This window comes from Numenius arquata, chromosome 12, assembly GCF_964106895.1.
Source record: "Numenius arquata chromosome 12, bNumArq3.hap1.1, whole genome shotgun sequence".
NCBI lineage: Eukaryota > Metazoa > Chordata > Aves > Charadriiformes > Scolopacidae > Numenius > Numenius arquata.
Window position 1 is genome coordinate 3,557,167 of NC_133587.1, and position 110,930 is coordinate 3,668,096.

Below are 110,930 nucleotides of genomic sequence, written 5' to 3' on the forward strand. Positions count from 1 at the left end.
GTGTTGTCCTTTTATCTTGCAGGTTATGACAAAGATAAACTGTGAGCTTCATTCAATCTGTACAGAATTTACAGTTCAGATGAACAGCAATGAATAATACATAGAAATACAGCAGTTGTCAAGTATTTTTGGGCTGTGTTTGTTTTGTTCAGGTATTTTTTTAAGTAACATTACCGAGGCAATCTCACTTATTTTAGCTTCCTGGTAAAATCTGTTTAAAGAAGCATTCAAATGCTGTGTATTTCTTAACGAAATGGGATCTTCATTTTTCTCTTTTCCCAGTTCTGTTGAGTCACATCACAAAGTAGGCAGGTAACACTTTGTTTGGTGTCTGTTCAATGCTCATACACTTATTACAGGTAGTGATAATTATCAGCATTTGGCATGTAATGTGCAATCTGTGTGCAGTATATGTGCCAAAGAGACACTAAGCAAGATAAATTTCATAAATACAATGTCTATAGTGGAGAAACAGGAATATAGTTTTAGTGTGTGGAGCATTGCTGTGTAAGAATAGTGGCACCCACCTATACGAATTACTGATAAAAGAATAAAACATTTATAAGAATAATTTATTGAATCTCCTAAAGCATTTGATATACCACGCAGCAACTGCAACTATGTTTAAAATCTGCTCTTGATTTAAAATAACAAAATCTCTGTCATTTATCAGCTGTATCTTGTTTTGCCTCAGTGTTCCTGAAAGTCTCAGGTTCTCTACCCCATGCGTGAATTTTTTGAGAAAAAGTGAAGAAACTTTAAATTACAGGGTTTGGGTGGTGGGGAAGAGTAACCAACACAGAAGGGTCCCCATCCTGCCTGATGACAGGAGCACAGGGTATCATCAGCTCCAGGGAAGATGCTGGACCGGTGGGAATAACCAGGCAGGACAGAAAAGACCTGTCACTACCTTTGATGACTTCTCCTCAGGTCATCAGCCAGGCTGAACACGGTGTCTACAGAGATGCGAAAGGACTGAGCCTTCTGTATCCACACCCGTGATAAATCCCTTTCATGAGCATCACTGTGTATGTAAAACACTGGGTCACGGCTGCTGTGTTGGTCAGGTTTAAGGAATTACCATGAAATGCTGCTTCTACTTTTAATGGGGGGTGCCCATGGCATGCGAAAATAAGGAGGCATTTTCTCATCTTGACTTGCAAGGCGTGTGCCTTTTCTATTGTGGAGTGGGAAGGAGAGAGCACCTCCCCAAGTCCACAGTCATCAGTGTCAAATGGAGCTGAAATTCCAGGGGAGGCTTCACCGGCAGCATGACATTCAGCCTTGGTTTTGGGTTCAACCATCCAAACTGGAGATTTTGGCATGGCTTCTACCTGAAACCATTAACTCTGCACTAAAATTATAGGCGTAGCTGCAGGTGAAATCTAGCCTGAGCTTGGCACTGAGTTTCGGAAAGCGTTGCGGTTAGCTCAAGTTTCTCAGGACTAGGCAAACAGATGCTGCTTGGACAATTCATCTGCGGCTGTATTTACAGGAATTAGGAGAGGGCAAGATGCTCCCAGGTTCACTGGCAGCTTTGGAAATAGCACAGCGTGGACCAGCTGCGTTCCATTTCTCCCCATTATTGAGCTGGAGCCTGGCAAGCAAAGCCACATGCATGGACCGCTGAAGGGGACTGGGGTCTTGAAAGCAGCTCTTGCTTCAGGGAGCCAAAGCATCAACACCGTTAGAGTCTGTAAGCTCTTCTCCGAGATGTTCAGCTTCAGACAAGGAAACCTGAACCGAACCCTCATCCCTGTTTCACCGCAACCAGCTAAAGCCAAGGGGACAAACCCTTACAGGGTGCTGTACAGAGGGGCAAAGTAAATTACATCCCTGCGCTGAAAGGCTCCAGCAGAACAAACCAGGGATGTGTTGAGGCCACGGTAGCTCGATGAGGAAGCAAATAAATTGCCAATAAAAAGCGAAACTGTCATGGCTAACAAAACATGAAGGCTCTCTGGTGCATCTAGTGATGCCAAGCTAAAAGTAAGTCTCAGAGCAGAGTTCTGGCATTACATCTTCACTTGTATACAGTCAGGACGAGGAAGGTGAGGATACGGGACCAGTGTCAAATTAGATTATGGCAGCAGTGCGAGGAGATACAAGGAGACTGCAAACACCAGCGAGGCAGGCAAACCCTGAAGGCCTCATGACAGTCTGGTATTACAGCGGGGAGAACTGCGGCAAAACATTTACAGAGATAGGAAGGTAGCTCAGTGCCTCTCCGTAAGGAGAGTAAGAGATGCTTCCACAAGGAATGGATATGGCACAGCTGCAGGGTCCCCCAGACCCCCAAGGGCTGTAGATGAGGGTGGGTGAAATTTCCAAAGAGGGGTTTCCAAAGTTTGGGAGTCACATTCCCCCCAGCCCCTTGGGCTGTGGGTGCAAACGCGCACACACACCAGAGCCGGATGCAGGCGAGAGAACCCTTTGGGAATCAAAACAGACATATGGCAAGTCCCACACGTGTGGGTTCAAATGGCATCTTCTAAACAAAGATCAGGCCTCCATCCTTGGCACTGCCTGCCTTGTTCTGCCTGCTCCTCTGAACCCTCAGAAAGGGGTACCAGGGATGCTCTTCTTCAGAGGCATCTAGGTGGAAAGGAGGTTGTTATCCACAGCCAACACAATTCGTAATTTTTCCTCCCCACGTACACATTTCAAGGAGCCACAGGTACAAACGTGACTTTTTCTCCCCTTAGTTACAAGCAGTAGAAGTGGAGTTGGTGCATGCTGTCTCAGAGGGACGGGGCGATGACCAGTGGCAGCGTGAAAGACACTTGGTGTATCAGGGTTCCCTACAGAAGCACCGCAGCACCCTACGCGACGGGTCACCGGGAGGACGGCCTCTCCCCAGGATGATGCTTTTGGCAACGCTACCTCATCAGGTACTACAGCAATCTGGGAGTGCAGATACAGCTGGAGCATAGTGCTGTCTACTCGTCTCAGGCTGCATGCAGTAGCAGGCAAAATTGAGAGTACAGTCGGTGAGATAGTCTGGAAAGCACATTCATACGTTAAAAAGGAGCCGGCTGCTCCCCCCGCAGCAGCCGCTCCTTGCTGCTACCTAAATTATAAGCGTGATTAATAGTGTATCAAAACGTGTGTAATCCCTCTCCCTCTAGACACTAATATAAGGCAAGCAGTATTGTGTCGCTGGGGCATCAAACACTAAGATATACTAAAGAAGATTCCTATGCGTTATTATTATCCTTATTATTTAAAAAAAAAAAACACCCTATTGTTATTGTTAAAAAACCAACGAACCCACACCCGTGCTCTAAGCAGATTTTGCTCTGATGCAGAAAAGTCAGGGTGTTCGTGTGCTAAAAGCAAGAGTTTGCTTTTCCGTGGCTTGAGCAGCAGTGACCCACGAGGGGGTTGGGGGGAGGTGCTGTCCTCACCCCCCCACCACAGACCCCCGCGTCGCAGCCTCTGTGTTACTGCAGGTGAAGGAGCTTTTGTATCTGATTTCCTTGTTTCGGGTGCACAAAAAGGAAGCGGGTGACAACAGAAGACGCCGACCTACGATGGGGAGCGGGTGGGAGGAAGGGGGTGTGGGTCGGGGGACCGCAGGGGTGATGGGGAGACAGGGCTGAAGGCTCGGGGCTCGCTCAACCTGAGGGTTCACACCAGTGGGGATGGAGAAACAGAAATCCTTAGCCCACTCCTGGGCTTTTTCTAACATTCCCAATAAAATACTCACTGCTAAGGGTCTTCATCTGGAATAACTCTTGGGAAAATTCCTTAGGAATTTCAGTTCCTCTTTTAATACATTACGTTTTGTTTTTAGCAATAATGTTGCTGTGACCATAGTGGATATAAGGGAAATGAGGTTTGCTGTAGCTCCCTCTTGAGAAAAATATGAGTAAATGTGTTTTTCTTTTCTCCGGTAACTCTTAGGAAGGGGAGCATTCTTATCTGAAGTGATGCTCTGGCTTCTCAGGTAGATTATACAAACTTGTTCTAAAAATTCACATAATTTAAAATCTTAAAAATCAATTAAAAATGTAAAAATATACCTATTTAGCTGCAACTAGCAATGGCCCTGCAGAATTTATTTGGATCTATTAAGCAGCATTTGAAATAAAATACATTTTTAGAAAATTTGATCTATCACATAGTCTGTCTAAAGAAATACAATGGCTTTCTGAGCTGGACAAGAGGTTTGTTTTCAGTGAGCTCCTTGACATTTCTGTTTTAAAAATTACCAATAAGAAAATGAGTCAACAAGGAAATTCACATACAAAATCTGCACTTGAGTAACACTGAAGTCCCTTCCCAAATATTGGGAAATTTGACTTATGGCTAGTGCTCTGTTCCTGTGTCTCGGGGTCGCGTTATGAAAGGCCGCCTGCAGAGAGACGGCAAATTCTCCAGCCACATCTCCACTTTGGAGACGTGAACTCCTTGATGACTTGAACTCACGCTTGGACCTGAACCACCCAAAAACCGACCGTGGTTTCAGGTCCCAGCCTCAGGGAGTGCTTCATCCCACAGGTAGGGCCATTTGCACTTTTTCTCTCCAGACCTAGACCCAGATTCTGAAAAAAAAGGAAGTCCAAGGGTTTCTTGGAGACCAGATCCCAGGCTCTGGTCCAAGGCCACGGCTTCACATTCAGTACAGAGGCAACTCGGAACCAGGCTCTGTGCACACAACTGTATGTGGGCATGGGCACCCCCACAGCACTTTGAGATGGCCTGCTGGAAATTTGGCTTTCACACCTTCTCCACCTCATTTTGGTCTCCTCTGTCCACACTTGGCATTGTCTAAAACTTGTTTCTGTCCTCCAAAAAATACAGAACCAGACTTGGGAGGAACAGGGGAGCAAAGACCAGCCTGAGAGAGGCTCAGCAGAGGGACAAAGTTTGCCTGTCCATCCTTTTAAAGGTCTTTATCATTGGGACTGCTGTATTAGCAAAACAAAACAGATTTATTTTCTTTTAATCTAGTGATTTAGACGTCTTGTGGGAGATTACCACCAGGAGTGTGAGATACAGGCAGGGGGGAACTGAGGGACTGAAAGAGAAGACCCTGCAGGAAGTACTGGACTGTGATTTAGGACAGGAATTAAATTATTTATGTCAATAAGCAACAGGCAGGCTCTGCTATCATTTATGCAGGCATAAATAATTCCATGGAAATAAGAAGCATTATTTGGAGTTAATTCTGGTGTAAGTTAACCCAAAAATCCAGGTCTTTTCAGATGATACACTGGATGAATGAGAAGTGAAGTGATGATTTGTGGCATGGTTGCGGATGGAGGCATTTCTTTGACATTATGCCACAGATAAAGGTGGGATATTTCTTACACCTTCCAAAAAAGTTTCTATGTGAAACTTGTAGCAGCAAGATACAATCTGTGCTGCACGTATATAAACCAGTTTTCTGTAATCAGTGATTGTGGGACAAATCCAACACCTTCTAAAGCTACAAGTCAGAAGATCTTTATAAACCCTGGTGTAGTAACTTGAAGAGGGAAAACACAATTATTCCTATGCAGTCCCTAAATGAAGTAACATACTGCCAGTTTTCAATCTGTGGAAAACTCAGAGGACACAGTGGAATTGTGACTCCTCAGGATACACTGGCAGTATCTGCTTTCAAGGGTGTAACGTCATCTGGGCAGGAGAAAGGGATTTCGCAATAAGAAGCAGGAAATGGACATTCAAAATAAAGCCACTAGGGCTTCAAAATCAGGACATGATGAAAATTAACATCCCACAAAAATTGTGCCTTGAAGTCCTGTTTGCTTTGCCTCCTATATTAAAAACCGGTCATGTACCTGTGTTGCAGCAGGACCGTATGACATCACCCTCACCTGGTTATCATACCCTTTATATCATACCCTTCTGCGCCAAATTTCCAGCAGGCCTTGAAAAGTGATTGCAAAAAAATAAGATAATAAATCTTTGTTATCTCTGACTTGGGCAAAATTTGCAGTGAGCAGCTGGCTGGAGCAATGCTGACTTTTGCCTCACCCAATGCAATTTCCATTCTTGTGGTCACCAGAAACCACCACCAAGTCTGATTTGGGACCTGCTGACATTTCTTGCCCTACCAGAAAGCATCATTTTGCAACATGCCAGGGGCAAATCTGCACAATTTGCAGCCATTTCGCATTTAAACATTTCTCTGCATGGAAGCCAAAGGCATCACTGGGTTCACTTTGCACAAAGAAATCTGGAGCCAAGAAGGAGCTTGGGAGCACAAGCAGAGAGAGAAAAATTGCAGGAGGTAACAAAAAAATGGATCAAGTGGGAAAGAAAAAAACTATCATGGCTGGAAGCCGAGGTACCCTCTAAGAAAAATATTTTCCCCTCCTGAATGGTAAAAAATGGCAGGAAAAATTGTGCAGAGCCTTTCCCCACTCCTCAATCTCATGCAAAGACCTGCGTGATGGTCCTCAGCACTAGCAAAAGTGACAGTTTTATTCCCTGTCTGCAAGCTGCCAGACTGCACTTATATCTGCCCTAAGGCCAAAATAGTCCTGGGTCTCCCCTGGTTGCTGCCTCTGGTCAAGCAAACAGGAGAGAAAAAGGCTATGATTCTCCCTTCACCCCAAGGAAGTCAATGTTCAACCTCTCACAACCAAAGGCCACACAAAATTGAAGTTGTCACCTAAATACCCTTAGCAGGCTCTTGATACGACACAGGAAAAACGTGGAGAGATGGGGTTTGAAATCACAGGCTCAGCCCCAGCAGAAAACACATGCGGGATCTGGGCTGTAGATGCACAGGAGGGTTCAGAGGCGCAATGCCAGCCACTGTGTCCCAGCCCTGGAGATGAATCCCAAATACTTCTCCTGATCCACCCCCTTCCAAAAACACCTCACCAACCTATTCAAGTAAAGGATCACTTTGTGACTTCGTTTTGGTCCCAAAAGAAACTTTGAGCGTCACTTTTCCCCTCGCCTTCCCCCAGCTGAACGCGCTGCTGAGGATCCTGGTAACAACACAAAGATCTTTCCAAGAGAAAGTACTTTAACAACAACGAAACTGGGCAGACTTGGATTGGCACAACTTGCGGGCAAGCACAGGTAAGAGGCTTCTGAAAGACCATGAAGAAATGAAGAAGCACCTCTTAACTCAGCTTGAGGGATCCAAACAAAACCAAAGGATGTCCCGAGAACATGGGTGTGAGATTCGTGGCAGGGCAGAAGAAGAAGAAAGGGGAGGTTTTCACGGGGCATAGTGTGTGCAAAAGTGTTCAGGCACAATGCAAACGGTAAGAAAAGTGCCCGCTATGACCAACAGGGCTTCAAAAGGATGGAGCTCAGCACTTAACTTGCAGCAATGCGGGGACCACAGCATCTTGCATATCCGCCCTCTCCCTTTGGCCTGGTGTGGCTGTGACTCCACAGCAGCACTGCTGGCCACGAGAATGGCTTCACACCGTGGCAGCCCTCCAGAGGGGTTGCCTTCGGTTTGCCTTTGCTTCCAAAGCATCTCCAGGTCCGTTGTCAATGGGAGGAGAGATAATTACATATAATACATGGTTTAAAACATAAAATTCCAGCCCCGTAGTCTCTTGTCCTCCTTCTCTGTCTCCTTTCTCTGCTCTCTGGGTGGTCTCTCTTCTTGCACTCAAGCTCACATTTCTGAGTTTTTCAATTTCGTAAGATGGGCTAATTTCCAAACCGTTCAGGTTCAGAGCAGTATCCCAACCTGTCCCACTTTGAAGCCACGTCTTCTTGTTCATACAAGTATTCCAGCCACCAACCCTCTCCTCCAGGGGCTATGCAACATTTCCATGTATTATATTGGAATTATGACACCTTCCTGACGGTTAATGAAGGACCAGAGAGTAACAACGCCCCCCTAATTACATGTGACCTGAAATCTAAGCCAGAAACAGACACGTGTTCATTCCGCGACTCCAAAATACCCAAAGGTGTAATCACCAGTAACATGATGTGGCAATTTCCACCTAACAGTTGTCAGCCACCAGTTACTGTGACCTCCAAAAGCCCTGGCCGGGTGATTTATTCCTGCCCTGCACTTCTGAAGATTCCCAAGAAATGCAAATTACCTACCCTGCACCACGACATAATTTCACCTAATGATCTTAGAAAGAGTATGAAAGAAATCTGGACTTCACGGCTCCAGTTCGCTCACCACCGTCACCTCTTCCACACGTGCAGGCTTGGACCTGCTCGTTCACCCCCCAGAGTAAGCTGCAAGAAATTATCCACCAGCTAAGGATGTCCTAGAAGGAGGAAAACCTTAGCTGTCAATCTCCTTGAGAAGTTCAACGCGTGGACAGCTGGAGCGGGCAGCTGCCAGCGCTCGGACGTGGCTCGGTGACTGCGAGAAGGCTTCACTGCCTGGGGGCTGACCAGCCCATGTCACTGAAGGGTCCCTCACCCGTGGCTGACCTGGGAGGAGGACCACAGGGCGTGCAGAGATCAGAATCGGTGTCTGATTCCCCTTCTGCAATGTAGGGTCTGATTTTGGCCACGGCTGCATAGCAACCGTTGTTAAGGATGTCCAAATTCTCTTTGGACTGGGAGATGCTAAAGCCGCTGAAAGAGCGCTCCAGTTCCTCGTGGTCTACCGAGGGGATGGAGATGGACGTGTCGCTGTCTCTCATGGCACTCTCGTGGTGTTTGGTTGTAATGTCTTCATTCCTCAGGTACTCTGCGCTCGCCCTGTGCCCACCGCTGTATGCTGACAAGGAGCGCTCGTGAGAGGGCGGAGGTGGGATGCGGACCAGCGAGCCGGGGTCTCCAACGGGCGAGGAGCCATGGCTTTGCCGTTGGTAGACCTGCTGCTGGCATGACGTTGAGGGCGGGCATGTGTTGGTCGGGGCTGGCGGGGCAGAGAAGTTCTTCTGACCCATGGAGCTGGTGGACCTGATGATCTTGATGATACAGCCGTTCTTGTCAATGTGCTCCCTGCTGTCTTCAGGGCTGTGGTAAGGAGGTGCTGGGTCTGGCTCTTTGGACCCAAAATAAGCCTCCGTCTCTGTTGGTGGGATGCCCATCCTCTGCATGTAAATGTTCACCAGGAAGTCCAGCTTCTTCTCCATTGACTGAACCTGCAAAACACCACAGTTCTAGGGCTACAGGCGGCACGCAGGTTGAAGCACATTAACATCCTGAGTACCAGCAACTTCCAACCCATCTGGGCACAAGTGTGGGGCTGGGCTTCATAGATAACCTCTGCCTACACTGACCTACACCAAACCAAAATTTAGTAAATAGTTAATTGTCCTATTCTGAAGCATTTAATTCTCCACCTTGTTACAGGGTTTTCCTTAAGCTCCCATCATCTTTTTGACAGGCACCAAATTCCAGGAAATCTGGAGCACACTCACATCCTTTCAGTTCTTTTCTGCATTTGGCACTTGCCTGGGCTCAGGTGGCCACGGGGATTTCTGAGCCTTATCCTCTAGTCAGATCTTCATCTTTGGCAAGGCCAGCAGTCAGGCTCATGGACTTATTTGAAACCTGTCTAGTATGGTAGCAAAGAAACCAATGTGACATTTTAAAAAATAATGTAGACTTTCGGTAAACTCCCTGAAAAAGAAATACTCTATGTCAAGGACTCCAAAGTGCCTGTTTTGAAAGGAGTACTTAGGCTTCCAAGATATTTAGTGCCCTTTCATAACATCCACCTCATTTCTTTTTCAAAATATTCTTAGCTCTTATTTTTTTTTCTAAATGGTAATGTCCCATTGGGGAAAAACAAGGCAAGAAAAAAACAACACAACGCAACACACACAACAACGCAAAGGAACATCCTCTGGTAAGAACTCCCTCCTGACCCAATATACCTGTTTTTCAACTTTTCCAAGCCTGCCCATCATGCTGGGGTCTTCAGGCAGTTCCCCCTCCGCTGGCCCTTTGGTCCGATCCTTGTCAGTCATGGAGGATCCTCTCCCAACGATCTGGTCAACTCTACCGGGATCAGAAAGTCCCCCCGCCCCCGGAAAAGGACCTGGAGTCAGTTGGAGGCAGCAGGCGAGGAGGGCTCCGCTTGTCGCGCTTCCGTGGGACAAAGCAACAGCCTCTCGCCCAACTAACACTCCAAATTACTCACAGACACGCAGTGGCACTGAAGTGTTAATTCAGATGCAAAATTCAGAGCAGTATTAGCAGAGTTTGAAATTATCCATTTCTGTTTATACAGATAAAACCTGGCACATTATGCACAGTAAATTTACCCACTGCAAAGAATTTCTTTAACTGGCTTTCTTCCAAATGAATTAACTTCATATTTGTACTGAAAAAATATTACTTTGGGGGAAGATCAAGTTTTCTGTCTAGCATGTGGGAATGGGATTTTTTTCAGACTTTGCAGCAGTTTCCTCTCCTTGATGCAAATGTAAGTGTGTAATTCTCATGCCCACAAAAATGAGCCGGCTGTCCTAAGACCCAGATGAACAGGTGTAGTGCTAACTGGTTTAGTGGAGTTACATCAAGCTTTAATTTGGTCATAACTCACCAAACGTTACCAAATTGTCTTCATCTCAATGCTACGTCAATTCACACCTGTATCGTTAGATGGTTTCTATTAGCAGGGCTCCAAGCAGGTAACAGCAGAGGACACTCCTGCCAAATCAGCAGCTAAAGCTCCTGGGCATGTTGTTTGGCACTAACTTCTTTACTCACATTACATTTGCAACTCCTCGCTCCCAGTCTAGAAACGCCTGGGTTGATATACAGCTCTGCATGCAGAGGAAGGACGGCAGAGCCAGTTTGGAAGCTGGAAGTCAATTTTATTTGAGATATCGAACATAAATTTTCTAGAGAGTAACCACTGGGGCCTCTTGATCCCTCAGAAGTCAGAGGAGCAGCTCAGTTTTGGAACAGCTTCTTAATGGCAGCCCTGTTTATAACCTAATTCTACACCAGGCAAACTTTACTCTTGCATAATGCACCAAACGTAAGGGTGGCAGGGGAAAAGAAGGGTTAATTAATCTGACTGAAACCAAGTTGAGGTATCTTGAGCGGAAAACTCAAAATGCTTCTTACGCAGTTCTGCTGTGTGGGCCATGGGTCCATGCACCAGGAGGAGGAAAAGGAAGGAGCTGAACACAGACAGACAGGGGAAAATGAAAAAACAAAAACCAAGGAAAGGAATGAGACGTGAGGCTATTTCCAACACAAGAGCCATCTATTTTCTTTACATTTGACAGGGACTTAATACGTATGTTGGCTGTTGACATTAAGGGACAGATATTGGTGGGTATGGACCGGTGTGGCTCCCTTGGCTTATATTAGAGCAACAGCAGTTTACAGCATCAGAAGGTCTGGCTCAAAGAGATGAAGTGGATGAGCACATCACACCAAGGACAGAAAATAGAAGCCAACAATTATTTTAGAGTTTATCTTTGATCCCAGAAGATACTTCATTTGGGCAGGGATGCGAGAGAATACCGTTCTGTTTAAAAAGTCATGTTTGATCCTTTGCTTAGCAATATAAGCGCAGGAGTACAAGGAGCACCAAGTGCTATAATTACAAGTGTGAGGAATATGCATGCCTTATTTCTCTCTTGTAATGGGAGAAGCAAATTACTGACATGTACAGGAACTCCCCACAAGGGATGCAAATACTGACATGACATACAGCACGAGAAATCCTACAACAATGTTGTCACCATGTAAGCAAAGAGGTATTAAATTGGATACCTCGGGCTACCTTGGTTTGGAATCACAAGTCAAGGCGTAGTACAGCCACTGTACGAACTCCTCTCCTGTATGCACAAGCAAGTAGACTAGTAAAACAACGAACGTGCGTTTAAAGAGGTCCAAAGTCTAAATGCTACTGAGTAAGGCCAAGAAAAATCAGGGTGCTCTGTCCTCATGTCCCATCTAGCACAGCACTAACACTGAAATGTGTCCACTAATGGAAATGAGATGTCCTTCAATGGTTGCTGAGTACAGCAGGGGCCAGGACAGAATGTAACACAGAGAGGAAAACTGAACATTGCCATGCTACGGAATATCATAAGAGCAGAAATATTCTAGTGCAACCCTATTTCTAATCTGGCAGAAATTGAGGAAGGACTTCTGCTCTCTTCTATGTCCTTAAGAGGAGAGTTATCCAGTAAGTGAACCTCACACAACCCATGCGAAGCACAGGAGGCCAGCTGGCTCTTCACAGATGGAGTGATCACTAGTATCATATAGAAAACCACTAACCTCTTCCATCACCTTCAGGCTGGAAACAACATGTCTGTTGACCTGCTGTGATTTAAAAGCAGGACTGAAGCACTTCATAGAGCATTCAGGAGCCGTGGCCCATATAGTCTTGATACCAGAGCCCAGGGCAAATCCTGATGGATTCATTCCCTTCGTGTCTATACTTTTACATAGTCATGACTCCTGAGGTGATCATCTTCCACAGCTCTGAGAAACTAGAGAGCCAGATCTCGCCCTGGAGGCAGGGTCTGCACTGAGGAGGTGCGGTGGGCAGATGTGGACCACTGACTTCAGTGCAGAGAGGGAAGAAAGTGAACCAAATCCAGTCTTGATGGGAAAAACCAGGCTCAAGGTCTCCCACCCCTTCCCTTCCCATGGCAGAAGTTAGATCAGAGGAGAGTGCTCCTACCCTCAGCAAAGAGCAGAGATTTCATTTGTGCCTTATCTGATACAAGAGAAGAATTTCCCTGCAAGCTCCCAACCCACCTGTGCCTAACTGAGCAACGCAAAGAGCAGGAGGTCCTTTTAGCCACGATAAAAGAGTTTGAAGTTCCGTCCAAATTGGGCAACAAAGCTCAAAAGATGAAGAAGAGCAAACATATTTCACCTTTGCGAGCAGAGGGGGATAGTGTATGTTCCTACTGCATGACAAAGGACCACAAATCTTCTGAGACACCAAATCCCACCTCTGCATTACATCCCATGGGGAGGCTTCTGCCTTCCCCACACTTTTCTTGGCTGTGTCGAACACACATGTGCAGAGGGAAGAATTCAGCTGAGGCTTTGGAAGAGTCAGCCCTGTATTTTTCCCTTTGTGGCAGAAGAGGATTCAGAGATTTCTAACGATGCATGACAAACTGTGCCATCTGCTGTCCTTGATAGGCTCTGCTGGGTCTTAGTTTGGGAGGGAGAGAGAAAGGGGGGTTGCTCTTTAAAGTGAACTTTGGTATCTTTCCTTCTTTCTAATGATACAAAAAAAAATGTAAAGTCTTGCATCAGCCACAGTGCAGGTTTTCTCATGCTTCATTATGCTTCATGCTAACAGTGCATGCAAAGAGGTGTAATATGTCACCCTCGGGCCAGAAGCAGACATCAAAAGGTCAAACGGCTCAAATGAGATAAAAATGAAGTGTTTGGGAATATATATTCAATTCTTTTCTTTTTTTTTCTTTATCTCTTATATTTTTTTTGTACACAATCCAGGCATTGAAGCCAAACCCCCTTCATCCATGTCACAGGACTGGCTACTTACCTTCTCATTTGGCAATAAAGTTTGCTCTACACATATTTTGACCAATATCTCTTGTCTAAAAATTACAGCTGAGGTTGCACCTGTTCTGTGTTAAATTAGCTGATCAAGGGAATTTAATCCAAATTGTCTGTGTGTGCAACTGCCTGCGTTTGCATGGAGCAAACACCTTCAGCCAAACCACAGCTGTCGACTTCCACAAGTATCCAGTTGCCTTTGCTGGGAGCTACCTGCAGAAGCCTTTTTGGTTAAACAGAGTCCTTGTCACTAGAGCACCACAATGCAATCCACAGGGTGGAGACACCTCATGGGACATCCTATGGTTTTGTTTCTCTGGACAGCATTTGGCTAAAACAGGGAAGTGCAGTCTAAAAGGGATGGAGCTCCATGGTGGAGCCCATGGGGACCCCACAGCGCATGTCCCCATAGAACGGACACACGTGGCGCTGAGATGATGAAGGCCATGGCAGCAGCTGAGTCTGACCCAGAGTTTTTGGAGTTGGGATGGGGCTGCTCAGAGCTCTGGTTTCCATCCATTGGGCACCATGTGCACCTCACAAGTCCCACCAGTGTCTGTGGGAGGATGCAGCTGCCTCAAATCAAGCAGAGCACAAGGCTTTTAATGGGTGGGAGCAGAAATTTCAGCAGCCTTCTGTACTCTGCTGCTTTCTGGAGCCTCTCAGCCACAGCTCAATAAAGAATAAATGAAGAAATTCAATAAAAAAGGGAGCAATTATTAAAAGAAGTCTTAATGTCCCAGGAGCCTAGTGGGCATGTGCAAACAGATTTTTAATCTGGCCATCACTATTAGAAACTGTAAAAACAGGGGGGGGAAAGTCATTGACATTAAGCTGATACAGCAACAGACTTGGATTGAATAAAATAAACATCCCAGTGTGAGGTGATGGGCCTCCTCCCCTATTATCCATCGATCAGCTTTTCTGTGTGCAAGGCACAAGCTTTCACATGAAAAATTTTGCCTCTAGTGAAGGCTTGTTGCACACCTAATCTTATACGTTAAATACAACTAAATCCTTTTGAATATGTATTTTTATTTTAAAATCAAAATGTTTCTGCAGATAAGAAAGTTATTTAATTTTTAAAGACCAGTTTCGGGCCTCATCATTTGGCAGGGAGGAGAAATGGGAAAAATGCTTTTCTGAGAGCATCATTTTCCAAGCATAAAGCTTGGGGCTTCTGGAAAATTCTCTTATTTTTTTTTAATCTTTGAGCTGGCTGAGTGGGAAAAGGTAAGCTTTCAATATTCCTTTTACTCACATTCCTCTAGTGAAGATTACTCAGAGCAGCTTAAATAAAAATCAAGAGATTTGTCATGTATTAGCTCTTAGGGAGGGCAAATATATTTAGAAAAAAAAATATTTGAGGCTAAGCTTGCTGCATTTAAAAATCATCTACTATTTGTGCTTGGAAAATTACTTTCTGGCAAATATTTATACCTGCCTTGGGCTCCAGTGGTCTCAATACAAGGTGAAAATAAAGCTCAGCTCATGGCCCTGCTGACCAGACCTCAAAATGCCCTCAAATGGGAAATTCAGGGAGAATATGTTCCTCGTGGCATCAGCTTTGGCTACAGTTTTACCTAAGGAGAGAACTTAATAAGGGCAATGAGAAAAACCTCGCTGCGTGACTGAGGGCTGGGTTTGACTCCTGCTCTTCTGCTTGCTTGTAAAATCAGGATATTTTTTTTTTTTTTTTGGAATATGAGTCCCGTGGTTGAAATATTTTAACAGAATGTTTTTCTTCTGTGGTCGGTAGAGTTGCATCAGCAAGAAAAAGAGACCACCGTGTTCATCGGGTGTGAAACACTTCATTCTTACTTTGCCCACTGAAGTAAACTCATTTCATAGTACAAAGAGCTGCAAGAGGCTCCTTTCCTTGCGTGTGGAGTGTTTCATCTTTTAGAAAGTAGATCATTTTATTGGCTTTGTGGGTAAATATTCCACCTTTTACATCTGAAGAAAGTCTTATAAAATATGAGATTTTAAAAAGACATGTTTTTGCTTTCTAACACCTAGAAGAAGACTGAAAATAGAAAATACGCTAGCTGAAGAAATTGATGGTTATTGATGACTGTATGAAAGTCCCTGATTTTTTTTTTTTTTCCTTTGGCTTGCCTAGTGTGAAAGCTCATTATGGAAAGTAAATCAGAGCATACCCAGAGTAGCAAGCCCTTCTGAGTCATGATTTAGCAAGCTGCACTGCTAAGTGATAAATGCCGTCATATAACTGGCATGAAAGGGGTTTGACATTAAGCAAATGAAAAATCCAGAGAAAGCGGCATTTGGTGAATCCTAACCTAGGCGAGTATTGGGGAGATTCTTTGGAAGAATACATGGGTCCTTTGGTTGGATACTTCTTATGCCGGGGAGTTGAAGGGGGCGGGGGACCCACAATCATATCTATCCTGGCAAAGTAAATAAGAAAAAAGACACCAGCAAAATGCATAATGAAGCAACACGTAGAGAAAAGTTGGTCAGAAAAGTTGCAGAAAGAAACAACTGAAAAACAGAACGACAGAGAAAGAAAGAGAGAGACGTTGAAAATATATTCCTCTGGAAACAGAAGGCTCTGTCCTACCACCTGGTTGTCAGTGAAAGCCAGAGTCTTACCCACCCTGGGGTAAGATCTGGAGATTTAGGCCCCACTGAACCATCCTTAGGAGATCCCCCCGCCCCAGATATAACAGGCAACATGCTTTACCCTCTGGAATATATTTGCATATGTGTAGCAATATCCCACTGAAGTGGTTGGATATGAAACAACATATATTCATTCTCCTTTAAGTTCCAGTGCTAGATAACACATCCTCAGCTAGTTGAGAAAAGCATGAGTCGTTGGAGTCGGTGAGATACGCTGCAGGACTGTGTAACTCAATGAATGGGAGACATCCATGGCTGGCAAGGTGTCAGGATGAGACACAAGACAGCGTGAACACAACACTGAAAAGAGCACGTTACAGACACACCACAGTGACAGAGACATTAATGATTAAAGAGGAAACCGCATGTAAACACCCCAGAAATTTCCTGGAATGCAGCTTTAATCCACCAAAACCCTGGCTATGGGAGGTCACAGCCAGCCCTGCCAAGCTGAGCTGGCGAGGAGAACACAGTGCTTTGCTGATGGGAAGGGAAATAAAAGTATCTGTTCTCCTCTGAGCTGGCCTGTGACAACCTCCCTGGGCTCCACTGTACTTCTAGCACCAGTTGGTCATGCTCCAACGTTGCCCATGGCTACTCCAGGCACACACCTCATCTAGAAGGTGGCCCTCCCAGTTCTACCGGGCAGGTGACCAGCCATGGGACCTCTTGGTGCCCATCTGGCTATGGTGATGAGTTCTTCAAAGGATGACCCCAAGGGGGTCTGCTCCCATCACCATCACTGGTCTTCTGCTCAGCGGGGACAGTGAAACCAGTGAAGCTGCCTGGTAGCCCTGGAGCCCAAATCCAGGTACTTCACACTTTTAAAGCAGCTCCTGGTCCTCCTGACTTCCCTGCACTGGGGTGGATAGCCTAGCCCAACCTCAGCAACCTCAGCCTCGCAGTCCCATGGGTACAGCTGAGAGGAGGATCAGACTGGTCTTTGAAAGCTGCCATTGCCTACCCTAACTCCCCCCAAAAAGAAGCCAACCAAACCACTTTGTCTTTGCAGCACACCAACTTGAAGGACGGGAGACTTGAGTGGATGGTGAGGCAATCTGCCACACCAGCTCGGGGCGTTGAAAACTCTGGTGTCCCACCTTGACCCAGTGGAGATGACAACCCAACGGCTCACTACCCACTGTGGAGGCAGACTGGAGGCCTCATGTTTCAGGTTGTTAAAATTAGGAAATATAAATCCCTTTCTCTTCCTCTTCCCTCTCCAGATTCAGCTACATACCTTGGATCTATAATAATTGAATTTGTACTGAATGAGGGTGAGCACCTCAATGACAGGAAATTCTCCAGGATATTTTAGTCTCCATCGCAAGGGAGAATTTACCTTCTGGTTGCATATCTGGAAATGGGAAATGCACAGCATGGAGCAAGGCTGAGAAAGTTACCTCTGCTGCTTGAAGATCAAAAATAGCAGAGTTAAAACGGTCTCTGAGAGGTTAATGGGAGAAGAGAGATTCCTCTTTTTCCTAAGACAGTTTTCCTATTCTATTCTCGGGGTTCCTATTAGCTGTTTGCATACCCAAACACATTTTTTTGCACATTTGCTGACTTTGCCAGGGACCTAGGTGGGTTTGAAATTAAAGAGAAACTTCTCCAATGGCTTCTAGAGAAAGTTGGGCTGCCACAGCCGTCAAGGGAAATAGTTTCATTCTCCAAGTGTAAAAGTAAATGGTAAATTATTTTGACTGGAGATAGCCTATGGCCAAGCCCTGGCTCTGTTCTGAGTGTCCTTCAAGCTCAGCAGATCTGGGGCTATTTCTGCTGAGCCAACCCAGCTGGGGGGTGTTGGGGGTTTGGGGTCTGGCGTTCAAGGTGGGACATCAGGGCTGAGGGAGGAGCCGTCCAACAAAAAGGTTTAGCTCAGGTCCTCTGTTCAGGGGAGACCAAATTTGCCTGGGTTTCTTTGCAGGAGAAATAATTGGGTGATCATAGTGGAAAATGAAGTTTTAAATGCCCTTCTTGGTTCCCTTTGTCCGTTTTTCACATTTCTTCCTCTGCTAAAAGTAACTAATCTCCTCCTAAAATTTGAGCAGAGAGGCTGAAATGCAGCTCAGTGAATCCACACCTCGGTCGGTGGGCTTGGATGAGAAATCCCCATCTGCACGTACTTTCACCAGACTGTACCATCCGAGGAGGGACTCCTCCTAAACCAGCTTAGTATCCTACCCTCTGCCCATCCCAGACACCTCACACCCTACCCTCACACCCACCACACCAGATACGGTTTTGCATCACTCCCAGAAAGGTACCAAATTAGCCAGATTAGCTTTAAAACTGCGGCACCGAACCTTTGCTATCGTGCCAGGAGGACCACAGAGATAACACACGTACTGTACCTATGGGATATACTGTAATGACAGAAATTCCCGAAATAAAGCCTGGAGGAGGCGTGTTTTATGTGTGTATGTCCTGGGGTGGGCATTAAGGCAACTTTGGTGGTATAATACCACCGTTTGCAGTCCCTTCCCTGCTCATCCCTGTGGGTTCCAGCCACAAGCACCGGTGTTTTCCTTGAGACTTTCTCTCAGGAAGAAAAAGAATAAGTTGTAGCTGCAAAAGAAAGTGTCTCTCTCCTGGGCATGCCTCCATAATGAACAAAGAAACAGTGAAAAAATGAAGCAAAGAGAGGGGTCTCTTGCCTGGCCTGAAGGTTTTTAATCCGGGAGAGCATGTCCAGGTGACCAGCTGAATACTGCTCGATGACATCCATCACGTCATAGGGCCGAAGGCTCTCCTTAAACTTGCGCTTGGAGACGAGAAATCTCATAATGCTGCAGGAGATGGAGAGGAAAAAGAAAATACAGTCCCTGGGCTGCAGCCTGACCTGCTTAGTAGCAGATAAAAAACACCACAGGGAGCTGCTTTGGAAGGAAAATGGAATAAATCCCGGTCCTGTGGGTTTGGGAGCGGACGCGGCAATAGGAGAGGAGAGGGAGATTGCGGGGGCTTGTGGCTGAAGCCCTATCTGCGACGGGGGGTCCCCGATGCCCCTCGGACTATCAGCTGTGCGAATGTCCTCGCTGCACCGCTTTTCTAAATGTCAGCAGTAAATCTCAAAGCTGGTGAGAGCGATCATTTGGATGCATCCCTGCGGGGAATTTTCCTGTTTCTCCATTTATTCCTTCCCTCAGCAAAAATCACCCTTTCTGGCAGAATTTTCTGCAAAGGAGAGCAGGCCACCCAGGGGAAAAACAGCCTGCAGCACAGACATTTCAGCATTTGCCGCCTTTGCTTGGACTTTAAATTTCCTTTTTTTTCCCCCCTATTATTTATTTTTCCAGACCACTTCCCCCCTCTCTCTCTTACCACACTGCCCTGATGCTGACTTTCAGTCCTGGTGTCAAATCTTCCGTCACAAACTCGCAGTTGCAGCTTTTGTTCTCATCAGGAATGTCTTCTCCGGGGAGGCTTGCTTCTGGGTTTGGGAGAGGGAGGAATAAAGACAACGTGTTACCATTTCCCGTGCCGGTGCCGCGCAAGAAAATGCAAGTGGGATCACAAACAGCAATTCCAGGGGGAAGCACAAGAGATATCTTTGCTGAGCATCCTGATGGGAGCATTTCCCAAGACGTGTTATGGTGACATCCAGCAATACCAACTGCAGCTCTCACCCATCTCTAGATGCCTGACTCTTCCTCCTTTCCCCATCCCTATATACGTAAATATATACATTATCATGGGTGTCAACAGGGGTTTTCTTATCTCTTATTATACTCTGAGCTAAAGGACTGGAAGGGGAAGGAGATTTATGTAGGCACCATTTATGTAGGCTGGTAGCTCTGCCCTTCTTGGGTTGAGATGGAGAAGACGTTGGGTTGGACAAGGCTTTGGGGTCCAGGGCAGTGTCCCAAGTCCTCACCTTCTGAGTTTTGCCGCGATGCCGCTCCCTTGATGCGGAAAGCTTGCCGGGCTCGGCTGCGGTCTCCGAAGCTCCAGCTCTTGGGGACTTTGCTTGGGCTGTCCTCGATGCTCTGGTCAGCGCTGGGGGACCTCCGGATGCCCTGAGCCTGTGGAGAGCCTTTCCCTTTGGTGCCAGCACCGCGGGGACTGGAGAAGACACGATCTTTCAAACTGACCTTCTGACTGTTCAGAGAAACACGTTGAAACAAAGACAAAAAGGAGACAGCAGGAGGAGTCATTCTGGAAACCACGCAGTCCTTCCCCACCAGCCATTAGAAACCAAGAGCACTTCCAAGCAGCAGTGAGATGTAGTTTTGCTGTTGGCTTTTTTTTTGTTTTTTTTTTTAATATATATATTTATTTTCTTTTTTTTTTTTTTCTTTAAAGAAAGCATTGTAGAAATGTTTCCGCCATAATGAGTGAAATGGGAATGGTTATTAAGAGAGAGAAAATAATGAGGACTTAAACAGAAGCCCCTTGTGGGATGTCAGGGCTGGCGGGACAGAATGACGTTAAACAATGAGGTTATGATTCCTTAAATCACTGATCGGCTCCGATCACGAGCGAGGAAGCTTTTCTTTCACAACTGCCTTCCAAAACCCTGTATCTGGTCAGAGAAATACTAATTTAAAAAAGCCTTTAAAATTTTTAACTCTCTTGGAAACGCTTCACGTCTGGTGCTCAGACCTGCCCTTTCCCTTTCTTCAACTCCTGTATTTCCTTCCTCTTAAAACATGATCTGCCCCTTTTGTATATTGTAAAGAGTTCCTCTTTTCTCAGTCATAAATTTAAATGCTTAAATACGAACACTTAAGTGTGCAACTCCTTTGTATCCTATAAAGATTTGATCTAAAAGCTAGCTAACATCTACCTGCATGTCTGCTACGGGTGTCATAAACACGCAAAGCAAAATTTTATGACTTCAGAATATGGCATTTTCTTGCTGTTTTTCTACTAAAATCCCATTTCTTTAAAACCTTGTAATTATGGTTTGAAAAGATCTCTCCCAGAAACAGAGATGATCCCACTGAGAAATAGTCTGCTGACCACCCAGCTTGAATTATTTTCCAAATCCTGAAATTTATTATTAAAAGAAGATGATGAATTTTCACATGAAAATTGCAAAACAAAAAGATTTTGTGAACCTTTATGAAAGGGCCAACTTTATCAAGACAGCACTGGGGAAACCAAACTGCAAATAGTTTTGGATAATTTGATATTTTCTGAATAGCGGTTGAGCATTAAAATACACTAATAGAGGTTAGACATCCAGTGCAAGGCACTTGCACATACAGCCAATATTTTTTTATATAGGTGAATCAAAACTGAGTAAAAACATGGATTTAATTCCCAATACTCTGTACCATTGCAGCAGCCACTTATCATTTTGCTGCAAACGTTCTGACTCAATTTGCGGGAAGAACATTGCAGGAATTCCGATTTCCACATCAGATTTCCAGGTCACCAACCAAAGACCTGGGTTGTTGTTTTTTTTTTTTTTTTTCTGTCTCTCAGCAACGCCACCTCAAAACTCAGAGCCAAACAGTCCTCCTTTGCCTTCCAAACTGGCACAAGGTTCTTCAGTCAGAACTTAACTGCTGATATTTGAAGCAAAGCAAAACCCAGCTCCCTTTTCCCCAGCCGTGTCGGCTTGTACTGCGCTGACGGGAACAGACATTTGTTTGTGTCAGTAAAGGAAGAAGACGTGACTCGGAGACACACAGGGAGCAGATTTGTTGAGTAAGAAGGTGCTATTTTTACAAAGTCGCTTTACATTGGGAGACATCGAACATTTACAGGGAGAGAAAGGTGCTTAGGCAGCATTTCCCGCAGTTGCGCAGCGCGATTCCGGGGATGCACTGCTGTCCCCATGAACGTTCCCCAGGTAACCAGGCAGGGCTATCTGTGGCCACCGGCTGGGCAACAATTCCACCTTGAAAGATACATTTGAGAGAAAATAAAACTTGTTCGTGACGAAGTTAGAAAAGGTGGAATTATTCCAATTAATGCTGCATTTTTAATTCAGGTAAGGACTAGAGATTTAATTTCCAGTGTGCTGCCCACCTGCAGGGTCTGTCTGAAAGCCACGAGGCCAACAGATGTTTTCAGCATAGCTGAAAATCAGATCAGAGACACAAATCCGCACAGGAATCTAGGAACAAGCATGTGCCTAAATACCTTTCTGGATGTAAGCCTCAGTTGCTAATGCTACTGAAATCATCGTACACAATGAGCCAAATGTTTAAAAGCAATTCTCATTCTGTGTTTCATGGATTAGAAACCAGATTGAAAATTTATTTGTCGTTTAATCCTAAACAGGCCAATTGGATTATTTTTTTTCTTTATTTCAGTTGATTTTGCAGAAGAATATTCCTGGATTCTACTGCATTTCAGTAGTACTAATAGGTTGAACTACCTGGTCTTTAAAAGCAAGTTTTATAAAAAACGAATCAGCAACACACCAATATTCAGAATTCAAAGCAATCTTTTATGCCTCCTCCTCTGCTGAGCTGCTCCCATCACTGATCTCAGCATAAAACCAGTTGCCTGTCACTGAGTAAAGCAGGGCCTTTTCTTTGGGCCCCTTTTCTACCCTCACAATAAATGTGCTGCGAACGTTGCCAGGAATCACAAAAGGCAAAAAAGAAAGCATTGAACTCGGTGAGGAATAGGAGCAAAGAGTTTAAAGCCCGAGAGCATGAGGTGCAACACTTTTACACATTAAAAAATCGCTTAGAAATCTGATGAACAGTTAAGATCTGGGTGGGTTTTGTTCCTGAGTACTCACTACTCAGAAAAAAACCCGACGCCTGATGTAACTTCTCTGTTTTAACATAGACGACATGAGACAACACAAACAATTAATTGAATTTTTCCTTCTGCCATGCAATTCTCTCATTGGAAATGACACCTAGAATCACATGCAAATACGGTCCCTGCAGAGGAGGATGCTGTTGGGGTCTGCAGGAGCTGGTAGGAAAGAGTCCAAAAGAAATATAGACATATATAGAGATATATGTTGTCATCTAATCCAAGATCATGTTCTCATTCAACCAGAATGTCATGCAGAGTGACGCAGAGTGTCTGGGAGGGGTGGTCTTTGGATGTCACTCGAGCAGATGGTAAATGAGCCTCAGCTGGGTGGAAAGTGCCTGTGTCGGTGACATGTCAGGAGAGCAGTAATCCAGCCACACACGACAACATGAACTGAAGCTGGGAATTGTGATAGTTAAGAGTGGGGCGGGCACGGGGCAGGTGCCCTGCTCGTTCCAGGGGGAAGGGAAAGAAAACTGTGGCTTTGCAACCAGAGACAAAGATTATGGGAAGCCGTAACAGCGTAACAGGGTGGGCTTCAGTTCCTAGGTCTTCATAACCAATTTCAGTTGGCATCTATTAAAACCATATCCGATAACAAACCAGTTATGTTTCCAGGCTGACTTTGGGGAAGGTTTACAAAACATTCAGCTTTTGACTTGAATTTAACAAAGGGTAGCAATCAAGTTGACTTTTTCTCTGCTGCCAGTCAAAACGAGAGCCCATGCTTGGAGGAACATGTAAGGACCAAGCCATGGTCCCACTGCTGACTGAAAGATGCTCACTGCATTAGTGGGCTTTGCATTTAGGTTCATTTATGTCCAAGAGCCCAGCACTCAGCAGCAAAATATGAGTGATATGAACTATCCTTCAGATACAAATATTAACTAACCTTCAAAGAAGCTGCCATCAGCCTCTTTAGGATGCTGGGGGTCTGGGCTCCTGTTTGAAACCCTCTGGTTTGGGCTTCATTCCAGAGTCCTCTACAGTATTAAACCAGCACTTTTAAAAAATGTGGACTCATTACGTTAGCAGTAATTTTGGATCAATAAAAAGTATCACCTGTAATGTCTTGTCATTGATTTTAAACTACGCTTGAGCAATCATTTCATTTTCTCCTTTCATTTTGGAGGCAGCAAATGTTAACCAAACCGAGTTGGAGTAGAGCGGACTCAGATCTGTCTCTGCAGATGAACTCAGCCAGTAACAGTGTTCATTCTTCTAAGAATCTACAGCCAGGAGAAAGAGGTTATCTCCTGTTGGGAAACGAGGCTGGTTTTCAATCCAGAGTTTGTGCTGATCTCATGATGTATGAGAACAGCTTGTTAAAACCAGGCAGGAGTGCTGAGAGTGATTGATAGCCTTTGTGGCTATCGCTGGGCTCCACTCTGGTCACAGGTGTAAGAGGCAGAAACCAATTACTGGAGATATGAAGGAAAGGAAAATACATCTGTGTGTGCAAAACTTGCCATGACTAGAGCAGAAATCAAGAGAGGACCAGGCTCAAGCCTGGTCTGCCTCCAGTGATTTCAGAAAAGCCATTGCAAAGGTGAATTCAGCCCAGAGAATGGAGTTTCTAGAAGGAGAGGAACCTGGGCATAAGGAAAACAAAAGGTCAGCCAATGATCAATGTCATGGTGGGTAATCCCTCTTTATCTGCAGTCACAATGTTAGATGTGGGTTGAAGGGAGTAACTGAAATAATAACGGGACAGAGCAGACCTGCACCATCCCCGCAGCCACCACATCAGTGGTAGCGTGGGACCTCGGGTAAGTGAAGGGACACTGGAGCCAGACACGTCTTTGACCTCAGCCTTTGGTATTTTGCAGCATTGCTGTTACAATGACCCCTCTCTTCCTAACACACAGCCTTTTTCACCCCAAATTGATGTTGAGCGCTCTCAAACACGACATCACACATATTCTGCATCTTCTCGCAACTTTTTGTTATTTGCCAGCTCAGCTCTTTTGCATTTCAGGAGCAAAGCAAAACAGCTAAATTGCATCTTTGAGCTGGCTGATTATTCCTAAACAAGACTTTAAGAAACACGCTGCAGCCAGACCCGCAGGCCAGTCAAGGGCTCTGCAAACACCTTTCCTTCACTGCTCTGTGTGCTACTTCTTCCCACCATCAGGTCTTCGTGGTGCCTTCATCTCTCCGAGTAGATGCAAGGAAAGTCTCTTACAAAGCAGAATATGATAGACCTGATAATCTGGCTTGGTATAGTTACATTACAGTCTAAAAATACACGCATTATTGCATTTATTGACTAGAGATCATTGGTTTAGTACATTAAGAAACCACAGCTTCTAAGGAGTTTTCTATTAATTTACCTACATTGAGTTTTCCATGATTGCCTCATCGTTTGCTGTTACTTTGTTATATGCATCCTAGATGAAGGCTTTTAGCACTCAGCCCTAGATGCATCAAAGTGCTGGCATCTGCCCCAAGAGTGTGTGCAGTGGGGGATTGCAGGCAGGTAGCCCAAGGAGCCAGGAAAACAAGACATTTGCATTATTTTATGGCCCTTCAAGGTTAACTTATAGTTTTACTAAAGCACGGTGTGTAAAACACTACATTCAGGATGGATGCAGGTATCAAAGATGCTCTTGTAGCTAACCTGAAGTTTAAGACTCCTTTTTGACTGGAAAAACCACAGTCTGTAACCCTTCTTCTCAGGGCCTCCAATGAATTAAGACAATCTTGAGATAATAATTTGTATCATCCTCCCTTTCCCTTGCAGAACTCAAGATGGGGGAGATGAAATGAGGACCACAGTGGGAAGGAATTCAGTAGAAAACAAAAAAATTATACTGGCTTTACCAATTAATAATTCATGCCTAGGAAGACATGCAAGGAAGACATTAAGATCAGAGTGGCTGATTTTCCAGAAAACAGAACTGGACATGGACAGGTGAGAGAACAGCATTACAAATACCACTGCTTGCTTTAATCTCTGACAAAACCAACTTCAACATCAAGCAACTAAAAGGAGCCTTTCTCTGGGGAGCAGTCCCTGCTTGCACTACGCCTTCGCCTTCAAAGATAAAACAACCTCACCTAGCAAATGGAAATGCTACAGAAGTCATGATAATTTATTTTTTCAGCTAGACTATTGACCAAATCTTTGCCACTTGGAAATGTATTGAAATTCTGTCTGTGCAACTGATGATCACCCCATATCTAAACCAGACCTTTCAGGGGTAAACCTCAAGGAAGGCCACAGCACCGTCAAAACACGTAGCAGGAGGCTAACTCCACGATTCAGGCTATTTATCCAGGTTCAAGGGATCTCCTACCACGGGGAACTGCTTATTATGAAACCTCGATCATGCCCCCTTCCTCTTTGTTACCCATTCAGAGATGGGATTTACCACAGCACTTCTGAGCTTCTGGTACACGCAAGTCTCAGGCACAAATCTTAGCCTCTAGACTGACAGATAATAAAATAGCCAGTAGGGAAAAAAGGTAGCAAGAAAAGAAAAGATACAAGTTGGAACAATTAATGGAGAAAATCAGAGAGACATGTACTTTTGAAACTGTAGTTTGTTGGCTTTCTGAGGGAGAGAGAGACTGGTGATTTTGAGAATTAAAACGGACTCCAAAAAAGAGCATGCAAAAATCCAATTTCACAAACATGCGGCATCACTCGGTGCCCTGCGCTCCTGGGCTTCCACCTGCCTGGCTGTGGGGAAGAGCTGATGGGGTTCACCTGCCAGCATTCACAGCATGCAAACTCCGGGCATCGCTCACTCAAGAAGGTGCATGTTTGCTGCTGAGAAGCAGTGTCTGGGGTGGGGGAAGAGGCTCCTCCAGGGCAGGCGTGAAAGTAGACACCGTATTTATGCATAAATAAGATATACATATCTGCGTACCCTGATGGCCATCAGATGGGTGCACTAAGGGATGCTCACTGGGAATTGTCTGAAGATGCCTAAGAATTGTCAGCTTGATGAAAAAGATGGAAACTCTGCCCGGACGAAATTCTCTGCTCTAGCTATCTGTTCCCCATGGGATCTAGAAACAGAACCATTCACAATGCCATTGTCAACGCTATGGGGAACCCGTATCCCCTACGTCTGGTGGGACAGGCTGAGATTAGTCCTTCTCTAGCTGCGTAGTAGAGGTGCTAGATAGGCAAGCCATGGCTTCCAAAGGCCACAAGACTAGGAAAGGTCAATTTGCAGTGTTCAGAGAGCCAAAGGAACGGTGATTGAGCAGAGGGAGGAAGCTGGAATTTCTCATGCTACTAACTTGAAATTGCTGTAGAGCGCAATTCAATTTGCAAGGATTCCCTGGACCTTGAGGAGGGATAGAGCGATAGGGAGGAAGGGGTCTTTTTTAAAAAAAAAAAAAAATAAAATTTTTAATTTTTTTAAAAGTTTTCCGTCATTTGTTAATCTTCAGTTCCTGGCCTCCTTCCTTGCTGAGCAGACACTGGCTTGCTAGCCCAGACCAAATTCCCCATCCTCGTCTCTTTGATTCACATGTTCTGCATGATTAGCAGACAAGGAAGCCTCTAATTTCTGAGCGGGCAATGGGGAGGCTCTTTCACCATTTTTTTTTACTCATCTAGTACCTCTATTAAGCAGAGAAGTGATCAGAACGGGTGGTAGCAGGGTAGAGGGAGAATGAGCCGTGCAGCTTTTGATTAGTTCCGTGCGACGCATTTCCCGTGGTACCTAGAGTTTCCTGAGCAGCATCCGCAAAGTGACTCTCTGCACGGTTTGCTTTTACTGGAAATGAGGGGAGAGTAAAAATTAGACCTGGAAGCAAATGCCAGACAGGAAACTTTTGATTACTGACTCTAGGTTTAAAAGACAGGTGTTTTGAGGGCCGGGTTCATGACAGGATTTTTCTGTTTGAGTGTTAAATGGAAAAAAAAATAGAAATCACAGGGGAGTTCTGAAATTTGTCTCTCTGTGGTCAATACATTAGAAATGTTGCGTTCTGTATTGAATTGGTGGCATCAGCTCATCTACAATTGACTAAGTCCTTCAGGAAGATTTTTTCTTCTGTATTGGAAACAAAAAGTAGTCTCTTCTTCCTCTAAACAGATAAAAAAGACTTTTTTTTTCAGTTGTGTAAGCCATGGAGAGCCAAAACTTTAACTTGTTTTGTTCAACAACATCCAAAAGGTTAAAATTTCTCCTTTTCTTTAAAAAAAAAAAAAAATCCACAAAGAGACCTAGTTTATCTGCAAATTATTTGCACTTCTCATACAGGAAATAGCATTATATTAAGCCTGGCATTAAAAAAAAAAAAAAAAAAAAAAAGACAAAACCAGGGTGTGGTGCAGTCCCTTATGGGAAGGGATTTGAAAAATCTGGGTTCACGCATCTGTTTTTCATACTGCTTTTTAGACAGGCCCTGCCACTTCTGGGGAGTCACTGGCTTGGCTGAGGCACCACCACAGCTCCCGGGAGAGTCCATCCCAAATCACTGCTCAGGCACTGCCCTGCCAAGAGATCGCCACCACCACCAGGGTTCTCCACGCCATGGAGCAGCCCTCTACCTGCAGAAGGGTAATGCTGGGGCCCCCATCACCCCACCTGGCCACCAGCGGGCATCGCTTGCTGAGTTCATGGACAGACAGAAAAGGCCAAAGGGCATAAAAACCCAACCTCATTTTACATTTGAACTCGGCAGTAGGAGGAGCTCATGGGCACACGCAGAAGGAATTTGCAAGGAATTCTTTCTGCTTCACGGCATCCCGTGCAAGCTCAGCCAACACCCCCCTCTCCATCCTGGGGACTCCTCAGGCACCCGCAATGGGACCCTGTATCCCCAGGGAGTCCCAGGGACCGGTGGTGCTACTGGGGCTGTTCTGGAGCTGGGGTCTGAGCATTGCAGCATGGAAGTGGGATATTCGGCATGCAGAGGCTCGGGAAGACATGTGGGTTACCCTCCTCTTAGTCTCCTCTGTGGTCCCTACAGAAAGATGCAGTCCCTTCTGTGCAAATAATCCGCTCCCCTGAAGGCAACTGATTATTTCCAGATTACTGTCAGTCCCAGCATGAGTCTCTGACACCAGTTGAATTGATTAGAAGGTCAAACCCCAACCCAGGCTACCATGGCCCATTGGGCTCCTGCGATTGACACCGGTTTCCATGGGCAGTAGCGGTTAGTGACACCTCAGACACCCTAGGCTGGATGAGCAGGGGCCCACTGAGTCAACCAAAGGCATCCTCCAGTGCGTACAAAAGCCTGAATCACACCCCTGAACAGTGTATCTCAGACAGACATACACATACATTGATATATAGATATACGCACAGATATACATACACATTACAAGGTGGCCCAGTCCAGAATTCACTCAATATAACGGCCAAGGTCTTGCTGAGTTCATTAGGGTCAAGGATGAACCACAGCTGAGGACAACCTCCAAAGAGGTTCTTCTCATTACCTACAGGACTGAACTCATGCTGGACAAAGTAATCTGAGTTTTAGCTTCCCAGTTCCCTAGAATCCTTCTGTTTCTTTTTCCCTGATATTAATGTATTATTATGATCATTTGTTTCATTAATTTTTAGCCTTTCACCCAATCATATTTTGGAAAACACAAGAGGAACAAATGTGGTCACTGATGCCTTCAGATGTTGATCAAACCATCTGTGTTAAAGAGCATCTGCAGCTCACATTTCATATAGAAGCCTCCGTAGTCCCGGCTAACCATACGTCTGTCTCTTTGACATTACAATCGGAAGACAATATAAACAGAGACGAGATGCCACAGCGAATTTCCAGCCTGATTAACACGGGAACAATTAAAACCTGTTACCACTCCGATTTGCTGTCTTTCTGCAGCAGGAGGAGTGAGAAAAACCCCAACAGAGAGCAGCCCTCCTTCCCCGGGGTTACAAGGCAGAGGGGACTCATCGTAGGACCCTGCATGAGAGCAGGGTGGAGAGATGCTTGGATGGGCATTACCTGCTCCTGCAGCAGCAGCCGGCCCGGGGAAGGGCAAGGGCTGCTTCTCCTGGCCAAGACAGATGGTAGAGCGGACACGGTGCCCAAAGCAACAGGCAGAGGAGGGTCTGTAAGCAGGTTTTTAAAAAGGGAGGAAAATAAAAAAAAAAAAAAATAAATAAAAAAGGCAGATGGGGCAGGAAGAGGTAGGTAGCATGTAGAAAAAGGCCAGCATCTTTTCTGCTCATCACAGCTCCATGTCACGGGGAGATGAGCTCCGGTCCCCCCGAGCAGGTCAGCTCACAGCTTCCTGGCACTCGGGCAGAGATGGATGCAGACAAGCTTGCGGTGGAAAACACACCAGGAATGATAGAGAAAGGACGTAACCCATCTCAGATCAGCTGTCCCATTTTATGCCAAGACCAAAACAAAAGCCGCCTGAGTAATTCCAGGTGGCCCCAAGCCTCCACCACGCTAACCCCATTGCCTCCCCATGTCTTCCTGCACCGGGCAGCAGCTCTCCGAGTGCTGCTGGGGCAGGAATCAGCATGGCTACAGCAGCACCTGAGTCAGGGGGCAAGACCCCAAGTGCTGCCCCACACACTGGTAGGGCATTTGGGATGCTCCTGACCTTGCAAGGCAATGCTGATCTTGCACAGCACATTCCCACGAGCCGTGCCAGCATCCCTTCTCTGACTTAACATATTAAGACGCAAAATAGCGAAAAAACCCGTTTCTGTTCTGTTTGCTGTAAGGACTTTTCAACTACGGATATAGGAAATCAGCCACTCTCTACGCATAACTACAATGGGAGGAAGATCCAGCTATCTCCAGATGAGAGACTGTATTTCCTTACACGGATGGAAATGGAAAGTGGTAAATCTTTACCAGCTGGAGCAACAAAAGCGTGGTGCTGGGGTCAGCTATGAGAGAAGATTCATCCCAAGGATTTTCCGAAGTGATAGTCATCAGCGACAGACCACGGCTGGATGATTAACCGACGGGTGGGCTGAGAAACAGCACAAGTTTTCTTTACTAAGGGCAGGATGACGCATTGAGCATCACTGTGAGCCTGTTGGAAATCAAAGTGGGTGGGAGATTTGGGAAGTGAATATAAAAGAAACTTTTATTTGGGAAAATAGCTGATTTCCTCCCCTCCCCCCCCAAGAATATAGGGACCATTTTGTGAAATTCCTTCCTGATGTCTGAGATGTTATGAGATGGGAAAGGGCAGAGGGAGCCAGTAGAATTGATACTGCCCTAACAAAACCCAGAAGGGAAGAGCTGTGGTTCTGCTCCATGGCAGCTGAACTGAACGATAACGGCAAGGACTCTAATGCCATCTACACAGCAGCTGCAGACCCTCAGCTTAAGGGTCTGGTTTAGCATCTTACAACAGAGGGCATCAAAACCCTCTGTGTCACAAGAGACAGATACACTGCAGGAGCAGGAAAGCAACATTTGGAAATGACCCCGATGATGTACTTATATATAGCAAAAAAATACTCTGAGAAAGGGCAGTGAAAGGCTCTATTTACTTCTGTGACATGAGATTAAGAAAGCAATGTAGAAAATGGATATAGAAAGGGAAAAATCTGCAACCCCTACAAAGAAACATATCCACCCTGGTGTTTCAACTGGTGAAAATGAACCCTGCAAGATGGGACTGAGATTCAAAAATAAGAAATAAACCTACTGCCTCAGAAATAAGCCTATTGTCTGCTTAGGATGATGGCTGGTGTGACCCTATGAGGGACCATTGATCCTAAGATTTCCTCGGCTACGGAGCTGATCGGGTTGAAAAGAGGTTTTGTCTCATTGCACAGTCGTATGCCTGCGAGAAAAGTGGATTTACCCTTTGATGCATCCAAAGTATGTCACTGGCTGAGACAGGGCAGCAGAGAAGCCAGGCCCCTGGGATGAAACGCTGACCCTCCTGATGCCACGGGCGGGTGGCCAAGATTTCAGCCCTGGTCTGCTCCCAGAGAACACTTCCCACATAACGCTCCCTACTTTAATAAAGCTGGACGGAGGCTGCCTTCGCTCTCGCTGCACACGCTGAGACCCCACATAGGAAAAAAAAAATAAAATTCTGGATAGTTGAAACATGATCTTGGCAATTTGGATTATTTGGTAGGAAAGTGGATGGAGTGCTGCGCAGGTTCTGCTTGCAAAGAAAAGCTCAAATGAAAGACAGAAAAAAGAGTAGGGGGGGAAAAAGGAAGGAAGGATGAAATTTTCCTCCCTTTACTCAGCACCATATCTACCCAGATATCTTTGGTTGGATTTAATGCCAGGGAAAAATTAGTTTCTGGCCTCTTACAAGCTAAAAGGCATGGCAGAAAATTACATCTGCAAAATGCCAGTTATCCTTCTGAAAAACACATTCAAGTCTTGACAATATTTAGGCTGTAAGCTATGTTTTGAGATATGAGATGGAAGATCTGAAACCCAAGCAGATGATCTGCACAGATCATCAGTTCTGCGTCTTGTTTCCCAAGAAAAAAAATGAGATTCAGCCCCAGAACTACTTCTTAAAAGAACTGGGAAAATATAGCACAAAAAATCCCCGAATTAAATACTTCTAAGGGGATGAAAAGTATCCTAAAATTATCCCAAATACCAGCCCTGCTGCTTTCCCTGGGACATGTGAATAGAGAAAAGCTCTCCCCTAGGTGAGATTTATGGCTGGCCTTGGAAGGTGCTCGCCACATCTCAGAGGGCGCCTGGCTGAGCGCGCTCTGCGTGGTGGACTAGAGGCATGGAGGGAGGACGGAGCAGTGACCATGCTTCATCCAGAGGTCGTGAGGCCAAAGGGAATGGGGTGGAGAGAAAGGGTGTCTCTGCCATGCAACGTCGTGCCGGGTCAGAGAGCCCTCCTGCGTCCCACGGAGCCGCAGGTCCCACGCAGCCCCGTGCGGTGCCCTGCAGCGAGAGGAGCTCAGGAGAAGTTGCTAACTTGGTGACAGGGTGATGGCTTCATGTTCCCACGTCACCTCCGCCTGGCACGGCGTTGGGTGATGGAGACATCGGCATAGCATCACCTACCCATCGGTGCTCATTGAGCCTGCGTTATATCGTTTCAGCTACGACTCCAGCAACAAAAGTTAAGAAACAAACAAAAAAAAAAAAGCAGCATAAACCAAAGCCCTGCCATCACCCCGGAGAAGTGTCTGCCAGCTCTGCCCGTGCTGCCCACCGCTCTCTCTAGCCCCCACAGCCTCGCTACCCTCGCAGCTCCAGCCCGAGGGCAGGCTGGAAGGAAGATATGATTTAAGGTCCAGCATACACGTAGATACGTTGGACTGCCACAGCACAGAAAAAGCACGTTAATACCTAGAATGCTTCCCTCGATGGCGCCACGACATGGTACACACACGCACACACGTACAGAGAAATCTACGGGGAATGCATGGGAATGGCGTGTTGGCAGTGATACAGACCTTGGCGATGGTTCGGGCTGCTGCTCTTTCCTTTAAACAGAAGCAATAGTACATTAGCATGGTGTCAGGTGGCAAAAGATGTTGCTGCTTCACTGTTAAAACATAACGAAAGGACAATACCAAACAATACAACTAAGTGGAAGTTGTGGACAGAAGAGAGGGAAAGGAGCGCTTAATTCCTGGAGTTTCTGGCCTGGACAGAAGATCACTAGAGACTCACACAACCTCAGAGAAGACACATACAACGCACAGGGTTGAAGAGTTTATCCCAACCCATCCTTGTGCCTAGGCATGACGGGGACACCTGATGGTCGTGTGATTTGTGTGAGCACAGGAGGACTTCTGTGGGCCCAGAGAGCAGCCCCCTTCCTTTGGAAGTGCACCACCCTGTCCTTTTTCTGCATGTAGGGAAGGAACTGAATGGCTCTCATGATCCCGGTGCACTTGCTTTTCCTTCCTGGCCATTGGGACTGAGCTAATGTCAGATCTCTTGATGCACGGCTTCATCCCACTATACTAACACATGGTGCTGGGGGGACACTGGTGGGAAGGAGTACGGACCCCTGCCCTGACATCCTGACACCCTAGGTGGGGCTTCTGCCTCCAAAGCCTTTGGCAGCTGCTTTCCCACAGGAGTTGGTGAAGGCTACATGGAGGTAGTGGGACGCCACAATTTTTGTAGGCGGTTTTGTCTTGAGAACCCAAACCACTTGATTGCCCTGAAAAATCATTGACATTGAGAACAACGTGAGCCGAACACTCGCAAAAGTGTAGGCGTGACACTGCAAGCCAAGCTAAGGCCACACAGAAAAAAAAAAATCTCTCCTTCACTGACAAGGCATCTTGGTGGCATTTCCCTCCAGCAATGAGGGAAACCTGCTCTGCCTTCAACTATTCACACAGGGAAATTGCATTTAATCTGGGCCCCCGAAGACAGCCTTGCCCCTGCAGCCCCACAAGAGAAGGAGCAGACTGTGTTCCTCAGCAGATAAGGGTTTGCCTCCCCTAACACCAGACAGACTAAGGGACAAACCAGACTGTAAGAAGAGACCTGGGCAGGAGGAGCTCGATTCCCTCTGAGCTTGATGCTCTACCAGCCCTGGTCCTGCCTCCACCCAGCAGTGACCACTGAGATCTGCACAGACCCTGAACCTTGGGCTGAAGGCAACAGCCAGGAGAGACTAAAAAAAATACCCCTCCACCTTCTGCTCCTTGCTCAGCCAACCTCAAAAGCCCAGCCTCAGTCACTAGCTCAAACAATCACATTTTTAAAGTTTGCAGCCATGGGTCTACAGATCTCTACTCTCTGCAGAGACACAAAGCCCAGGGCAGGTCCCATCCCACGCTTCCCAGCTGGCCCTGATGCCCACAGGCGCAGCCAACATCTCTCCATCCCTCCCAGGGTCTGCACACTCCCCATTCAAATGGGGCAAGCTCACCTGCTTAAAAAAAAAAACCCAAGAATTACCCCTCTTGAGCACAGTTTTAAGCTGCAGGACTTCTGGCCTTCTGGGTCAATCCTGTGTACCTTGCCACAGCAAATTTAGCCAAAATTTCTCACCGCTCCAACCTTGCCTGTTCTCTGGGGGAGGCGAGGGAAGGCTAGAGGGAACAGAGAATGAATTAACACATCGTGGGCCTGAGTCTCCTCTGAGGGTGGTGAAGAGCAAAAAGGTCAGAGGAAAACTGGGAACACTACCTCAACGAGACCCTTTGAAAATACGACTTTGCATTTTCGGTCAAGCACTGTAACATCACTCCAGAGCCAAGTTAGGCTGAAGAAATTCATGTACAGCATGGGAGAGGGATGGGGAGGAGGTCGCTGAACGACCCAGGGGGGATCAGCTGCCAAAACCTCTCATATCTTCAAGGCTGTCCATATGCAAAAGGCAGGAAAGGAGGAAAAAAAAAAAAAAAAAAAAAGAGAAGAAAAAAACCCCCGAAACCAAAAGAAAAAAGGTTGCAAAGTATGTGCTTTCCAAGCTCTCTTAACTCTGTTGCTAACCTGAATGTCAGTCCTGATTTGCTCTTCAGGTTCCTCAGGAGCTCCAGCTGGTTCAGAGGAGGGATGAGTCTACAGGGAGAAAATAAAGACCATTAATATTCCGGCAGAGCTGATCTGAGAGTCTCCTGTCTTGGAACCTTTCCCCGTTGCCCCATCCTTACAACTAGAACCAGCTTTGTGCCACCAACTGCGACTCGGGGACAGCTTGGGAAGGATGGAGAGGGGTTTGCCTGCTACTTCCACCAGTGTCCTAAGGCAGAGCAGTGGGGGGAGAGAGAGAGTGACAGCAAGAGAGAGAGAGAAACTTATCTGCACCACCGGATTTTGAACCTCCCCAAAATCAAGCGGCTGCCAGGGTTTCTGTGCAGCACGGCGGTGTTCTGGCAGGAGAGCTGTTTCACCACCTGTAGTTCAGCAGTTGGCTTTGCTTTTTTTTGGGGCTTCGGCTGTGTATTTAGTAGGGAGAAGCTTGAGGTTTGGATGTAAATGGGAAAACCCAACCCTGCTATTCTTGGGAACATGGGGAGGCATGGCAGGGAGCAGCTTATAGGGTGGAGAAAACAGGGACCTGACACGAGGGCCGCCCCAGGAGAAACAGCAGTGTGCTCTGGGGTCAAGTTTAGCCAATTCCCTACTGTCCACGTTAGGTGTTGCCCCCAAATGAGGCAAAATCATGTATCATTACCTTCTAGATCAGGAAAGAATCTTTTCCAGGAAGAAAAAGAACCTGACAATGGGAATCCTGGTTAATAATTAAAAAACACCCAACAAACACACACCCTGGTGCCTATCCCGCTTTTGTGCTAAAAGCCACTGAATTAGCTTCCACATCCACTTTTGCTTTCTTCCCTCAGCCCCTGGGAGACTGGGGCTTCCTCCATAAATATTTAACACTGACATTCACAGTCAAGATGTGAGCTGGAGGTGTCGGGGGAAGGACAGGGAACGCTGCACGCGGTTGGGAAGAGCAGCATCTACTCAAGAGCCGTACTTGGGGACCCTGCATTCGAGGTCAAGGCCAACAGGGCTCATCCCAGGGCTTGCTGAAAACTCTTTTCCGGGCCACCAGCGTGCCCTTGTCAAAGTGTCGAAGTGCCACACGCCATCACTGTTCCCAGAGGGTGCAAAGTCAGCAGAGCAGCCACCTCCAGTCATGCTTGTGACAAGAGAGTGGGAGGATGCATCATTGCAGGGATGAAGGGGAGGATGAGGAGCTCCTGAGGGGCTGGGAAGGGGCTGCCTGCAGCTGCCCACATCTGGGCAGTTGGGGCCACAGCCCAAAGAGCCACAAGCCCAAGGCAGTGTATACTTATGGTTTCGTTGGAAAAATGAGCCTTGTAGGTTTTAATGAAAGCAAGAAGGACCTACTCAAACTGTCCCAAACCTGCAACTTAGGACTGGAAGGAAAGGGGTGCAACTGCTTGCAGATGAACAGACTGGGTCTTAGCTGAGGTGCTATAAGAAATGGGGCTGTTGCTTACTGTAAAATAAAGGCAGAGATATTCATGTCCACATTTTTTCCAGCCATTGTCAGACCAAGAGTTTCACAGTTTTCCTCTAACTGAAAAAAAAAACAAAACCCGAACAACTGGAAAATCCTCTCCTTTGCATGCACAAAACATCCTCCAAACCACAGTCGTTCAGCAGAGCAGATTTGCTGTTCCCAAGATTGAGGCAATCAGAACATTTTCCAATCCTAACTATGGAGAAAAGAATAAAAATAGGCTTGAAAATTTGGCTCAGCTCCCCAGTCGAGCCCTGTTCACTTCCATCCAGAGAAGAGCACATCTTGATCTGATGAATTAATGATCCTCTTCACTCAAGACGTCAGGAAGAAGCTGACCTTGGTGCAGTGGAGCAGTGCATGAGCGCTGGGCTGTCACCTCCCTTCAAACCCACCATAGGGTTTGCAGATTTGTTCCAAGATGGGAGATGGTGGTGCATGAAATCAAGCACAAAGTGTACTTAGCATTTAATGAAGGGTGCACGACTGTTCTTCTTTCCGTGAGCTACTTTTTCAGGGAGGTCCATACTCAACAGAAGATAGGACAACAGCCCCACTTTCTCCAGGAGGAAGCACAAATTCAGTGCTCCCAGTGATGCAAGTCTCAGAGCTGAAAAGCTCATTAACTCACTAGATTGAAGGATTCAGGATCCCAGAAGGAGCTCCTTCCTTTGCATTAGCCCATAACACAAGGTCTACAGCATGCTGAAGGTGGCAATCTCTTGGGCTGCCACAGATGCTCCCAGGCAAAGGGAGTAAACACAGAAATTCACTGTTTCTGTGGCAGGGCGATGGGCCTGGTACATGAATGGTGGAAAAAACCAATGTTGTACTGAAACAATAATTATTAAAAATGGGTGTAAACTCATCCATGTACTTGACCTGAAATTTAACCTGCGCTGAATGCTCAGTATAACCTGCCATTACAAGAGCAGCTTGGGGAGCAGCTACTGCATTACACTATTTCACCAGAACCTCCAAGAAAAGGCAGGGCTCTGCACAGCGCTTTAACTGGGCTTTGCTTTAAAATGCTGGAGGGAGGGCACCCTGCACTGGTGTGTGCACCCAGGGGACAAGGTGACACAGGTGCCACCATGTCCTCCAGAGAGGTGGAGAAAGGAACTCCGACTGGGGCATCTCACATTTTCTCTCTCTCCTCCTGGTCCGTGGGTCACTTGTTAGCAAGGGAAACATGTTTCAGTTAAAGGGGAGCGAGGTGAGAAGATCTGCACACCACAGAAACACACAGAGCTCATGCTACCCACCAGAGCAATGCTTCCAAGTCACCTACAGCTGCTTCCCACCACCCCTCCCAGTACAGCACAGAGAAATACCACACTAACTCCCAGTGCCAGCTCCCCCCATCCAAAGGGAAGGGAAATTTTCTATTCCTGGTAGCACAGACAACGTTCAAGCATCAGGGGGACAGTAGGGATATCATGCCTCCGGCCAGGACATCACCAAAACCCCACAACACGAGGAGGGCAGCAGCACACAACAGTGGGTGGGAGCACACACAAGAACACGCACACACCATGACACGCACGCAGAGACCATGATGATCTTTTTCAACAACCCCAGTATGAACAATTAGGAGGAGGGTGACAAGGAGATGGATGCTGGAATGGGATGAGAACGTAAATGAGTCTCCATGCCGTGCTGGAGTTCCTATAATGAGCCAATTATTGCCCTAACCATGACTTTATGTCTCCAGCCTAAGCTATTTTTAATAGCTGAGAATGTTTATGAAACTTATAAAATATTTTATTATAAGAAATGGCATGCAAGTGACACATTCTTATTTCATGCCCAGCGGTAGAAAAATGTCTGATTCTCACAACAGGCTGTTGATTAGGACAACAGGAAAACACATTCATAATATTATACTTGCAATCCATTGATGCCATTTGCTGTAAATTAACCACCCAAAGTGGTAAGTGTGATTTACTAAGGCCGTAAAATTTGCATCTGTGAAAACTGGAACCAGGTTTGGAAATCAGGCACTAAATCTCATCAGCTCTAACGGCATTAATGTATCTAGTGAGGATTTAAACTGCTCTAAGAACAGAGCTTGACCCACAGTCTTGAAATGCAAGCCATTTATTCCCCATCATAAAATATTGACTTAACTACACCTTCAGATACCCACCTTATAAAAAAATATGTCTGCGATTTGAAAATCTACTCTTTTCTGCAGAACCTGAGATAACATTATTTGTAATAAATCTTATCCAGCCACATAGAGGTCTTTTTGTTTGGATTCATCCCAAAGGCTAAGCCCTAGATTGAATAACTGGGGCTAAGAACTGCTTGGCTTTAGGTTAGTCTTGGAAGAAAAATCTGAAATGGAAAAGTCCTGCTGAGATGGGCTATCCCTTTCCCAAAAATCAGACTGGATTACTAGAAGAAATGAATTAGCATTCCAGATCTTTCTCTCCTCCAGAAGTTGCCCTCAAAAGCAAGCATGACCGCTACTGCAATTTTATCCTGTGCTACCACTGATGTGTTCCACAGTGCCACCACACCAGCAAATTCAGCAAACCTAGAGTTACCTACAGCTCCTACAGCATGAAGTGAGATAAATGACACAATGAAGGACGGGAAAAGAGGGATGAAGGAAGGGGAAGATGCAGGAGTGATGGCAGAGGGAAAATGGAAGTGTTAATCGGGGAAGTTTTCTTTGTCAAGCATTGTATGAGTTGGAGGAGGTTGGTAAGACCATCAAGAAATCATCCTTAAAAAAGCAAGCTTATCAAGCACTCTCCCATCTCCTTCCTTAAATCCTCGTTTTGGCAGACAGTTTCCCAACACTTGTGTGTACCAATAGCTAAGATGTACATGGAGGTGCACGGAGTTAGTCTGGAGGCAGCAGGATGGGGAGTCTGGTTTGGGCTTTCACTCATTCCTTTGAAAAAACTGATCTTCAGAGTTTTCTTTTGTTTTCTTTTTTTTTTTTTTTTTTTTAATTAAAGGCTTTGTATGTTACAGTCCCAAACGAAGAACAAGGAGTGACATGACACACAGTTTCAGAGTCACATGCACTTCATACCTGGAGGCACCATACGTTTGCGTTTGCGTGCTTTTCAAGTGTTTTCATCAAAGAAAACCAAAGGGATAAGAGAAAGAAAAAACAGGGGGGGAAAGGTAGGGCAGAGGAAAGGGGAAAAGAAATAGAATAAAGAAAATTAGCATATGAACGAAGTGTATCCCCGGGAGCAGATGCGCTGTGACCAGGCAGCCGGTTCAGAAACCACTGTGCCCCTGTGTCACCCTTGAGGACAGGCAGTTGGCACCGTGCTCCGAAAGCAAACGGGCACCACAGAGCAGGGAAAATGTGGGGGCCTTCGAGAGACTTTTGATGAGACATCCACAGCCATCGGTCCCAGCAGCCAGAGACTCCTTGGGCTGGGCTGCTGGCTTGGGCGTGATGTGCTGGCGGCTTTTTTTTTTTTTTTAAAGACCAATATATGAACATAGATGAGATCAAGGTCTTGTTCTCATGAGTGACAATAAAGAGCAGAATTTTTTTTCAGCAAATCCAGCGGCTGATGCATAACAGGTTACGATGTCTGGGTGCACCAAGCTACGCATGCATTACAAGCCCAAACCGTACCTGCATGCACAGGAACCTCATGCAAATTTCAGATTTGGTTCCACCACATTTTCAATTTAAAGATGAAATCTGAGATGCTCTCAGAGGCCACCATATTTTCCCCAAACCAGTGAGACTAGCTCTACTGCAGTAATGTTCTGGAGACACGTCAGCTCCTCCAAGGCACATTTAACAATTTTCTCACATCAAGCAGCCAGTCTTTTTGGAGATGCCTTGGGAAGACGCTCAAGTCACAGGGCTCCTGCTATGAGGAATAAGCACCCCAATGTTGAGCAGAAAGGGTGCCAAGGTAGCAGTGACTGCAGATCACCCCCAGGCACCCGTGAGGGAGACGGGGATATTGTGTTCCTCCAACCCACTCCCTAACCATGCTGGGCATCGCAGCTGCAGGGCAGCACCCATCGCCTTCATGCGATGCTGGGCCCAATGTGCCACTGAGACTGGACCAGCGCCCACCAGCCAGATTAGTGAAGTGGGTAGACGTAGTGATGTGGGTAGACGAGGATAAATGGATAGTGTGAGTGATGGAAGCTGCAGCCAGAACATACAGTCACCCCCTCTTTTTTTATATATTTTTTTTTCCTCATTAATTTATCTGTCTGCATCTAAAATATATTCAGAAGAGGTTCGCTGCTTTCTTGATAAAAATAATCCAGTTTGACTAATGGCTGAATCCATCGGTGCACCCAAGGCTCAAGGTGATGTTCACTTTGCCTACACAGAGACAGGAGCTGGGATTTAAGGGTGAAGCTGGGAGAGCAGAAACCGCTGCTCAGGGAAGCCCAGGGAGCAGCACCCATGGCATCAGCCAGAGAAACTGTTACAACTTTACCCTGGCTTTTTATTCAAGATAGCTGGGCTCTTCAACAAATTACATATTTTTGCTCTTTCTCCACCCTAAAGTTTTTATTTAGCCTGTTCTGGAGCTCTTTAGCTTAGTTTTCTTGTGTGTATTAGCTCCATGGGAAATACAGGTTTCCTGGATTAAGTAGCAAGTAATTAACCCAGCATGTCCTCATGCAAAAGGCTGTCACTGTATGTCTGGCCACATGGTAAGTTCAGTCTTTCAAAGAGCAGTAAAACCTGACAAAGTCCACTGAAACAGCCCCTGGCTTTCCATGTTTTACAGCAGACTTTGGCCCAGGCTCTGGTCCTCATCCTCTCCAGTAGCTGATCTTGACCGGTGCTGCAAACGCACGGTGAGAAAGTCAAGTACTGGGAAGGAGAGTTTTGATGGGGGGTGGGTTTAATGCTATTGGAAAACAGGTTTGGTCTGTTTTGTTGGGTTAGGTTTTTTTTGTTGGGTTAGGTTTTTTTTTTTTAAGCAAATTCTTAAAGTCCGTTCATAAATCTCTAGGAAAAAAGCAATCGATCGGACACACACTGGGAATGAATCCAATGAAAACTTACTGACCACGACAACGCGACTTCCAACAGGATTTTAAGATGGTTTAACAGGCTGGCTGCTGCGTTTCAAATACAGGCAAATGCTTACCCCGGGAAATATATCCAGATTGTCTGCCCGAGGGCTAAAAGGTACCAGTAACATGGCAAAACACAAAGTGATTCACACTTAAAGTGGCACAACCCAGTGCTGGACCACAGCCCTGCTTGGGAGCAGGGAGATGGGGCACAGTGAGCCCCCTCACCCAAGAAAACCCTGCAAAGCTATGGGAACATCTAACCAACATATCTGACTCCCGTACAAACCCCAAGAGATCTGGCCAGCCCCTCAAAACACGCCAGAAAGGGATGCACAGCCCTGCCCAGGATGCAGTGCACTGTGGAGTGGAAAATGAACCGCAATGTTTTGCATTTTAGCTTCCGGGGAAGCCTCCTCCTTGATGCTACCAACCCTGAGAGTGACAGGGGGATGCAGTGCTTCCCCACATCCCGGAAGGCAGGGAGGCACAGCAGAGGACTCTGTCCCCATCTCCAGGAAGCTCCAAATCCCAAGAGGCTGTGAATTCCCACAGCTCTGCTATAACCTGTGTTGTTCCAGCTGAAAGTGCTGCCTGGGTGTGATGACGAGTTACCTCTTCTTAAAAGCAAGCCAGATGGATGCTGCTAAAACACAGCGGTGCTTTATCAGCATCATCCATCATGGCTCTGCCGTCCTTCCCTACTCGTGTCAACAGATTGTGACGGATAAATGAAATGCAAGGAATGGGAAAATGTTCACTGAATCCTGATTTGGTTTTCCTCCTCTTAGAGAATACTAAAAAAGGAAAGGAACGGAGGACCCAGGGCAAATGCACCTGGGGAGAAAGCTGGGCCAGTCAAGGGAGGGAAAGAAGTTTGCTGAAAGGCAGAAGGACCATTAGAGACCAGCTGGAGTAGTGAGGAGAGCCCAAGCCAAGAGGGTGGCATTTACCTACGGTCCAGAGCAGCTCGGGAGGGAGGTCTTCACGCCTGGGCACGGCAACTGTCACAACACAATGCAACTACCAGTGGACGTGGAGAAATAAGGGTGAAAAAGAAGAGCACGTACACGTACAGACACAAAAAGAAAAAAAAAAAAGAAAACAAAACACAACAGGAAAATTAAAATCAAGTCAAAAAGGAATACACAAAAAACAAAGCAAAAAAAAAAAACTCCAAAAGAAAAACACATACCAGCCCTTAAGAGTTCATGAAATCAACTTTTTCAACTTAAAAGTAAATAAATAAATAAACAAAACAATATATCCAGATAACAAAAATAAATATGAAGACAGTGGCATCGCGAGGAAGACGGTGGAAGAAGGAGGTGGAGGAGGTGGTACCTGTACATGGGGACGGTGACAGTGCGCTCGTAGTACTGCCAGGTGGAGTGCAGGTCTGTCCGGGACAGGTTGGTGGCATAAAATCTCCAAGCCGCCTGTGGAGGAGACATGGTGGGATGGTGGCCCCAGGCATGGCCAGAACTACCCTGGGTTTTATAAACCTCGGCCAACACCGAGCCTTCCCTCTGTTTTCTGTGGGACGGTTCTGACATTCTGCCTTTTCCTTGGTTTGATACACGACAAGTTCCTCAGTGACAAATTTGGGGTGGTACCATGATACCCTGGACAATGTAAAACCAGCAAAAAAGTACTGTGGGTACCAGGTGTTCGCTGCCAGGGTGAGGTCAGGTATCCAATGGGTGTTGTTGCGCGCTAGGGAGTTAAAAAATTCAGAGAGAGAGGAGCAGGGGAATGTCAAATGACTCTAATTTGAAATCACCAAGGCCAGCCTTCTGTGCAGACATCTGTTATCGTGAAGAAAATGCTCCCAATTGTAACTTTATATCAGTATAAATATACTCTTTGGGGAGGAAAAAAAAAAAAAATAAAGTTTGGTGAAAACAGACTGTCCTAATGCATTTGTCTTGCTGCGCTGGGCTGGATTTCGTTCCTTTTCTCCCCCAGATTGCCTACCACATATGCTATTTTCCCATGGCTGATTTCCTGGCGTTTATTCCCAGACAAGACCAGTCGCCAGCTGCTGTCTCACACCTCACACACACAGCCCCATTTTTCACCTGCTCGTCTCCTCCCATGCTTCTAAAAAATCTGTTAAGCCCCCCAAAATTGGGACGATGTACCCCCGAGGCTCCTTGGATGTGATCCTCACCTGAATCAGGCCCGCTGCTGGGTTTCGCCTCTTCTCAAAGTGCTTTTGTCGATGTTGCTCTTGAACCTTCAGGGCAAACCCCGAGCCCAAGATGCCCTGGGGAAGAGAATGAAAATTTGCAGTTAGCAGAGTTGTAGCTACGTTTTCTCTGAACAGTTGCAGCGAACTTTCCCTCCCAAGGATTGTTCTGGCTCATTTTTTTGCTTCAAAAGCACAGGGGAAGGAAGGAGAAGCCTCCATCTGAGGCAGCCCTGGCAGAAGGCTTCCCGTGAAGGGGCTGCAGGCTTTGCTGGGGCTCACTGGAGTTGCTGCTTTTACCAAACTACCTCCAGATGGCTGATAAAATACAAAATAACCCCACCGTGCTGGTATTCAACAAATTATCCTCATAGGGGAAAATCAGATCCGTGCAGCGCACTGAAATGCACTGTGAAAAGGATGGGGGTAATTTGCTGAAATGGAGTAGTCACCCCTAGGAACAGCTTTTTGCAGGAAAAAAATGGTTTTGCTTCAATAAATATTTGTGCAGAGCCAAATCTAGAGTTTCCATCCTGTTCGCTCATACACATAGTGCCTGAGCTGTGGGTGTTCAGACAGGCTTTCCCCTCTTCTCCCTTTATTTTTTTTGACTCAAAAGCCACGGAGCAGTCGCAGTCAGGAGGTCTCTGGGTTCATCACACCGCTGTTGTGATGCTACCAGCTCCGGGGACTGGGGACAACGTGCAGTTGAGCTCAAACCCCACTCCCAGCGAGATGCTTACGGCAGGAAGGGCGAAAAAGGAGACACCGATGAGGGTGAACGTTGCTGCCAGCAGCCGCCCATTCCAGGTCTGTGGGTACTTGTCCCCGTAGCCGATGGTGGTGAGAGTAATCTGCAGGGAGGAGATCAAGCACAACCCTTGGGTCAGACAGCCCTAAAGCTAACCCAACACAGCCACAACTCCCACCAGCACTGGAAAGGGACATGGAGGAGCCAGGGTCACCACATGCCCCGAGCTGAGCAAGTTGAGGTACAGCTTGGAAGACCCCGGCTGCTTGGGATGGGCACCTCCATGGGCAGGAGTGATGCCCTGACACCCCGGACAGCCCTGCCACCCTCCCTGCTCCACACGCTGAGTTTTCAACGCCAGTTGGGAGCGTTTTCTTGCCTTTAGCTGACACAAGGAGAGAGCTGCCATCTGGTGCAGAGGCTTGCGGCAGCTCGGAGCCTCCCCCGGGAGATGAGGTTGCGCCTTCGGCAGGGGATGCAAACCAGCAGAGCTCTCCCCAAATTCCCTTCCAGCACCTCAGGAAAGAATGCAGGGCTATCTGCATGCATAAAGTGCTGATGCTGTTTATTCCTAATCTTCCCAGCGCTGCCTATTAGCCTGTCTCCCTTCCTATTTAAAAACAGCGTATTAGCCCAACAGGATGGATTACAGCTGCTTCATACAACCTAATTTAGGGATGTTTTTTTCCCCTCCTTGGTATTATTGCAGTGCACCAGGAGAGTGCTGGCAAGCTGCTGAATGCGTTTTGGGGAAGGAGCCGAGAGATTTGTCAGAGACAAAGAATCCCCAGAGCTCCAAACTGCAGGAAAAAATGCATTTTCCCACTTCAGTCCATGGGCATAATTCATGGGAAATGCTAGGTATCCCCTGAGGCTTCCGAGAAGATTTGGAGAGCCTGGGACTGGCAGGGCAAGGCAGGGAGAAATTAGGAACATCTTTTGAGACTTCTGCTCAACAGACCCCAACGGTCCCTGTGCCAAGTGGGAAGCTGTCCCGTCCCACAGCCTCCATGGACAGAGCTGGCCCCAGGGACGGGAGCTGACACTGTGCTGATGTGGCTTTGGAAACCTCATGTATCCAACTTAGAATAAAATCACTTTTACACAAATGGAAGCACAATCCCAAAGCACTGTTTAATTGGACCCACTAAAAGCCCTATCAATTAGATGCCATTTGGACAAAGTGGTTAGAAAATGCCTCTACATGGCTATTCCTTGCTGAAACACAAAGTCAAAGCAATGCTTTCTTCATAATCGTTGCAAAGTTGGTTTAAAAATTTTTTATAATTTATATAGACAACTACAAGGATTGGATCCACTAAGATCCGACCAAGGGATGAGTTTCTGAACATGAAATTTAATTTATTTTGCCCATCTTTTTACATCCGTCTGTACTAGACCCATGAGTTGGACCATGACAAAATCTGTTTATTTTAATGAAGCTCAAATGTTACTCCGAGCTTCTCAGTGGCAAAACAGTCTGGTGCATCCCTACATCCTAAAATGGGGAAGGGGTGATCCTCTGCCAACGGCTCGCACAGCCTGGCGCACAGGAGGGACAAATCCGCACATGGTTCTCCCTAGACTGAGGGCTAATTATGGGCTGTCACTTTTTCCTCCTTGTTTATTTTCTAGTTATGTCAAATTGGGCTTTGTTTTTATTTTTCTGTCATAACCAACGGGGCTTGAAAAGCAATTTATTGCTTCTTTCCCTTTGTTGGAAGAGAGGAGCTGCTTGATCAGCCGATTCCTCCCCAAGCCTGTTATTGGGATTTGATCAGATCTGGGATTTTCATTACATGCTTTGTAATCAAGGCCAAACTAGCACCACAGTGTCAGAGCAGAAGAACAATAACGCAAGAAGATTAGAACGTCATTAATTCTCTCTTTGTTAATCGGGTAATCCAATAATTCACATGCACACGCACACACAGAGCAAACTGGAAGTACTGCCCTTTCCTCCTTTCTCAGCAAAGATGTGAAGGGGGAGAGCTTTCAGCGCTCAAGTCTTTCTGGTACTTAGACCCTATTAATGTTATAAAATTTATTGCAGCGTGTTTAACAAGGCGTTGCCCAAATATGATTATAAATAATTAAAGGGCGGTAGCACTTGTCAAAATGCTGATCAAAGCACGTTGTAGCATGGGGTATTCACCTGACCTGCCTCTTCTGTCACGACTGAGAGCACCCCGAGAACTCCTGGCTTCTTTGCAGCTCCAGCTAAATCAAGACATTCAAACCCCTAACGTTTTCTATGAGGTTTATTTAGGAAAAACAGCTAAATGGAGCAGCCTGAAGCTTTTTAATAAAAATGTTAACTAAGCACTCCTTAAGTTGATTCCTCACATAAGTGATAGAAGACGGAGGGTTAATGGACATTTTATTTTAATAACCAGCAGCTGTTCTAGGAAAATTACTTACCAGACCCCACCAGAGTGCATCTGCGTATGTATCAAAGTGCTCATTTTCTCCTTTCTCGGCCAAGTATACCAGGAAAGAGGCCAGGATGAGGCACAGGAAGCCAATATACCAGGCAGTAATCAGCTCCTGCAAGATCATTAAGGGGTAGAAGAGAATAATTGCAATCCTGGTGCGCATCTCCAAAAGCTGAGTTACTTGCTTGCCGATTGGCCTCAGATCTGAACTTTCCCTGCATTTGCTTAGGTTTTGGGGCTCCGGTTGGAGATTAGTAGTGCCACTTTTTGAGATGGGACTGTGTACTGGTGGTGGCCATGCACACAGGGTGATCCCCGTCCTGAAGAGCCCATCATCTAAACACATACAGTAAACGGAGAAGGAAAGGGAGTGTTAATATCTCCGTTATTTCAAGATCTGGGACTGAGACTAAAAAAAAAAAAAATAGTATTTCCCCAGTTCTCACAGGGAAGCGGGGTTAAAACTGAAATGAGAACCCCAAATCCCCAGGGACTTTGCTTAGGGCAGGTCCCTTCCACTTACTCAGGGGGAAGATACAAAGCTGGGGTCTGGACGGAATATCCCCCAATTTCAGGGAAGTTTTAATGCAGAATTCTCAGGCGTGACTGTTTTTGGATGAAGTTAATACAGCAGTGGACAAGAGAGCCATAAAATCCCTATGATTTTTACATAGATTTGGACAAGCTGGCTAAGCTTTTCCAATGGAACAAGTGCAGGAAAAAGGAGAAAATTCTAATTCATAATTCATCAGCATGAAACAAAAAAAATGATCAACAAATTCTTCCCAAAATGGGGAAAGAGGCCTTACACCAGGGGTCAGTCCTGCAACTGGTCCGTGATCTCACACTGGGAGGAGGAATCCAGAGCAATAATGGTGTCTGCAAGAGGCTGCTCCTCCCAGGATGCGCTTTCGGAAACACGTCTGCTTTGAAGTTTGCATCCTGGATAAAGAGTTGGCAACACCACCTGTGCTTAACGAGGCTGCTGGCTAATTGCTAACTCTTCAAAATGAGCTGTGTCAGCATGCAGGTGGTTGCTGTGTTCAAGATATTCCCTGCAAACATCTAAACATCTCTCCTTTCTCTCCTCTGCTAGTTGGAGGGCTCCATCGGAGCTTATGTCTCTGACTTTGCATTGCTCCCCGTGTTACTCTACGGTGACTTTCCAACCTTCCCAGGCCTGGGAGATGTTTGGGGTGGAGAAGTCAAACAAAGTGGTGTCCCTGGTGGGGAAAAACATGAAGAGCAACACAACTTCCTTGCCTGGGGCTTGCTCACCTTACTGTGTGCGTAGACCACAGAGCCCAGGAGCTTCCAGGTGCCTCCCCGCCGGTCCATGCGGATCATGCGCAGGATCTGCAGGAACCTCAAACTCCTGAGCGCTGAGGTGGCAAAGACATTCCCTTGGGACCCCGCTGCCAGCACGGCGATGGACGCGATCAGCACCATGATGTCTGCATGAACAGAGAGCGTCGAAAGCTGAAGAAATGCTGCTGAACCACTACCAAATGGGGTGGCTCATCTATACTGCTGCTGGCAGCAGAAGGCTGTGCAGGAAAGTGGTCTTGTATCAGCTCTATCTTGTACTGGAAGGACACAGCAGAAATCTTAACTTGGATAAAAAGAGCCGCTACACACCTTGTGGAAACATCCTAGTTTCTTTCTCCACACTCATCCTTCCCATAGAAAATGCATCAAATACTGCAAAGCCTGAATTCTGATAGGATTCAGCGTTAACACTACTAAAGTGGACCAAATCCTTGCAAAATGCATGCCCTTTTTAATTGGCCACAGCTGTCTGTTACACAATGCAGTCCAAAGGTGTGAATTCCCCCATCTAAATTGGGAATGAAAACCTAGAGGTCCACCTTAGCAATCCTAGGGTGATCACACACAGAAAGGTCAAGAAAAAGGCCAAGAAAAATAGCACTGTTCTATATATGCCAAATTTAAGGATCATGAAAATTTCCCTCTTCCCTGGTTTTTATGCAAATTTTAAGGGTTGCTTTTGTGGGAATAAGCTAAAATCCTGCGTATGACCATTGCCAGCTCCCGGACATTTGAAAGCAGGCTCCGTAGCGCGTGGCATGGCCTCTCTGCCCACTCCTTACCCCGTTAAAAATAACTGCTGTGCACAGATGGCCCCTTTCACAAGAGGATCGCCGAGTACTTTACAAACAAGAATTAATTAAGTCTCATAACTCCCTTGTGAGGCGGCTCATCAGCACCAGGGATGGCAAAGTGAGACACAGGGAGCTTCAACGGCTTGTGAGCGATTCGGTGTCGAGGTTGGACACAGGTTTGCAGGATCGCAGCTCCTACACTCAGTTTCTCCAGCCTAAACCCCCTTTCTGTGGCCAAAGCAGTTGTCAGCAATGCCTGGGGTACACAGGGCAACAGGATGGCTCCCGGGTCTGTAAAAAACAGGATGGACCTCGTGGAGAATAACAAAAAACATCTCCATGGATTAGGACTTTGGCCTCTGTGCTCTTTCCCTTCTCAAGGTGACCGTGAAGTAGCTGAGGACCAGCTCCCAAAACGCATGGAAGGAATGGGAGCACTGCGCAAAGCAAGAGCCTGCAATAGTTGTTTTGGTCTGGGAAATCCCACATGAGGAGGCAGGTCTTACCGATGACACAGAAAGGCTTGCGGGCAAATTTTAACCTTCCCCTCCAGCCCCGGTACCGGCAGCAGCATCCAGCCGCCCAGATCCTCACGAAGTATTCGACCCCAAACACCACAATGGTGACGATTTCCTGGGAGGGAGACAATGTCGTCAGTTGAAAAAGCAGCGTGATGGAGAGCATGCTCCAGAATCAAGTACAAACCCATAGCCTAAACTCCGCACACCTCAGAAAATGCATCACAGAGCTCTCTGCACTGTTAAATGGAGAGCCCGGGCCTGAAAGATTGTCAGATCTTTGCTGTTGTGTCTTCCCTCACCCTCCCCTGGGACAGAGAGGTACTGCACACCGTAGCCATGAACTAGAATTTTATACCTCCTTATATTGTGTTGTGTCCCCCACGACAAGATTGACGAGTACCTGCTTATCATAGAATGGTCTAGGTTGGAAGGGACCTTTAAGATCATTGAGTCCAACCATCAACCCACCACTGACAAAAGCATGTCTGCCTGCCTTTTAAATACCTCCAGGGATAGTGACTCCAACACTTCCCTGAGCAGCCCATTCCACCATTTCATAACCCTTTTGGTGAAGAAATTTTTCCTAATATCCATCCTAAATCTCCTCTGGCATAACTTGAGGCTGTTTCCTCTTGTGCTATCATCTGTTAGTTGGGTGAAGAGACAGTCTGCAGGATTTGGAACTAGATGATCTTTAAGGTCCCTTCCAACCTAAACCATTCTATGATTCTATGACTTCACTATGTTAATGCTGAGCAGCTCGGGGACTGCTAGTCCTAGGACTGCTCTTCACAGGGGACTTGAGCTTTTTCCCTATAAAACTGGTCAGGTTGTCTCCATGTGCTGGGCCACCTGGTGCAGGGGCGGTAGAGATCCTCTGCCCCTTGATGCCCAGCGAGCACGCTGATGCCGTGCATCCCAGCTCCAACACCCTGCACACGCTCCGTTCCCTCCTATTTCTTTACTAGCGGCGCTTCCCTCAGCTTTCTCATGTGTCAAACCTGACGAAGCCCTAATTAGCTTGCAGCGCCTTTTGATGCTGATGTAGGGCAGGGACTGGGGAAGAGGAAGACAGACAAAAGGAGAGGAGACACGTGAATCTGGCAGCCCCACACCGTGACGGTGCGTGCAAGAGCTCTGCTGGCTCTTGATGGCAGAAGCCACACTGTCAGTGTGAGGGATGCCAGGCTATTTAAGGGACAAAACTTGGCAGCTCGACGCGGGATCAACTAATTGCAGGGATGTTACAGCATGGAAGAGGAGGCAGTGAGATGGGCTGCTCCCTGCGCCATGCATCCGCAGCGTTAAATATTGGGAGCTGCTGGACATCAAACTGCTTATCCGTTGGGATCAGTCTTGCTGCCATGTTTTGCAATTGAAGATAAATGCGGGAAAAATAAAAAGTTTAGGAAGAAGGCTTTTAAAGGATCTTTAAAAATATTTTTAGTTTATTCCCGATACAGATTTCTCCTTTTCACATTTTGCCTACTTCTTATCTGCAGGTCCCATGGTCCCCTTCTCACAAGTCACAGTTTAAAAATCCACAGTTTTTTGTGTGTGTTTGACTTTGTTTTAATGCCTCACTGATGGCTTCATTTGCAACCCCCCGACACACACTCACCAGGATGTAAAGGGCCCCTTCTGAGCTGTTCTGGTACTCATCAATGGTCGAAAAGACAGACAGCACCAGGCAGGAGAAAACTAGTAGAAAACTATATAACACAACAATAAAAAAGAGAGAGAGAGAGAGAGAGAGAGAGAGAGAGAACATCAGTCTTCACAGCAGGAATTTTTCATACTTCATCAGACTAGTCCAGAGAGCATGTCTGGACATATTTCTCTGGGAGTATTTGTGGTCCTGCTGCTACATCAGTGTGTAAAAAGTGATGGTAAAGTCCCCAGTTTTACTAACTGGAAGGGTTACAAGTGGATGGTCCCACTGGACTGCTCCCAGTTTGGCCAGTGCCAGTCCCATTCCCCTCCCAGCTGGCGGCTCCGATCGCCTCTGACATTATTTCACCACGGAACTGTCAGGTCTTACCGCAACGTGCTTTCAGCAAGCATGAAAACCAATAGAGAAAAGCTGATTTATTAACACGATAACTGGTGCCCAGAGTGGCTGATGAGCAGGAGCCAGGTTGAACAGGAACCCAGAGAAAACTCCACTGATGCTCTGCTTATGCGTTGTGCTTACACAGGAGAGGGATTGCATTTCCCCTCCTTGCCAGGATAGGACATTTGCCAGTGGATTTAGTGTTCCTTTGCACAGCTGCAGAGGTGTCCTGGCATCTGCTCATGGATGGAGAAGGTTTCCACCAGCCCGCGATGCCCACTGCTTGCTCAAACAAAAGGAGGGAAATTAATTTACTAAAGATCTATTTACTGATACAATAAAGTAGGCCAGTGCAGGGAGAAACTAAAAGCTGCATTCTTTAAAAGCACTAAATAATTCATCTGTCTGGCTTTGTCTCACATTCCTACAAACGGCATATTGAATATTTATAAGGTACGGTTCAGCTGGTGGGTTCTGTTCCTTTGCGTTGTATTAAGAAAAGGAGTTTCGCGCCATCCGGGTCATGCTTGTGGCTTTGCAATGACCATTAATGTCACAATAACAAGTAAAAATAGGGGAATTTGCAGTATTTATTTGAACCACAGGCTGAAACGTCCCTGCCTGCTGGAGGTAAGGGACCTTCAGAGCCATCCCAGAGAAGGCTGAGCTTTCTCAGCAACAAGATGAATTCAGCACAGACCAGATAAGGACAATTGCCTGATTTCTCTCCACAAATTTCCTTTTCTCACACCAGATCTGATACCCGGAGACTTGAAACAACCTCAAGAGAGTGAGAAAACATCCCTTGCCATCCCACTCATGATGTCCCTTAATATCTTCTCTGGATCACACTTAGGTTTTTTTTTTTAATCCCCAAGACGATCTTTTAAAACCCTTGCCATAAACAAGCCTACTACAACCTGCCCTGCAGCCAAACAGACTCCATCCACCTCTCCAGGTTGCCTGTGCTGGGAGCTGGGGATGGGACCCCGCTGCTGCCCTCGCCGTGACAGGGGGAGCAGAGCCCCCCTGAAAGGAAGGAGCTACAACTGGGTCAGGCAGCTCCGCTGCTGGGGTGGCCCAGATTTTGCTGCAAACTCCTACCTTGGAGTGAGAAACAAATGAATAATCAATGAAAGAAGACAAACAAGAGGAAAACAAAACAAAACAAAAAAAGATAACAGAAAGGGAACGGGGGGAAAGAAAATCCCACATTTTCTGATTAAAGATGTGGGACGTGGGTTATATTTTTGTGACCAAACTTCACAATAAAATGCCTGGGGAGGTACTAAAAGCAAAGTGCCAATAGCAATGTGGATTTGCACACTGTGTTGGGTTAGGCGACCACGTTGGATGGATCCAGAATGAAGCCACATTCAAGTGGTGAGTCCTGGCAGGGACAAATGCCCCAAGAAAGAGGATTGCTGTATATTAAATTTGTCACTAGACAGGTATTGATGGGGTAGAAGGAGGAAAGGAAAAATAATTTTATCACTTTGAATCCCAGGGGTGGATTGTGCAAGCAGTGGTTTATGTGGGAAGAGCCAGGGCAGCTCCGGGTGCTGCTGGGGCAGTGGGATGCCCAAGTGCTGCTTCTTCCCTTCCCCACGTCACTGCTGCAGCCTTGTCCCTAGCCTCTCCATTCCCCTCAGCCAGCTCAGGGCTGCTGTAATTTTGGCTCTGTGCTCTCCAGGGCTCTCATTGCCAGGGAGACCTGATGCAGATCACGCTTGCAGGGCCAGCATTAATTACAGCACCGCCAAGCATGGGAAGCATTGGGGAAGGTACCAGCTTCTTCAGTGAAGCATGGGAGCAAATCCCACATGGACCAAAATCTCCCTTCTCAGTCCTGATGGGGACGTTCAGCCACCGGGTAAGGATTGGTCCTGCCAGCAAAGGATGCAGGCACTGGCTCATCACAGGGTGAACTGCTCAAGCATCCCAAAATAGCTTCACAATGATGCTCTGCTTGACCCTGTGGTCCACAAGCCTCTGGGAGGCTGTAAAAGGAGACTAAGAGAATGAAACCTTTCTGCAAGGAAATGGAATTCAGGGGGTTAGGGGCTATATGGCTCCTGGGAGGCTTTGAAGGATCTATAGACCCCTTACGAATAGTGGGTGGAAGAAGAAAGCCGAGAGGTATGTCCACACCAGAGATGGTGTGTGTCCTCTGAGCTCCCACAGAGGAAGGCAGCAGGGAACAGGAAGGCTGACTCTGCTTTAATTTCACCTAATCTACCCAGACAGTGCAGGAAAAGGGCTCCAGATAATAATGGATAGCTAGGGAAAGGGAAACAGGCCAATAAATAGTGTAGAGGTTGGGATGAATCTAATTTTTAAAGCTACATATCTAATCAAAGCAAATTATGTCTGCAGCCTGACTCTGGGTAATGTTAATGTGCAATAAGGAACGTTAATTATGTCCCATCTAATGATTTTTACATTAAAGATGCCAATTCTGCTTAGAGCTTTGGAGAAGACAATATCCTCCTCCCGAGCAGACAGGAGCTGGGTCCTATGCAAGGCACAGCTGGAGCCGGCACCAGCCTCTCCAAGGGCACCGTGTGGCTTTGGACCACTGTCTACTCCCCAGTGATGGCACAGAGGAAGCTGGCTCCAGCCTCCTGGAGCCACTAGAGGAGGACACCTCATGTCACTGCATCTTCTCACCTACCACCCATTCCAACGAGCACCCAGCACCTTCTGCTGCTGGGCATCCCCCAATGCCTGTTGCTTAGACCTTTAAGCTCAGCCAAGGCTCAGCTGTGCAAATCTGACTGCTGCTAATACTAATAAATCCAAAGTCCTCCAAAGTCTGGCTTTACATCCAAAGGTTACATTGACTTAAAACACCCATACAAGCTTCTTATTACAATTTATAAATCCCAGCACAAAATCTGCATATCCAGATTTCATATCCATCGTGCTTCATGTTAGCAATAGAAAAAGAAATGACTGAACTCCCCCTCAAAAAAAAAAATATAACAAAATGACTGGAAACAGGAAAGACTGTCCTTTTCTTTTTTTTCCTCAGTAAAAGCTTTATTTATTCCATCCTTTATGATGGAATCATCTCAAAGCTTTTCAGGTTAATCATCTAATTTGCCTTCCAAAAGAAACCCCCTTGGAATCTACACACACATTTACATAAGAATTTTAAAAGACCTTTAAATTTATTCCTGAAATACTTGTATCCAAATAATATTCGCCGACACGCAAAAGCATTGGGCTTTCTCTGATGGAGCACCAATAATTAGCAACTGGATTCCTGGAAGCAATGGGGATGGATACAATACAAGGACGTGGCACAAGGTTGTAATAAGCCACTGTGCTTGTTACACACTTTGCTGGCTTTCCCTGGAATTGGGAAAGGGAATTAAAGATTTGCTTAATTACAAAGAGCAAAGCTGGAAAGGAAGGAGTATTTTACGACAGGTATTTGACAGCTGCACAATGGAAAACAACATAAAACATTTAAAACACTTAAAAATATCTTCGGGGATGTAAACACGGCATTGATAATTGTGCTAAAATAAAACCAAAATGCTTATGGGCCAATCCATCCGTAATCCCAGCAATCCATTTGCTGTGGTCTCTGTAAAGCGCTGGCTTTCAACTATCTAAAACTTCAATGTAAGTCAAAAGCCATGAAAATGCAGCAATGACAATAAACCAAGGTGAAAGAACATCCATTCTGAAGAGAAACAGAGATTGTCAAGTGCCTTTTAACACTCAGGGAGCCTTATAACCAGAACAGGAGTATTTACAGCTCAAGTTAAATCTCTAGTGAATCAGAAGCAGAACTCTGATAATGCCATGACTTTTCCAGGGGTAAAGACGCTGCGATGCACCTACCCCTTAGCTGGGAGCATCCGTCATCTTTATTCATGTAGGCAATCCTGCCGTGATTTGTAACCCAGCTCTTCATTTACAAGGCTAAACACGAGCCTAAATGCCTCACTCTGGCTTTCCACAACCCTCAGCCTCAGCCAAAATCATCTCCCAAGGCGACTTCTGTCACTAGCAGAGCTGGAAATAGAAGCAGGGAGTCCTGCCTTTCGGTCCTGTGCCTTAATAAATGCTCTCCTTTCCCAAAATAGCTCCTGACGGTGTGTCATTTCCTGCAGGTTCAGCCATGCCCAGCCCAGGTCTTGCTCCTCGGAGGAGCCTGGAGGCTCCCCGGGTACCCAGCAGGTAGAAAACATTCTCCATGGGAAACACACCGGCTGGCTCCAAGGCAGGGATTCTCATGGTTTATACACTTTTTCAGACATCTTTAGCAAAAACCTCTCTGGGTTAATAGCACTGAGATGATGGTTGAGCAACCCCGATAAGAAGCACCTTGCTCATACAAAGCCATAAAGTGTACCAAGGATGGTGATGTAAAATGTGCAAAGGAGCATCCCCAGAGGACCCAAGGAGGGTCCTGGAGGAGGCTATGCTCTGGACAGCAAGGCTGCAAATAAATGGTGCTCTGGGAGGTGGGAATTAGTCAGGCTACAGAGAAGCAGGTCTTGGAGACCCCAAGCCATCTTATAGGGGTGGGAACGAGAGGGTTTATGTTCCTGATAAGCCCCAGGACACGTCCCTCAGCCCCTGTGAATGAGTGCAGCAATCCTGCTCTCCTGGCTGCATGACAGCAACGTGGCAAAAAGCAGGAGGCAGTTTTCCAGCAGATTGGGTTTTCTGGGGTCTTCCCTGGGCACATGTCCCGGAGCAGGAACGCTGCTGACTGAGCACAGCACCCTCTTTCTGTGCTGTGGCTCCCCTTGCAGCTTCTGAAACATGCCTGCACATTTACATCCCAGGGAAGCAGAGGAAGATGAGATCTCCTTCGCATTAGATGTTGGAGAGAAGGTAATTTTCTGCTTTATAGGCAGATAAGGAGAATTCACAATTCCATCACAGCAAACTAAGGAAAAAGGAATAGCTGTCCATAGCTTTGCTGTATGGGCACAAATCACAGAACTTCTCTTCCCCTGCCTTCCCTCTATTTAGGCAGCACATTTCTCAGTTAAAAAGGGCAGGATATGGGCTCACATTTATTTTTCTCCTTCAACATCCACCACTTCTGAAATCAGTTCCCACTCCAAGAGCTCCTCCAGCTTTTCCCTCTTGCTTATATCAGTCAGAGCAGAAAATGCATCATCTGCCCCAAGTGCCCAGAGCCAGAGTCCCCACCTGAAACCATGAACCGAAAGAATTTGACCAGAAATGGGTTTTGCATGATATATCTCTCCATGACCCAGTCCAGCAAAGGACTGAGTATCTCCACACTTTCAGGCAAGAGTGAGCTTAAGAGCTTTTCTGGATTGAAGCCTCAAAGAGCAAAAGCCAACTGGCAATGACGGGGAACGGAGATCAAGATCTCAACATTTACAGCAGGAAAAGGGGTTAAATGTAAGGAATCAGTTGCCTGTTCTGCAGGCTGGCTCTAGCCATTTAACTTACTCAAGGCAACTCAGCTCAGAGTAAAAGCCTTATTAATAATAATCGCCGCATGCGAAGCCCTAGCTCAAATGTTCCTCTCCGTCCTCATCTAACATGAATCACTGGGAAATGCTTGTCTGCGTATTCCGCCTGCCCTGCGCACGCAGCCTCAGAGGAGCCAGATGTCTGGAGGAAAACCCAAAGTATTAATCAAGCCCCTGCACCTGCCAGAAGAGTCTGTCTCTGCTGCGATTCAGCGCTGCCGGGCTGAGGTTTGCTTTTCAAAACTCGGTGGGGAAGAGAGATATTCGTGCAGCTGCAGAAACGGTCCACAGGATAGAATCCTAAAGACCACGGCGCAATTATGGTGCATTGGGAGGTAAATTAAGAGTATAAAATATTGGACATTTAAGTAATTCTTAAAACGTCTGCGCAAGCATTTACTCAGAGCACGTTCATTGATTTTCATGGGAGGGAAAGTTGCTGTCTCATGCAATACCCGTATTATTCAGATTGAAATCTGAGCACTGCGCTGTTTCATCCCACAGGGTATTCCCCCAAAAGAGCCTCTGCTTCCTCCCGACCTCTGAGAGACCATTACTAGTGAGTACGGGAATACAAAGCCTTCCTAATCTAACCGTTATCTGTATATGAAGGTCAAGTCATTTCTGCTTCTTAAGGTCAAAGCCCTGCTTTTCTGCAACACCTCAAGAAAAAGAAATTAAATAAATTTAAGAAGCCAAGGGTGATGCTGCACGGCTGGAGCAGGCAGGAATAAAAAAAAAAAAATCATCTCGCTGAGGTCAAGCTCCTTTGACTGACCTGGGCAAGTCACTTGATCTAACTGAGCTCGAAAACTGGGTTAAAAGGAAGATGCCCCTGTAAAATGTAATGCTGCATCTCATCTAAACATTCCTCGAGGGAATGGGATATACAAAAATAGGCTCTGGTCTAATTGCAGATAGGAAGATTGTCTCAAAATGTGTAGGGCTGGTTCCTGCTGCAGACAGGAATAGTAGCTGGTTTTTCAAAGGTCTGTCCCAGAATCAGCGATTCAGCTGGAGCCCGAGGTTTCCTGCCCACGAAGGACAAGCTCTGTCCCGCTCAGCTCCTCTAGCTCTGCTTCCCTGGCTCTGACTTTGCACTAGTTTCATAGCACCAAGAATTACAGCACCTCTAAAATGAGCATCCTCGCTGACAGCATCCGCAGGGAGCTGCCGACACAGCGGCTCGGCAGTTCCCAGCCACCGCAAGAACTGTCTCAAACCCCCAGCAGGCAACGAAATGGCTCAAAATCCTTAGGTTGACTTTAAAAACAAAAACAAAACCAAAAAATCTCATTTTCCCCATGCCTCAGCCCATGGTTTATGCTTCTGTAAAGGCAGGACCACAGAGCTGTGCTCTCGGGCTCCCTCCCAGCTAACAGCAAAGGACAGCTGAGATTTTGGGTCCGTCTCTGGCTTCGTGCCTCGAGAATGAGAAGACAAGAATGTGGCTTCTCGGAGCCAGAGGCTGATGGATAACGCCAAAGCATAAACCGCAAGCATCACTAAAGCACTGCTAATTTCATTTGCTCATCAGTTTATTTAATTAACCGAGTCTTGGTGAAAAGAAAGAAGTATTTGCAAACTGCCCATGTAATATGTCTTGGAGTTGGTAATTTTGCCATCTGTTTAATTTTACTTCTCTTGCCCCAGCTACTGACTAGGAAGGAGCTCAGAGCCAAGAGCAGAGAGCTGGTTCACAGCCTTTTGATTTTGGTCCCCAGAAGATGATGATGACCCCCAAGCTGGGTGAAAAAAAAAAAAAATAAAAATATATATATACCCAGAGGAATAATGAGAGTGCTATAATCAGCAGGACCACATTCCCTCTCTGCAACTCTTCCCTACTCAGATTGGGGCAAATTGGGGAAAAAAGCCAAGGGGGCTGCACTGCCACGAGGGTGAGTCCAGCTCAGCTGCGTCCAAATCTTGCCATTCCCAAGAGACACCTGAGTTTGGGATGCAGAAAACTACAGGATTAGGTCCAACAACAAGAAATAAAAGGCCAGTGGCCAGTTTTGAAGCCCTGCATCCCTTCCCCACATCAGTAGGATGGTGCAATCCTCCATAACAAAGGCTGCAGAATACGGCCCTGGTGCTTTTTCCTACCCGTGAAGCTGCTCCTGCTGGGCTGGGAAGGTTTCTGCTGGGAGCAGAGCCTGGACCATGCGGACAGGCAGGACCAGAGGAGCTGCTCAGGGTGAAAGGACGCAAAACAAACCCAGATCTCCAGAGAGTTCAAGCTTAAAAAGGCAGCGCTTTTTAGCCCTAAAAAAATTGCTGAAACAGCCAGTTATGCCGCAGGGAGGGGAGAGCATCAAAACAGCTGCCAGTCAAACCCTGTTTCACTTCACCACTAACATAACTATTTATATAGTCTTCCAAGAGCTTCAAAGTCCTTTTCCACCAATCTCCCCTCTACAGCAGTAAAGTTTCCCTGAGCTGTAGCCAGATTTTCTCCCCAGGAGCGATGGGGATATGCTCCTGCTACCACCCACGCTGGTATCCCCCTTGCTCAGGGCAGAGAACGGCCAGCTCGTGACAGCAGTGGCCCTGATAAGAGCAGAGCAGCCCCATCTGCACAGGCAGCACCAGGTCTCTCTTTGCACCTGATAAATTAATCCCCAGCACCAAGGGGTGATTAATCACTTCTATTATCTCTTGCTTCTTCTCCGGCATAACTTGAACACAGCAAGTGGGTGGCCAGGTGTGGATGGGGGAGCGGGTGGGCCCCCATCATCCAGAGCCCTTTGCAGGGGAAGTGGCTGCCCAGAGAGGAGGGCAAAGCGATGGTCCTGCCAGAATATATAAATAGAAGAAATAAAGGCGACCTCAGTTACAAGAAAGCCTCCTTTTTAAAGCCTTTCAGGTTGGGCAGCTTTGGGGGCTTGTTGCAATCAGGGCTGAGAGCCAGAATGTGCCAACCAAGGCTTTTTGGCTCACCTAGATCCTTGCAAAGGAGGCATTGCCTCATTTATAGCTCCCCAAAATTCTCCATCAGTGGAAGAGGGGAGGAATGACACGTGTCCCCCTCATTCCCTGCAGTGCAGCCATCCATAGGCCAGCACCACACTTTAATCTCATTTAAGGCCACCCTACCCAGCCGGTTCCCGAGCTCCATGCGTGGCCCCCGCAGCTACGAACCAGCCGGGAACCAGCCCCAGCATCACTCAGGTGTGTGAATACACCTCTCCATCCATCCCGCTTCCTAAGGCAATGATGCTCCTGCAGCCACCCTCTCTGGCTACCTAATATTTAGACCTATTGGCCAATTTCCATCAAGTCTGCCAAAGCACAGAGAGCCAGTGATGGGCAGCAATGAGGAGGGGAGCACCCTGGGTTTGCCCCTCGGAGGAGGCTGCCGTGTGAGCCTGGTGGGGCCAGCACAGGCCAGCGAGCCTGGGAGAGCCACGGGCTCGCAGAAACCAGCTCCCCCAAGCTCCCCCGCTCTGCAAATGACAGGTTTGTTCCCTCTCCTTATTTCCCTGCGCCAGTAAACACAACAATAAATAGCATGCTGCAGGAGGCAGATGATTGTGTGGTGAAAGGTGAAAAACATCTAAAAATGATTTAAAGCAGGGAGGAGAAAAGGGAGAGAAGGCTGCGGATTATATTCTCCGAGGAGGAGGAGCTGTTTGGCTAGTGAAAGGCAGCAGAGGCAGGGAAGGTTTTCCTGCCCACCCTGCAGCTCTGGGCGATGCTCAGGTCCTCTGTGCAGGTCCCTCTTTATGAAGGTCCCTGGAACCAGCCCTGAGGTGGGACTCCACCAGCTCCAGCCCCAGGATGGGCTGGGAGCAAGGCCACAGGGGCCAGACCCACGGTCTTTTAAAGCTCGTAACGAACAGGGACACGGGGCAGGGACACATTAAAGCTGAAGAGAGATTAACTAGCTGCCATTTCAACACGCCGGTAAATCAAAGTCGATGGAAGCCATATGCTCTGCTGGGAAGCATCCATCTCGTTGCCAGGGAAACATCCTTCCCATTTAAAATGGCAGGCAAAGGCTTGCAAAAAAAACCTGCTTTTAACCCCCTTTTCTCAGGCACGATCCAAGTTCCCCCCACCGTGTGCCGTACTGCTGCCTGGGAGAGCTGGCACAGCTTAACTCAGGAGCTGGAGAAGGGGACGGTGCCTCTCCCAGCAGGTTCGAGGAAATCAGACCCAGGCTGACAGCATCGTGACCCCGCTTCCAATTTCCAGCCCCCTCTCAAGCCAGTTTACATGGTTTATTCTCTGAGAAAAACAGGGATAACCTGCCTGGGTGACATCAAGCAGCTCCGCTCAGGGATGCTGCAGGTGCATGGGTATAGAATGTGTCCGGCTGTGGGGCAAGAGACTTCTAGAGCAAGAGAATAACCACCAGCAGGACCATGGCCTGGGTTACTGCCACTCAAACCCAGCCTCTTGCAAAGCAGCAGGTACCACCTGAGCAAAAAATCTGACCTTGGAAATTAGGGCAATCCACAGGCAGGGCTGCAGGCTGGCAGAAATAACAACAAACCCATCACTGAGCTCAGCAGCTGGCTGGGGTCTGTCTGCAGCTGGCCATGGGCCGCCTCCTCTGCATCTGCACCTTCTCCTTGCTCCCTCTAAGCCAAAATCACGGTCAATGCCCAGAAACGTGGCCAGGATGGTTTGCTGGGGTCTCCGCCAGCTGATGGAGGAGAGGGCAATGGGGGGAATGGGAAGGGGCACCCCCAAAGCACAATCTGTAACGCAGCATCGCAGGAGTCACAGCAGCAAACACTCTCCAGCCTATTAATGCTAACGAATTTGCATGTGATTTTGTTTTAGACAGAAGATACAGACCAGCGACCACGTGGATACTGGGAGAGAAAACTGGTCACCTCTTACAAAGATGTTACTTCTCTCTGTTTACTTCTCATTATTTTTTTTGCCTTTTTTTTTTTTTTTTAACTCTTCTCATTTATTGTAAAACCCACAAGCCAATGAAGCCAACTGTTAAAGTACGGAAACAGAGTATTTTCTATTCTGATAAGTAGCTGTGCTCTCACAACCTTTATAATGGAGATCAGAGACAATATTTAATAATTCAAAGGCGAGGAAGGCCTGACGGGACAAGGATACACGCTGAAGTCTCCTTGTCTGTATGGGAAATGCTTATTACTGCTGGAGGAGGGAGAGGCTACGGTTACAGCACGGGGAGCAGGGATGCTGGATTATGCCTCAGGCATCCTGTATCGCTTAATTCCTCCAAACCTCAACTCCCAAACTGGAAAACAGGGTAATGATTCCCCCCAGCACACAGGGGAACAGCATTTAAGCCCACGCATAGCTCAAGACATGCCCATGGCCCTCATCAACCCATAAATCCTTCTGGAGTAGGATAAAGCCTGGCAGAAAAGCACCGCAAAGCACACCAGTAACCAAGGCTCACATGGACCGGAGCCAACAACAGCCTCTTAAGTGACAGCACAAAGCCACCTGGGAGCATGCAAGAGAAATGTCCAGCACACAACACCAGGGCATGCCCAGCGCCGCAGACAAGGTGTTAGTCCTCCCCTGTACGGAATCTCAAGGCGGTTGCTACAGTCCTAAATCCCTTTTCCCCGCCGCTCACTTGGCTCCTAACGCTGGTGGCAGCAGCCGGTGCGGAGCCCGTGAGCAGACGCCGCAGCACGACATCTCCATCAGGGCATCCTGCTCCTGCCAGAGCCGGGGAAGGAGTCACCTTCACTTGGTGGCATCGTAGCAAGATCTCCCCGGCGACTCGTCAGCTGGCTCCGATACACGCTCGGGCTGTCTGGGAATTATGTCACCAGGCACCGTAAATATCAAATATCCCTTTTATGATCCTGCACGCTCCTTTCCTACCTCCTTCTTGGCTCGGAGCCTCGCGAGTGGTCTGTGCTGCGCGTTGAGGACACCGACAGTGATAAAAAGCAATGAATGGATAATAGCCAGGTAGTATTTTTGAGTTACAGCATTATCAGCCTGCTGCGGAACCGAAGCGGGAGCAGCTCTCCGTCCTGGTTGTGTAACCCAGCCTCCCAGGACGCTCCCCGTAATTACAGGGCCTTTCCCTGCAGTCCCATGGGGGACAGATGCTGCGTTCAGGAAAGGATGCTCAGAGTTTAGCTTCCTTTCTAGCACATTTTTTTCAGCCTTCCCTAGAAACAGCAAAGAGCGAGAGGAAGCAGGAGACAGGAGAAAAAAAAAAAAAGGTTTAATTAATCTTCATTTAATTTCTGCTGTGCTTTTAGGAAATGAAATATAAGCTGCCCCATCAGGCCTGGGCCACCTCCTTAGGCTGCTCTGCCAGCTCCTGTGTTTCACACATGGAATGCACATCCCACGCCACAGGGAATGCCATTGGGGTTAGCTCCGGCCGCTCTTCCCGACTCACATCCCATGGGGACACAGCTGCAGGGTAGACAAGCCTTACCAGCCACAGATGGGGGCTGGCAATCCATTAGCTTAATTAATTTCTCTGGAATTTTTAATAGCCGTCTGCTCCCATGTGGAGAAGAGCCAAAAGAGCAAGGCTAGGTTAGGACTGGAACTCGTTTTGGAGGTTCAGCCCATTTCTCTGCAGGGAACTGGGGCTTGGACAGGTGCTCTCCACCAAGCACATCCCCAGGGCAGGTTTATTTGCTCTGCAGAGGGGTGGCAAAAATGGCAAATTCGATGGAGGTGCTCTCCTTGCATATGGATGGGTCAAGCCATGGACACCCAGGCAATGACAAGCCCTGTCTACTAGCAGGTCTCCCACTTTTGGCTATTCCAAAGTACAGGGTGGAGACCTGAGGCTGGAATATGTCTCACCTACTTGTAGATGTCTCCATCTCCCAGTAGATGGGATAGAGCCCATCTCCAGTGAGACAGAGACATCTTTAGAGTCTCGTTCACTTGTCTTATTCAGGCACTTTCACTACCTTTCCCAGTATTCACAACCTCATATCACTCCCCCCATACTAAAGCAGGTTAATCCATCACCAACTTAAAAGCAAGTTCAGACCTACATTGCATTATTTATCCCGGAGATCTACTGATTCACAGGCTCAGCAGCTCGTTCGGTGCCATTTAGCATGACTCGAGATGCTCCAACCACCCGCAAACAGGCATCAGGGGGAGTGCAGGCTCAGGGCCTGGAGGGGCAGCTCAGAGAAGGTTTCAAATTATATCTGATTTTTGCCGCAGAAAAGAAGAACATCAGCAAAAATAAAAGGTCAATGCAGAAATTCTTCCTACCCCTCATTAGCTGGTAAGGGAGAAGCTGCTAAATATGGACAGCATTAAAAGCATCTAACTGTTAACAGGGAAAATGTCGAAAACAGAAATTCAGTGCAAAGTTCTGGGACTGCATGCCATGCCTGACAATTTACAGACAAAGAGCTCAGAAAATTCTCCTTTGCTCTAGGTCTCTTTCCTTCCTTACAGGAATATCCATAACTAAGAAAAAGACAACCACAGCGATGCATGTCCAGCAGCCCTAAGGACCAAACCACGAGGTCACATTAACAAAGTTTCTTTGGAGCTGATACGGATTAAATGCATCGGTCCCTCAGGCTATGGAGACAGAGCCCTCACGAAGTGCCAGCAATTTAGTTCAAGACATAATGACATGAGGACTTGTCCCTCTGGCTCAGGGTGATGCTTAACTGGGTGTGAAGCCAGCTTTTGGATGAACATTGCCATTAGCACACTGGCTTCTTTGCAGCTCCCCGGAGAGCTGCTACGTGAGGGGCTCTCCTTGCACCCCCAAACTCAAACACAGCTTTCTGAAAGGCCACCAAGCAAGCATGGGATGTGTCTGACAAGGACCATCCCAGGAGATAAGACACAGTGGAATTCCTCCAAACATGGCAGCTCCCTGCACCAGTGACATCTCAGAGGAGCCCATCTGCATTTGCCCATGGCACCTCCAGTCCCTGCTCTGATACCAACGGAGAATTACAGCAGCTCAGAAATATCTCATCACTCCTAAGTAAGAAAAATCCCACTGATTAAAACCCCAACAGCATCAGCAAATCAACCTCAGAGGAGAAGAGGAGGTCCAAATCACACTTCCCCCTTGGTCACGAGCCAACGTAGAGCAAGACTTGCTCCTGGCCATGGACACACAGTACGCTGTCCTAGAAGCTATGCCACCCCGAGATGGACAAGAAGTCCCATGCAAACTCCTACCCATGCTCCAAACAGCCATGCTCCTTCATCCAGGAGAGACGGGACCAGCAGCACGAATCTTTCAAGCCATGGAGCCAGTTTGAGGATTGGTTTTGTGGCTCATTCAAGCCTGGAGTCTTTATATAGAGTCAGGGCAGGATCCAAAAGCGGAAGAGAGACACCCACTCCCAGGGAGTGTAACACACACACTGAAATAAATAGCTCCCTGCCTAAGGAGATGACTCAGGAATCTCACTAGTCCTTACAGCACAAATCATTGCTAATAAACCCTGGGAAACTTGGAGGAAGGCCCAGGAAGAGGTTAACTGGACAAGACATGGTATTTCCAGCCTTGCCAGACATAGAGGAAGAGGATGGAAGAATAACCACAGAACTAAACCAACGTCCAACACTGAAGCAATGGCCACACCAGCCTAAGCCCTTCATGCAGTCAACCTGCTTCAAGAGCAATGAGTAGTCCTTGTTATCGGGGAGAGGTTTTGGTTTTCATTGCCCCTCCTGGAAGCACTCAGGCTTAACCACCATATGGCTTGAAGTGGTAGGAGCAACACGGCCTCGCTCCGTGTTTGTCCAGCTACAATAAACAGATATTTCTATTTAACTCCTCTGCTCTCCTCTTGAGTGACAGATGGAGTGCTCTTACATCCCTTATTACATTCTTCACATCAGGTAACAAACCTCCGAGCAAGCATAAACTCAATTAATGGCCACTTCGAGACTCTGAGTTGTGCAAAAGCCCATAAACATGCTGGGAAAAAAAAAAAAAAAGTCTCCCAGTGTTGTCATTTTGCTGCCACATATAACACTCCAACAGCAAGAAAGACGAGAAGCCCAATTCACAGCCCTCTACGTGCTGCATTTGTAATGAACAGCAAGATCACAGCAAACGGCCCCAGAATGGTGAGCCGCGTCCCAGGGAAGAGGTGTCTACGTTCTCCCAGCCCGAAGTCAACTCTGCTGAGGTTCTCAAACTACAGGATTTCCCTCTAAGATAAACTAACCTGTGTCTCTGACGGTCTGCTCTGGCCAAAACCAACCCCACCTTCTTTTGCCAACCCAAAAGGAGCACGAATAGAAAGCAACCCACCAATTCAAAAGCTGGGCAAACACTGTTAAAAAGTGGAACGAAGATAACATTTACCAGCTGTTCCCTGACAACTACTTTATGCCTTTCATCTGTCTTGTCTGTTCAATACAATAAGTCCTTACAGCAGGGTAAGGACTCTTTTTGGCTTGATGTACAGCACAGAAGCTTCTCTTCCCATTAGGGGTGCTTGCACACTGCTGTAATATTAATGAAGGATTCTTTTCCCCTTGGTATTCACTTTAACTATTATTTGACTGAAGTTTTTCCGTTTCCTTTTGCGCCGCAGATTAGTTTTACCAACCGAATCAAACCAAAGCTGCAAGAAGCCCACACAGCAGGTACCCAGACACAAGCTCCTGCGTTCACACGCAAGATGGAGAAGAGCTGTACGTGAGTCACCTTTGAGTCAGGATTTCTGCTAGGGTTTTGGTGGGGTTTTTTTTGTTTTTTTTTTTTTTTCTCCCAGGCATCATAATAACTTTATGGAGAGTGACAGCCTATCTGTGGAAGCCGCGTTAGGATTGCCTCTCCTGCTGCGCTCATCCATCGCAGCCTGCCACAGCAGTATTCTGCGTCGATGCTGTCACCTCCCCGGGCTGGCAGAGCTCTAAATGAGAAAGCAGGACTTCCAGGCAGATCAGGGTTTGTTTACAAATGAGGCGTTTGTGAATCCCTGGGAAAGACCCTCCGGAAGGCAAAATCTCTGCGTCTTTCAATAATCTTGTCCTAAAGAGACCAAGTGCCAGCCATGTTGGACAGCCGGGATCCCCATATGGAGAGAGGTCACCTCCCAACCCACACAGGGGCCGTCGTTCCCTCTGACCTTGCCTGTCCTCCTGTTTCTTTGCCCTGTCCCAACCCTCCCAGGGCAGGATTTAAAAAGGAAGATATTTGAATGAATACTGACCACTGGGCATTATCCTCCGAGAGCCTAAATACAACTGTAGCTGCTTATGAACGTTAATCAGCATTAATAAGGCTTGATTATCTTCTGATTTCCCCTGGGTCTTGGGTTGCAGGGCCACGAGCTGATCAGGGTTTGCTCTAAAGGTTCCTTTCTCAAAACCATTTTTCAAACATTGCTGAGTGAATGCGGATCTTGGTCATCCCATTTCAGTGCTGATCAGCCCCACATTTCGCCTTGACCTTACCTGGCAGGGTCTCCACAGGGGAGTTCTGGCTCTGAACTTCACAGTTGCTACAGGCTGCAGCAGGAGGTGGGAGATGCCTCAACTCGCTCCAGTTGGAAGTTGTACCAGGCTCTGTCTTCTCTTCTTGTGGTTTGGACTAATCCCACCCAGCTTTCCCCTAAAGTATGCAAGGGAACTTAGGCTCCCTCAGCCATCAACAGAGAGCAATGGGCATTTCCAGAAGGCAGACCTGCCCACCTGAGATCTGCACTGAGGCTCCTACGGGATTTCTGCGAGGAACCCAGCAGGTATCTGAGCATCACCGAACTCCAGCTGAACGCCCACTCCACCTGCAACATCTAGGCATTGTACATAGCGAAACAAACCCAGTGACTGCTCGGTCACAGGGCTTGCACAGACACCCAGCAGTCCCAGTGACCCTGATGGAGCCTTAAATAACCTCCCTGCAGCAGCAAGAGCGAGAGGTGAGATGATCTTGCAGGTTTTCTGCTCCCTGTGCCTTGAAAAAGGCTGTCCTTTGCCATCCAACCCACTCAAAAAGTGTCACTGGATGGATGCTGACGGAAACCAGAGCTTTCCACACATCTAAAAAGCACGTTAAGAGGCTGGAGTGATACCAAAGACCGATCAGAGAGAGATCTGGAGGAACGCTCCAGTTTCCCTCACTTATTGGCAGTTAGACAGCCAAGATGCCCCAAGGCTGTAATAAAGCAGCTCTCACCATCCCAGCCAGTGACTTGCGTGAGATATTCCCCAGCAAACACCACTATATGTAATTAATTCAGTGCCTTAGAATAAATGCACATGACCTCCCTGCCCCAAAAAAGCATCTTCAATGTGTCATAGGAGGCTGCGTTTGCAGCTTACCCAGGATATGGCCAGGAGAACCATGTGGGGAGCTGGGGTCACCCACAGCTTCAACAAGCTGATCAAGTACCACACAACTTGTTCTTACTGGAGAAAAACAATGTTTTTCTTTCACCCTGGGTGGTTGGGCACATCCACCAAGGAACCACGTTTAAATACCTACTCATGTAGTCCTGGTGGTGTCACATTTTGCCATAGGTGAGTGTCAGAGTAGCCCAAGTGGTTTTGTCTTGTGACCCAATGAGGAGCCACTCAAACATACGGTGAAGGACCCAGGTGCACCAGCCAAACCACTGTGCCTAGTGTCCTTCTGCACTACCTGTTTTTGCCATCATGTGTCAAACCACCTTGCAACACAGCTCCTGTCTAAATATATTCAAGAAACTTTTGAAATGTGGTTCCTTTCTGGCCATCGAGGGCTAAAATCCAGTGCATTATTCTGCAGCAATGTGCATCTCGGTGCTGGAGACCTCCTCTTTCTTTGATGCATTGGGAACTGGCGACATTTCGCACCAGCACAGACAGGCTCACATTTGCCCAAGAAGCGCATCGTTTATCAGTTTAATCAGTCCTACAGTTTAATCCTTTGTAGGAACCACTGTCCATCTTTCTCAGCTCTCCTGTATCTTCTCTACAGGAGATTACATAGCAGAAAAAGGGACTGGCACATCTCCCTGCCACCACAATTTAAAGAGGAATCTGTCCCTCAAGAACTGCCTGAGAAACCAGCTAAGCGTTTGGGCTACCTTAAAAAGGATTACGCAGGGCTAAGTGTTTGCTACTTAAATTCCAGATGCCAAATACCAAATGTATGTATTTTTTATCCTGGTAAGCTCCACTGATGCCTAACTGACAGGCAAACCCTCTACCCTGCCCCACCAAACAAATGATGTCCCCTTCCTCTGCTGCAATGCAAAAAAAAAAAAAAAAAAAAATTTAAAAAAAATCAAGAAATCCGATTTTTACTAACTGCATCTCTTTAAGCAATGCCCTTCCTCCCTTTAGTACAGGAGTTAGGGCTTGCTTTTGGGGTTATTCCCTCTTATGATAAACTGAGCCATAGGAAGACTCATCTGGGTGAGGCGTGTTGCAGCACAGAAAGGAGGTCACCCAGAGGATGGGCTTGTTTTTCATTTCCTTAATGTCAGTGTGGGGCGAATGTGATGACTGGAACGTGACACATTAAAGCGAGTGAAATCAGGTTGCTCCCACCAAGCTCTGACTAAGCAGCTGGAGAAGAGATCGTGAGACACCACACCATGGAAGTCTCCCTGGTCCCCAGGACAGGTCTGAGGACAAAGCCCAGCAGGTCTTAAACTCAGCACTTATGGGAGTACTCAGCACTGTATTGGCACCTTCATCCCACATACTCAATGAGGAGGTGGGGAGGAGAACCCCAGAGGTCCCTGGGTGTCACTGGTGGATGGGCTGAGTTTGGTGGCATCGAACCTCTTGGCAATATCCCTCCCTGTCTGTGGGTGAGAGCTTGCCACGAACCACCATTCCTCGGTGCTTGGGAATGGGTTAATGAGACTGTCAAACTAAATTTAAGCCTAATTAGCAAATGTCATTAAACAAGTATAAAAAAATGTAAGTGGAAAACAAAACAAAACACGAGAACGGCCTGAAAAGCCAACCCAGGCAGCAGAAAAATGGCTGTGGGTTCCCAGAGTCATCCAATCTGATGCAAAAGATTATCTGGGAACAGATCTATATGAAACAACCATGTTTTCGTCAGTCCCCGAGGAGGGGAAGGAGTCAGAAAAGAGACCACCTCTGCACCAAGAAACCCTGGACCTTCAGGGAAGCAATTGCACCAACCCTCCATCCTCCCACCACACCAGCCGTGGCCATGCCAGGATGCAGGCAGTGCAGAGAGGGGACTTTCTGGAGAGAGAGGTGGCTTCTGGCTGGGTTAAAAGGGAAGAACAAACAGGATGGGGACAGCACAAGGAAATTTTAATAGAATTAGACGGGTAGGGAATGTTCTTCCTTGTTATAATTTAAGTCCGTGCACTTGCTTAATTATCTGAATGTATGGTGCACAGTATGCGGATAAAAAATGCGCCCAAACTATTTTTAACACAGTTAAAAAGACGCATTAAGGTTGTAAATTCAAAGTAGGAAATGCAAGAATCATGTTGGCCCTGGGCACGTAGCTTTAAAAGTCTCTGAATACAAGCCGTTTTCTTGCTACTGCCCCAAATCCAGCCTCCCCGGCATCGTCAACTCGGGGACCAAACAGGAGCAGGTCAACCAGGGGATCAGCAAACGTGTCTCCAGAGGCACCGGGCTACGGGGCACCCACTGCAAGTACCTGGCTTGGGTTGGGGCAGAACACAGCGACCCCTCCTAAAATAAGAGGGCAGGTAGGGACAAAAATCACTTTCAAGTATCACAGCTCAGCACCACCGAGCACAGGACGAATTACAATAACCGAGGTACAAGGACTAGAAGAAAACGAAAATATTTAAATTATTAAAAGAAATAAAATGGAAGCATTTTGGAAGGAAAATGCCTCCCTGTGAAAAGGGAAGATCTACCTCAAGATCTAAGTGCTGCCGCATCCCTCAAACAGCCTGGCCTGCTATTTAGGCACAGCTCAACTTTTCAAGTTTCAGCTCAACCTTGAGCAGAATGAGGCCACGTGTGGCATTGCCAGGGCTCTGTCAAAAAAGAAAAAGAGGGGGAGAAGGGGGAATAGAAAAGAAAGATGCTGAGAGAAATACTGGGAGAAGATCAGAGATGGGAGAGGCTCGGACCTCCGGGAGCCAGAGTCCACCTCCAGCCATGCTCAAAAGTGGGACCCACCAGGCTCCCCTGTACAAAATATATATATTATTATTATATATATACACACACAGCTGCCATGATCAGGTCACCCAGTTGTGTCAATGTAGGAAGAGCTAATAGGTATAAAAATGAATCACAACACAGAAATATAAAATAGTGCTTTTGCTCACAGAGGTAATGGCGCTTTTACAGAGGCACCATCCGAGATGAGACCACGTTAACGAGTTTGGGGCTGGGGGCGGGGGGGGGGGGGGGGAGTTGCTCTGAATTTCCCTGGTTTCTTATGCATGAAATAGTGCAAAAGGGAAAGAGCGATGACTGGGATGAAGAGGTGGGGAAAGAAATCAGATGGATTGGATCTAGGATGCAGCACTGGAAACAAATGCAACTTGCACAGACATCTCAAGGCGGTGCATCAGTCCCTGGTGCGTTAGGGCTCTGCAGATCGGCATTTCCCAGAGGCACCTCTCAGATTTATTAAAACACGTCTGTGCTGGAAGAGTCTCTACAGTTTGTGTCTTGGCACTTGGGTGCGGGGAGGCTGCACCCACACCTAAAACCGCAATGGGGGTTATAAGAGTCTCCACAAGCTAAAAATCCAACCTTGCAGGGTCACAAACTCATTTCCACTGGAAATAGGTCCTAAACCTTCATGCAAGAAAGCCCCTGGGAGTAGCAGGAGCAGAGAAACAAGGATGCTGGTAGATAGGGTCCGGGATGGAGGGGCTGAGCGATGCACAGTCTGAGCCGGTGGCAGGACAGGGATCCCTCATCCAACCCTCAGGATTCCCACTCCTGCAGTATTGAAGGGTAAAGCTGTTTTTGTGCTGAAGGATTTAGCACAAAATGGGGTTTGGGGCAGGAAGAGACGGTGTGACCCCAATAGCGTGGGTAGGGCACTGCACCAGCCCTCAGGACATCGGGGGTGGCTCCAGCTCTCCCATACAAACTTTATGACCTTGAGCCAGTCTCTTCATCCTCCCATATCTTTGAATAAGCAGCCACTAAGCTTTTTATCTGTCCTGTCTGTCTGGATTACAGACTTCTAGTCACAGAAGCCCAGGAAACCCTCTCCCTGCCCCATTCAAACACGTACAGATCCAGCACGGGCTGTGCCAGGCTCACCCAGGCAGCAAAGGGCAACAACTGCTGCATGGGCTTATTCTGGTGACTTTGTATGATGTTTACCATATCCTTCAGCTCTTTAAATAACATATTAGCAAATTGCAAAGGCTAAACCTATGATGTGTATAGTTCAGAAGACTGGATTCCATATAACTTCCCAATACACTGTAAAATATTAATTATATCACTGATGCTTCACAGACATTGGCGCAATTACCACCTCAGCCCTGAATTCAGCCTCCGTTTCCCAACGGGTGTGTGAGTGGAGGGGTCAGAGGATGGTTTTGCAGTGGTTACATCTCCCAGCTGCTCGAGCATCTCCCCTCCAAGGTGATCCAGGGAGACCACCCAGCTCCCAGCACATCCCAGGCCAGCGGTGTCTAATGGCAGAGCACGGCTCCACGTGGTGCCACAGCAGGTACAAGTGGAGTCACGAGCCCAGGAGAGATGCAGCTGCTTGGGCTGGGAGCAGGGAGGGGTGGGAGGAGGCACATGGGGGGATGCGGCTACGTGGTGAGAGCCAAGGGGTACCCCAGCCTGGCAACCGGGACAAGGTATCCATGGGAAAGTGAGCCCTGCCAGGAGGTCAGTTTGGGATGTCTCTGCTCCTGCCCCGTGATAATTACTGCCTGCCCAAGCAAACGCCACCGCAGAGAGACAGACAGGTCAGAAATTAAGACAGAGCAGCTGAAGAAGCCAAAGATGCCTATAAACCCCTCACAGTCAGGGCTACCCTTGCCTTTGCCATTTGGCTTTCAGCCCCTTCCACCTCTGTCATTGTCACCCCAGTGTCCCCAAGCTGGGGTGTCACCTGTATTTAATAGCATACAGCGCACGCTGCACCCAACGTCCCCCCATCCTCAGTGCACACACAGGCAAGCACCCGGCTCACAACGCGGACGCTCGGCCCCTCCACACGATTCTGGAAGATTTTGCGACACAAACCATCTACAACTCCAGAGGATGGCCCTGAGCATGGAGGATGCTCAGGACCCCCGGAACTGGACTTCACACACCTCATCATAGACACAACCGAGCTCCACAGATGCTCTCTCTCCTCTTTTCTCCCTTTTTCCCAGGGGGACGAGCTCCTTGCAAGGACCCCAACCCGCTACAGTGCGCAGCAAAGCCCCCCCCTTCCACCCAGCCAGCATTTCACCAACCGGACTCGCCAACACCTCCCTGGAAGGCCTCAATGTACAAAATGGCTGAGGACCAGAATTCACATCCCAACACCTTATCTGAGAATAGCATAACAGCAGAAGGATGGGGGGGGGGAAAAACCACAAAAGGCCAAAAAAATCCTCTTGCCGGGGCTGAGTGAGGCCCTAACCATGATGAAAAACATGCAAAGAAAAAACCCCACCAGCACCAAGGGAACAAGCACCCAAGCCTGAGCCCAGGCCTGCAGAAGAGCCTGGTGGGACTGTGGAAAGTCCCAGAGGGAAGGGAGTTGCAGTAACACAGCGATTTATCTTGACCCTCCCTTTGCAATCCTCTAAACAATGGGAAGTCATCTGCGCTCCCTATGCAGCAATGCCTTCAGATATGGGCATCTTTCTGCCAAACGGCGGGGCAGATGTGGCCATTTCTGGCTAAAAAAAAAAAAAACAAAAAAAAAAACAAAAAAACACCAAACGGGGGTGGCAGCGGGGAAATGTGCACCCTGGGACTGCTCCTTTGTTTACCGCTCCATCGCTGTGCAGTCAGGAAGCCCCAGACGCTGATTAGCATTTCTTTCTAGACTCATCTTCAATTCAGCCACTTCCCACAGGGGGACAAGAAACACCTCCAGAACCCAGCGCAGAGCCACAAAACCAACCCCGGCCCCAAACCCTTCGCAGCCAAAAATGGGGCCAGGGGAGAAGGAGCTCTTGGAGGGGAAGAGAAGGGGGGGGGGGGGGGGGGGGAAAGGAGGAGGGAAGGAGAGACAGTGCCTGAGCAGAGCTTTTTTGTTCCTCTGCTCACAGCATTGCTATGGTGATTTCAAGCAAGACGGAGGAGCAGTCCCTACCCATCACTCCCGCTGCTCCAGCCCCCTGCACCGACCGCAGGAGCGGCCCCTTCCCCCGCAAGCGGGAGCGGGCGGAGGTGGAAGGGGCGGGGGGGGGGGGGGTGGTGGGAAACGGGACACAGGGGACCGGTGCATTGCACCTCCCCGGGGGAGCCACCCCCCAGCTTTGCAGGGACAGCTTCTCCCCCGCCCCGGATTGCCTTCCCCACCGCCACACACCCCGTCCCCGGGTGTAGCCTGCCCGGGCACCGGCGAGGGATGCAGCGGCGGCCCGGTTGCTCCCGGGGGAGGCGGGGAAAAGGCGGGGGAGGGACGGGGACGGTGTCAGCCTCCGCTACCCCCCCAGCATTCCCCCTTCCCCCCGGGGCTCCCCAACCAGCCCTGGCACCCGGCATCACCTCCCTGCACCCGCTCTGCAGCTGGAGCATCCTTCGGCATGCATTTTGGGGGCCGGATGGGGGGTGGAGGGAGGGGGCTGTCAAGGGCAGATCCGGAGCAAGGCCGGGGGGTGGTCTCTCCCGTCGGGTTTGCCCCCCCTTCCCCCCCCATCCTTTTACTCACACATATGCGTGGTAAATGAAAGCCCAACCCCGCGGTCTCTCCAGCACATTGTAGAGAAAATTTTGCAGCTTGCGGTAAAAAGCATTCCTTTTGGGGGGCTTCCCGCTTCCCGAGACCCCGGAGCGGGGCTTGCTGAGGATGCTGCCCCGCTTGGTGCTCTCGGAACCGGCGATGAGGAGCGCTCCGTCCCGGCTGGAGTCCGGGGCTCCCGGGTCCAGCCCCACGAACCCCACCTTCAGCTTCTTCTCGGCGGCGGGGCCCGGGTAGACGCCTCCGTTGCGGGATTTCTGCACCATGGTGGCGGCCGGGGGGGTTGGGGGGGAACGGGTGGCGGAGCCGGGGCCGGGGGCGGCGGGGGGCTCCGCCCGCGCTCCCCGCCGCTGCTCCGCGCCCGGCGCAGGCGAAGCCGCAGGAGCCGGCTGCAATCTGCTCCGCCAGCGCGGCCCCGCCCGCGCCCCCGCCCCCTTAACCCTTGGCGTCCCCCTACATCACCGGGCGCTCGCAATTCCCCCCACCCCCCAAAAAATCCGGGTTTGGCACCCCCTACCCGAAAGAAAAAATAAAGCAGTCCCTGGACTCTCCCCCAAAAAATCAGGATCTGGCATCACCCGCCCCAAGAAAGCTCCAGCATCCCCTGTCCTCCAAAGACGACTCCTGCATCCCATATCCCATCTCCCCTCCCCCCCCCCCAAAAGAACGCTTCCACATCCCTCCAAAGAAGGCTCCAACATCCTTCTCTAAAATAAAGGTCTGGCTTCCCTCCCCTGCCCCCAAGCCAGGGTCCAGTGTCTCCTGCCAAAATCGGGCTCTGGCATCCCCCCAACCGCCTCGGATCATCACAGGTGGGCTCCTTCTGCAAAGGCCACATGAGAAGGGCTGGGAACAACCTGCCATGGGTTGCCCATCCCCGTAGCTTTGACACGGTCCCACTGGCAGCAGGCACAGACATTGCTGCAAGTTCACAGGAAGGACCCAAGCCCATTTCCCATCTCCACATGTCCACTCAGCCACCAGACCTGCTTAACCTCACCATAGATCCCCTTGTGCAAAGCCATTCCCTTTGTCCACGCTTCCCCAAGATCCAACCTACCCTCTGAAGACATGGAAGCCCAATTTCAGCTTGCTTCACACACTGAAACTCCACCGTGATGTGGTCGCCAAGCTGGACAGGAAGTCCATCTCCAGGTGTGCTGACCCAAACCAGCTCTGGAACACACCCTGTTGGTTACGGTTACCGTTTTCCCCCATCCACCATGACTGGCTTCTGCCCCAAGGAATATTTCCTCCTGACACACCTTCACAAGACTCAGGAGGAGACACACAGGCTGCAGAAGCCTGAGGTAAGGCAGAGGTGCTGGCTGCACACTATTTTTGGAAAAGGGTCATTACAGTGCAACAGGAAGACCTGCAACCAAACAAAATCAAGCTCGGGACCACCAACTGCTACTGCAGTGAATTTTTTACCCCCTTACAACCCAACAAGTCATGGATGATCTGTGACCCAATCCTGCCACCCTGTATCGTTAACATGCTTTTCCTGAAATTCACATTTAAATCAGAAAATCAATATTCCAGAGCACATTTACCAAGTCCTGGCTTTTTGGTCCTCTCCTTAAGCCTCAGGAGAACCCCAATAACAACAACTAATGGACAAGAGGAGTGTTGAGATTAAAAGTGCTGCCACTTACTCTCCAAATCCTACCATGTACGTTGAAAGAAGAGCCAGCACAGAGCAGCCCTATGTTTTTATAAGCAATATGTTTCCCGTGACCCATATTCTCTCCAACGCATGGCTAAAAGAGAAGTCATCTCTGCAAGGCAGGCAGAAAACTAAAGCTGGGTTAAATAATGGAAAAACAGATCTGCAAGTATGTCAGTGAATAAATTACTCAATTCAGCGAGGGGCCATTCTATTCATTATTTGTGAACACTTGTAAGATCATTAGTGTTCTTTAATAGGGTAGCCAATTACAAATGTGCCTGGCACTAATGTACAAAGTGCATTATTATAGATCCAGCGACACAGTCCAAAAGCAGGAAATATCCCCCTCCACAGAAAGGCCAACAACAAACAGAGAAAGCAATTTTCAATTAACAAATTCAAGATTACTAACAGCCTGTGAGCCCTAAAGAAGAATCTAAATTCATCGCACTCCTCTTTCCCTAATTAGTTGGTCATTTGTGGTGTCATACTGCAGCACAGCTTCGGGGTATCGCATATCTCCAAGATCATCAAAAAATCAGGAGTGGGCCAAGGGAGGGGATGGGGTTTTATCCTTCCCGAGCTGTGGATGGGCTGAGGAAAGACACAGTGTGGTTTTAGTGGCTGTCAGGGCTCGTTGCTTCACTTGGGAGGGAGGTAAAACCTCAAAGACAAGCAAGTCCTTGTGAGCAAGTGGCACCAAGAATGGTCTCCTTATATAAACAGAGCAGTCCTTGGGAGGTGGAAAAGGACTGAAATTGTGGATGAAGAGCCACTCTAGCCTGGACCCTTCTCTCTTCTCACCTTGGGCTCTCAGGGGACCTCTAACTCCTTCGCTACAGACAATGTTTCATGGGTTGGCACCACAAGCTGTAGCTGAGCGTTCAGAAGCAGCACGGTGGAGTGGAGAGGGCTTTGCGTCGGGTGGCAGGAGAGTGGGTCTGGTGGTCCCTCCATCAAATCACACTGGCTTCCCACGCCAATCCCCCAGCAGCTCTCCCTTGATCTGTTTTTCACCATTCCTGGCGAGTTGCAACACCGAGAGGAGCTGCGGTCTCTTGGGAACAACTGGAATCTAAACACTAATCAAGCTGCGATGTCCTGCCACCGAGGCTGCCGCAGGCAATTTGGAAGATGAAGTCGGTCTTGTTGCTACTTCTGCGGGGGGGGCGGAAGAAAAGACACAGCCACTAACCCTGTGCCAATTAATGAGGTATATAAAAGCAATACTGGGAAGGTGCTTTTATCTGATCCAAGGACATTATGTCTCCACAAACAAACAGAATTACTGAGTCAGTTCTTTACTTTCAACACCACTGATGGCTTTAAAACACAAATACCGTGGCAGATTAGACCCTAAAGGTAAGATGAAAGCTATCAAGCCAAGTTAAGATACAGAAAGTCCCTGCTCTGTCCCCCGGCAATTTTTGAGACTTAGTAAGAAATGAGTGGTGTGAAATACGTAGAATGACTCCAGGGATATATTTCTGTTTGAAACACTGAACCTGAGCCTTTTGTGGTGGTTTGCATGAACTGTGCTACCCGTAGCCTGGGTTTTGTCACTCCCAGCTTTCTTCCAGAGCTACTTTCAAAACCTAAAGCAAGTGGCTTTATCCCCCCTTGTACAGGAGGCTACACCATCCGAGCAAAACTAACCTGCTTGGTCTTTCTGCACCCGGTGTCCACCCATCTCCCTCCTCTCCTTCAGCCACCCTTCGCCTCTCACAACCCCATCCTCTCCTCTGAGCCCCCAGGAACCCACGTTTGTTGATTAGACACATGTCTTCATTGCTTGGCTTACAGGGACTCTTTCCAACACGCCCCAAACCATTTTGGGTTTTGAAACCAAGTGCCCTGACCCAAGGAAGAGGTTGGTTCACACAAGGAATTCAACTGGAAGGCGATGCTTCTCCAGTGTTAGGGTTTGAGCCCGCAGGGGGAAACGCCGCAAGAGAGAAATTCTTGTGCATAAATGGAAAGTCTGCAGATTTCCAAAGGAGAAAGGTGAACATGAAAAGAGGATGCAAACTCCCGGCTAGAACATAAGCCAGTGCTCAGCAAAGGCTTCATCATTTGGGATGTGGAGATTTTGGGCCCAGCTGCAGAGAACTGGTCCCCTGTTGGGGCAACCAAGAGCAGAGGCAAAGACACTGGTGTAGACAGACCACTTTGAGATTAGGTGGGTTTCAAATTGGGCACTGGGCAGAAAACAAAAGCCTTTCTAGGCACTCTCAAACACCATATCACCACTGATTTTTTTAATTTTTTTTTTTTTTTTACCAGCCTTAAATGAAGATACACCAGATGGTTGTCCAGTTTCAATCAAATCTGACAGCCTGAAGGCTAATTAAATTTGTGCCAATTTTCAAGAAAACAAGAAACCTAGAGAGAGGCAGAGTCTTCCTGATGCCTCCTCCTTTCCCCTCCAGAGGGGATCCCGAGGTGTGATCTCATCTTTATCAGATGCCAGAGAAGGTGCCCGTGAGGACACCACCCCTCCCAGCCACTAAAATGCTTCCATCAGAATTTGCAACTAATGCACTGATAAAAAGCCAGGCTTCCTCCCCCCTGGTGCTGACAGAGCTGCTTATTTGATATTTACTGGATGCAAAATATCTGTGCCACCATCCATCTTTCTGTCCTGTTCTTAGATAGCACCTACCTCATTGGAGGCTGCTCCAGCAAAACCCTGGGACAAATTATTCCATATGAGATTGGCTTGAGCTGCAGCTGGAAGCATCTGAGTGCACAAAGAGAAAATCTCCCCAAGTTGCACTGAATTAACCTGGAAGTGAGACACACTCTCTCCTTTCACGACTGAAAAGTTTATGTTTCTCCTTTCTAAGAGTGAATAAAATTGCTGAGGTCTAAATATTCATTTGTTCTTTGTAGGCTTAACTGTAAAGAAAACCAGTTACTGGAAGGAACATCTACTCAACTGGGCACTTGGAAGGAGTAGCAATGGGGAAAAGCAAAGTTAGGATGAATTCTGTTTAATTAAACAGGGGTTACACTCAGAGCATCTACAAATCTGAAAATAAGCCTCTTGGTTGAGTGGGAACTGGTGCCCATTCCATTTTCCCCCAGCACCTTGTGGTCACCCTGCTCCTTCCCCTCTCAGCCCCTTCCCCTGGCAAATTCCCCACCGACCAGGTCTCCTTCCCTATCTCTGCTCTATGCGCTTCCTTCATCAGCCTCCAGTGCTGGCTCTTGCCCTAGCTTCCTTTGAGACCATGCACAATTCCCTTTCTTCATTTATATTGTTACCTTGAAGGTATTTTTAGCCTGTGACCACGTTGCCCCTGAGCTTTGCTTTTCCCAGACTCTGTAAATTTAGCTCTCTTAGTCATTCCTCACGTCTCCCAGTGCTCACCTTCTTCCTCCTGACCTCCTTGGGTTTCTGCCTCCTCCTGCACCCGCAAGGACCAAAGCCACACAACTCCAATTGCTGTCACCCCTTAGGGTGCTCTTAGGCTTCATTTCATAAGACAAGGCTGCTCCAGGATCTTCTCCCACCAACCCTAGGACCACCATGAGCTCCTTGGGGGTTGACCCCTCAGAGAGGTACATTGACATAGAAGACTTCCCATCAGCAGTCCCCTTGCAGTTTCTCCAAACCAGTGCTTTCCTCTTAACAACATACAGCTTTATAGCAATAAAACCAACCTGGTTGTGTGTGGGAGCTCTTCCAGCCTTACCAGGTCTCAGGGCTGTCTCCGCTCCCAGTGAAGCTCCTCCCAGGACCGTAACTGCATCCTTGCTGGGGCCCAGTCCCACAAAGCCCATTAGGTGCTTTGTTCCCATTCAAGCACCTGCCTCCCACCAACTTCAAAGCTGAATTGAAGCCTGCATGAATATTTAGAGACTGGAGGCTGTCATCAAAAAGAAAAAGCCCCTACTGAAATAGCTAATAACTCTGACACATCTTATCCAGGATGAATAGTGCAGGAGCACACCGGATTGCTGTGAGTTATTCTGCTCTAGGGGGAACTGGGAGGGGAAGCCAACTGAAATAAATAGGTTCCAAATGATCCCAGGTGTCCTGGGTTAGGAAGGGAGGGACCTTACAGAGCTGGGCTCCACCCCACTTTGGGAGGCTGCTGTGGGGATAAAAGGGAGTTTGGGGAGTAGGGCAGGAGATGCTGGTGCAGGAGGTGGAGGGAGTTTCTGCCCCATTGGGGTGTTACAGCCCTTGGGGAGCTGTGCTGGGTCACAGGGGGTCTTCAAGGGAGATAAGCCCATCTTACTCCAGTGACACAGGCAGCCCTTGGGGGGAAGAGTGGGGAAATGGGGTGCAGTGCACTGGCTGGGAGAGTCCCTGCAAGCGGGGGGGGGGGCAGCATGGGGAGCTGTGGCCTCTGTGGCTTTAGAGATGCAACAGCTCCAAGCCTGCAAGGAAGAAAAACTTACTTTCATTTTTGCTGAAAACTTTTTTTTCTCTTTTTAGTGGTTTGTTTTTCTTGCTGAAATGTCAAAATCTCCAAGTTTGGCAAGCAAGGCAACCAAACCCAATCACTAAAATACTGAAAAGCTTTAAGGCTAATTATTTTATCTTTTCATTATTGAAAGAAACTTTTCAAATGTAAAAATCTGTTTTCCATTTTTTTCACATATCTTTTCTTTTCAAAAATGTTAGAGGGAAGATTAATTTTTGGTTTTAATTGAAAGGGTTGCTTTTGCTCCATGTTTCAGGTAAAAAAAAAAAAGTATTCTGTTGGGAAACTGCCAGGCAGACCTGGCTGTCTCCATGCTCCTGCTTTTGTCACAGCACACAGTGTGTCATATGCAAAGAAAAACTCTTGAAGTAACTAAATTCATAGTTTCTCTGCACCATGAGCTATTGCTGGAGGCTTGCCTCAGTCTGGACACCTGGGAAATGAAAAGAACATGAAGGGACAAGGGTTTATGATTTATTTATCTTTAACCTGAAGTCCTTAGGAAAGCTGGTGTATGTGCGTCTGCCTCTCTCTTCCCTTGTTTAATAATTGCAGAGTTTATGGACAATTTTTATCTTAGTTCATTAAAGGTAGGGGTGACATTTCAGGTTGCTCCAAGTGAAATTATGTAATCAGAGAGAGGACAGAAATGTCCCCACTGAGGGAGACAGTGATGTTGTGTATTGGACATCAGAGAACCCACCAATGACTTTTCAAAACACAAATCCATGGGAAACTGCACCCACTCCGGTTCTGCTGCTCGTGAAACTGCTGCTTTGTGGGCTCCTTTTGGGTCTTGTGTGGGGAGAGGCAAAGATCTTCTGCTAAACATCTCGGTGCCTGGGTACTCTAGAAGGCAGGCAGGACCAAGCCGGAGGGGCAGACTCCCCCGGGCAAAGCTGATGCTCCGCAGGATGACATTTCCTCACTTCCAGCTTTATTTTCATGCAGCCCCTGTTTTGTTCTTGTGACTTTGTCTTGCACATAGTGGTCCACCGGGTCCTGTCCTCTGGGTATCCAGATGCTCTGGCTGCATGCGCAAAACATCTCGTTCAGCATCTCTGTGTACTCTCCTGTGTGTGCAGACAGCGGGCAGAGCTGGGAAGGGTGGTTTTAAAAACAAGCTGTGTTTGTAGTCTGAAAGCGAGCTGCTGGCTGGCAATGGCTCAGCTTCCCAGGCCACCCTGCAAGAGGGATGTCACCTCCACCTGAAGATGTGGTCAGCCTCAGCCACCCTTCCCTGTCCCCCCCTTCCCCACACATTTCCCCGTGGAGATCTATGGCCGGAGATGTCCCGAAGCATCAAAGTGTATTGACCTGCAGCGACACGCTTCCCTCGCAGCAATTGCTCTAATGGGAACCTCTCAGAGCATCCAAGAAGCCGGCGCAGCTCCATTAATCACAGCCACCTCCTGCCTGGCACGGGCTGCCCTTGCTCATCACCACGGTCCTTTGGGTCAGTGCTGTGGGAGAAGTCCACGCTGTGTCCTTGGAGCTGGAGAGGATTGTCCCATCACCCTGATGCGCGAGCAGTGGCAGGGGCTGGCACAGGCAATGAACCCTCCTGTACTCCCACTCCACACCAAAACAGGCTCAGAAACCTGCAGTTTTCACTAAGTAACCGCTCTCACCCCATCATCTCCCCACAGAGATGGTATTTGGGGATTATCCTCCCCTTTTCCCCCTTCTTGCAGCCCCATCCCGAAGGCTGGACGCTTCCAGACTCATCACTCCCAAGTGCTCAGCAGGCAGGCGCTCACCGCTGCTGGCCGGGATGGCAAAAAGGATTTCGCAGATATAAGGCATGAAAATAGTGCCAGATGGGGTGATTAGAAATCGTTTAGACTAGGCAAAAACAGGCCATCCTAAATTTGCAGACAGCCTGACGCAGGGAAGGAGTGCTGTCGTGGCTTGTGAACGGAGCTGAAATGAATTATTTGAAGGTGCTGCAGTATCTCCGTGTAAAATATCTGAGATATCCGAGCACTCACTTGGGGGAAGGAGGGGGTGTCTGGCCGGGATCTTGGCCCTGGGCTGTGTTACAGCTCCGGTTTCTCCTTCAGGTCAGCAATATCTTTGCACAGGGGTGAGGAGGATGGGGCATGGTGCATCGCCCTGGCAAGAGCTGCTGCTTTGGTCTCCCTCGACTGCAAACACACCTCAGGCTCACACTGAAAATCTGGATCTCAAATGGGGGGATGCTGAGGGAGGCGGTTAAAGGAAATGAGTAAAAACCTCCCAGGTTTGGTCCTTGACATGTTACAAAATGCTGGGGGAGGGCCTGACTTTCTGTCCTCCTCCCTGAATTTGTACCTCTCTGGGGCAGGATTTGACCAAGTGTGGCTGATGCACTTTGTGAAGGAGGCACGGTGGAAGCAGGATGGAGAGATGAGACCCACCCAGGCATGGGAAGTTCTTCTCTGCCCTGATTAGCCTCTTCCCCACCTTTCTGGTCTCACTCACCATCTCTTTCCCTGGGAAATTACCCAAGGAGAAGGCGAGTGGCTTTTGTTGGGACAGAGCCCTCAGAGAAAGATGTTGGTCAGGGATCAACTCACTTTCTGCGGTCACGTAGTCACGGACTTCGTGCTGCATCTGTGTCATTCTCACCTCTACCATAGATGATTCAGCATCTCCATCACCAGCAGCTGATGGCAGGACCCACATGGGTGATGTCCTCTGGTGATGCTGTTGTTCAGGGGGCTGGAGTGTACCTTGGGCTCCCCAGCAATCAGTGTCATCAGCTTCCAAGGTAGCAGGAATGGGATAGAAGGTCAGGAGATCTCCTCTTGGTCCTCTCCTGTGGTGGGGTGCATTTTCAGATGCCATTGAAATACTCCAGATGTCATCAAGATGCTTAAGTCAACATGAGACAGGCAGGACCTCGCTGCCTGCGTGGGATTAAGGTTCAGCAAAACGTACTGGGAGACTGGTGACAGATGAAGGGGGCAATGGGAAAGGAGCTGCCTTGACCAGAGAGGCTTTCTCAGGTGTCCAAGCTGCCACGCAATGCTCCACACCAGCCTGGTGACATTCTGCCCATGCCGGGCTTCTGCGGGGACGTGCCCAGGCAGATGAGGGGCTGCGGCTGAGGCTTTAACTCGCCCCCAAACACGAAAGGGCAGCGGGTGGCTCAAATTCACCCAGCTCAGCATCTGCAGCACGGATTCCACTTGCAGTCTTGCAAAAGCCTTATAAATTTTTTAGAGCAGCCCAAAGTGCCTGCTGAGTCGGCCAATCAGCGCTGGTGGATTAAGGAAACTTACCTTAAATTATTAACCGCGCACAACCAGACACAAGGCCCGTGGGGTAGAGGTGGGAAAGGAGAAGTTACTCATTCCTCCTGCTCCAGCGGGTGCGACGAGAGCGGCCAGTGCCAGGGATGGGCCTTGGAGGATGGTCCCATTCGTGGGGTCTTCCCATCTCCATCAGGAAATCCCAACAAGGCATCAGTGCTATATTGTGTGCAGGACGTGCTTGTACCATGGAGATGATGCCCCTTTTGGAAACTGGATGCTGGTCCACATCCAGTCGTGTGGTGTCCCCCCCCCAGCATCTCCCTCTTCCTCCCTCTTCTTCCAGGTCCATCTTCAACCTCTTGAAGAGCTGATCGGCAGCTGTACAGGAGAGCCAGCCCTGATGCTTTTTGACTTTCCTACAACCTCTAGTAATTTTCCCCCCACGAGCTTTAAATTTCAGGTAATACAATCACATTTGCAAACTCTGGTCCCCAAAGAAATGACAATAAGCACTTTGCAGCTCCTGAGACTGTACCCTTTGCTTCGTTTATGGACGAGCTGCCTGCCAGGGCCCAGCTTTGCAGAGGTGGGACATAGGGCTGGGTTTCCTCTTCTTGGCAGCTGCTCCAGGAGGACTTTGTCCCTCTTTCCACGAGATGGCATCGCTGAGACTGCTGCGGAAGAAAAGCATCTACCGCTGCGCCTGCGGGGAGGACAGTGATAAAAAAGGCCTCCAAAATGATCAAAAGTTGCTAGGGAAAAAAAGCCTCTGAGTTCTTGGTTGCAAGGTCCCTGGCCGTGGTAGGGAGGAATTGGAGGAGAAGTCAGTGTTTTAAAGTGCATCTCACCAGCACAGCCCTATATATCACCTGCCACGGGCCACACAACACCCACCCGCTTTCACACGGTGGTGATGGCTCGCGAATCAACTTGAGCTCGCTGCAATGTTTGCCAAAAGCCATCTGTGGCCCCTCCCAGGGTGATGCTGGGTTGCTCATAATTTTGGTAGAACCCCCAAAATGGGTCACCTGCACCAAACAAAGCATGGTTCCCAGTGTGCCCACAAGCCCTGTGGGGTCAGGCGATGTTTTGCACAGGGGAGCCATTGATCCGGTCCCAAAACCCAGATCCACGATGGGTCTTCAAACCCAAGGTCTGGGTGGAAGCAGGTCATGGCTTCATTTGATTTTGATTTGCGATCGCCAGAAATTCAGCATACTTAATTTTCATTTTTGAACCTCATGCTTTGAAGTGGGTCTAAATTTGAATATTTCTGTTAATTTTGCCTCTCTACAGAGCCTGCCCCAAACGGGGGATGCTGCTGCAGACATCTCACTTCAGGCCCTGTCTCGTCTTTCTGATCCTGCAGATTACCTGGGGTACTAACCGCACTGAAATCAGGCTGAAAATTTGGACCTGCTGTGAGCCGTGAGCAGGTTTGAGTTAAATCCTCTGGGGTTTATATTTTCCTTTTCTGCAGCTTCACCGTTAATTACCGCACCACTTGTGCATCACTCCCAGAGCATCTTTCACAGCTCCCCTGGCATATTTCTATGGAAACGTAGCTGTGGTTTTGTCAAACTTGTTTTTGCTTTTAAAATAGCTATAGAGGACCAGGTGCACACTTTGCTCCTGCTCTTCTCTGTCCCTCACCTGACCCCAAGGTTGTCCCTGCTCCTGCTGTGCCAGGGACTGGCTTCCACTGAGGACCAGAGAGCTGGATGTTCCTGCACAGCACAGGAGGGACGTTCCCACAGCAGTTTATGTTCCTGCTGCTTTTAAGGGTGGAGGAAAAACATGTGCATGATGATGTTCTCCTGTCCTGCCTGGAAATACCCAGGAAGTCTACCGTGCTGCCTCAAGGACAACATGCCTCAGGAGCTGGGACATGCAGGAGGAGCTGGAAGAGGAGATTGAACTATCAGTGGGAAAACAGCCTTCTCCCACAGTTGTGCTGTGCCTGGAGGGATCCCCAGATCCCCTTCCAATTTGTGGCATGCCAAGGACGCAGCACTTCATAAAGCCCAAATACTACAAAGACCTTGGGCATCAAATCAATTTCTACGGATGAAGCTGGTGGCTGCTGGGGACTGTGAAGAGGGGTGAGGAGCCCCAAAACTGCACAGAGTTTTGGGGAACGTGGCTCAGTGAGCTGGTACGTGTCTGTCTGCTCTCAAACCGGGACATGGGATGGGGACAATGTTGGAGGAGCAGGAGGGGGTGGCTTCATGCAGTGGTCTCTGTAATTCACCTTGTTGTAGGCTCCTTGAGGCTCTGCCTGGGGGCATTTAATGCTGCAGAGCGACAGATGTTAATTACAATCATTAAGAGCTCCTGCAACACAAACAGTAATGACACTTGTGCCTCTGGAGCTCTCCTGGGCAGGACCTTGCATGATGCCATCCTCCACAGAGACTGTGCATGATGTCCTCTTCCGGCGCTGTGGCTTCTCCTAAAATCTGAGTTGTGAGCACAGAGAACCTCAGGATGACCCAGCACGATGCTAACCCCACCGTCAGGGAGGAGATGTCCCTTGGAAATGTCCCCGGAGTGCTGTGGTGGGAGCAGCACCCTCACACCTTCTGCCTCCTTCTCCCTGCCGACTATACCTCCTCCTACTCCTTCCCATGCTCTGTGCTCCCACCCTTTCCTCCTCTAAGCTCCTGGCTGTCCTGTTTTGATCATTCCTCACCACTCAGACAAACCACAACCCTTTGGATTGGGGCAGCTATCACTGGGTGGAGTGGGGAGAGGTGTAGACCTCGCTCCAGGGCTGCAAGTTTGCAATGGGAGATGAGACACCATCCTGGGTGAAGACCAGGCATTTTGGAGCTTCCTGGGAGTCCCAAGTCACGTCTGGACTCCAACACATGGCTTCAATTTGGGAGAAATGCTCCCGTCGTGTTGTTTGGAAAGGGCTGAGGGATCCACCATGTGTGAGGCAAAGAAGTGTGTAGAGAGAAGGCAGACTTGGCCACTTCTCCCAAAATGATGAGGTATTATAAAGAACAAAAGCGATGTTGCTTGGCCTTCCAGGAGATACAGGGTATGCGATTTTCTTTCTTTAAATGGCATAACTGTAGGAGGTTAATTTAAGCTTATTTTGCGTTGAAAAATTATAATAAAGGGCCTGATAATTTATATTAGAGGTTTGAGCAGGTTAAGGAGAATATCAAAAATGCTGTAAGAGCAGCCCCTGCTTTAGGCTGGGGGAATCAGCTGAGACACCTGCATCGGTCAACGGGGGAGACCTGGGGAAGGGCTGGGCGCTGGGTGACACCCTGAATATGGGTGCCCAACTCTCCTCCTTCCTCCAAATCTCCATCCCAGCCCTGCCTGTGCCCATCCCCACCACCCGCTCTAAGTGGGACGACACAAAACCCATCAAAACCAGCCCCTATCAATGACAGACACACACACAGAGCTCCACACCTTTTGGGTTGGTTGGTTTGTTTTGGGGTTTTTTGGTTTTTTTTGGTTTTTTGGGGGTTTTTTTTGTTTGTTTTTTTTTTCCCACTGTGGATGTTGTACCAGTTTTATTGGTAAAATTAACATGAAGCCTCACAAACGCTGGAACATGCTTTTCCTTTTAAAGAATTTCCACTGGACCTTAATGGTGAGCATCCAGTCGTTGACATATAAACTCTTACAAGCTGATGTGCACACATGCGCCCGGGGGAGACGGTGGCAGCGTCCTGGTGTCAGGGATGGTTTCTGCGCGATGCACTGGGAGCCCACAATTCATTTGCCAGCCTTCTGGGCCTTCTGGGCAGACTTGGTGACTTTACCAGCCCCACCGCTTTTCTTCTCCACGTTCTTGATGACGCCCACAGCCACGGTCTGCCGCATGTCACGGACAGCGAAGCGGCCTGTGGGATGGAGAGCGGGGGGACATGAGTGAAACGTGGCCACCTTGCCTTCCCTAAGGCTGAGCTCTTCTGGGTGGGTGACGGTGGGATCTACACGCACCACTCATGGTGCCATATGTTACCCCTGTCCTTGGAGCAGGTTCCTGCAGGAACTTGAGCCATCAACCCTTGCTCTGACCACCAAGCTAGCCCTAATGCACCTCTCTGTTTAGATGACTGTTTATTAAACTTAAATCACATCTGCTCTCTGCAAGCTCCCGGCATTGCTAAAGCTTCCAGATGTACAACATCATCCAAGGAAAGCATGGTGATTCCCTTCACTAAAAGGTGACCTCCACTGAGGTCTCCTTCTTCTCTCCTTCTTCTCCTGACCAGTTGTGTTTTAGGGCAGAGATGGGGAAGCTGAAAAATGTTTCTGCGTTTGGAAACTATCAGGTTTAGTAACCTGTAAGGGAAGGTCCTGTTACTCCCAGAGGGAAACCCAGCCTTGCCTTTGGAAACCCAGCTCAGCAGAGAGCCTGTCCCACCCCACCAGCCCTAACACAGTTCACACATCACTTCTGCATCCCCAGTACATGGGGGAGCAATAAAACATGCTTAGCTCCCTCCTCAGTCTAACTGGCGGGGGATACTACGAGAGGCTCAGCATGTCTGGTGTGTGCTCTACACCTGTAGAGCCTTCATGCTCCTCCACAGGAGACCTCCAAAGAGTTGTTCCCTTACCAAGGGGTGGGTACTGGGAGAAGCTCTCCACACACATTGGCTTGCCAGGGATCATCTCCACGATTGCTGCATCGCCCGATTTCAGGGACTTGGGGTTGTCCTCCAGCTTCTTGCCAGAGCGTCGGTCGATCTTCTCCTTCAGCTCAGCAAACTTGCAGGCGATGTGTGCGGTGTGGCAGTCGATGACAGGCGAGTAGCCAGCACTGATCTGGCCGGGGTGGTTCAGGATGATCACCTGGGGGACAGAGTGGTGTCAGGGCAAGGCTGGGAGCTGGAGGATGGTGACAAGCCATGGATGGTGGCACCACCAGCTCTGCTGACCTGAGACGTGAACTGCGCTGCCTCCTGCGGCGGGTCTGACTTGCTGTCCCCGCAGACGTTCCCACGGCGGATGTCCTTCACAGAGACGTTCTTCACGTTGAAGCCAACGTTGTCCCCAGGCAGAGCCTCGCTCAGGGCCTCGTGGTGCATCTCCACAGACTTCACCTCAGTGGTGATGTTCACGGGTGCAAAGGTGACCACCATGCCGGGCCGCAGGATGCCTGTCTCCACCCGGCCCACAGGGACTGTACCGATCCCTGCAGAGAGAAGGACAGAGCAGAGCAAAATGTAACCTGCTTGACATATCCCTGGGCCAGAGCCTGGCTGCAGAAAAAGCAAGATATCTCCAATGGTTTTCACCAAAGACCATGTTTGCTTCTTGCCCAAAACCCCACAGTTTTTAGCTGGAGGATCAACATTAGGGTCTTCAAAAATACCATGAGTCTGTCCTTTTTATCCAATGTTTTGTGAAAAAGGAGTAACACTATCATCAGAAGGCCATGAGCAATCCACATGCTCTGAAAGCTCTTCCTTTGTAGCAGCTGTGGCATCTCCTGCATGGAGGTCTGGGCACATCACAGCGTACGTGCAACAAAACGCTCCACATCCCTGATGGCCACACCATCAGCATGGGACAAGGACCAGCTGTGTCAGGGAACGAGGGTGGCTAATTAAATGAAGGGGACATTTCATACCCTGTGTTATCAGGAGACTTCAGAAGAAACTCACCTTTGGAGTCAGGTGAAGAGGCATTAAGAGAAAAAACCTTGAAAAGAGGTTGGGGAGGTTGGCTGGACCCGTCCGCTCCTCCACATCCACCCTGCTGCCACCACCTCCCTCCTTCCCATGGTGTCTCTGCTCTCTAAGGACCTGCCTCATGGTAAAACCCTATCTCTTTGCCCCAACTGCACTAGGACACAGACCTCACCACCTTCCGTCTCCATTGCAAAGAAAAAACTGCATTAAAAAGCCTGCTAAAACCCGCATTCAATCTCTGCCTGGTTTCTGCAGCGCACGTGTTCTTGGGAAAGTGTGGAAAAGAGCTGGAAACGGCCGTTCCTGCCTGATCCAGCAGCCGGGTGAGTCAGCAGGGCTGCCCACTGCTGCCAGCAGGTCGGAGAGCTCATGGGGTATTTATAGCTCAGAAAAGTGTCCCCATCACCGCTCCAGAGGGAAAGGGAGACGCGATGAGCTCCCTACATGGCTGGTGCCACGGTCCAGCTCGGCAGATGGAGGTGCCGGTGATGGACACCAGCATTTGGGAAGCACAGGCAGACTGTGGCCAAGCCGTTGCACACCAGCCTCACCGGTGGCCTTCCCCGCTGGCCTTGTCCCTCACCCAGGCCCCAGCACATTTTTGCTGCCTCCATCTTGCCCTACCAGCCATGACCTCTGGGACACCCAAATTTGCAGCCGTTTTGGTGTGGTGTGTTCCCTGGGGAGAGCCCACAAAATTCCTGCTCCTCACCGGTCCCTGGGCACCTTTGGGCATGTCAACCTCCAACCCCAGAAAGCCCAGTCTCAGATGGGGTCTTTGCCCTGGAGCTACCACCTTTTTCCCCCACATTATGTCAAATTTGAGTCCAGTCCCTTCAGTTTCCCAATACCTGGAAATGTGATTCCAAAATCACCATGGAACAAAGACGCCGGTTAAAGCAGAAGGAAGAGGGACAGCAGCAAGGCTTTTGCTCACCTCCAATCTTGTAGACGTCCTGGAGGGGCAGGCGCAGGGGTTTATCTGTGGGGCGGGTTGGGGGCAGGATGGTGTCCAGGGCCTCCAAGAGGGACACCCCGCTGGCGTTGCCTTCCTTGCGCTCCACCTTCCAGCCTTTGAACCAAGGCATCTGGAAACAGAGCAGCAGTAACATGCACTGAGTGTGCCCGTCCTCAGCACCCAGAGGTGATCCCAAGAAGACATCCCACCAGGGCAACCTTCATGGAGTCAGTCCAACCATGCTATGGCTTTACCTGGGGACTGGGGAGCCCTTTTCACTCCACCATCCCTGCAGGCTTATCTGCACGCCCTTGCTTAACCTCCCCCCTCTCTCCTAGAAATGTGCAAAACATGCATTAACAGGAGAAAAAGGATGGAAGTGGTTAAATGCAGCAAACTCACAGTCCCCATACCCAATCTGTGGATGTTGCCTTCCCATGCCAGCTGCCTGGATCCCACCTTCCAGCAACGATGGCACAGGGACCACAGGGTCCCCAGCCAAGTTCCAGCTACAAAGCACCCAACCTTTGGTCCTGGGAACTGAGTTTATTCAAGGTGAACCCCAGACAGACCCTTCTCCCCGCTTGCTCCTGCCATAGCCCCTCCAGGGTTTGGGTTTTGAACCCTGGCTTGAGAGGATGCTGGAAACCTGGTGCTTGCACTAGGGCTGCTGAGGGGGAAGGTCATTTTTCACCTCTGCCCTCTGCTCCTGCCCTAAATTGGACCCTTGAAGCCAAAATTGACAAGAAAAGAGGCAGAGAAATAGGAAAATGTGTTCAGCAGAAGCCATGGTTTGGTGCAGGGAATACAGTGCTTTCTTGGGGTGATGGTGCACATCTGGAAGCTGAAGGGCTTGCCAGCAAGAAAAATTCAGTCCTGGGTCTGAAGTAGCCCTGATACAATAAACAGAGCTCAGAGTCTGCAAGGTCATTCCCCCTTCCTCCGCACAGAGAGGTTTAGACGATATTTTCCCACTCAGATGTAAAACGCTTCCCGTGTGCTCCAGCTCCATCACACACGTTATGGATATGGCTGTTTCCTTAGGCACCAATGCCGGTGTCACAGTGCAATGGGTATGGGGGTAGGGGTCAAACGGGACCCCCAAAGTGCCCCTGGTTTCACAGCCATCCCTGGAGGACACAGCTGGTTTCCCATCCCGCAATCTGCACTGCTTTTGGGAAGGAGCAAGGGGAAGAGCCAGGTCCAGCCAAGGAATTCAGCCTGCATCGAATGCATCCAGGTCAGCATCCTTCAGAGGGTCACGTCTGACACCAATTGTCTTCCTTGGTGACAGTGGCAGGAGGAGCCTAGGGACACTTTTGTGGAGGGATGCTTCCCAGGGCACTGCAGCTATTGCTACGCAGGTGGCCCCAGCACTGGGCTAACAGCTCAGTGAGATGATAAATCCATCCAGCCGGTGACGGAGCTGCATGTGATGCTCAGGATGACTCAGACCTTCCCCCCAGCCTGCTGTCGCATGGCCCAAAACGCCGGGCAGGCGCCCATGACAGCAGCTGCCCCATCAGCCACCAGCCCATGGGCTCTGCTCTGGAGGGAGGCGGCTACCATGTGCCCACAGGTCTTGCCCCTCTGCCCCTGCATGGCTTGGGGAGGTGGAGAAATGGCAACCTCTGCCTTGTGACGCCTGGCTGTCAGAGCCATCCCTTTTCCTTTTGGTGCGTTATCCAGAGAACTTCTGACATCCCAAGAATCAGATAAAGACACACTCTGACACCTTCTGGGAGCAAATCCACTCCGCCAAACCTCAGCGTGGCCCCAGGGTGAGAAGCATCTGCAAAACCTGGTTTGTGCTGCCTCCTAGGGCCGCCCAGATAAAACATCCTTCATGTAAACCCAAAATCTGCTTCCAAAGAGCAATTCCTATTCCACCACTCCTATGGCAAAAGCAGGATCTGACCAAACCCCGCAGCCAGGCAGGTTAAACTGCAGCCTCAAGCCCCCCCAAATATCAGCTGAGCTCCAACTCTTTGGCACCCCAAGTGCATTTTACAGAGCAGCCGCCTTTCCCAAGAACATCCCAATACACCCACCCCACACACCCCAACATTGAGGCTGCAACCCCAGGCCACCAGGCTTCCTTGTGTCGTAGATTGGGTGCATTTGTGTTGCAGTATCCCATGGGATGCAACTGTCCCAAACCACATCAAACGGCCCGGTTCTGTCGGCTGCAGAAACAGAAAGCTGCCTTCGCATGAAACCCCATTTGCCAAAAAAGCTCTCAAATGTCAAACTTTGATGCAAGCACAGCCCAGCCCTTTTTTTTTTGCAGTTGGCCTTAGGCTGCTGTGCAAGAGGGAACATGGGCTGGAGGTCCCCACGCAGAGCTGGCTCCAGCCTGACGTACCACCAGACCTCCTCTCGCCTGGAGGTGACAGGAGCTGCAGGGACGTCACAGCTCTAATACCCACTTTCTGATAAGTCCCCTGAGGGACAAGTCACTTGACTGTCTTGTGCCTTAGTGAAACCCTGCCAGAAATTATGAGTGCAAAAAAAAAAATCAGAGCTTTTTTGGGCAAGGAACAAGAGAAGAGATATCTAGACCAGCTTCCTGCTTAAGCTCTCCTAGATGTGGTGCAATATGGGGAGGAGGAGTCTGTCCCAAGCCGGTATCCTGGCAAAGGCAGGATGGGGACCTCCTGGGGACCACAGCATGGGGAGGACCCTGCACCTTCTCCAGCAAAACTCATGCCAATCCAGACCTCTGGCCAGGCTTTCTTCCCAATCCCCCAGCTCAGGCTGGGAAATTGGGAATTCCCAAGCTGGGAACCCACCCTGGAGCCAGCTTCCTCCTTACAGCAGAGGGGTGAGTTATTTCAGCCCCTGCCTTCTCTCAGGCAACACATCACATTGAGAACATGCTCTGAGACCCGTCTGGAGAAAAGGGGCCAACGAGCCCCATCCTGCTCTGTGCCTCCCCTCCGCAGCCTATTAATAGGAGAATTGTTGGGGATCATCTTCCCGGCCCAGCAGCTGCTGACATTTGGAGCCTGTCTGATTTGAGGCACCCAGGAACTATGTGGCTGGGTTTGGCATGGCCGCAGCTGACCTTTATCCCAGCTCTGCTCCGTAGGGGGCAGGAATCTCCCAAGCACCCCAAAAATTCCTTCCTTCCAAGCCAGCCCCCCAGTGAGCTGCCTTTCCCGAGCAAGGCTGTGAGCTGTGTTTCATGATGGTGTGAGCTTGCATTGCAGCACTCCTCTAGCTCAGGCTCGTGATCTCAATTGCTCAATTGACCTCCTTCAATTGCTGCTATGCTCATACGTTGCCTCCTTCGTCACAGAGCCCTGACCCGTAATCCACCACTGAAATCCTGAAGCACCCTTAAGCATCAAATTTCCCACTGGTTTCACAAGGGATGGTTGGGCGTTTCTGTTCTGAGCAATTTGCTCAAGGTCACCCAGAAGACAACAGCAGGAAGGCAAGAACCTTCCTCTGGCCAGAACTTTGCAGCTCATCATTTCTTTAGAAGACTAAAGCTGGGGTAGTTCTTTCTTCAAAAAAAAATAGTGCCAGAGTAACAACTGCCATTGGCAGCCTGTCTGCCAAGAAGCCCCCGTCTTTCTTCAAGCTCTCCTACTGTCATATGAAATAATGGCAAGGGCTCACCCAGAGCACCTTGCTTTCATGTGCTCACCACCCCCATCACCGATGCACAGAGGGAGAGATCTTGTAAAAATCAACTCTGGAGAAAGACCAAACCCAAATGGATGCTCTAGGAAACCATGGTTTTGTCATGGAAAACCTGGTACTTCCTCAAGAAAAAATCACCTTAAGAAGTGAGATGCCAGCACTGGAACAGGAATTGCAGCTGCCACGATGGCATATGGCACTGGTGGGGAAGGACACTCAATACCCATCACACGGGAGCCTGGCTGCATGGAGGGAGCCATTACAAGCTTGTGATCAGATCATGTAATTTGCCTTAGAAAACAATGCCCTAAAACCACACACGATATTTCTGCTGAGAGTGACAATTGCTGCAGATGGCTCTACTGTCACCATGGGTCTGATGATGCAGAACCTTCAAATCACATCCCATACAGATCATCTCCTGAAGATGCTCATGTTTAGCCGCTGGGGCATCTGGCCATGGTACAGCAACCAGCGTGCCCATGAACAGTGGGCCCATTCATCCTGGCTGGCCGCAATCAGAGCTACGTGACAAACACGTCTATGCTGGCAACACAGGCCATTACAGACAACCGGTGCATGAAATGTGCCTGCGGTTTTCACAGCACGGATGTCAGCTCCAGCATGGATCAGGACAGTTGGGATGGGGGGAAAAATCTAACACAACACACACTTACATTGGGAGAGGGCTCCAGCATGTTGTCTCCATGCCAGCCCGAGATGGGCACGAAGGGAACTGTGGCTGGGTTGTAGCCGATCTTCTTGATGTAGGCGCTGACCTCCTTGACGATCTCATCGTAGCGTTTCTCGCTGTAAGGGGGCTCTGTGGAATCCATCTTGTTGATGCCCACGATGAGCTGCTTCACCCCCAGGGTGTAAGCCAGCAGGGCATGCTCACGAGTCTGCCCATTCTTGGAGATGCCGGCTTCAAATTCACCCACGCCGGCAGCAACGATCAGGACGGCGCAATCAGCCTGGGAAGAGAGAGCTAATGAATTGCTTCTGTCCCCAGAGAGCACTGCTCCTGGTGACACCCCTCAGAGCTTTGAGTAAGTCCCAGATGAACATTACTCAGAATAAGGATGGCTTGGACAGACTCCCTGCCAGCTGCTACCCATAATCCTGCTGATCTACCTCAAAACTGACCTAACTCTGTTATTTCAGACTTGCCAACTGTCCATGGTTTTGGAAACCAGGGTGGGTCCCTCCAGGTTGCATGACTCTAACCAGGATCTCGTCTTGATCATCCAGGGATGGCAAAGCCAAGGCCTTACCTAAAACCCTACTGAGTCCTGCAAATAACGTCCCTGGGTGATGGGTGAGGCTCCAGCTGTGGAAACTCTTCCCCAGCTTACTTCTGTCCCCAGAGCCCACAGCAGAAGCTGCCTGGCTTTGACGGAAAGCCATGCCCAGTCCAACTGGCATTGCAATGGGAATCTTGCTGGGCACCCAGTGAGGTTCATCCAGCACCCATCAACCACAGGGAGATGCAGGAATGTCCTGCAGTGCTATGAGGGGAAAACATCCTACCCTGGAAGGGTAGACCATTGTGATCGGCAATGTGATGTGTTTTATAGGACAAAGACAGCTGTTTCAAGAAAAAGGGAGGAGAAAAGATCCAGGAGTCTCCTTTAGCCAATAAAACCTGTGGGATTGTTGGAAGTTTCTTGTATACCTCAGTTGGCTGAGGCTAAAATAATGCGGAGATATCCTCACAGAAAGGGCTGTAGCTCACAGCACCCCACTTCCCAGAGAGGCCATATTCATCCCCATCTCCTCCAAGCAAGCAAAATGGGGTGAAGAAACCACCTCACTGTGTCCAAGGAGGGCCTTTCTCCCAGATGCCCAGCGAGGTGCAGGACTTCAGTGTGTTGGGTTCCCTGGCGCCACTGAGCCTCTTGAGTGCACCCTGCTCAATGCTCCTTGATGTCTGCTGTCTCAACTACCCACCTCCTAAAGGACTCCAAAAGGACCTACGTGACCCTGGGTTTGTCAGCGAGTCTCAGTCTCCCACCTCCAGCAGCCCCCCAACCCCTGGCCACCATTTCTCACCTGGGAGGTCCCAGTGATCATGTTCTTGATGAAGTCCCTGTGGCCAGGTGCGTCAATGATGGTGATGTAGTACTTGGTGGTCTCAAACTTCCACAGAGAGATGTCAATGGTGATGCCACGCTCACGCTCGGCCTTCAGCTTGTCCAGGACCCAGGCGTATTTGAAGGACCCCTTCCCCATCTGTTCAACACAAAGGCAAGAGCCGGTGAGAAACCCAAGCCCATAATGCTGGTGCCAGCAACCCACCCTCCAGGGCACATCCCAAGCTCACAGAGGCAGAAGGTCACATTGCAAACATTGAAGACAAAATTCCCTAAATTCAATGGCAGATGTGATCTATTTATATCAAAGGAGATATTGTGCTCAACGTGTTCTTCAACAGGATGGAAGAGAGGCTGGAAGAAGAGCTGTGAAGTGAATTTGTGAGTGGGGCTGGATGGGCAGGAGCTGGAGCCAGTGACCCATGAGGTCTCCTCCATGAAACACCATGGTCCTGCACTGCTGCTGGGAAATCACAGTGCTAGATAATTGCACGGTGACGGTGGAAAGCTTCTTATTGTTGCATTTTAATCTATTGAGTGAACGAACATGTGAGACAGCTGGTTAGTGAGAAAGGGCATTGCCGCATGAGTGAGCCCATCACTGACACGGGTGTGGGAGGGGAATGGGTTAAAAGAAAATGAAATGCGAGGCGGTTGCTATGAGCAGAATAGAAATGTGATTGATTTTTGCCACAGAGTGTGTGAATTCACAGGAAAAGCTACCGTGAGCTGCAGCCAGACCAACTGTCGTTGCCAAATGCCCAAAATCTCAGCCAACATTGTAATGCATAAAATCACGCTGGGTGAGATCAGCTACAGTAAATCTGGCTGTCCTGTCAGAAAGCACTCTCCTTGGTGAAACCATGATGTCACTTCTGAACCACCTTCTCCTCTGGGTCGGTGTCCTTTGACGTCATGCCACCGGGGAGAGCGGGACTTCCCCCCCCACCCCTCCCCAGCACGGAGGTAGTGCTCCCAGTCTGAGCTGGGATCCTGCCAGCGTGGAGATGGGGCAGGAGAAGACCATCCCCTTGCTGACCCCGTTGTGTGCTGAGGGAGTCTGGGGAGCCTGGTCAAAGCAAAGGGTTAATGGGCATCAATCATCAGCTCTTGGCCTCAGATGCCAAAATCTTTTTTTAAGATGGAAAATGGAATTTAGGTCATTTATGGATGGTTTAACGGGCTCTAACCACCGTGCAAGGGCAGAGCTGTGATACCCTGTTCCCGTCCGTCCATCCCGATGTTCTCCGCAACCGCGGCTTCTTCTGGTGTATCAATGAATAAAATTCATTATGGGCAATTATAAATCACCGGTCCAGGGGGGAAGCACTTCCTGATTGCAGGCAGCGAACGCCTCAGTGATGGTCCTGGCCAAGAAGCCTAACACAGCATCCCCGTGCCCGGGGGGGGGCTGCTCTGCCCCCCCGGTTGGTTCCCACACTCCAGCCCCGTGCCCAGCCAGCACAAGGAATTAATGGTGCCGGCTCATTTACGTAACAGCTGAGCTCTGCAATGACTTTGCAGCTTGCTCTGGAGGATTACGGGCAAAATCCTAAAGCCAGGGGCAAGCCTCTCCCTCCTTGCCGGGGGACACTGAGTGGAGAGGGTGATGTCCCATCCGCGCTGGGCAGCTGGGAGCTCTGGTGCTCGGCAGGAAGGGCAGTCAAGGGGGTAGAAAGATCCAGAATGAAATCTCGGCTCCTAAGCATCATCCTGGCATCCGGGCTTAGTGAGGGGGCAGAGCAGGAGCTCGGAGGTTAACCCTTTCCAGCACACACATGCAACCCCCCCTCTTGCTAGGGAAAAACAGAGGGGGTCATTAGAGTGTGCTCATTTACTGTGGGAAATGGCAGAGATATAACGAGGAATGGTGGGCTTCTCACGGTGCAATATTATTGCACATTAATGTTGTGCAATGCATTAATAAGGGGTAGTTCTCGGGCAGGAGCTCAATCAGCACATCCCACAGCCTTTTGGCCACCGGCAGCCTAGTCCTTCCCTTCTGGATGGGGAAACTGAGGCACGGAGCAGACCCCCAGCGCGCTCTCTCTCTCTCTCTCTCCTTATTGCAGGCACCCGCAACCAGGCACACAAAAAGCCTGTCACCCTCTGTGAAACCCCCCCAGAACTCAGCACCATACGTAACCTGAAGACAAATGAGATCCTTTATTTAGCAAACAGTTTCCCTCCTTTCACGGGGTATATTCAGTTACCCAGAGCTGTTGTTGAAGAAAACCCAGGGTATTATCTAGCTTTGCACAATACCTTCCCTGTTCAGTGCCAGAAACAGCCTGATTTTCCTTGATCAAACCCCAGCGGAGGGACAGCTTTCTATTTGGAGACCACAGATACCGATTTTTATTTTTTTTTTTCAAATAGAGCAACTTTTCTTTCGGAGATACTGTTACCTCTGCCCCTGAGTCAAAAAGAAAAAAAATGATCCTTTCTCTTTTATCTTAAAAAAAAACCACATCAGACCCTGGGTTTTTTTTTTTTTTGTTGTTGTTGGCTTTTTGGGTGCACACAGGCCTCCATTTCCTGCGAATGCCACCTAATGGAAGAAAACCCTTCCCCAGCCCTGCATCAGAAAATGGAGTCTGTAAGCTCAGTCAATAGGCTATTAATAGCAGCTCCCCGTCCCCGCGTATTCTGGCAAGTCAGTGAAAGTGTCTCTTCAATTAAAATAGCCGCAATCACACCTACAATAACCTAATCACGCCATACCCCATCTGTTGGTAAAGGAAGGGGGGGGGGGATATATAGAGGGATGTCATCATCATTTTAAACCAGGAGGGAGAGAATATTTTGTAGGAAGGAAGAAGCTCTTTGCTTAAGGGCTGGGGAAAAGGGCTGACAGTGAGGCAGGAAAATGGGTGTTTTAGCTCGGATGCTATCGGCAAAATTCTAAGGGTTAAGACAGACAGACAAGCAAAATGTCTAATCGAGAGTGGCAGCCCTGTAAACCTTTTTATTTTTTTTTTTTCCCCTCTCTCCATTGAAATGTAGGATCTTGTCCAGAAAAATAAACCCCACCAATCGAGGGATGTCTTCATTAAAGATTCCTGGAACGATGACGACAAGCCATCTTCTGAGAGAGCAGACCTGCCCTATCAATAACAGCCAGGCTTTTTCCTGGCTCACCCACCTCTCTAGAATTTACCATCATTAATTTCGGAGAGCTTCCAATTCATGCTTTTCTCCCCAAGACTATTTCTTCCTCCTCGCTCTCCGTGTTTGCCACATTATAGGTATCGGATGGTGCTGTACTGTGTGACACTAAACGCATGCACCAGGGCATTGCCACAAATGTCACCGTTATAAGAGCTAAACAAAACGATCCGATTTAAATGCTCATCCTTCACGCCGGCTTTCCTTTTTTAAAGGCTACCAATCAAGCTGCACATCAGGCCAGATGCTTGAGAAAAAGGAGAATTTTTTTTTTTTTTTAACAAACTGGATCAAATGAAGGGTCCAGCTGATGCTGTACCTTGTCCCCAGCAGCTACTGGATATAGATGCTTTGGGGTGAAATTCAGAGAGTCCTGCACTAGGCAGCAAGGGATTATCAGGTTTTCCTCCTTGCGCACTATATTTAGAAGGAATTTCATGCCCTGAAGCTCTATGGTTTGTTCCAGAACCCTAACCCCATCTTGCAGACCTCGCTGTGCCCCTGCCCTCATTAACAGCCCACAGCAGGGTGTCCCCCAGCTCCGGAGAAGAGGGTGGCGAGAGCCCAAATGGCCTATTTTCCCAAGGCCAGAGGAGTCAGGAAGACCCAGGGGTACGGAGGGGAACAAAAAGAGATGGGAACAAAGGGAGAAAGAGAAGGGCAGCGCCAGGAAAAGGGGAGTAGTGCCCGTGAGACACTTGTGGGGCATCCGTACGGAGCATCCCTGTGGGTGAGAGTTGGGGTGGGGGGGGTGGTACGCTGGGGGTCGGGCTCCTCACCTCGGCAGCCTCCTTCTCAAATTTCTCAATGGTCCTTTTGTCAATGCCCCCGCATTTGTAGATGAGGTGCCCGGTGGTGGTGGATTTCCCAGAGTCCACATGCCCGATGACGACGATGTTGATGTGTGTCTTCTCCTTCCCCATGGCGGTGGGCTACGCGGGGCTGGCGGCGGCGGGGAGGGCTGTGGGAACGCGGCTGCGTTTTTGGGGAGGCTGCGGGGGAAGAGGCAAGGCGTGTCAAAAGACCCCCCCGTGACAGCACCCTCCCAGCCCATCGGGGATGGTTCTCCTCCCTTCGCCCCACCTTCCCGCTGGACCACGCGCCCCAACCCCAGCCGGGGGTGCCCGGCCTCATCTGGCAGCTCTGCCCGCCCTGGGATGGAGCCAACCAGGCTATTTCTGGCCGCCACGTACAGCCTCCAAGTCTCAGCAAGATGCCACGATTTTCGGCGTCTCGCCCTCCGCCGCCGTCCTGGAGACCCCCAGTTCCCAGGGCTACGTCATCGCTGCCTGGAAGGTGCCCTTCCTCCTCAGAAAAACCTTCCCACTTGCTCAGGGCTGCTACTGGTCTGCCTTCTCGGTCTTTCCAAACCTGAGGGCATCTCCTCCACCTCGTGGGTGCCCTGGGAGGAGCCGTGGGTGCCCGTCCCTGCGGGCTGCCCTCCCCGCTCCCAAGCTGCGCAGGGTTCGGGTGACAACATGGTGTCCGCAAAATGGGACGGACAAAAATAGCCCTCGCCTGCTCCCCCCCCCTCCAAGCTGGGCTGCCCAAAGCTCGGCGGTGGGAGCCGAGCCTGCAGTGGGAAGAGGAGGGGGGGGGGGGGCGTTCATTATATTTTCCTGCCATGAATCTGGATGAACCAGAGGGAGGAGGCTAAAAAGGCAAATCGATAGATCCGGGGAGCTGCTCTGGCATCTCCCAGCGTTGCCATGGCTCTGCAGCTGCCGCACAAACCCGGCACAATTTAGGAGCTTTAATTTGACGTCTAATAAAATCCAATTTTACGAATCTGCCCATAAAAGTAAAGGAGGTCAGGAGGAGTTTGCTGCTCTAATAGCGATGCAGTCATGCGGGGAGTAACATCCCCCGTGAGAAGCCCCCCCCGGGCAGCAGAGCCCCGGCTGCCCCCTCCTTCCCTGCCCTTGACCGGGGGATCCAGCCCGGATCTGGCCGTTTCCCGGCTCCGCTCCGCCGTGCGGGTCCCTCTCCCCCGTGCGCACCCCCAGCACACAGAGTGGGCGATGCGGGGGGGCTTCGGGAACCAGGGATTTATGTTTATTTAATTTGGGGGGGGGGGGGTTAATTATTTTTTTTTTTCCCCCAAGGACCTAAAGGCTGGGGGGAAGCGGGTTATTTCCCACCTGCAGGAAGAGGCACCTGCGGGATGAAGGAATGGCCCAGCCCCATCCTCTCCCTCACTGCGGGGGGGTATTTCCCCTCCTCCCCCCCCCCCCCCCAACATGGGTTGGGGGCACCAGCAGCACACGAAGCGGGGGGTGATGCACTGACCCCCCGCAGTCCCCGGGGCAAGACACCCCTTCCCTTCCAAAGCCACCCCCCCTTCCCGCTGCGGAGCGGCCCCATCCCGGCGCGGTGTGGCCCGGGGCGGGGGGGTCCCGGAGCTCTTACCGGAGCGGCGGTCGGGGCGGCAGAGGCTGCCAGCTTGGGCTCCGGCGGCTTTATCTCCCCGGGAGGGGCCCACCTATTGACGGCGGCAGCGCAATGCAGCGACCCCCCCGCACTACGGCAATGCGGTACCGGGCGGGGGAGGAGGAGGCGCGCCGGGGGGAGGAGGAGGAGGAGGAGGAGGAGGAGGAGGAGGAGAAGGAGGGACGGAGCAGGGTGAAGCGGGGAGGAGGGGGGGAGAGACGGGAGACGGGGCTGGGAGGGAGGAAAGGAAGGAAGGAAGGAAGATGGAGGGATGGGAAGGAGATGGAAGGAAGATCGATGAAGCGATGGGAGGAAGATGGAGGGATGGGAGAAACGGAGTGGGGGGAGAAATGGGGAGGGGTGGGAGATGGAGGGGTGGAAGATGGAGGGATGGGAAGACGGAAGGATGGAAGGCAGAGGTTGGAGGGAGACAGCAGGGTGGAAGACAGAGGGATGGGAGGAAGGTGGAAGGATAAAAGATGGAGAGATAGGAGAGATGTAGGGATGGAAGATGAAGGCATGAGAGGGAGATGGAAGGATGGGGAGGAGAGATTAGAAATAGAAGGATGGGAGAAAGATGGAGGGATAGAGGGAGATGGAAGGAAGGGCTTTTTGGAAGAGAGGGAAAATGATGGAAATCCTAGTCCAGGGAGTGGTGCAGATGGAAACGAAGTGGGGCTTGGACCTCCATGGGTTCCCCTTGGCAGCCTGAGAGTGAAGGGACAGGGCTGGCATGGGACAGGAGCCGAGGGCCACCAAGTACCACAGCCCTTGCTCTGCCCACAGTGAGGCCAGTGGCGCAGAAGGGCTGTTTTCCCACACATGTGGGGAGGAGGGGGGTCTCTGCACTTCAAAGGGGGCAAACGCCTCCTGGGGCAGAGCCCCACAGGCACTGACCCACATTTCTGCCTCGGTGGAAAAGCATTAGCCCAGGAGCAAACAGCAAAGCAGGGGACAAATAGAGCAAAACAGATTTCTGCACCTGCAACACGTATGTTGGCTGCTCAAGAATCTGTGGTTTATTAACATCACCTCATTTAACGGGAAATGGGATTCAAGTCCTAGAAGGACAAGGAAACCATAACTAATTTCCTTCGGTAATACCATGAAACTTTCTTTGCATAAAAAAAACCCCATAATGTAGTGGTCAGAATATTTATACCTGTGCCAGCTGTGCAATTATAAGGCTAATGCAATTTTTTCTGTGTCCCAAAGCCAAATATAGGCCAAAAGAAAGCTAATTTTGAATTATGCTATGTAATAGTTCAGGCCAATTCTACGGCCCAGACCATCCTTCCAGTGAATGTAACAGCTAAATCAGGTATTCTTAGGTGCTCTCATGAAGGTACTCTTGCCTTCATAGTCTTAAGGGTTAAAAACTTACATATCATGTAAATTAAAATGTTACTAACCTCACATTAAGGATTAAAGAGAGACTTTATTTTTTTATGAATGTTATAGTTCATTGGTATTTTCTTAGAAATATGATAGCAAAGATATCTTTTATGCAGCATTCCTTGCGCAACATAAAATCTCTGAGTGCCAGAGAAAATAAACAGAAACTTCCAAGAGGAAGGCTCCAAGCCAGCATTTAAAGGGATTGACCCAGCCTTATTTCGGGTAGGAGCAGTAGAGTTAACCTGGGGCTAGATGGGCTGGGGATGGACATCAAGTGCGATAACGCATAGGAGGGATGGGTATATAAATCTCTTGTTCTTCCTATCCATATTTTAGGGCTTTGCCAGAAAATAATCTCCCCTTTTTATACAAGGGCTGCAGGCAGCCTGGGAGCTAGTGAAGACTTCAGCCTTTGTGGAGATGGAATAAATCCCAGGTCCCTCTGCTGCTTGGGCCAGGGCAGTGTGTGATGGAGCTCTTCTCTCTCCGTTCCTTCTCCAGTAAGGAGAATTTGAATTTTCACCCCTTTTCCCAGGCAGGGAAGAGAGAAATGGGCAGTGCACTGTGCTTTACTGCTACAACAAAACGAAGCGTGATGGGCCATGGGACTATAAATAGTATGGGACACGAGTAGAAGAGAGGGCTGTCGGACCTGGCTAATCCTGGCTGGGCTAAGCCACCTTACGCCCAGCCTCCGAGAAGCTTAAAGCCACAGCTGTGTGCCAGGTCCAGCTGCAGAACAGGGGCTCACCGAACACGTGTGGTCCCCATGGGCCATCAAGCTCGATTGTCACACCCAATTAGAACCGTTTTCCCTCCTGGAAAACAGTGGCAATCTGTCCTTAAATGTTCAGCTATGTAAAATTAAAGAGATCTGAGCAGGCAAAATCTGAGGTGGCTGAAGTTTAGCACCTCGTCTCCATCCATCTGGCTTCAGATTCAGGTCCCAGCTGACACAACTCCTGTACATCCTATTTAGGCGTGATTCCCCCACCCCCAAAACCATCACCAAATGATTTGGGGTCACTCAAGAAAGCGTAAACCACCCCAAAGGGACAGGCAGGCTGCACACATGCATGGCAGATACCTCTTACCCCTTTCACCATCACCTCGACCCCACCCAGCCCCGCAGCCACCCGGTTAGGATCTGATGCTTTAAGCTGTGCTAAAATTCCCATTTGCCCAGCCATAATAATTGAGATTTTTTTTTTTCTTTTTTTCCAAAGAGGCCCCGCACGGTGTGACTGGGAGAGTGAATAATCCGCAGTGCCGGTAATTTGTATGTATCTGGGATGCGAACACCCCAGGCTGCCTGCCTGAATTTGCCTTCACACGGGGGGTGTTTCTTCCCATGAGTAACGTGTTCAGCTAACTGAGAGCTTGTGGTTTTGTCTCTATAAAATGCATCAGGTCTCTTTTCAAGGCGGGGATTTGGGCAGAGCATCCAGCAGTCACAAGGGATGCCTGCCCTGATGTCACGCCAAAAGCCCTGCCCTCGTTGGGGAAAAGCTGGGGCTGGACACAGGAATGGCTATAAATCGCTATTTTCTTCCTTCTTCACAGGCAAAGCCATAGAGATATTTTCCCTGAAAAGCAGAAATGCAGGGTCTTACGCTGGCCTCATGCAACAGCCATCGGAAAAGCAGATCAGAGGCGTGGAGGGCAGCAGTTGTCCTCCAAAGGGCAGCTTTATGGAAGGGGTGAACACTGTTAGGTTTCCTTCTTCCCACGCTCAGGCTTCCAGCTCCTTCCACACCAGTTTGGGAGGCTTTGCAGAGTCTCTGCACCCAGATGTTCTGGCATTTACCATCTGCTGGAAGTGGACAAGTTCAAAACATCAAGACAATGACCATCTTCTCCTTATCTATACAACATGCATTCCATGGCAATCCTGAGTGCCAGTGCCGGTGCACATGAAACAGGCATTCCCATTTCAGTTAAACCCCAGCTTAACTGGGGTTAAGATGTGATGGGATTCCCTGCTGCATCTCCCAGAGGTTTCTAGAGCATTTTTACGTGGGGTTGGCTTTGAGGGCAACCTTTCCAGGCCCCCGTGTTGACGTCTCATGCCTCTCTCTGTGTGTTTGCCTGGCAGCGCTCCCGGCCCAAGACACCAAACAGGAGAAGATTTCATGAAACTTTTAATGTGGGCAGGTTTTTCAGCTTGTGCTCATGCTGTAGACCTGGAGAGGGGAGACGAAGACAGAAATGATGGGACAGAAAGGCAGGGGAAGGAGGAGAAGGGGAGTATTTTGAGGTCCTGAAGTCAGCGCATGCTGCTGATACCTTTAAATTGGAGCCAGAGGTTTAAAAATAAACTTTGGAAGTGATAACAAGATGCCCAAACCCTCCAGCCACCCAGCCAGCTGGGGATGGTGTCTGGTGTCACCTCTGATGGGACAAGAGGTGTACCTTGTGCAGGGTGGGCTGCACCCAAGGACCCACCATCGTTCTCATACCGCTGGGACCTGTTCCCCAGGGTTTCAGTGCAGCCACAGCCACCGGGTGCCCCAGTGCGATCCGAGGTAGCAATGCCGGAGGGACAATGCCTTTAAAATTGTCCCCATCCATCCTGGGCCTGGAAGGTAGCATGTGGGTCCAGGCATGCTGGGGGGATGCTCCTCCAGAAACCCCTTTTCCACCAAACAGGTGAGTTACGGGGTCAAGACCGGGAAATGCCTCCACCCAAGGGCAGCCATGGCCCATCACTGCTGTTTGTAGGTATCTACCCCTAAAATTCAGTTCTGCTGTGGAAAGCCTCTGTAGCCACAGCTCCTGGTGCCCAGGTTCGCCTGGAAGCCCAGCACAACAGCTTGTCCTCTTAAACACTTTTTAATAACAGCCAGACATCACACAGTCAACGGGGTGAAATTCCCCCCTTGGTGGTAACTCAATGGCCTTAATAACCCTCTACCCTTTATTAAAATACCGCATTTGAGCGGTGGATGTTGCTAAGGCTTCACATTGGGGCTGGGAAGCAATGCAGAGCTGTCCCCAGGGTGCCAGGCGCCGGGGTCATCGGGGACAGCGTGGGGAGCGGGGGGAGATTGGGCCACCCCCCGGCTGCATTACCTGACCCTGACAGTGGCTCCTTAAGCTGTGAATCCTGTTGCAACGACACAGGGGAGTAAAATCTCTGCGTGTGGCATAAATCCCTGATGCTCTGTGAGCCCCGCGCAGCCCAGGGACCCATCCACCACCTTTCACCCTTCAGCCGGGCTCGGCGGGTGCCGGTACAGGGATCAGCCTGGGCTGATTTTTAATCCCTTTCCTTAAGAAACCACAACACACACGTAACCCCCCTGTACCTCTATGCCCCCAGTAAGCAGCATGCAAGCTTCTTGCCCCAAATTCAGACAGGTTGAGAAAGCAGCAGTGATCTGGGGGATAAAATTATCAGAAACTCATCCCTTGGGATGCAGCTTTTCTCACGCGCTCCGATGCCGCTCCCTCATCTCACCCCTCCGAGCTCAGCAGCACCCCAGGGGTTTATAAGACACCCTTGGGTGCACATCCCCAGGTCAAATGCAGCAGCTCCCCACCTAAAATCGGATTTCCTCTGAAGATTTTAACTCCTCACCATCCCCACTGTCATTTTAATATTGCTACTCTATTTCTTCCAGCTCTCCAAGATGCCACAGGCAGAGAAGGGGCTGTGGAGGATAAAACTGCTCAATCTGAGCTGCTGTCTGTCCGGGAAGCAGCCAGGATGAACATTTCCACGCTCTGAAATCTTTTTTTAACACGAGGGGAGCAGAAAAACACCACTTCAAATGCATCTCATGAGGGACACCCTGGTATTTCTGACGCCTGGATGTAGCATCTGCGGGGGCTGCGAGAAGCTGATCCTGTAAATCTCCCCGTGTGCCAAGGAGGGGTACAGATCCTGATCTAGGTCAAGCCCAGGCGAGATAAGACACCTCTGCCCTCTGGTTTAACGCTGTTTGGAGGATGCTGGGTTGCTCCTGGACCACACTGGTTTTACAGCAAGGGCGTCTGGTGCCGTATCAAGCTACAACAGCTTGATGTGTTTGTTTTGGCAGCCGTGCACATCTCCGAGTTAGGAAAAGCCTGCACTAATCCTGGGGATGGCTTTTCTTATTAAACCACGGCCACCGAGCAGAAAGAGCCCTGGCTGCCCGTATCTTCTGATCGCTTTAGTCGAAGGGCTGCTGATGGAGATACCTGGCTAACAGCACAAGCTTTGGGTGCATCCAGAGGGAGAAATAAGGATCGGGGAACTTAATGAGAAAATTTGTTGCTGAACCAACGCCCATTAAAGCCCAAGGATTTATATTAGCGAGGAATTTGTTTGCATATGCTGGCAGTGAAACCTCCCCAACTCCCACGAAGGAGATGCTGGTCTGAGAGTTTTTTGTAGAGAGATGGATCCTGCTCAGCGCCGCTGCTGGTTTCTGCAAGATGCTTTTCCAGTTTTCCCAGAGGAACAGATAGGCCAGAAGTCAGGAACTCTTGGCATGAAGTTCACCTAAAGCCTCTGAATTACAGCAAGCAGCAGTCAGCTTTCTTCACTGCTTTTTCCGGATTGGAGACATCCCTTTTGCATGGGGCAAATCAGGCAGTTTGTGACTTTCTACCTAATTCTCTCCACAATGTGCGTATTGCAGATCAGACTCAGAATGGGGGGGGGGGGCCCTGATGCCAATTCCCCGAGCCTTTGGGGAAATCAGCCCTGGATGATGTCTGCACCCCTTGGCACAAACTGGAGGTGAGGACAGAAGAGCTGCTCCCATCACCATGGGGACAGTGGTGCCTGCCCTGATCTGACTTTGATTTATTCTCCTGCCAAGGTGGCACTTGGGTCACTTTACTGCCTATATCTCAGAAAGGCAGAGCACAATTTCCAGCCAACAGGTAAAATGCACTCCCCAAGTGTTGTGCTTAAGGAAAGTCTCCCCTTGCATTTCCAGGATATCCTTTTTTTTTTTTCTTTTTCCGATTTAAACACGGGCAGGCAGGGGAAGATGTGTTGGCCCACGGCGCGACCATGGGTTTGTGTTCACAGCCGCTCCTGCTCCGACCTCTGTGAGGCTGCAAAGGGCAGAGAGGAGTGAATGGCCCTCGAGTAGCGTCTGGGGTGAACATTTTGGCTATTTTTTATCCATAGGTGGCAGCAGCTGCCTGCTCTGGGAGCACACTGCCCGGATCCCAAACCTGGCACTGAGCAACAGTGCCTGGAAAATGCAGCACAGAAGGAGGAGGAGGAGGAGGAGGAGGAGGAGGAGGAGATGGGCAGAGCCTGAGAACAGGTCGTGCCTATTCCCTCCTTGGCATTAAGTGGTCCTCAGCAGAGGGAGAATTAAGCAAAACCCTCAGTGGAACAGGATCAGGCCCTACAGCACTATAAGTCTGCATTTCTGCCGCGCCGGTGGTGGGAATTGCTCCGGCACAGGGTGGTGGGGAAGGGGTTTCTGGGCGACTTTCTCACCATCGACCACATTCCTGAAGCCACTGGGACGTCACGTCTCCAGAGCATTAAGCCTCATTGGCAGGGCACTGGGGTGCCCCATCGTCCTGTGTCACCCATGGATGATGTCCCACAAGTTCTGGTGGAATCCAGAGGCAGCAGCTCCTTCGGCTCTGCAGCCTTTGCTGCCTTCCAGCTGTTTCTGCCGAGTATGAAGTGTGACAAGAAAGGCTATTTCCCAATGGCACACACAACAAAAGCCAGTTGCCAGCTGTAAGATTGAGCCCAGAGAGTCAGATTTAGAAAAAAAAAAAAAAAAAAGAAAGAAAAGGAAATAATGGAAACCTTGCTCAAAGGCAAACTGTAAGGAGAGTTGCAGTCAACTCAGAGGTTCTAATTAGAGGAAAATCGAAGAGAAAATCTATCCAAATCTTGTCATCTGCTTCCTTTTAAAACAACTGATTTTTGATCAATACAAATAAAATTTATCTTCCCCTCCTCAACACACCCAGGACAGGCTTTGTCCTGGGAAACCAGGCTGGATGGTCCATCAATCCCCCTCTGGCTGCTCCATCCCACTGGTGCTGCTCCCGCTGCATCATTAAGGCGAAATGGGTTTGGCTTTGGGGTGAAAAGCAGAGCAAGAAGGTTTTGCTGGAGACTAATTCATCTGCATGAGAAGACCGATCTCCCAATTCACCCCCCACTGCCATGGGGGCAGCCCCCGGTGCTCTCTGCTTAATGAGCTGATCCTTCAAAAGCAGCCCCAAAGGTGGGTGTAAATGGTGTTGCTGCACAAAGGGATTAGGAAGTGTTTCTTCATCTCTGGTCTATCATTAATTAAAGCAATTAGCCCACTCAGGCTCGGTGGGGTACAAAGCCATCCTGCACCCACTGGGAAGAATATACTCCATTATGAAATATAATCTCTCTATCAATATAGTATAGATTATTAAAGGGATTTAGGATACAGAGAGACATCTCTCAGGAAGGGTTTGGGGAGGAACCTGAGAAATGACACAGCTTCGCTAAAACAAAAGTGATTTTTCAGCTCTGAAGCACCCAATTTTTCACCTTTCTCTTTCCCTTCTGGGCCAGAAAAATCTCCTGAGCTCATTCCCTGGCGCTCTTCGTGCTTTGCAGCCGGCAGGGCTGGGAGTGAACGGTCCCAACAGGACTGGCCTGGGGGTCCCCGGGACCCTGAAATCAAACCACTGATCAAACCTGATCATGAGGCACAAAAGCAAAGCCGAATGCTGGGCATGTAAACAACCACGTGGCGGGTTAAACTGCCCATTGGAATTTTTATATTCAAAGTCCATCACGGGCTTTAGCCAAGTCCTGCCCTGGAAAGAGCTGCATCAGCATCCCCAGCGGGGAAACTGAGGCATGGCTGGGGCAACTTGGTCCCGATCTGGATCATGCATGCTCCTGTGTGTGTCCTTAAACCTCTGGGGTAAATAAAACGATTAACTGTTTTTATTTGAGGTTTATTAACCTCTGGGGTAAACAAACAATTTATTTACAGCCTTGTGGTGCCAAGGCTTTCCTCGAAGCTGTCCTGGCTGATTTCCTGGGAGCAGCCACATGGGCTGTACACAGGGGAAGGCGTCTGTCCCGGTGGTGGTGGCAGGAGTATTGCCCTGGTGCCATGGGCCAGGCGGGGGGAACTGGGGACACGGGTCACCCAGAGCGTCCCCATGGCGGGGGGGGGGAAACACAGCCTCAAGGGCAGGTTGGCCCTTTTGTAGCCCCAGGAGCTGCGTGGGGAC

General features: G+C 48.8%; 2 protein-coding genes across 11 annotated transcripts; both read right to left on the minus strand.

Moving 5' to 3' along the window:
• Positions 1-8,324: 8,324 nt before the first annotated feature.
• Positions 8,325-75,282, minus strand: KCNQ2 (potassium voltage-gated channel subfamily Q member 2). 8 transcript variants are annotated; one of them, XM_074157744.1, is made up of 18 exons: positions 74,987-75,282; positions 51,335-51,425; positions 49,699-49,825; positions 48,348-48,523; positions 47,056-47,181; positions 44,627-44,737; positions 43,866-43,961; positions 43,037-43,131; positions 39,708-39,737; positions 35,155-35,223; positions 33,150-33,179; positions 27,477-27,530; positions 19,940-20,163; positions 19,387-19,495; positions 18,720-18,851; positions 15,720-15,827; positions 9,783-9,906; positions 8,325-9,044 (listed from the first exon to the last, which is right to left on the minus strand). In XM_074157744.1, exons 1-18 carry the CDS (start codon positions 75,280-75,282, stop codon positions 8,325-8,327), a joined length of 2,718 nt encoding a protein of 905 aa, XP_074013845.1. The 8 variants fall into 8 exon arrangements, with proteins under 8 accessions (XP_074013845.1, XP_074013846.1, XP_074013847.1 ...); XM_074157745.1 differs by lacking the exon at positions 27,477-27,530; XM_074157746.1 differs by lacking the exon at positions 15,720-15,827.
• Positions 75,283-87,875: 12,593 nt separating this feature from the next.
• Positions 87,876-102,448, minus strand: EEF1A2 (eukaryotic translation elongation factor 1 alpha 2). Of its 3 annotated transcripts, none has more exons than XM_074157327.1 (8): positions 102,312-102,448; positions 100,682-100,894; positions 96,694-96,873; positions 95,319-95,615; positions 90,970-91,120; positions 89,277-89,533; positions 88,956-89,190; positions 87,876-88,232 (listed from the first exon to the last, which is right to left on the minus strand). In XM_074157327.1, the coding sequence occupies exons 2-8, from the start codon at positions 100,823-100,825 to the stop codon at positions 88,105-88,107; spliced, it is 1,392 nt and encodes a 463-aa protein (XP_074013428.1). In that variant the 5' UTR covers positions 100,826-100,894; positions 102,312-102,448; the 3' UTR covers positions 87,876-88,104. The 3 variants fall into 3 exon arrangements, with proteins under 3 accessions (XP_074013428.1, XP_074013429.1, XP_074013427.1); XM_074157328.1 differs by lacking the exon at positions 102,312-102,448 and adding an exon at positions 101,274-101,382; XM_074157326.1 differs by lacking the exon at positions 102,312-102,448 and adding an exon at positions 101,096-101,363.
• Between the last annotated feature and the right edge of the window lie 8,482 nt (positions 102,449-110,930).

Excerpts from the sequence above, each read along its gene's own strand:
- KCNQ2 (XM_074157744.1), bottom strand. The coding sequence starts at position 75,282 with ATGGTGCAGAAATCCCGCAACGGAGGCGTCTACCCGGGCCCCGCCGCC. Across the intron at positions 49,826-51,334 it reads AAGGGGCCCTTTACATCCTG|GAAATCGTCACCATTGTGGT; the intron begins GTGAGTGTGTGT and ends TCTCCCTCCCAG. Across the intron at positions 35,224-39,707 it reads CAAACGTATGGTGCCTCCAG|ACTCATCCCTCCTCTGAACC; the intron begins GTATGAAGTGCA and ends TTCTCCCTGTAG.
- EEF1A2 (XM_074157327.1), bottom strand. The coding sequence starts at position 100,825 with ATGGGGAAGGAGAAGACACACATCAACATCGTCGTCATCGGGCATGTG. Across the intron at positions 96,874-100,681 it reads TTGAGAAGGAGGCTGCCGAG|ATGGGGAAGGGGTCCTTCAA; the intron begins GTGAGGAGCCCG and ends TGTGTTGAACAG. Across the intron at positions 91,121-95,318 it reads TGCTGGAGCCCTCTCCCAAT|ATGCCTTGGTTCAAAGGCTG; the intron begins GTAAGTGTGTGT and ends CTCTGTTTCCAG.